Source organism: Lycium barbarum, chromosome 4 (assembly GCF_019175385.1).
Source record: "Lycium barbarum isolate Lr01 chromosome 4, ASM1917538v2, whole genome shotgun sequence".
NCBI lineage: Eukaryota > Viridiplantae > Streptophyta > Magnoliopsida > Solanales > Solanaceae > Lycium > Lycium barbarum.
Window position 1 is genome coordinate 9,130,335 of NC_083340.1, and position 143,400 is coordinate 9,273,734.

The following is a 143,400-nucleotide window of genomic DNA, read 5'->3' on the forward strand; positions in this document are numbered from 1 at the left end:
TATATTTCACAACCCCTTTTGGAAACTTTGGTTCATTTTTATGCCATTTAGGCACCGAACTCGATGCTAGCTGGTAGTGGAAAAGAAGTGGAGGGGAGGAGTGGGTTGGGCAGTAAGGGCATGCCACGTGGTGTCTACCTCATCAATATGTCAGTGCTATGTGAGATTGAGCGTTCACTTTAGACAACTCTAACTGAGGCGGGGTATATTTGAGCCTTTTGAGTAACGTCGGGATATTTCTATACGGATAGTATGACTAAGGGAAAAATTAATCCATGTTCGCATAGTAAAGGAGCAAATTTGATATATTTTTATTATTTCCTTTTCCGTCTTCCTATGGTTTCACAATATCTAACTTGCTTGAGTTGCAAAGGAGAAACTAGGGTAAAGACAAAAATTGACCCTTAAACTATACCCCAAAAGTCATTTTCACACTTAAACTATATGGGCGACCTATTGCACACCTAATATATGAAAAAGTGATATTATTTAACCCCTGAGAGCTAATGTGGCATAAAATATAAAAATAATTTTAAAAGGGGCGCGTTTTGTTGATTTTTTTTTTTGGCTAAATATACACATATTTTAGGATCCCTCTCCCCCCCCCCCCCCCCCCCCCTCCCCCCATGCCCCTCTTCTTCATCTTCACAACATCACTGCCACATCAGACCACCACCACATCCCAACTCCTCCTCCACCCTCACGCCACCTCTACCTCCAGCGCCTTCTTCTTCTACATTTCACCACCGCCATGCCCCTCGTTTTCTTCTTCACTTCCACCTACGCCGGAGCTCCGACGAGCTCGTCTCCGGCATTTACTGTTTCTGTTTTTTTTTCCACCATGAACATTCACAATTGATATTACTTGACAAGCAATTGTTGATTACCAATTTTGACTAACAAATCACCAACAAACAAAAATTTCAGATTCAAAATTAGTAACCCAACAACATTTTCGACTACCCATTTCAGATTTAAGAATGTGTAATGGTTTCAACTTGTGAAAATAATTTGTAATTTATCGGCAATGATGATTTGCGTAATAATTCTAAGAGAAAGAAGATTAGAATGAGAGATTGGAATGTGGTAGAAGATTGACGGTGGGTGGTTTGGGGGCTGGCGGGCGGTAGTGCGGCGGTGCAGAAATGAAGAAGGAGGATTTGGGGGGTGGGGGCTGCGTGACGGTAGGGGCATAAAAAATGAAGAAGAAGAATAAGGGGGATCTGGGGGTGGAGGTAGCATGAAGGTGGAAGGGAAGGGCGGGGTGGGGGAGGGGGGTGAAATGAAAAAGAAAGGGAAAATTAGTTTTTAAATTTTTTAATTTTGTTAATAAAGTTAAAAAAGCAAAATTGTGGAAGAATAAATAAAAATTGTGAAAGAATAAATGACGTGTTGCTGACGTGTCGCGCGCGTGTGGTACACTTCCACACCTGAGACTGGTTATATGTGCGTCAGGGGTTAAATAATATCACCTTTTCATATATTAGGTGTGTAATAGGTCCCCCGTATAGTTTAAGTATGAAAATGACTTTTGCGGTATAGTTTAAGGGTCAATTTATGTCTTTTGCCGAGAAACTATAACCAAAATTGTAGAAACCAACTTAATTTGTTGAAAATAGGCTAAAGTCATAAATTGACCCTTAAACTATACCCGAAAAGTCATTTTTACACTTGAACTTCAGTGGTGACCTATTACACACCTAAACATTTAAAAGTGAATTTATTTAGCCCCTGAGAGCTGACGTGACATAAAATATAAAATAATTTTAAAATGGGCGCGTTTTATTAAAATTAATTCATTTTTTCTTTTTTTTTAATACCAAATTCATATTTTTTAATCCCACCCTCCATCCGATGCTCGCCCCCGCCCCCACACAGATCCCATTTCTTCTTCAATTTTCCGCTACTGCTTCTCGTCTCCGGCAATTCCCCCCGCCCCTTCTCCTCCTCCTCCCCTATCTTCACGCCCCCTTTCCTTCATTTTTTCATCACATTGTTTAATTTCTTCACTGCAACTTTTCAACTAGTTCTTGATAAACCCAACTTGGAAAATTGCTTCCCATGGCTGAACCGAAGGAACATCTCTCATATGCCATATCTGCTATGCACCGTTTTATTACTGCTATTAGTATATCATAAGGGCAATTAATTGTTACTTTCTAATTTCATTATAAAAAAAAAAACACAATCTAATGGAATATGCAGAGATTTAGTAGTAACCTAGGTTTCATGGCTACAAAATTCCAAGTTTTAATGGCTCCAAAATCTGAACCTTTTCTTGTAGTATTTTGATTTTTTTTTCTTCAAGAAAGGAAGAGAATAGACAAAAATACTTCTGGGTTTGTTCAATTCTGGTGAAATGAAGAAAAGAAGACGAAGGATTTTGAGGGTGGTGTTGGAGGAGAAGAGGGCGTGGTGGTGGTGGAACGGGAGTGGAGGAAATGAAGATGAAGAAGAAGGGGCAGGGAGGGGGGGCTGTGCTAATGGAGAAGAAGGGTTTTTTTTGGGGGGGGGGGGGGGGACTTTTCTACGAAAGGCATCATCTTTTCCACTCATTTCAATTTTCTTCCATAAAATTCCTCTCTCAAAGTTTCAAGGGAGAGGTCTAGAGATGCTTCCATAGGATATGAAGTGAAGAAACATGGGAAGGCACGGCACGCAACTGCTGTTGAAGAAGAAACGATGAAAAGGGTAAAAGTTTTTAAAAAAGTGGGGCCCACAAATAAATAAGAAAGGGAAAAAAGCAAAATTGTGAAAGAATAAATAAAAAAGAAAATTGTGAAAGAACAAATAACGTGTCGCGCGCGTGTGGAACACCTCCACACATGAGACTGGTTAAATGTGCGTAGGGAGTAAATAATATCACTTTTTTATATGTTAAGTGTGTAATAGGTTACCACTGAAGTTCAGGTGTGAAAATAACTTTCGGATATAATTTAAGGGTCAATTTATAACTTTAGCCTTGAAAATAAGTGTGTTAAAGAGCAGACATCATCACCATCACCATCACCGTCACCATCAATGTTATTCCAACAAAAAGTAATAAATAAAGAAAAATCATCATCATCATTGGGGCCCTTTCTAGTACTAATTACGGTCAAGGTATTTAAAAAAAAAAAACACTAGCTAGTTCATTAGTCATCAGTCACTGGGAGATCAACTCCAAAATTATGATCATATTTTTGTTTCCTTGAGTTGTTTAATTTGTTTCATAATCATATGGCGGGGAAAAGGACTTGCACTTATTTCAAATACCTTTATGCCTTATAATTTATAATTAATTTGGAATATTAAATTTAAGTATGTAATTTTTTCAAATTTTTAAGGAATTATGATGTGAATGGTAATTAGCAAACTGCATTATTTAATCTCTACACTTGGCCTATAGGCATTAATACGCCGGAAAGTTCAACTCTTTAAGATGTTCATTTATAACTTCATGTGCTTCAATTGGAGTATATACTGATATACTTTCTGTCAAACTAAGCATTATTTACCTAGTGGACCATGAGGGCTGAGGCAGATCTACGAGTTAGTCGAAATAATTCATAAGATTTATCAGATCAAAACATACAATACTATAGGAACGTGAAAGAATAAGACTATTAGAACATATTAAAGGTGGAGAGGAGAAAAATTATTGAAACACAATGCACACACCATAGTATGATAATTTACTATGAGTGAGTGATATACTGCGATTTAAGAATACATATAACTTATGTGGGACAATAATATAAATAAATTATATATAAATGTCATGCATTCCTAGGTTTAGTGAATAACTCGTGTTTAATTTGTAGAATTTTGTTTGCCGGCATTGTGAACTCGCATATAAAGGAAGCCAAATAAGATATATACTTAAAAGCTTACATGCATCTAGTGCTTACATCAAATTAATGTAATTTATCATGATTAAATAATAAATAAAGAAAAATACACATTAATTAATTTAATTAATTATAATTAGGTGCTAAAAGAGTACGTTGAACCACATCCTCTGCATTAATATAATTACAAATGTTTATAAACAATTTGCTTTTAATGAAATTACCATCTTATTATGGTAAATATTGCTAGTTTTTTTTTAATAACCGTGGTACCAAGACTAACTTGCGCACATCGACTAATTTCACAGGATACCTGCTACCTCCCACTAAATCTAGTGTTTCTATCATGTATAAGTATGTGCGTGGAAAAAAATGAAAATAAAAGATACATTTATAGAGTAAAACTAAACAACTTTCAATTCATTAACTATTAATCTTGGTTGGCCTTTGATGGTAAAGTAACATAGTTAGACCAAATTAACAAATAGTAATTCTGCTGCACATGAAAATTCATTACAACTATGAAAAAACAACGCCTTCAAACAAAAGGTAATAGTAATAGACATTCATATTGAAGGGGGAAAGCATCGTTAATTAGTGTAGGAAAACAGCATATTAATATCCCTTCTAAAAGTTTACCTGCGCGCCATATTTCTATCAAAGCATATCGATCAACTTACTTAGGTTCCATAATCCCTTTGGGCATTATGTAATGAACAGAAAGGACGAAATATGTTTTGCTATACTTTGGGGCCAAATATATCTGTCTTTAATTTTAATATATCCCTCATCTGTTAAAATTGTCTAATGTGGGCATCCAATCATACGTGGCACTAACATTTGATGAGGTGGATGTCACGTGGCATGCCACCTTAACACTCCTAACTCATTTTACTCCTCCCTCTATTTATTTTTGCTACCACTAAAACTTTTTTTTCCTTCCACCGCCATTACCACCATGACCATCTCAATACTAGTTTCGTGTTTCCGCAAACGGGCTCCATTTCATATGGATATTATTTCAAAAGATCAGGAATATCTTTAGGAGTTCATATCTGAAATTTGGAATAATTTGGTGAAGGTTTTGGGTGATTTTGTTGGAGAATTACAACTGGGTTAACATGAAGATGATGAACAATTTTTTTTTTTTTAAATCATGTGACAATTTTTAAATTAAAACTAAGGTAAATGATTTTTAATTCGAAAAATGGGTTATGTTAACGAAGAGGGTAAATATGCACCATTTATGTAACGGCGATGACATATATGTACTCTTTTTTTAACAAGGAATATATATGCTCTAAATTACAAAGTTGGGGATATATTTGCCCCTTCCCTTTAATGAATGAAACACTTTTCTTCTTTGTTTGATTCCATGCAGACGTGCTAGTGACTATGCGACAGTCCAAAAAAGTTTTAGTACTTCTCGTGACTATGTCTTATACTATAATTTTGTATGCTACAGTACATGTGCTTTAAATTGCTAGAGTCAAGATATATGTACTAACAAAGACAACAATATTTCATACTTAAATTGTTTGTATTTCAAAAATAACAAAAATTTCCACATCCATTTTTTGAAAGAAACCAACAAAAAGAGTTACATTGAATTTTAGAAAAGGTGACATATATAGCATGTGCAAGGTGATGAGGAAACTCCCAAAAAAGATCCCTAATTTCTCAAGTAGATTTTGATTTTAGAAATTGTTAGTTACTTCTTTTCTGTAGGAGAGGTATCAACCCAGCCCATGAAAAATGATAATAATTTCTGCTGGATTGATAATAAGAGGAAAGAGAAGCCCAAAGAAGATGAACTTGTCTGAAAACATTCGATGCTTCCTAGATTGAAAATAATCCTGTAATACTCATTTGGGGATTTATTCTCAGCCATTGGATGAGCTTCATCAACTTTGAATCAAGGCTGTCCAGCTGTTAAAACTGTACAGAAATATTTGATGGCCAAAGTTCACACGTGGAAGCTAAATAGATTTTATTAGCTGTATTTACTTTTTTCATTTATTAATTATAGAAGTTTGTTATAGCTAGGCTAATAATATTTAGACAAGTGTACATGATAGGAATGTATAGGAAGGTTCCTTTATTTCTTTTACTGGTATATATACATGTATCCGGCCAACAGTGAATACACAAGAAAAGGAAGGAAATTTCTAAATCTGTATTGTCTTTAATTTCTAATATTTTCATCAAAATATGGAGTTTATAATTTCAAAATCCTTTTCCAATTCTCCTAGATGTTCTTATTTATTTTCTGTTTATTTACCTAGTTCTCTACTTTTTATTTTTTCTGCTTTTATCATTTCTTTATGGGATGACACCTTTTTGGCCCAACTTTTTTTCATAATGTAAGATGGAGAAAGTAACGCAGATGGCCAAAATTCTGAATGTGTCATATGCACAGAGAATTTTCACTTAAATTTTGTGATCTAATATAAACATCTAACTAAAAAATACAACAAAATAACTACTCATGTGACAACATGAGTAGTATTTCTAGGCAGATCTTTTTACGATTAAACCCTTTCTTACTTTTATAAATCAATTATGTTTTCATTCTTTTGTTTATAGGTTAAAAAAAAAAAAAAGGAGAATTCTACACCATATATCCCACATTTGTTTTTGGTCAAATGAAAAATTGTATTCAACCAAGTGACAATTCTGTACATCTAGCTCTGTTTGGACTCTAGAGCTATTCCAGTTACTTCCTAACTATTACAGTGTAAATAGTTGATAGCCTATACAGGATAACTATTCAAACTAGTGAGCATTCTACTCCATTTGCACTGGTTCTGTCCTCTGATACGTAGCTGAAGAATGATATCCCTGATGAGCTGCACATTTGATCTAGCCTTAGCTTGAAACCTCTTGCATTTCTTTCAACCCAGATGGTGTACACAGTAGCAGCTGCTATAAATCCCAATATGTTTGCTCGTGGCCTATTGTTGTTGACAGCCTGTGATAGCCAACCAATTTCTTCTGCCCAGGTATATCCTACATTTTATGTGTGTTAAAGGACGGTATAGTGATGTTCTTTTCTCAAAGAAAAAGAAAAAGAAAACTTAATCAATTCTTGAAATGTAATAAAACATTTAAACACGATTAAAACATCACAACTCTAATAGTAACAATCACGCGTTACATAATTAGTTTAAAGAATATAATTGTGACCGCACAAATAATATAAAAGCAGAAAAAAACTCGCACTCAAGGATGTGTTTAGGGAGTAAAATTGGATTGATAGATTATAAAAACACTCCCTAAATTGGATTGATAGATTATAAAAACACTCTCTGGAAAAAGATTATAAAAACACTCTAGATGATATATTCTCATATATCTAAACAATTTGACATCACTGGAGATTGCTACAGACTCCACACAGGTAATCAACATGCTACAAAAGGGGCGTCTAGCTTATAATCCTATAATTTTTAATGCAGATCATTGACGAGAAAGCTGGGGCATCCGACAGTAAAGCATAAGTACCGAGAGCAGAACAAGATAGCTGATCTTTTGGCAAAGGAGGGAGCGAAGCAACAAATCTTTGGAGGGGTGCATATTCTAACCGTTCCCCCAATTTTTGTACATGATGTATATTGGACGGATGTATTTAAGACGGACTCCACCAGATTCATGATCTGACCATTTCTTTCAGCCATCTCAACTTAATGCAGAATGAATTTTATCCTTTTGCATTATGGCACCTCTGGCTTAACAGGAATCATAACTGTTTTCATCGTACTCATCTTTCTTGGCTCAGGCTTTAGTTCTACAAAGAGCTATGGAATTTAAGCAGGCTAATACAAGGAATCCTAACACCTCAACTCATGTCCAGATAGATATCCAATGGACCAAGCCTCCTCAAGGATACTTTAAACTTAGGATGGACGGTGCCCACTCGAAAGGCTCGACCAATGGAGGTATTGGTGGAGTCATAAGAGATGACGCGGCTGATTGGGTCATTGGCTTTTCAGAGTATATCTCAGCACATAACTATTTATATGCTGAAATTTCTACCCTGCACAAAGGACTGCAAATAGCTCTTGAACATACTTTGTCCCCTCTGATAGTGGAAACTGATTGTACTGAATTAATAGATGTACTACATAAAGGCCATTCTACTTATACCACTCTTATTGACTCATGCAGGTGCCTATTGAGGAGATTGGGGAATCCAGCTCTGCGGCATAACTTCAGGGAAACCAACAAGGTCGCACATGTTTTGGCAAAGCAAGCGTCTACTCGAAAAAGCCAGTATCAACCATCTTTTGGGATACCCCCTAATCAAGCGATAGAAGCAGTAGTAGCCAATAAAATAGGCTCAATATCTCATAGGCTTGTTCCTTTATCTATATGTAATAGCCTGGCTAAATATGGTAATCAGAATGTATTATCTGGTACTATGAGCGACCTTGTACGTACTACTGCATCTATGCATGTAATGCTTTAGTATAAATAAAAGTATCTTTATTCACCAAAAAAAAAATAAAGGTGGACAAAATAATGTGCGATTTCTTTCCATCAATTCAAGTTGGTGAATAGATTTATTAATACTCAAAAAAAAAAAAAAATCTCCCTCCGTCTCAAATTATTTGTCGTTTTTTTGTTTTATAGGCCCTTTAAGAAATATTAATTAGGAGGGAGTTTTGACTACTTTATCCTTATTTATGTCTAAGTTGTAATCTCTCTACATTAAATGTTTACTCTATTTATGTGTGTCATCTAGGCCTGTGCACAAATCGGTTCGGTTCGGTTTTGACCATCATCGAGTTGAAATTTCGACTTTCTAAAATTCTCAACCAAATTCGATCCTTTCTAGGTTCAATTCGATTCGTTTTTTATTATTTCGGTTCAGTTACACAAATCGATTTGTTCGGTTTGTTCGAAATTTAAACAAGTAACTATTTTCATTTCAGTTTTAGAGTAAACATAACAAAAAATAATGAGATCCTAAATTTGCAGCCTTATAACCAAGACATTAACCAAGAAAAGATTTGTATGCTTGCAAGCATACTAGCATATAAATAGCAAAACAAGAGCTTGACAACTTGTGCAAGCATACAAATCCGGCAACACCACATCGCCTATACCAAATTAATAATCCAGCATCTTGCAACTTGCAAGCAGACAAGCATAATAACTCAGTTTGCATCCTCAAAAAAAACAAAAAACAAAAAAACTCTAATTTGTACAGGTTAAGATCAAAGAATAAACAAAGTCATGGGTGGAGGCAATGGCCAAAAGGCAAAGATGACTCGTGAGAAGAACGTTGAAAAAATCAAAGACCAAAAGGGAAGTCAGCTTGAGGCAAAAAAGAAGGCCATGAATATCCAGTGCAAGGTGTGCATGCAGACATTCATTTGGACCACTTCTAAAGTTAAATAAACATTACTTCACTATTATGTATTAAGCGTATATATATAGTTAGACTATTAGAGTATTAGTCATTAGTGGCATATAAATTCGATTTGTTCGGGTCGGTTCGGTTGATAATTGAAGCCAACCGTATTCGAACCGTTAAAACGTAATATGTTATAATTGCATTTATAAATCGAAATCGAATTGTATTATCCAAATTGAATTATCCGAATTGTTTCGAATCGGTTCGGAAATTCAAGTTGAACCGATTTGTGCACAGGCCTAGTGTCATCTACATTAATGACAAATTCTACCAAGGATAAAATGAGAAAAAGTTAATTAATTTTGCCTCGAAGTGTTAAAACGACAAATAATTTAAGATACTCCATCGGTTCACTTTTACTTGTCCACTATACTAAAAATAAATTTTCACTTTTACTTGTCCACTTTAGCATATCAAGGAAAGACAATTTTTTTCTTTTCTTGTTTTACCCTTAACATTAATTACTCAATTTCAAATCATTCTTCAAGTCCAATGAGACTATATACCAATTGATATGGGTATTATGGTAAAACACATACTTCATTTATTAATTCTTAAGGGTCGTGCAAAGTAAAAAATAAACAAGTAAAAATAAACGAAAGGAATAACTATTTTTAATAACAACAACAACAACAACAACCCAGTGAAATCCCACATCGTAGGGTCTGGGGAGGGTAGAGTGTACGCAGACCTGACTCCTACCAAGGTAGGACGACTGTTTCCGAAAGACCCCCGGCTCAATAAAAGCATAAAAAGAAGTCAGATAAGGTTAAGAGATTCAGATAAGAGATTTAAAGCGATATGGAAATGAAATAATGCAAGCGACACAGATAATACAGGATAATCAGAGCACAGAAAATAACCGATAATAGCAGAAATCGGAGCAGATGACACAGGATAACCAAAGCACAGGAAATAACAGATAATAACAGATAATAGCAGAAATCGGAGCACAAGAAATTATATTGCAATAATGCGACTATTAATAAGAACGGATAACGAGACTATCTACTAGCCTTCTACCCTAATTTGGATCCTCCAAACCCTCCTATCTAAGGTCATTTCCTCGGTAAAACTATTTTTAATAACTAAAATAAATAATTTGAGACGGAGAAAATATCTATACTTATGAAAAATAGTAGTAACCACGTAGAATTAGTCGTAATACCGTCACAAGCTGGCGCATATACCGTAAAACAAAAAGTGCACGAAACTCAACTCACAACCGTGATCCTGCATCAGGGTTCAAATTGTAGCTTAGTGGTTGTTTTAATTGAAGCTAGAGAAAGTAATTCAACAAGTTAATAATTTTCAGTTATAAGTACTTCCCAAAGCCAGTTAATTTCTATTAATAAAATCTCCTTTTCCAAAGTTAATAAAATCCCCTTTTCATTTTTTCCAAATATAGCCCCCTTTATTTGCCTAGCCTATTTTGTACATCCTCAAATTAAATACTTCAGTTCAAAATAATTGAGGATTTAGCTTCTAAAAATATGTCAGGAATAATTAAGATTTTAGTCTATCAAGAAAGTATTTTATTCTTTTTTTCAAATTTACCATTGACACATTTTTAATTTAATTATACCAAGGAGCCGTTTGGACATGGTTTGAAACCATGATTTGAAATCATGTTTGGACATGCAATTTGGATTTCTTAAGTTGTATTTTTTCTTTTAGACATAAAAACCCCACAAGTTGTGAAAACTATCAAAATATTCTCAACTCTTATACAATCTTACCAAATGAGTAAGTCATAGTTCATAACAAAATTATACGCTACTAGGAAGCCTTTCTAAAAAATACAACATCAATTGATCAAACTTTAATTCAATAAAAAAGAAAATTTAACATGAATAGTAATGTAACTACTCTTTAATATAATCCTCCCACATGATAGATATAAATAAACGTTAGTAAATGGTTGGTGAGAGTAATTATTAAAAAAAATCTACCAACTTATGAGTCTTTCTTTACAAAATATAAACTTATGAGTCAAGTTTTCTATTTAAAAATTTTGAAACCACGAGATGAAATGCATATTTAAATACTGATTTCATTCCATAATTTCAAATCACATATCCAAACGCCAGTCAAATCTAAAACCTCAATTATTTTGAAGCGAAAACAATAATATATAGTTCCCCATTTCCACAAATACGAAACGCCGTTGGTTAATTACATGTCACCGTTATGTCATCATTCCTCATTAACGGGGGGAAAATATAAGCTATACTTTCTTAAGCATTCACCTCCATTTATGTCATCTAACTTATGTTCCTTTCTTCATAATCACCTTTTTCTCTCATTCCCATTTTAACACTACTAATATTCTTCAACCATTTTCCATCTTTAAATCTCTCTTTTATTCTTGGAAAAGAAAAAAAAAAAAAAACCACAAGAGCGCTTTCATACTCCACCCGTTTGAAAAAAGCTCTACAGTTTTTTTTTTTTTTTTTTGGTGACAGATTTGTGTAGAAACTGGAAACCCCACACTCTACAGTGAAAACCCAATTAGGGTTTCTTGAAAAGAAAAAAAAGAAGTTAATTTATTGAGAGAAACAGTACATTTTATTAGTTTTTGTGTGATTTTCTTGAAAAAAAAAAGGGTTGTGTAGGTTTTCTTGATGGTAATGGTAATATGAGCAAAAAGGGTATAATTAGAAGATCGAAAGTTAGTATCTTTACAAATGGGTGTAGCCAAATTGTGGAGATATAATTATAATAATAATAATAATAATATTAATAATCTGGCCACGTGGCATTTGGTGTTTTCTTGTACGCCGTCGTATGGGGCGGCGAGGAGGCCGATTAGATGGACAGCTATTTGTGGATTTATGCTGTTTGCTTTGGGGTTGATTTCACTATTCACTGGACACGTGGCATCTAATCTTGAATGGTATTCTCAGAGACTTGTTAAACGAGCTTGGTTCTATAAACTGGTATGTAATGTAACCAAAATGTTGAAGTTTTCCTTCATGTTGTGACCCTTTTCAGCTCCAGTGTAAGTGAGGAAAAATGGTTTGTGGGAAAAACTAGTAATGTAACAAAATGTTAATTTTTCTCTTATGTTGTAACCCTTTTCACCTCCAGTGTAGTTGAGGAAAAAAATGTTAAATTCTCTTGAGCCCGGGTATTTCGGAAACAGCCTCTCTACCTCCTGAGGGAGTAGGGGTAAGGTCTGCTTACACTCTGCCCTCCCCATACCCACTTGTGGGATTGCACTGGTTATGTTGTTGTTGTTGTAATTAAGGAAAAAAGAGTCTGTGGGAAAAACTGGTAATGTAACAGAATGTTAAATTTTACTTATAAAAAAAATGTTATAGTTTTCCTTTATGTTATGACCCTTTTCTGCTCCAGTGTAACTGAAGAAAAATGGTCTGTCGGAAAAATACTGGTAATGTAACAAAATCTTACATTTTACTCGTAGAAAAATGTTGAATTTTCCTTATGTTGTGACCCTTTTAAGCTCCAGAGTAATTGATGAAAAGGGTCTGTGGGAAAAACCTGGTAATGTAACAAAATGTTAAATTTTACTCATAAAAAGATGTTGTATTTTTCCTTGTGTTGTGTCCCTTTTCAGCTTCAGTGTAATTGAGGAAAAATGGTCTGTGGAAAAAACTGGTAATGTAAAAAAATGTTAAATTTTACTCATAAAGATGTTAAATTTACCCTTATGTTGTGACCCCTTTCAGCTCCAGGGTAATTAAGGAAAGATGGTCTGTGAGGAATAACTGGTAATGTAACAAAATGTTAAATTTTACCTGTAAAAAAGGGTTTTTTTTTTTTTTCCTTTATGTTGTGACCCTTTTCAGCTCCAGTGTAATTGAGGAAAAATGGTCTGTGGGAAAAATTTACTTACAAAAAAATGTTAAATTTACCTTATGCTGTGACCCTTTTAAGCTCCAGTGTGATTGAGGAAAAGGGTCTTAGGGGGAAATGAAAAAGGATTTTTTTAGGAATTAGGTAATGTTCCTGAAGCTCAATGGGTATAGCTCTTCTCTTGCACAAGTTGACCTAATATCTTTGGGAAATTTCATGCAGACTCTTTAATGGGTTGTTAGATATCTGTATGTTGGTAGTTACGAAACTACAAGCATTAGAGCAGTTCTAATTGTCTTTTTTCCTCAAAGAACCCTTAATTTGTCTTGAAAGTTAAAATAATTGAGTATTGGAACAGGGTGGTCCAAATCCTACAGAATGCATATTGAGGACTCTCATTAGTATGGGATTGAGGCATTATAGTTGTAGTAGAAGAATTAAAAAAGGACATGTCTTCATTTGGAGATGACCTCTCTTAGATATTAAAGAGAGATTTTTGTGGATGAGTGAACGAAAGATTCTCTTCTATTAGATAAATTATTGGAGAAGTTATGCCATTGCTGGTAATCTGACCCAAGAGTTAACCGGAAAAGCAAATGTTTGTGGCAACGACACTACCATGCATGGCAGTGAAAACTAAGTTTTTGCGTTGTGTGTCCTGGTATATTTAAGCATCACGTTTTTGTTCAATGATATTTTTCAGGATGGAAATCATCGTGCATCGATTGACATTTGGAAATCAAGGTATTCAAGTTTTTACTACGGATGCAGTGAGAGAGGCCCTCATTTTTCTTGTAAGTTTATTGATACTTCTATCAAGCTCATGGAAAGAATGGAATTCGAGACCTTTTGATATTAAATTAGACTCAAATAAAGATGTATGTTTTTGTTTTCACTATGGTGAGACATGGCTGATATAAATGGTTATGAACCCATGTTAGACTTACTTTGTACATTAAACAATACGTAATGTTGCTACACTTCGCTTGTAATTCTCTCCCAGAATTCTCTTCTTCCTGGATATCATGAATAAAAGTATCCATTACTTATTTTAAAAAGAAAGAAAAACAACTTAGTTGTCGGGAGAATTAGGCTTTTCAAAACCTTCTACAGGCATCTTTGTGGTTACCTGTGATAATTTCTGTTTGAAGGCTTTGTTCTGTGTTCTCTGTCATGCAATGGAACTCACTTCTGTATCCCATATTTTCCAGTTTTACTCTTTACTTCTAGTGAAAAATAACCATATTATATAATGTTTCCAAAATGAAATGTAGCCGCTGAGCGTGAGCGATCTTCAAATGGATATCTGCTTATTGCAACTAGTGGAGGTCTCAACCAACAAAGAACCGGCGTAAGTATATTTTACTTGCTTTTTTGTTTGTTTGTTTGTTTGATGACGGTGGAGTTCGGGCCAGCTAGCGCCCCCCTCGATTATTTCATCGGGTACCTGCTACCTCCCACCAACACAGGTACCGGGAGACTTTGCCGATCAAGGCTTAGTCAGATTGAAAGAAATCACCTAATATATTTTACTTGACTTTCTCTATTAAAAATTGACTTTACATTTATTCTTTTATTTATATTTGGGGCCTCTTGTGATATTTCTGTTTTGCTCGTATACTTCCATGTCACAATCATCTAAATTTTGAAATGTATCTCTTGCTTATCAGATAACTGATGCTGTAGTTGTTGCACGGATTCTCAATGCCACTTTAGTTGTACCTGAATTGGATCATCATTCATTTTGGAAGGACGAAAGGTTTGTCTGCTTCTTTTACTTTATTGGAGGAGTATGCGTATCTCTTAAATTCATGGTAGATCACAATTTCTTAAGCAAGTTTGTGGTTTTTTCTTACTGAGACAACTTGTTTACTTGCAGTGACTTTTCCAACATTTTTGATGTTGGTTGGTTCATCTCTTACCTCGCGAAGGATGTCACAATTATTAAAAGGGTTCCAGAGAAGGTCATGATGTCAATGGAAAAACCCCCATATACCATGCGAGTTCCTAGAAAATCGGAGCCTGAATATTACTTGGAGCAAGTATTGCCTATACTCTTAAGAAGACGGGTAAGTAATATTTGGTGCTGAACAACACTTCATATCTGTGAGAAACACCTAATCTCAAGAAATAGTATTGCACTTCAGAAAAATGGTGTGTCATTTGGTGCCTGACCTCCTGTTCATTGAGCTCTATGTTGACCTGCAAGAGCAAAAGATGTACTTTGATCAGGATCTAAATATCTCTGTTCTCTGATATTAGCTTAGCCCATTGCCAACCTAACCAGTCTCAATACCAGACATGGCTAAAACTTGTTTCCAAGCCAGTCAGTTCTTTTGCCAAAAAATACCATTTTTGCTCTTCTTTTTGGGCCTAGCCGCATAATAACATGGTTGGAATTTATAAAAGATAATGACATGGTCGGACTATTCATCATCTTTTGTTCCATAAAGGTCTTTTCAGCATTGTTAAAGCTTTTGTTATGGTCATTAGTTAACATGATCATGATATTTGTTGTAGGTCTCTGTCTATAAATGTGTTCTTGAAAGGACAATAATTCATATTGCTCAGCAACTAGGAAAGTGGAAAAGTAACAAACGCAGCTATTATGCTTTCCATTTCTTTTCACAAGTAACATTATAATTTCTGCTTCAGCTCACGCAAGAGATGTTTTTAGCAGTCAATCAATTTTTCTCTGAGTGAGCTAGTCATATCTGGTTGTAGACGCTCTAGGCGGCCTTGTCGGCTTGCTCAATTCTGTATATATGTTTTGGGTATGCGCCCTTTCAGATGCAACAGTTAGTCTTCATATACTATTACCTTTTTTTTTTCTTTTGAGATGGACGTATTAATGCTTTCCTAAGAAATATCATGTGTTACTCGGACTCTTCACTTTCGGTGCCGCATCCGTGTCGACACGACATGGGTGTGGGTGTGGGATCCGTACCCGAACTAGTCAACCGATTTTGGATACTTTGACCAAAATCGACGTAGAAATTCTGGACACATTCAATGATTTCTTTAATCAAAACTAAAGCTAAAGCTAAGGTGAAATTGAAGAAAATGGAATACCTTGTATATACAAATTTCTATGTCACTCTGTTTCCTTTTATCTCTTTTGGGGATTCTCCTCTTGATCAATATTTTTTTCCTCAAGTTTTCCACATAATATTCCATAATTTAGGTTTTATAACTCTATTTTTAGATATTTGAATTTTTTTAGCCGAATCCCCCCACCCGTATCAATAACTGGATCCGTATCCCCCAATCTTAAAATTTAGATCATGAAGGATCCGACATCTAGATCCGCACCCGTATCGGACACCCGCACCTGAGTCCAAGTAACTTAGGAAATATCATTCTTGGAAGGTAGTTTACCTAGCCAATTAGGGAACACACTAGGTATGCACAATCTATAGCAGTTAGTCTTCATATACTATTACCTTTTTTTTTTCTTTTGAGATGGACGTATTAATGCTTTCCTAAGAAATATCATGTGTTACTCGGACTCTTCACTTTCGGTGCCGCATCCGTGTCGACACGACATGGGTGTGGGATCCGTACCCGAACTAGTCAACCGATTTTGGATACTTTGACCAAAATCGACGTAGAAATTCTGGACACATTCAATGATTTTTTTAATCAAAACTAAAGCTAAGGTGAAATTGAAGAAAATGGAATACCTTGTATATACAAATTTCTATGTCACTCTGTTTCCTTTTATCTCTTTTGGGGATTCTCCTCTTGATCAATATTTTTTTCCTCAAGTTTTCCACATAATATTCCATAATTTAGGTTTTATAACTCTATTTTTAGATATTTGAATTTTTTTAGCCGAATCCCCCCACCCGTATCAATAACTAGATCCGTATCCCCCAATCTTAAAATTTAGATCATGAAGGATCCGACATCTAGATCCGCACCCGTATCGGACACCCGCACCTGAGTCCAAGTAACTTAGGAAATATCATTCTTGGAAGGTAGTTTACCTAGCCAATTAGGGAACACACTAGGTATGCACAATCTCTTAACGTGTTCTTTTGAATTGAGCTTTCCTTGTTTTTCTTGTTCATCAATATCACAGTTCACCTAAGCTGATCAAGTCTTATTAAAGTAAAACAGGATACCAGGAAGTGCATGACTATGTTAACATTTTGTTAATGTCTGGGCTTCCTTGCATGCAGGTCCTTCAGTTGACAAAGTTTGACTATCGACTTGCTAGTGACCTCGACGAAGAGCTACAGAAATTACGTTGCCGTGTGAATTATCATGCCTTAAGATTCACGAAACCTATAAGGAATCTTGGTCTGAAACTTGTATTGCGTATGCGAAAGAAGGAAAAACGTTTCATTGCAGTTCACTTGAGGTTAGTTTGACTTGGTGCATTTAGAAAGTTAAGTCTTCTGATACTGTAAGCTTAATTTTTCCCTAGCAATTTAAGAACGCAACGTTAGTGAAAATACAACTGAGAACTGAAGTTGCAAGGCCCTTGAGTTTGACATGTATATGTCTAATTTTTACTGGAGCTATGCACATGAACTTCAGTTCAAGTTTGTTGTACTGTAGGGAGGGATCTCATCTTAAATTCAGGGTTGGGAGTTCTCTCTCTATGGCATGGTAATGAAGATAGCGAAGAACTCACTTATCTAGGTAAAAAGAAAAGAAAATGAATTAAAATAAGCTGTAATTCATTTCCCTTGGTAAGAAGGGACCTGTATTTTGCCTTCATTCGAGGTGTTACTTGAGCGTCTGCGTTCGCTATAGAAATTAGAAAATTATGGCATGAGTTTTCAACTTAGACTTGATAAAATTTTAGAATTTTACTGATGCCATGTGATACTTATCTTCCATAGCCAATACAGGCCCGCCCCTGTCGACTTTGTGATTTCTACTATTCATGTCTTTTCTGTTGATTATGTGCTCTAGGTTTGAACCAGATATGTTGGCATTCTCTGGCTGCTACTACGGTGGCGGTGACAAGGAAAGATATGAACTGGGTGAGATAAGAAAACGATGGGCTACTTTACCTGTAAGATCTCTATCACTGAAGAATTATGCTTCTGCCCTTACATGCCAATGTAGGTGATATGCATGTTGTCTATCTAGGATTTGTAGAGCTGCAATTTTCTTGCCAAGCTTGTGAACTCCTGCTTCCTTGCTGGCAGCCTCTTTATTATTCTTTTCAAGCACTCTCACTGCTTGGGTTAGGATTTTGGAATGCTATTTTCTTGGACTTAGCCTGAATAGATAGATAAAGTGTAATTTCTATGGGAAGCAATGATTGATTGAGTTACCATGAATTCCTTTTTCTATTTTTTGGAAAATGCAATGTTTTCTTCAAAAGAATAGCACCCAGTGTGCAATGGAGAAGTAGGACAACCCCAACAGTATGCATCTTATTACATCTTACTACAGTAGCTACATGTGATAAGAACCAAGGAAATTAACCATCGTTCCTGTCTACTTCTTATACATTAGGGTAGGTTGTCTACATCACTCCTCTTGGGGTGCGGCCCTTCCCCGGACCCTGCTAATGCAGGATGCTTTGTGCACCGGGCTGCCCTTTGCACAGAAGGCTAAGAGCTATAAACACCTATGCTTTAATGTACAAGTATTTTCCTTTCTGCTTTCGAAGTATCTTTGATTTCTCTCCCTCCACACAGTCCACCATACTAGCCGCCACAACTTTTTTTCGTCTTCTTGTAGTCTAATTCTATTCCAACAAAGTAGAGTAGGTCTTTAGGAAATTCCGACATGTACCATTTAACTTTAAGCAAGTTCAAAAAACATGTCTCAAATCTAATTTGTGATTCTGCAGTGGATAAATAAGTGCTTCACGTCTTCGTAATCTTCTTCACACGTTATACATCTGTTGCAAATAGTCATACCTTTTCTTTGTAAACTGTGTTGGGTTAAACAAGCCTCTCTAGCCACTCTACCCATGAAAAGCACTCTAATGTATAGGGTGCTTTGTATCTCCATATCAATTTCCATGGCCATACTTGTTCTTGTTGCCTACTTTGGGACAAAAATTTATACGAGACGTTCTTTCCATAGTATCCTATCTGATAATAACTGCTGTCCTTGGAAGCTATTAATCATCTGCAGAGTTACAGTGAATTCTTCACCATTGCATTTTAAAAGTAATATCCACTACAAGAAAATAAGTTACTTTGAAGTAATATTGTCAAATTGGGTCTCCAGTTAAAAAATTAAATCATATCCTCTTCAGAAACAATAAGTGCTTTTCAGCCTGGTAACCCCCCATCCCATCCCAATTTTGGATGATGCTATAGCAGAAACTCATATATAAATTTCTGTATGTTTTGCTGGTTCAGGAGTTGAGCCCTGATGAAGAGCGAACACGAGGGAAATGCCCACTAACACCTCATGAAGTAGGGCTTATGTTGCGGGCTCTTGGCTTCAAAAATGACACGTACCTTTACGTTGCATCTGGGGAAATATATGGTGGAGAGAAAACTCTGCAGCCTCTAAGAGAGCTGTTCCCAAACTTTTATACCAAAGAGATGCTTGCTGGTGAAGAACTTCAACCCTTTCTCCCTTACTCTTCTCGTCTTGCTGCAATTGACTACATTGTATGTGATGAAAGTGATGTCTTTGTCACTAACAATAACGGGAACATGGCAAAGATCCTCACTGGTAGAAGGTAGGTATTATTGACCGTCTTTTATAGCAATTTTTTAAACTTTTTACTTCTATTGCTCTGTTCATTAGCAATGTTGCATGGTATATTTCCCTATGCTCTATGAATAAATTTCTTCAACCTATGGCCATGATATGCTGCTAGATTGAAATCAGAAGTCGCTCTGTCATCTTTCCTGGGAAACCATGTCTTTTTTTTTTTTTTTTGATGACATGGGAACCCGCAGCCGCTACCTTTCGGGTGCGCACAGAAACCATGTCTTTTCTTTACACGCACAAAATTGGTTATGTATTAGTATTAACTTTAGATGTGTTTTATACATATACCAAACTGAAGTGGAATGGGAAACCCATGAGACCAATAATTCTTGCAGGACTTCATAGGCTAGAGAGATAATTGCAATTTAGAACTTCATACATTTGAACACATTTTCAACATTTTTTGTTCCTATTCTATCTTGTTTCGCTCTTGGAAATTCATTGTTTTGTTTTTCATACCCGAAGGAGGTACATGGGGCACAAGAGGACAATCAGACCAAATGCGAAAAGGCTCAGTGCATTGTTCATGGCTCGGGATAAGATGGATTGGTCCACATTCTCTAGAAAAGTCAAATCATGCCAAAGAGGCTTCTTGGGAGAACCTGAGGAAATGAAACCAGGCCGTGAGTTCCATGAATTTCCATCGTCATGTATCTGTAAGAAACCATTCAATTTTTCTAACGTCACAAGCAAAGAGAAGTATCAGATTTCAAGAAGGAATCCAACTGTCTTGGAGTCAAGATATAGGTACCTATCCAATAGCAGTAACCTGGAACAGAAGAGCTCTCAGAAATTTAGAAAAGGGAGCTTGAGAGAAGGGCATGGATCATTAATAGATGAGATTGACCCTGATAATCCATTATCTGACTAAAATAAATACCATTAGTAGGTTATTAGCTTAGCGAGCATTGTTATGGTTATCTTGTCCTCTCCAACATGCTGCCATTTTCCCTTGATACTTCGGAAAGCTGAAGTTTCAGTGCTAGGTAGCATCTTCAATGCTCAAGTTTTCCGATCTTGCTGCTTTTATACAGCAAATCTGTAACTTCTCTTAATCTGCAATTGTTCATATACTTTGTGTAAGATAGGACCGTAGGGAGAGCGAAACGTTGTGTTGCTGGGTCGAAGATATATATCAGCAGTTTCTTTCAGTATGTTCGTTTATTTGATTGTGTATCCAAACATCTGCAATTAGAGCAGTTTAGTTTATCAAAAGCATAATTGAAGCTAGTTTAGTTTATCCAAAGCAGACTTGAACATCACAGGACTTATTCAGTCCGTCTAATTGAAAAGAAAAGCTAGTTCTCAAATTAATTTTTCTGAGCCTATCAGATGCGAAGCCCACACACCCACAGTACCATCTACAGAAGTTATTCAATAAATAGAGGATTTCCAAATTCTATCGATACATTTTATCATTCATTCACAAGAGTGAATCGGGTTCCATTGCATTATGAAAGGAAAATGATTGGCCTTCAATGTCTATTTAGTATTTATTTATTGTCGTACGCAAAAACCTTTTGAATTCGCAGTAGATAGTTAAAAAAACATAACTGGCAAAGGGTTGATTCACGTATATATACACTCCAGTTTGAGCGGATTATGCGAATATGTGATCCAGAATTTCAGTGTTCAACGCACTCTGCAAAAATAGAACAGTGAACTGAGCACCAGAGGATAAATTATTTACTCTTAAAAGTTGAGGAAACTCAATAGTTCGTTTTTTGTAACTGATGGGAATTGCTTGCATATTTTGCCTGTGGTAATGACCGTCAGCATCGGCCACTAAAAATGAACAAACTGTTTTAACATTTTCCAATCGCATGTCAAGGAACAACAAGATCGCCTTCTAGTCTTAAGGTAACATCAAACAGCTAGACTTGTCTGGTGTCAAAGGCTGCAAATATTTGAAGATAGATTTGTTTCAAAATAACTCATAGCAATTTTTAACCACTGACATCAAGAAGTCCCAATTTACAACCTATTCCGGCTAGCACAGTCCTTCACAAATTATGTAAAGGACTAAATCATTATGAACATCTACTGCCTAAATTTTACAGCCAGGAAGTGAGAACTTCCCATTCCCAGTTTTCATCTCTATAATAAATGTACAAGAAAACATTTAAAACTAGGCATCCTAATCATCGATAGCTAAATAGATAATCTGGGCTGAGCAGAAAAATTTGAAAGCACTTCTCTGCCTTGAATATTACCTGCGAAGAAAAAGAGCAATTTTACAAGCCAAATCCTGCTTTCCAACAGTCTCAGTAACATATTGAAGCGGGGAAAGATCGGCGAAAGAACTCAGGTTCGTGCCTTTGACTGGAAAACAGGGAATTCGAGATGGGGTGTGTGGGGGAGGGGGGGGGGGGGGGGGCGAGGGCACCCAATAAAAATGGGATGCATTTCAAAATTTACCTTGATGCACCTCTGCTGTGACTTCTGCTACTTTTATCATGTGAACCAGATGAAAACTTAGAGATAATCAGTGAGCTCTGAAGTCCCTCCAATAACTGCACGTAACAAATCAAATACCAATTCAAACTTTTGTTGTTAACCAGAAACTACATTAAAATGAGTACCAGTAATTAATGAAATAAGACAATTTATACAAAAAACTAATTGCCAGTCACGAAGAGCAGGATGGTGATTTGTGCCAATTGGTAATGGAGATGACATTTAAAAAGGCTGATTTTGATCCTACTTTGTAGCCAAATTAGTGGGGAAGAAAGGAACTGTAGTGGTGGAGGCCAGGTACTGGTGACACAAGTTTAAAGCATTCTCTTCCAAAGAGCATACACTTTAAAATGGCCATATGAAATGAAAGATATATTTTCTTTGAGAATGGCAATGAACATATGAAATGAACGATATATTTCTTGCATCCCAGCTTATCAAATCAGGTAGTGGAAGGAAACGAGCAGGAAATGGGTGGTAAACACGTTACCAATGTCCACCCCCCCCCCCCCCCCAAAAAAAGGGGGGGGGGGGATGGGTGGTCAATTTTAAAGCACAAAACAGGGTAAGCAAACTATCTATGCTCTAAATTGCTTTATACTCTTTATGAACGTTTCTATGTTCAATGATGTGTTTTATGTGGGTACGACAGACGATATCCTATTGCTTCAAGGCACTCCAATCACTTGAAACCTAATTTTAGCATATCGGAAAACCTGCTAGCTTAACTAATTTTCTCTTATATAGTCACTTAATATACAAGGCATAAAATTACCCAGAAGCTTTGACCACTCAGACTCCAATTTTGGCATATTGGTTTAACCCAGACAGTAGTAATTGCACGTTTTTCTCTGAATGCTACATAATACTTTCCCTATTATTTGCTATGTCCTTGATTCTGCATTTTTTTAATTTCTTTAACATGCATTGCTTGAGCGGAGGGTCTTTTGGAAACAGCCTCTCTACCTCCATGAGGTGGGAGTAAGGTCTTGGTACACTCTACCCTCCCCAGGCCCCACCCGTGGGATTACACTGGGTTTGTTTGTTGTTGTAATAGTAATTGCAAGCGCTTAATAAAGCAATCACAATATTTCCCAAAAGCTACAACAACATACCCAGTGTGATCCCACAAGTTGGTCTGGAATATTTCCCAAAAACTAACCTCAGAAAATGCTGAAAAGAAACACAAGAATTTTAACCGTACAGATGTACCTCTTTACTTATTTGTGCAACATGGCTTTAGCTAATAATATAGAAGCATTGATACAACCTGTGATGTTGTTGTATATAAATGACGTTTGTTACTAGAAATCAATAAACTTATCTTTTACTGATTAAAAGGAAGTCCCATTCTTAAAGAGTAGAGATTACTTAAATCAAAGAGAAGGCTTACCCTTGATGTTGGTTGGATTCTTCGGTTTGATCTGCGGGGTTCACCTACTTCAGGTGTCATTTTGTCCTTTACTTCAACTTTACTCGACTTCAGATTGGATACAGGGATTTTCTTCTTCATGCCCTCCCCTCTGTTAGATGATGTCGAAGCTTTCTTTGGAATGTTGGTGGGAAGAACTTCAGAACGAAATTTCACGGGACCTTCAACCCCTTCTTCCGCATGTGACGCAAAATTGACCACATTAGACTGTCGTGCTTCATGCTTATCGTACACAATTGCATCACCTACCGTGTGGTCCGCTCCGCTAGCATCTCCAGTGGATGTAATACTATTATCCTTCAAATTTCTAGCTGAACCAGGAGGCTTACTTGGTTTAGGAAGTTTCCGTCGAGCTTCAATCGCTTGTTTCTCCTTCAGATCAGTCCTAGAATTGTTTTTCCATCCACCAGCACCTGTTGCTTGAGGCATCAAATATTTTGTAAACTTGGCTGAACCCTGTGTCGCATTACTCTTAGTTGCCTTGTCTGAAACATAATGCTTGCTTACTTCCATAAACTTCCTTTTCTTTCCTGGCTTAGGAACACCAAAAACTTTTGATCCCTCTTTCTGCAAACCAGACCTCATTGTTCGAAGTGTGCTAGGCTTATTGTCATCTTTGTTACTCCCCATATTAAATGTTTTGTCATTGACAGACAAAGGAAGCAATGTTGCCGATTCATTTGTCACTGGCACCAATGGATCCGTTTTTTTCGACAGACCGTCATTTCCAGCATCCTCACTAGCCAGATTGCCTAGCTTCACTCGTTTCTCCTTAGGTGTATCACCCTATTTATGTAATAATAAACAAGCATATATAGCAACTCGAATAAATCAAATTCTTGCTCATTTGATAAAAAAAGAATAAAGCAGAAGTATGTACACATGCAGACCTGGGACAAGAAGTCATGTCTTGACCTGGACCACTCAACCCACTCTCCGTCTTTCCATACAAGACTTGGTCGGAGATGCCATGATCTGACAACTGCAGTATCTCCATAAGCTGTAGAAATGATCCAAAAATCTTAGCCGTTAATCAAGCACATACAATGGTAGGGAACAATTGAATCTCAAAAATCAAAAATACCTGGAAAGTTGACACTAAATGTAGTCTCGTCCCTTTTGTTCTTCTCAGCAATGACACCCTCTCGCCAGCTAGAACACATTTTTGCGACAAAGAAAGCAAGATATAGAAAAAGTGAATTTCACATTCAAAAAATCTAATAAACTATAAAGCTAAAGAAAAAAGTATATCTCCTCGTCTGATTTTATCCTGATAAAGTTGAGATCAAAATAATCAGGTTTTTATAAATTACTTCCTTCTATTATTATTTCTATAACCGATTGATTCCCAAGGACCATGCTTTTGTCTGTGGCAGGGTCCAAACCTGCAACAGGTGCCTAAGAAACACTATGATATGTTGCACTCTTACAAGTAGACCGATGCCGTGGTGGCTTCCAGAACTTGAGCAAGAGATAAAATAATTAGATGCTTCAATTTTTTTTGGGAAGCACAATGGGAAACTATTTTACAAATTCTATCAATAAAAGTGCTTTGATTTGGAAGTTCTTGTTACAACAATGCAAAATTATTGTGGATTTTGAAGATGTTTACTACAACATTGTGAACAAGGTTGTCAAGAATCTGAAGTTTTGACCTAAAGAAGTCATACAGTGTCACGTATTGGGATGCATGCAATAAAACTTGAACATAGATGATTAAGACCTCAAGAAATTCAAAGCTAAAGTATCAATATTCTTATTACATCAGAAGTCAAAAACATTAATCATCTTAAGAAATAGCAATGCGAAACCAAACAAAATCATAAAATATAAATCAAAGAATTTGTCCTGATGCATTATTATAACACTGTATCCCCAAAGAAAGCATTCCTTGTTAAAGCACAAACAACACTTGGAACTCAATCACTAGGAAGGAAGGATTGGCAACTTAATGTGATAATTCGAGCTTACCGGCAGTCTATCCATGCATCAACTCTATCTCCTACATACCAAGTATACTCTTTAACAGCTGCTCTTCGTCTCTTTTTTTCTCCTTGAAGAGCAGTCACCGGATGCGCAGGACGTATTCTTGGTGGATCATCACTGCCAGCATCTAGAGGTACCCAGTCCTTTAACTGTTCAATTCCTGAAAGATTAAAAGGCAATAACAGCTTTTTAAGCCACAAAATCCTTATCCAGACAACAAAGAATGTCATCGCTTTGGGCTTCCAAGTCATTTTTTATAAGCAACCTAAATCATCAGATTACCACAGAAACAAGTGTCAGGTCTCGACTCACTTCGAAATAAAATTCTCGGGCAGGCAAAGGAAGGTGAGTTCCAGGTAATGTTGGTAACACTTTAAATTCAAAGCTGAACAGTTCTAACTTCTTAACCACTTACGAAGTTTACTGAATTAGATATAGATGAGAAACTTCCAATTGAAAAGGAGGCCAAGGTCTTCATCAAAACTGAACAAAAGCAATTTTAAGGCAAAAAATGGAAAGTGGGTGCTTATAGCAAGTCTCGGCTGAAATTTAGAAGCCAATTCTTAGTAGACTTTGGAAGTCACTATGAGATATCAACTACACAAGAAACTATCATAGTGAAAGTTTTTGAGGAAGTACTTTGGCTAAAGATGAATGAAGCATGCCAGGTTCGAATATAAATGTGTATGTCAAAACATGCTAGGGAGTCCATGGCTCGCTTTCTCCTTTCCCAATGGACTATCATTTAGCAGATGTACTTTCAAGACTAGCAAATTTTATTTGATGATCCAAGTATCCAAAACAAAACAGGTTCATTATATAGGTCCCAAAGCAACCGAACAGTTGCTCCTTAAATCAAATGTCCACCTTTCCAATTTTGGACATCTCGAGAATACAGTGCCAAACAGAAACTTTTATTCCTATAATATAGCGAAATATATTACACGGCATCCACCTTTATTAGCAGCCGCATCCAAATCCCAAACTAAACACTGAATACTCATCCGCGATGCTATGAATAATTGGAAAGGAAAGTTTACCCATTCCCCTGATGCTCAAGATCAACCACTCTCAGTAGATAACTTGTAATATGTATTTTTTATCTTACCTTCATCAGACTGATGGTCGGTGATACGAACGAGAGCTTTTCCGTTCTTTAAAGTCAACACTTTGGCTGAGTACCAAGCTCTCTTGCCATCATCACCATCTCTAAAAACCTATCAGTAAAGATATTACTAATAAATTAAACCAGCAATATGTTGCATCATCAGTAAATTAAACAAACAAACAAGCATTGAAGTGCTGAAGATGAAGCATGATGGATAAGAGTATATAAAATCCCAAAGTAAAAAAGGCACCAGACCAAAACATATAGCTTTTGTACATGCACAAAATTCTCAGATTACAATCGGATGAAAAAAGAATATTGGGAACTCTATGAGAACTGTCTACCTCAAAAGGCACTTACAACTGAGTATTTTGCAAGCAATAAGGCAGCCATAGGATGACAAAGTTACTATTAGCATACCTCCACGAGCGAACCCTCTTGCATCTTGGAGCTTGCCACATCTCCACGTGCTTCCACCAGATCATGAGATGACTCAGCAACTAGGCCTACAGTATGACCCACCTCTGGCATACTATGACCCTTTGCTCCTCTTACATCCTTTTCGCAACCTATAATAGGATTTTGAATAACATCTTCATTCCGCGTGTCGTCCTCTATGATATTACCAGATGCACTAGTAGGCTGGCAAGCAGGGATCGTGGGATGCATCTCTTCAACAGATAGACCCTCAGATCGCTTGGAAAAGATGCCAGGAGTCTTTTCGACAATGGGAATACCTGATTCATCCCCATTAACCTTGTTAGCCTTGACACCCTGCCCAGAGAGCGTTTGGGAAACTTTCCAGTAGCTATCTGGACCAGCTTCCACTAATTGAGTCAGAGGCAAAGGATCGGCCAACGCAACAACTTTCCCAGCGTGTGACACAGCTTCAGCTGCCAGTTCCGCAGCCTTGACTATAGCATCCAAATTCTCAGCATGCCTTGATGCAGCTGAAGCTGCCTCAATCCTTCTCCTTGACGCCTCCCTAGCAGCAAATATAATTGAACTAGAACCATTGCCAACATCCTGACTTTTCAGTAAGGAAGCAGGAGTAGCACTCCCCACGTTGTTCACACTATTAGGGAAAGAGACAGCATTGGTTTGAGAAGGATTGCTCACACCATATGCTACTAATGCCTCATCTGCCATCAGTTTAGCTTGCAATGCAGCATTTGATGCAAGTTTAGCAGCCGCAGCGGCTGCCTTTGCAACAGAAGTAGCAGCTGCTACAGCAGCAGCAGCAGATGTCAGCTTAACCTCAACATCCGATGCCAAATCAGAATTCTTGTGCTTATCTAACTGGCTCCACACATCTTGGCAGTGACTGACTGCAGCAGCAGCATTCGCAGCAGCCTCCTCTGCCTGCAGCTTAGCTTCCTCAACTTTGCTTGAATACTCTAGAGTTGTAGCCTTTTTTCCTAAATCAAGCTCTCTCTTAGAGAGATTAGTGGAAGATGGGGCAGAGGTGATAAGTATATCAGAATTACTTTTAGGTGCAGAGCTAGAAGGTGCTGCAGTGACAACCGATGTAGAAAAATGGCCACCAATTATGGGAACAGATGCAGGTCCTGTCTGGCTCTGAGCAACCAATGGTGTAACAGCAACTGATGATAACTGGCCAAAGTCATCAGATGCAGGGGCCTTACTTGATAACTGAGTACAAATGGCAGGGCCAGTAACTGATTCAGAAGAGGTGCCAAGCTTAGATTTTTGGGCACGATCCTCAGTACCGGATGCCTTCTTTCTCTTTCTAGATTTCTGATCAGTTGAACACTGAGCAGGCAACACTGAGGCCTTTTTGTTGTCATGCGGAGAAGCTCCAGACAGGACACCACTATCCCCAGCACGAGCCACCGAACCAGGCGTTGCATGTTTTGCACCAGCAGGAATGGACAAGGATGACTCCTTTACAGAGGTTAATTTCACAGGCTCCGTAACAGGCAATGCAGGAAGCTGTGCACTAATGTCAAATGCAGAAGTTTGTGGAGAAGCAACCCAGGCACCAGGGAAAGGGACCTGCGGTGGCCAAGAGGCAGTGTGCCCCACAAAATTTCGTGCTGGAGGAGTCTGATACGGATGCATAGAAGGAAGTGCCTTATAATCAATGACAGCTCCTCTGGCAGACGATAGCCCATCACGCGATGGGGTAGGCATATTCCAAAGAGGGGATGAAAGCGGTATCATAGGACTAACAGCAGGTGAATTGGTAGCCTTGCCGCCTGCCCTTGCAGCTGCTGAAGTAGTAACCTTATTTTGATGCATAGCCTGTTTGTTTGCTTGATCTGGAGTTCTGGGACCTGCATCTGTCATTTGTAAAGTAAAACCAGTAGTAGCATAATATGAAAAAAAATGATCCAGAGGTTTAACTACCTGAACGTGGATGAGAAGGAGTTTCATTATTTCCAGTGTGAGATCTTAATCCACGAATCCTTTCAACACAAGCACGCCATGCAGAGTCCCAAAGACTTCTGCCTCCGTCTGCAGAGTGTCTCAAGTAACTAATTACATGTCCAAGTTTTGAAAAAGAAAATAAAACACGTAAATATAACTAAGGACAAGCCAGCCAACTAACCAGATGTCCCAAAAGCTGAAACCATACAAGCCTCGTCCGGTGCTGTACCTTGTCTGGAGCAACCATTTGAAAAGCAATGAAATCAAACATTATAGTGGTCTAACAACATGAATGAATTAGACCAATCGTGACACCCACCAAAAAGATGGTAGTTTTTCTCTTTCCTTGAACGAATAAACAATATTTTGAATAAAAGAGTCAAAAGCTTTTGCAGTATATTTCCCGCAGTATACTTGGACCAAAATTGGGGAAGGGAAAATTATCATCTTCAAGTATATGCTATCACTATAAATAACTCATTTCTTTCTCTTTCTTTTTATCGCCTTCAAATCTATCCTGTGAAATTGAATCTCTTGTTTTTTCTTTAGAAAGCTCGAATCTCTCCTTTTTTGCCGTTTCTTTTATAATTTTGTTACAAGCAGTTTTGGTATGGAAAGAGGTAGGTGGTTTGAAAGTTATCTTGCTAATCCTCCCCCCCCCCCCCCAACAACAACCCCCAAAAAAACCCGGGGAAAAGTAAAAGAAACAAACAATTCTACCATCCTACCATATGAAGTCATAGCTAAATCCAACCTTGCACTTACACTACTTGATCTTATTTTCTCCTGGATATGACCAGCATATACGCATAAAAATCAGAAAGTGGAATACCAGACTCACATTAGAGACCCATAAACAAAAATTTGAGCTCGCAGTTGCACTTGTTGTAGATCTGTGAAAGGCTGATGAAACAATACGGATGCAGAAGAAGTGTTTAAATCCGGTATATTTGAAGTTGGAAATGAAACAACCCCACTGGATTTTGTAATATTGCGCTCAGCAGTTCCAGCTTCAAATTGTATTTTCTGCACAGCCATAGAGGGACTAAGCTGAGCACAAGATCTGTCTCCTCTATCCGACTGTTTCGATGAGCTTATTTCCTTCACTTGTTTTCCCTTCCTAGGGTTTTCTTTAGCTGATTTCCCTGAGCCACGTCTTGCCTTGCGATCACCCTTAGCACCCCCAGGCGGAGTCCCTTTGTCAGGTACCAGAGGACTTCCATGAGAAATTTCCTGCACAATCTTAGTATCAGTTTGCTTGCTGCCAGATGTCAAATGCAGTCCATCCCCAGCCTTCAACTGTAATTCATACTGAGAAAGTTAGAACAGATGAAGGAGTTGTACGAAGCATAGTACACGATAAAATAATACGACATTAGATGAGAAAGCAGACCTCAGTTGGCTGGCAGGCTTGAGTACTGGTGATTGATTTGTCAGCATCTCCCGTAGCATTACCAGCCAATGGACTTACATCAAAAGTAAAGCTCGTATCTGCTTTAGTGGACGCATTTTCTCCTGAATTTATGGAGGTGGACTGTGCTTTCCTACCAATTTCAATTGTATCGACAAGGGAAGCAACATTCTCAACTACAGCCCTACTTCTACTCTCAGTCGTTTTCTTTTCACTTGGTGAAAGTGCAGTACAACTTATGACAGCCGCAGAAAGTCCACCAACAACGTCAGAGCTTCCCTCAACTGCAAAGGAAATAAAAATCATTTCAAAATTCCTTTCGTTTACAAAAAAGGCCTTTCATTTTTCAATGCTACCAAAATTTCCAGCTCTCATTTAGACTTTTTCATGCAATTTGCTGCTATATATCATTATATCGGACTCACTCCAGACATTACTCTTTTTGCATGTTTCTATCTACACTAAGAACCCTTGCCTATTCTCAGCCCCTTCCAGACCAAGAGACATTCTACAATTTCAGAAACATAACATAGGCTCATAGTCCTTTTCTTCTTCTTTCCTTCTTTTTACAAATCTTTTCAGCATCATAATTGTGTGTGATTTGACAAGATGAACAGTCTCACGCTAGTTCGACATTGCTCAAGTATATCATATGCATTCATATGTTTATTACACACGCACACATGTGATCAAAGAGATATTGCCTATAGATGAGCAATTCTTGGAAATATAAAAAATTGAGAAAGAAACTATGAAAAATCTTCACACAATGTCATGGAGTAAATATTTGTTGTTGTTAAAATGAAAGAGAGGAGAGAATATTGAAGTTATCTTTAAATTCATAAGGCCCTTCGTGATCATATTGCAATTCTTCCATTTGGTAGATGCAGATTAAGGCTTCAGCTAAACTTCATATATGATTGAATTGACAGATAACTGACATCAGTGAGATGACTCAATCTGTCCATCAGCAGATCACTCAAACAAGCAATACAATTGATTCTAAAGAGAGAATGAACAAGTCATAAAGCACAAGAAAAAATGGAAGGATATCTGTTTGCATAACTTCACATCTCAAATATGCAAATAAGAAAAAAAGCAAAGACATACTCATTAACATTTTTATGATGTAAACAACTTTAAACGATGATGGACACCCAGATCAGTCGGTATAATAGCCATCTGCAGTACCAGAATAAATGGGAATCTCAAAAGGCCACAAAGCTCCCAATGAAACGCAAACACACACTGATTATATCATGAGTTTCAGTTCACGAAGACAACCGTTCAGTAGTTAACCAAGAAGTCCATAATGTTCAACCAAGAAGTCCATAATGTTCACCAACTACAAGTCTGCTCCAAATGAACTGAGAGGAGAAATTAGCTTGTAAAAAGTTCTTTAGCAGACTAGCTTGTAACTATGTTTCAGACCAAACAAGTTTTTCCACGGTCCAGAGGGAACAGGGAAGTGGAGACAAGTATACGGTAAACCTAACTGTCAAGAATAAATGATAATCACTGAGCAACCACCTGATCAAAGATATATTATATGAGTGCAAGAAATAGAAGACTAACCTCCAACTTCTCCCAATTTCACTGTTTCTACTTTCATCTCCTGATTCTTTTCAAGAGGCGCTGCCTCAGCCCCAGCACCCTCTTTGATGATTGAATCACTATTGGACGCACATACCTCCACGTGTCTACAGGACTCCCTATTTGCTTCAGCATTTGCTGCTTGCTCAACGTGGCTTGCTGTATCGGGATTATCCGGAATAAGAACATTCTGATCAACAATCATGGGTTCTATTTCCATATGACAGTCACCAGATGCATCTTTTCCATTGTTGGAAAGGGGACCTAGCTGGCCTGCTCCCTCAGAAGACTCCTTCAGTGTTGACACTTCTGCTTCCGCACTGAGAACAACTTCCATTTTTTCCTTTACTGCAAAATTCTCTGAACCTCCCATAACCGACACTGGCTTCGGCTTTTCATCATGATCGACTATCTCAGTTGCAATAGCACTGCTACCAGAAAGCAACGTAACCCTCACTGAGTCACCACCTAAGATTAAGTTCCTACCTTCAAACCGAACATTTGATGCTGCAACGCCACACCAAGTAACAATAAGAAGTAGCAAAAGAAGATAACAGGCCAATTTCTGAAACACAGCATATAATATTTAAGCACTAACATCAGAAATAGAATATAATACCTTGTTTTTTCAATGTGGAAGATTCAAATTGTGATCCATGAACTTGGTCAGAGATTTGTTCAGATTCTTCTCCTGCAGAAGAGGAACTAACCCCATGGTCACGCACACATGATCTCTCCATCTCATTTTCTACGGGCAGAACTTCCTCCATTTCCTTACCACCAGAGACATCCACATTAGTAGTATCGACATCAACCACATGGGGGAAGCTTTCTCTAGATATATCCCTGGATCCAGCAGGCACGGACAAGGAGACGTCGTCTCCAGCACATCCATATCCTTTGGAGAGCCTATCAGCATCATTTCCAGTTTCTAAATTCTCAGGTACTGGCCTCTCCACAAGTTCAGCAGAAACAGATGCCTCTTGTATATTACTCGGACCTTCTGGAGAATAAATACCATTACCATTATTTTGTTTAGACAGCTCAGAGATCTCTGATATTGTACATGCCTCTGAAGTGACAAGATTAAGTGGGGTATGACTGTCCAGATTATTCTCCTCTTTCTCAGTGGAAGTAGTCAGTCTATCTGATATCTGCATAGCAGAGACCTTCTCCGCCTCATCCTTGGAGCTGCCTCCTTGATTCTCCGTGTCTCCCGTATCTAAACAATCCTGACTTACTGACGCCTCCTCATCCTCACAGAGTATGCTATTACCTTCAGCCTGTAGCTTATCTTTCAAGACCGTCTCAGGAAGTTCGACAGAAGAAGTATCTTCTTTGCATACCTCAGTAGTAAGACTGCACTCGTTCCTCTGCACACAACGTTCCTCTGATTTAATCATTCTGGTTTCACTTGGAAGCTCTTTGACTACTTCCAGTACTGAAGCAGCACGAGAGGGAGGACAAGCCTTAGATGTACAAGTTTCACTTTCAACGGCACTTCCATGCAACTTTTCATCACCCATACTCGAGTCTTTGCTCAAAGAAATTAGTTTCTCCACTGGTTTCTGATGATCACTTGGTGGACCACTTGTATTCCCACTATGATAGTTGGTTGAATTATGCTGACTACACAAAATCTCTGAACTCGCAGAAAGAGAATCAGTTAGGCGCTCCTTAATTGCACTTTGAATTACAGGAATGGATGGTTGCCTATCAGATTTATCAGGTAGAGATTCAAATTGTGGTGTTTTAGCTTCCCCTAGATTCTCATCAACGCCTTTAATGTCAGTCTGTAACTTTTCCTCAGTATTAGCTCCTGAACATCTCTCACCAGCAATATCAGAACATTCATCAGCAATAGGATTCACCTCCTGTCTTTCTGGAGTGCCTACAATATGAATCCCTCCCCTCTTTGTTCTATCACAACTAGAAAATGAACCAGTAAACTCAACTGACTCATCAGCTTGTGCTTCTGAGCTGGAGTCTTTTACATCGTCTCTTTTATCATCCAACTTCAAACTAGATTCTGCTGGCTGGATTAAGCAACCCAATTCATTTCCAGCATCTGACTCCTCAATAACTGTGTCCCCTGGAACCATTTCTTCCTGACCAACCGATTTCAATAACATTTCAACAGATTCTGTTGATGTTGCCTCAGACCAGACATTACGTCTTGGTATGGAGCAAGTATCTGTAGCACTTGAACTAAACTCTATTCCACTACTTCCTCGAGAAAAATCCTCTATCCAATGATTGTCTTCCTGAGTAGGAATACCAAGGAAAACCTCGTTTTCAACTAAACTGTCAAATCTTAAATGCCCCTGAAGACTATCGTCAAAATCGAACTTGGGAAGAGCATAGGGATGCAAAACGGAGGAAACTTTGGAGCTGTCTTCACCACCTAAATGACTTTGATAATCATTGTCATTGTAATCCATCTGTATATCCCTGGACAGCAAATAGAATAAGTTAGTTGACAGAGTAACAAAGGAATTCATATATGTTAACAGATTTTCCTCCTAAAGCCATTCAAATCTTCCCAAGAAAATAAACTTGAAAACCAAATGTTTGTGGTAGTACTTTTTTTATTAGTATTCTGGGTTTTACTTAAAAATTGGCATCACAGTAGTCAAAAGTGAAGAGTGCAAAATGTGCCAACTTCCGTTTGGAGCTTTAAGCACAATCTAAGAAAAGGGTCAATGAAGAAAAGAAATAGAAATGCAATGCAAGAATATTTAACTACAAAAACAAATAATATTTACTTGGACAAAATAATGAAAAAAATTATAACTGATATGTGTGTCTGTCCCTGTGTGTGTGTTGTGCCCTCAAAGACAAAATCCATCGGTGTGGATGCACATGTCTTAGCACCTTGAAGCCAACACTAAAGCACCAAATGCCAATCAAGCGAAGCAAAGCAAAAGTGCACAACCTGCGCTTCACCAAGTTTCAGTGCGGTTAAGCACGCTTTAATCGAGCCTTTAGCAACATTGGATGGTATGTGAGCTGACCTTCAGGCCCAACCCTAAAACTATGACCTATGTCTCGACTACCCTCTTTATTATTCAGCCAATAACCACTTTTTTATAAAGCCAATATATTTTTACACAGTCACACTAATGACACCAAGATAATCAGGAAGAGAAAGAGGGCAAGGTTGACCTAGAATCACCCAAATCAAAGGAAGTCGATAAACTAGCATTGAAGTCATCAATACGTTAGAACTATGAAAAATCTCTCTGAACAGTAAGGGTGTTAGGTAAGAAAAAAATAAACACAATTTTAACCCCAATAAGAAGAATGAAGTGAAGTGAGATTAGACCAGATTCAGCTGCCTAAATCCAAATTATTAAAATGTCTCACTTAGTTTTACAAAAGAATGGTATGGCCTATGAAATATAAAACATATAACTGAGGTAGGATAACTGAAATAGACTAGTATCATAAGGGAACACATGCCATAGAGGTGAAAAGCAAGTTGCATACAATGGTTTAAAAACTAGCATGGTTATACGGAAGTGAATGTTACGCAAACGGCCTTCAGAGAAGCTAGATTATGGAAGTGATGTTCAGCCTTTTCCGAGATTGGGCCACATCAAACAAATTAATGTCATAGAAATGAAGATGATAAGTGTTGTGCAATACTACACAAGAATAAAAAATTATAATATGAGGCAGATGGCGCAAGCAGCACATATAGGATACAGTGTAATACAATCATCAAAGATCATTTGACCAAATCCTACAGACTTTAGACGCATTGTATCGATAAGCTCCAGGGCTTTGGAGGGTAAGAGCAGAACAAATGAGGTACGGGTTACGCGCACGTCATGGGTTCGAACTACTGCGGACATAAACCTAGCAGTTAAGTGCAGAAGGGTAGAGCGTGAGAGCTCTTTATCCAACGAATTTGCTCCGTGTGCAATAGGCCCCCGGGGATTTCTCGGTTATCCAAGTTAGCTTTGTTTCCAAGAAACTTTTCAATGTTGCAGATCAACATTTGGCTCCAAGTTAGCTTTGTTTCAAAGTGTACCAAGACCATTTATTTCTTGAATTTGGCTTTAAACGGAAACAACAACTTCATTGCGACTTTTTTCTCGTTTATGGTGTATTATAGAATTAAATATGATTCTCATATAATAGCACCAATGTAAAAACGTGAACTAGAGCTAAATCAACAACTATCTCCAAGTAAAATCTTGAAAAACAAGGACTTCCCAAGTGAACCACAAGGAAAACAAACTAGAACTACTCCAAAAAAAAAAAAAAAAATTCACTAGCATAATGCTAGCGACATAGAAAAGACGATCAAGTGCACATTGCTGACGTCACATCAAAGGTCAATCATGAGATTAAGCTTGTATTAATAACCTAAGAACCTTCAACCATCTTCTTTATTTACTCATACATGAATGCAAGCAAACAATTAATATAACCAGTGAACAAAAAAAAATGAAATTGATGATGTAAAAAACTTTTGACAATGGTAAACAGGACGATGTACAGAACTCTTAACACTTTTTATTTTGAATAATGTTGATGTGAAGAAAAAGAACAAACCCAGTGCAATCCCATGGGTGGAGTCTGGGGAGGTAGTAGCATGTACACAGACCTTACCCCTACCTTCTCACTACCTTGAGAAGGTAGAGAGGTTGTTTCCAATAGACCCTTGGCTCAAAGAACGATGAAAAGGAGGCAACAATAGCAAGATAATAAGATAAGTGAGGCTAAAGAACCATGTAATAATAGAAATCTAAAAATAAGAAAAGACAAGAATAATACTAATACTCCAGGAAAGGAAAGAAATACGTCTGACTACCTACTACCCTTCTACCCTAATTCTTAACCTCCACAACTCCTATCGAGGGTCATGTCCTCAGTGAGCTGAAGTTGTGTCATGTCCTACCTAATTAACTCAATCCAATACTTCCTCAGCCTACCTCTACCCTCCTCAAGCACACTACGGCCGACCTCTCATAATGTTGATGTGATATGAGTTTAAATAGGAAACATGGTCAACGAGAATTCATATGACCAACACTAACTTGTTTAGGACTGAGGCATAGTTAGTTTATGAGGCAATAAAAAAATGCTTGTGTGTAGGCTTTGATACTTGACACTCTTTGCTTAGGTATTCGTCCTTCACAACGCTAGTCATGAGGCACACTTTGTGGAAAATAACAATGAAGAAACATATATCTTTGACTGAAAGGCATAAGTGTCAATTATGTCTTTCAAATTTTTCATCTTTTCTGAGCCTATCTTAATTCTCGCTTCAACAATACAACAACAAGCATTTTCACCAAAGCAGAAGATTGGTATTTGCGTGGAGAATGGTAAAGGAGCAGGCTCATTATCCACCGAGTTTAGAACCTTCCGTCACTGACTGCGAGGATTTTTGGGTTACCAAAAAAATAAGCATTTTACCCAGCAAGGCAGCATCTGCAATTAGGGGTGGGCGTTCGGTTTTTCGGTTCGGTTTTTTCAAAGTTCGGTTCGGTTTTTCGGTTTCGGTTTTTTGAAAGTGGACACCGAACACCGCACCGAATTAGTTCGGTTCGATTCGATTTTTTGAAGTTCGGTTCGGTTTCGATTTTTCTAATTCGATTTTTTTTAGCAATTACACATCTCTCCATTTATTTCCATTTTTCCTTCTTGATTGCTTCGAGTTACAGAGGTTTACGCTAGACTAAATGTTTGAAGGTTTGATGAGTTTAGAATCCAACCATAGTGATCATCCACACATACAAGATAATATCTTCTATATACAAAATATAATGTATTATACAACGTATAATAAAATCATACGAGGTATATAAAATTTTATATAGTGTATAATCAAATTATGTGAGTTATATCTAATTTATTATAATAGGTGAAATAAATTATATGAATATTATTCTATGTATAACATTTTTATTTTACTATATATAATAAAAATCATCACTCAAATTATTATTATACTTGTGTTCAATATCCTGTAGTGTTAAATGAAAACTGAGATTTTATTTTTTATGGAACAACCAAAGAAGTTGAGAATAAGGAGGAAGTAGAAAAGGTAAGAACAAAACGCTGGAAAAAAATCTTGCAGAATAAGGAGGAAGTATAAAATTGTATAAAAGCAGTTATACTATGAACAACAAATAAGTATTGGAGTTATTCACGTCTGAAGGGTTTCCTTATATATAGCAATTTGATTTACTATAAAACACTTAACCTGCCATGTAATGTTTAATAACATTTAGTTGTTAAGAGTATGTAAATATTATAATATTATTGTCTACTTATGTTTTTTTCCCAAAAAAAAAATTGTATTCATGTAGTAAATTTTCAAAAAAAAAAAAAAAAAGAAACTTCGGTTAAACCGAAAATCCAAAACTGAACACCGAATTTGCTATTTAAAAAAACCGGAACCGAACGGAAACACCGAAAACTGAAAAACCGAATTCATTCGGTTAGGTTCGATTTTTCGGTTTTCGGTATTCATGCCCACCCATCTGCAATGCAATGTTCCCCAAAAATGTCCAATCACCACTTCAAGTGATTTTTTGTTGGGCATCTGAAGTTCTACATATTAGAACCAACAAGGGAATGAAAGTAAATAATGAGTAGGTATCAATGAAATCCATATCTTAGTACACCAAAAACCCAATATAAGCAAACCTAGGCTGATGAAGTCTCCAATTTGGATTAAGTAAGAACAAAATAAGTCCAGTAGTTCCTTCGGATTCAACTCATTTACATAGGTGAAGTTCGTTAACTCAAAGTTTGTTTCCATAGGATTCAACTCATTTACATATGTAAATTGCATGTTCAATCATTTCCCACTCCCAAGGAAAAAACACTAGCGAACATCCATCAACAGTGAACATTATTTAGAGCCTGTTTGGATGGACTTAAAAAAAGCAGCTTATAAGCTGTTTTCAGCTTAGAAGCTACTTTAGATAAGCTAAGCTAAATGTGCCCAATTATTTTTTTGGGCTTGTTTTAAGCACAAAATGACTTTAAGTTGGCCAGCCAAACACTCAAAAAAACTTAAAACAGCTTATAAGTTGTTTTCAGCAACTTATAAGCCAATCCAAACGGGCTCTTAATCTTGATCCTCTGCTATTCAAATTTTAATTTTGTAACCCATAATCCCAATCCGATTTTTTCGATGTTTATTTCACAAAAATCATACCTTTCCCGTATAAGCACACCAGATCAATCCATGCATCTCAAAAGGAGAAACTAGTTCAAGCCAAAGCCTCTAGAAATGGACAAAAATCCAGGAGAAGATACTAGATAATTAAAAAAAAGGCCTGAAATAAATCTGCACCCTGTATAAAAGAAATACTCATAATTATACCATTTTCTTTACCCCTAAAGTTATGCTCAAACATTAGCTACCTCACTAGAGCCACCTAATTAAAAGAAAATCCCGAAGATTTTACTCCCTCCGTCTCAAAAATACTTGTCGTCCTTACTAAAATATTTGTCTCAAGTACTTGTCATCTTAGAAGTTCAAAGACAAAACTAATCATTTTTTTCCCATTTTAGAAGTTCAAAGTATTTGTTCTGGAAGACTACAAACACCTTGGTTATGGCACATATATAGGGTAAATATTCAATATGTAGGTGGGTGAAAAATGTAAACCTCTGGCATTAACAACCTCTTGCTAAAGACCCCCTTGTCTTAAAGGGAGAAATGGGTATCAGAATAGATCGAAATAAAGCTAACTGGCTATTGAGAATCCAACTAGCCAAGTTAACTAATTTGGGATTGAGGTGTAGTTAACGTTGTACTCCTCCGTCTCAAAATATTTGTCATTCTTACTAAAAATATCCGACTCAAAATACTTGTCATTTAAGTTCAAAGTATTTTTCCCATTTTACCCTTAGTAGTAATTGTTCGGGAAGATTACAAACACCTTATTACGGCACATAAATAGGCTAAATATTCGATGAAAAGAGATATATCTTAAGACATAAATAAGGTTAAAATAGTCAAAACACCCCTTTTAATTATGTTTTCTTATGAAGCGTGTAAATGAAAAACACGACAAGTAGTTCGAGACGAACACACCTTGATTATGGCACATAAATAGGGAAAATATTCGATGAAGAGAGATTACACCTTAAGATATAAATAAGGGTAATATAGTCAAACACCCTTTCTAATTAATGTTTTCTTCGGGGGCGTGTAAACGAAAAACACGACAAGTATTGATTGTGGCACATAAATAGGGTAAATATTGGATGAAGAGAGATTATACCTTTAGACATAAATAAGAGTAAAATAGTCAAAACATCCCTTCTAATTCATGTTTTATTAAGGGGTGCATGTAAATGAAAAACACGACAGCTATTTCGAGACGGAGGGAGTAAGTACCACATCCTCCCTTGGACCGACCAAAAGAAATGAACCTTTTACCAACTCAAAACTCACCATTTCATCCTTAACCACCAAGAACCTCAAACTTTAACTCTTAAAAACTACCCTTCTTTTTAAAAAAAAATAAAAAATTACCCCGGCGTCCGGGTCAGCTTATGCACACCTCAACTAATTCCACAAGATACCTGTCACTTCCACCACCTGCAACAGGTACCAGGTAACTCTGTTTACCTCTGTCCCCCAAGACAGCACAGATAAGAAGAAACCACCTAGTGTTTCTTGTCTCTGCTGAGATTTGAACCTGAGACCTCATAGTTCTTAACTCACTTCATTGACCACTAGGCGACACCCTCACTTGCTATTCTTCTTTTTTATCTAGGTAGAACCAAAAAGGACAAACTTTATACAACCCAAGTTAGCAAATCACCCCAAAAAAAAAAAAAAAAACTGAGTTTAACTAGTCACACACCTGCATTTACTGCTTGAAAAAAGAAAGAAAAAACTACAGTTGAAAAAATTACCATAAGAAGTAAGTGTAGAAACGCTACCTCCCTCCATCCGTTGATGAGATCTCAACCGTCGATCAACTCAACCCCAAACGATACAGCTACACGATACTTCATAACATCTAGGGTTTCACACAACAACTCCCAGTAACAAATCCCCAAATCAACAAACCCTAACCCTAACACTCTGTGAAAACGACGTCGTAAATAAAAAGAAGAAACCTCTCAGCCTTGAAACTAACGAAAAGAAAACGTTTAAAAAAGTGAACAAGTGAAAAAAAAAATACCGAAATTGAGTGTGCAATGAGGTTTATTTATATGTACGAGAAATAGTAGTAATAAAGTGTTGTCTATCTCTGCGTGTGAGTAAAAGGTGTGTTACTGTGTGAAATTTTGTTTTGACGTGCACTGGATTGAATTTTGAAAAGATGGCGGGGTTTTGTGTAAATACTAAGGGAATAAGTAGGGGTCAAATGTAAGAGATGATGTCAAATTTTTGAAATTTTTGGGGAGGTTTCTGTGAATAGTAAGGAATGATGGGGATGAAATGTTAAAAGGAAAAAAAGAGGGAATATGGTGAGGTGTCGGTATTTTATTGGTTTTGGTTATATTGGAGTTAATGTGACGTGTTGGTCTTTGGTTTAAGTCTCGGGGGGTTGTTAAAAGTCACCTGCGGGTGAGTTACCAATAGATCTTTTTTTTAGTTTTCAAAAAATCTTATTTTGCATCCCACGCAAATGATACTAGATATGTGAGATTTTTTTCGTTTTATTAGTTTGTGGATCGAAAAGTGTAAGATTTTAATTCACTGTGTGACAAAAATAAATAAAATTTCACGAGGCGGTCTGTTTTGACATCGTCGTTTAATGTGTACTGATTTGTTTAAAATTCTTGCACATATACGCATTTTAGACGTGCGGCATCTGAAGTTAGGCTTGACAAAAATAAATCAAATGTCATATATACTTAAGTTCAAGCAAAACAAGTTGAACTGAGGCAAAAAGAAGAATCAATTTCAGCTATATATATTTGAACTTCATATATATGAGATTACATTTTCTTAGGACTAATTGGATAATGTGTGTCTGAAGTCGACGTCAAAACTGTGTATTGGTGCACTTTGCTCATAGCCTCATAAAACTAGTGTCAGCAGGCATGGAATAAAGTTTTTCATTATTTTCTTTTTATTATTCTTTCTGTCCCAAATTATGTGGCATATTTTTTTTTAGCATGTCCCAGAAAGAATGTCATATATCTATATTTAAAATTCTCATCTTACTTCAATAAGTTGAATTGTGACCAACCAAATGTCTAATAGCATGTTTGATGTTCGATCAAGTTTTTGAGAGTCAAAGTTGATTATTGTTTTAAAAAGTGCTCCATTTTGAGGGTTGATGTGGTTGACCAATGATTTACGCAAAAAAAAATAAAAAAATATGATTAAGTGTTTTTGTATAGTAACAAAAACTATTTTTAGAAGCTAAAAAATATCTTCTTCTATAAACATTTGTTGAAAGCTTGCTCAAATTATAAATTATTGTTTTAATATTGGCAAAAAAGTAAGTCTTTCAAATTGATAATTCTCCAAAAATAGCTTTTGGTAAATACTTTTCAACATAAATAAATTCTGAAAGCTCGGTCAAACTGAATATAAGGTTCGTTTAAATCACAAGTTTTAGAAATCTTCTTTTTTTTCTTATTAAATGATGTGTTCAAATAAGGACGGAGGGAGTAATAATGTGTGGTAAAAAAAAAAACTTAAACACATATACTACTCCTTGAATAATAAATTTAAGTAAAAATATATATTAATTACTCCTGGGTAAACGACAAATGTTGTACTACAAAAGAACATGTCATGCATTTATCCTTTAGGGCATTTGAAGTTGAAGATGAATAAACATTGTTTGTTTTCTCTCTTTTAGGTGGTTGCAAAATAGAAATCAATTATGCACTTTCACTCTTTTGAAAAACGAAAAGAAAAGAAAGAAAAGGCATTTGAGACATAAATATCACTCTCCTTAGAATTTTTTTTGGCAAAAACTACAATTGATGTGCTAATCAAAATTAAAAATCTTTTCAACATAAATAAATTATGAAAATTCGGTCAAACATAATATAAGGTTTGTTTAAATCACAAGTTTTAGAAATCTTCTTTTTTCTTATTAAATGATGTGTTCAAATAAGGACGGAGGGAGTAATACTTTGTGGTAGAAAAACTTGAACACTTATACTACTTCTTGAATAATAAATTTAAGTAAAAATATATATTAATTACTCCTGATTAAACGACAGACGCTATACTACAAAATAACATGACATGCATTTATCCTTTAGCGCATTTGAAATTGAAAATGAATAAATATTGTTTGCTTTCTCTCTTTTAGGTGGTGTTGGAATAGAAATCAGTCTACACTTTCACTCTTTTAAAAAACGAAAAGAGAAGAAAGAAAAGGCATTTGAGACATAAATATCACTTTCCTTAGAATTTTTTGGCAAAAACTAGAATTGATGTGCTAATCAAAATTAAAATTCTTTTCAACTTAAACACATATACCACTCATTGAATAATAAATTTAAGTAAAAATATATATTAGTTACTCCTGGTTAAACGACAAACGCTATACTACAAAAGAACATATCATGCATTTATCCTTTAGCGCATTTGAAGTTGAAGATGACTAAGAGCCCGTTTGGATTGGCTTATAAGTTGGCTTATAAGCTGTTTTCAGCTTTTTTGAGTGTTTGGCTGGCCAGCTTAAAGTCATTTTATGCTTAAAATAAGCTCAAAAAAATAATTGGACCCATTTGACTTAGTTTATCTAAAGCAGCTTATAAGCTGAAAACAGCTTATAAGTCAAAAAAAATAAGTTGGACTACCCCAACTTATTTTTTTCAGCTTATAAGCTGCAAACAGCTTTAAGCTGTAAGCCAATCCAAACGGGCTCTAAATATTGTTTGCTTTCTCTCTTTTAGTTGGTGGCGGGATAGAAATCAATTATGCACTTTCACTCTTTTGAAAAACGAAAAGAGAAGAAACAAAAGGCATTTGAGACATAAATATCACTTTCCTTAAAAAAAAATTAGCAAAAAGTAGAATTGATGTGCTATTCAAAATTAAAAATCTTTTCGGATCTGACAATTAATGCTTAACAACTACTCTAGTAATGATAAAAGGACACCCAATGCACTAAGCTCCCGCTATGCGCGGGGTTCGGAGAAGGTCCAGATCGCAAGAATCTATTGTACGCAGCCTTACAAATATAGTAATATTAATGAGTTGTCCATAATTAGTAACTACTAAAGAATATTATATTCTTGATTATAAAATGTTGCTTGTTTGTTGAACCCTAAAAAATTGCCTGAAAATATGATATTTCAAATTTGGGGATCAAAGAATTTTTAAAAACATTCTTGATGGAAAAAATGGAGAAACTATTTAATAAAGCATTATCAACACAATTTATCTCAAATTAGATAGTTTACATTAACGCCACAAAATGGCGAATAGTTCCTCGCCCTCCCCGGTATCGCGGATCCCATGAGCAAATCAAATTTAAATTGGACCTAGATTGGTATGCGAAATGAATATCCCCAAAAAACAACAAGAAAGAAATAAAGATAAGAAGATTAAGGGTCTGCTTGGTTAGCTAATTAAAAATAGTTGATAGACATCAAGTGCTGAAAAATACTTCTGAAAATAATTATATGAATAAATCATTATATGTTTCAATAGAAGTGCTAAAATTGATAATAAGCAATTGGGGTATTCGGTTTAAAAAAAAGTTGATGAACACCTTTAAAATGACTGAAATGTCCTTAACGTTGTTTACAAAAAAATATAAATTTTGAAAATGCTTTTAGATGAAGAATGACAAATTGTGGAAATAGAACGGAGAGAGAATTAGAGATTTTGTTCAAGAAAGGATATTTCAGGGATTACGAAGTAAAATTGTAAAAGGTATTGTCAAACCAAAATGTTTATAAGGTTAAAAGTCCAACTTAATTATGTTCTTCTCGACCCTTTTCTTTTCCCTTTCTGATAGCGGTGTTTCGCATCTCGACTATTTCACGGTGTACCTTCTACCTCACACTGACACATTCAATCGAGTAGCTTTGCACACCAAAGTTTCGAGAGAGTTGACAAGAAACCCTGTAACATTTTCTTGGTTCTGCTGAGATTTGAACTCTGATAATCATGGATTTCATCCTACTTAATTGATCGCTAGACGGCTAGACCATTTTCTCACTCCCCTCTAAATTGTTGGTCAGAAACTTGACAAAACAATGCAGTAGAATTAGAAGTTTCACCTAATATTTACATATAACTTGCACTTCACATATTAAAAGTTGGTGGATAAGATTTGAACCTGTAGATGGATTGAAGTCAATGTACATTCACTTTTAACAAATCAAATCAGAATCCTACAAACTGAAGGAATGAAAAACCATTTCCTTGAAAATTAGTTAGGCCTTTCTAGCTCACACCTCACTCTGCCTTCTTAGTAAAGATCAATTCAAGATTTTCTCTACATTATTCAACATCACTATGCCCACCATGGCTTCTCCGTAAAATCTTTTGAAATTACATATTGGAATCTTGAAGAGTAAGATAGCCATCCAATTATCTGAGATGCCTTTTTATTTGTTCTTCTGTCGACACATTTCTGTATGGAATCACGAAGCTTATTTTCGACGTTTTCCATGACCCAATTAAGAAGATCGTCCGATGGAATACTAGCTTCTTTCGCATATCTTTCAAGAACCTTAGGCAGGAATACTCTTTTCGACTTCTTTACAACGATATTAGCCTGTAGGAACTCTTTCTTTGCTGCTTCTAGTTCCTCTAGAATATTTGAGCCCGTGTACACTTTCAGCTAGAAAAGAAGAAAGAAAGTGTTAGACGTTTGGCCTTCTACCTAAAAACATCTTGTCCTTTTCTACGATAAGGAAACACACGAAATCTACAAAGTAAATACCTATGTTGGAATGTTGTAGCATGCAGAATAGAAGTGGAGATGCTAATGTAAAGCCTAATATGCATTTCTTAGAGAAAAGGAAAAAGAAATGCAGCATTCTTGAGCTAAGAACAGTACTCGATAATTAGGATGTTTGTATATGTAGGATATATAAAAGGAAATACAATTTGTTTTAGATACAATGTGTATTGATAGGTTTCCCCTGTATCTATTTTGATTCAAATCTTCCAAGAAGTCCTCAAAGAGACCATTATTGTTGCTTTATTACCAACATAAGGAGAAAATGTAACTAGTTACCAAGAGATCGGAAGAAGCTCCCGTGCATATATACAAGAAAAATACAAACACAATATAATGAGAAAACACAACTACTTACCATGGGATCGGAAACAGCGCCAGTGCAAAGAGCAAAGCAGACAAGGGGCTGGAACTGTTGAAGGGAAAATTTTGAACTGATGAGTTGCCTTTCTTCACCCGATCTTTTCCATAAAGCAGTTGACAGAATGGTCTCCAACCACTGTAGTTGGAATACAAATATATTTTATCAACTGAAAGTGTGCCATTTACAAATATGACTTGCAAATAATAACAGATGAACAATATATTCTTGATAAGGATCCAACTTTTGTTGAAGTAATTATCTATGAATTTACTATGCTTTTATAGCTAGTATATGTATTGACAGGAGTTCAGTCAGTTTTTTGTATTGCATAGTTTAGGATTTGATGAGACTTTCTTGATGTTTATGGTTGAATTCTTTTTTTTTCCTCACTTTTTCCATCAAATCTAACGGACGAAGTTTGGTAAATATTTGACGGGGGCTAAAAACTGTCAACTTTGGCTAATTTAAATGACCGAAACTGTTCAGTGCATAGTTAAGGGACAGTTTTGAAGCAACCCTCAAACATAAGAGAACATCTTTGTCATTTTCTCGAAAATATAGCAACTTATGAGATCGTCATAGCAAGAAAGTAGCTCAGAGAATCATTTTTGCTCAATTATTGTTAATATATGATGAGCAAAAAGAGGAAGGACCCAAAATCATTTCCAATTATGTTGCCCCTGCTATTCCTTAACTGCAACTTTAGTCATTCCAGATGAGATTAGTGAATACCCGTCCTATCCGAGGCGTATGCAAGCCAAAAATTGACTGTTCAATGGCATTTGCACTTATGACCTGGCCACCAACATTATAAGCAGCCTGCACTATACAAAGAAGCAAATGATGATTTAAATACTCAAAAATACATGCATGACAAAAATGAATTTTAGTATACGTAAATACTTGTAAGTCAAACTTGCAATCCATAATAAACAAAAAAAAAAAAAAAAAGAAAAAAAAAAGGAGAATGAACTTAGACTACCTTGTGAAACAATGCCAACCTTCTAAGGGAGTTCTGTGGTATCCCATATACCAGATATGCCTAGATAAGACAAGAAGAAATAAATACAAGAAAGAGACATCTTTACATGCATAACTAAGGAATTGTACAAGTTGATCCAAAATGCCATTTTGGCATCGGTTTCCATCTGACTGAGATTCACTTTTTCCAATTGCTCCACCAAAACTCTGAGAGTTCAAAACCAAAATACATGTCAGACTTGAGATTCTCATGCAATCTGCTTTGTGCTTTATAGGCATCTTTGCTATACAGAGATAAAACTGCATATGTAGCATGCATTGCACAAAACAAAGAAAGATGAATTAAAAAATATGATATCAAAAGGTTGAGACTGTAAGCAGACTATGAATCTTCCATCTATTGAGTATCGAGTTGATGCACCAAGGTTTTTCTAACTTTGTATCTTGCATCTACAAACATTAGAAAAGTTATAGAAGCATTGCAAAAGGATCTAATGTCTGGTCGGGATATAGCAAAAGAGGTTGTGCTTGACAAAATGACACTGATTAAACATAGTGCTATTGGTTAGTGACGAAATGCAGAATTTCTCGAGCATTCTGGAATTCCTATGATCCAGATTAAGAATCTCTCCTTAATTATGATTACAGCCGCTCATTTTGTTCTTGTTTCCTTTCCTTTAGTAGAGAATAACTTTATAAGGATAACAATGAGTGGCTTTCCTGAGAGTGCTTTTTCGGTCTTGTACAATAGGTTGGTCTACAAATGCAATGGCTGCTAGTCACCTGACTAGTAGTTATCAACACTTTTGTAAAAAAGAAAAAGAGCGCTACATGTAAACAATGCGTTCCAAAGATTAACTTGAAATCCCATTTTCCAGGCTACAAAATTTGGAGCATAACATAATTCTGACTCGGCCGTGGCTCAGGATAAACAAAATCATTTCAATGGGAGAAACAACTTCAAGAAAGACGGCATCCACAAGTGGCAGTGGAACTAAAGCAGGCGTTTGGACATGAATTGGGTGATATTTGAAAAAAGATAGTATTTAAAGTTGAAGTTGGAAAATGGTATTTGGAAGTTGAAGTTGTGTTTGGACATGCATGTTACTTGAAAAAAAGTTGAAGGGAAAAAACATTCTAGTGTACAACAAAACATTGTGATTTTTTGGAAAAAAGGAAATAAAAATCACGTCTAAACGGGGCCTAAGACTATTCTTTCCTGCCTCAACTTTCCAGTGGTAAACTTATGCAGTTTAAGCTGCTTTTATGCTATCAAAGAAATGCACCTGTAGTTGCTGATGGCATAAGATGCACGAGAGAAGTTATTCTTGTCAGTTGCTATCCAAGATATTTCAATTGTTGATTTGCAAAACCAATCTCTCTCCTCCTTAATATCATGTTGTGGAATTATGACATTAGTGGATGACCTTGATGACAAAGGTGACCGCTTTTGTTCTGTGCTTGTCGGTTCTCTAATACGGAGCCAACAATATACTGCAGCCATGCACCTTACCATTTCCTCAGACAACTTACTGGGGCACTGGTAGAGATGATCTTTAAGAGTTTGTGCCAGAGGAGATTTTTCCATTGACGTTACCTGCCTTTGCTCCTGCAAAATTGATAGAAAATAATATGAGTCGATCATGTGGAAAAGATATCCCGCAAGAAATAGAGGATTTTTTTTAGGCAAAATACATAAGATAGCCCCTTTAAAGTTGTTAGCAACGGTCCGTTGAACACCTTAATTTATCATGTGACTAGATAGACACCTCTATCCTGTTCCAACTTTCTCCACACGCATAATATTGGGTTTCGCTATTTAAGAACCGACACAACATTTTGAGTTGGATATCTGTGTAATAGCATTGAACATGCTGAAATTGTACTTCACAAGTTCAATTTTAAGTGTGCTTCATACTGGCAAACAAAAGCTAATGGTAGCAAAATATCAGAAGCAAAGAAACAAAAGACAAAGTGGTTAGTCCTTTCAAAGTTTCATTTTCTCAGCAAAAAAAACAAGAAGATGCTATTATTTGGAATAACATACTCATCTCAGAAGGGAGAATTATAAAAGGAATAATCCAATGTGCAGAGCAAGAATTGGAACCTTACCTTAGCATTTTCTGAACAACTTTTCTGAACATGCGCATTAGCTTTACTATTATAAAATGAACCATGTATTGATTTCGACTGCGACAAGTTTCTTTTTCCCAAGTCATTTATGGCAGCAAGAGCTTGAAAAGTCCGCAAAGGAAACTTTTTGGACGAGCAAAAGACACTTGATATTATACTTGGGTGTTTTCTTGACTCAACTTTATTATGTGCTGGAGAATTCATTACCGAACTTTGCTCAGAAGAAGGTCGGCTAACGCATTCTTCAAAAACACTCTTGTACAGAGAAAGGACATGCTGTTCACGGTTCGCAACCTCTTCTTCAAGTATTTCAATCTCAGCTATCAACTCTTTTGTCTGAAATGAGAAGAAAAACAATATTTACTTCTAAGTTCATTACAACCAAGGTTGGGAGTTGAAAATGAGCTGATAACGGGCAATATTCTATGTTGTCAATCTTATAGACAATTTGATACCAGCAAGTGAAATCTCATCAGTTTCAATTACCAAATGTTCTTTTAATAGGTAACGTACTCCAACCAGTTGTGTTATCATGCACCATTTTTTTTACTTGATATGGAAAGAAACTTTAGGAAAAAGAGACCATCAGAAATGACAATAGTATATTCTCAAGTTAAAGTAAGAATTGGAGGTTTTAGACAAAGTATATATAGTAAATATATCCAGAAATTTTAGGGAAAACTCGAGTCAAGGCCAATTGGATCTTCAGACTGGAGACAGTAGACCGTAGGAGTAAAAACTATTATCTCGTGCTCCATTTACCATATTTTACCACAACAACTCAAATGTCTAAAGTGATAAAGAGAGTACAAAAGATTAGTTGTCAAAGGTGTACCTGAGCAGAAAAATGCCTGTGTCCAGGAGACAAGGTGCTTGAAGCTCGTCCCATTGCCCTCTCAAGAACCATGCGCATCGATTTTTCTTGCTGCAAACGCATTTGTAACTGCTCGATCTGTGCATATTGGTTAGGCGAAAGAGAATTTGTCAACTGAATAAATAAAGTTTTATAGTAGTTTGACTTCCAAATGAAACTTAGATGTACTCCATTCCAACTAATGAGATATAAAGTAGCCCTCAATAAGGTGTAGCAGAAGAGACACATGATACTGAAGTACTCTGAAATCTGTATAACCACGGATTATTGGACTCATTTCCATCTATACATGTCCAAATGAATTTACAATATGAAAAATAAAGTTCATTTTAGCCTAAAATTCAAGAATGGAGTTTTATTAAGATCCTGCTTGCATTAACAAGTTAGTAAAACATTCAGAGATAGATAGTGGAAAATATGAAAGCTCCGTATTTCTAGTTGCTGCAGTTAAAGTAGCAGCAAGGTCTTAAAAGTTATCTGCTTTCTAAAAAGATGTGTAAACCAGATAAGAGGGTGTTAAAGATAAAACTCATAAGCATCTAACAAATAGGATAGTTAAAAAAGACATGATAATGCAATTGACTGCACATCGGAAAATATGATAGACGTTGACTGATTTGCTTACATCTTTTTCCAAGGAGGCTCTGGGTTCTGGATTTGCTTCTTTGCTAATAGTTTTGGGGAATTCATGTAATGGGCTTGCTTTACAACTCCTCGTTGAAGGTGGCAATACCTGCATATTCAAGAATATATCTGCTCATCTCATGATTTCTCAAAGTATACAAGTGCGACATCTGGAACAGCCAGCCTTGTGATGATAATTAAAAGATCTTCAAGTTTTGCTATACAAAAGAAAGAAGATATAAAGCTCTTACAGGTGGTTCATTCAACTCTTTTTTTACGGATTGCCTGTCTCCGCCTTTTGATAGAGCAACGTTTTTGTCGGAAGCACTGAGACAAAAGCATAACCAATTACTTAGAAGGCCAACCACACAACTGAATTGTGATTTATGCACATTAAACATACAACTAAAGAATGAACTGACACAAGATTCCCTAGGAAGGCCTACTTAATCAAAGTAATTTATCCTAATTTGAGCAACTGTAGTTTTAACAAACTTCCTCACTGGTTTTAGTTCATGTTTACATGTTGGAATCATAATTTATCCTAATTTGAGCAACTGTAGATTTAGTCTTTTACATGTTGGAACCATAGAGAAACAAAAAAGATTTAGTCTATTCAGACGAGAAAAGACAGCATTGTCTATTTAAATAATCCGTACCAATGTCCTCAAAAGTTCATATCTCCTTAGTCATTGGCATACCTAAACGAGTGTCGGAGACAGGATTTTCACTACTATATATAAATAAAAAATAATTGACCTTGTATATACAATGTAACTTTCAGAGGAAGTTCGAGTGAACCCCCATCCGCCCCTGAATTCTAAACCATAAGTAACCATCTAAGAAGCTAAGGAACAAACAAAACTAGACAAACACACATGAGAAGAAACAAAAAGGGGTTTCTACACGTTTGGCCGCTCAGCCAAAAATATGTTACAACCCCAAAGCCGATATACATAAATTATACACTAATTATACACGACTACACATATATACGTGTATTATACATCTGTCGGCTATACTGTGTGAAAATATTGAACAAAAACTAAGGTAATTAGCCTCAGAAATGGACCTTTTACAGCGCCTGTGCTGGGAATAACCATATGCACATTTCCAAGAACTGCCATTTTGTTTCCTCCCAACTCTTCTCTGATTTTCATCTGTTACTAAACCATTCATTGTTTCTTTCACTTTGTCATTAACCAACTAGAAAAAGACTCTGATATCTCACATTATATTCTTGAATACACTACAAACTCAAACTCAAACATGTACATGCATATTTAAGAAGCTCAAGAAAAAAAAGAAAAATTCTTTTAGCAAATGAATGGGACTAGACAAAGATTATGATGAATGGGCTACAAGAAGAATAAATGAAGGAATGAAAGAAGGATAACTATTTTTTAATGGGGTTTTCAAACAAATTAATTGGACTATACTAAATGATCAATCTTGAAGAAATTGAAAGCAGAGACAAAGCAATGAAAGAAGTTGAAGGAAAAAAAAAATAGAGAAGTTGAAAAACACAAACACTGGACATATACAAAAAGTTATAGTAGCAATTTACCACAAAGAGATGGGACCAAGTTAGCTGCAAAGAATTAATTTGCTTAACTTTAGTGTAGTTGAGAACATTGAATGAGATGGTATTTAATTTCACCTACCACTCTTTGCATTTACACTACTGTTGATTTTGGTCAGAACTTCTGGTTGAAAATAAATAAATTAGTCAGAACTTTAACGAATAAAACAGAGGGGATGATATTATTTTTTTGAAAGACGGAATTGTTAAGAATAAGTGTATAAACTGTGCAAGAATTTGAGCATTGGATGTTGACTTTAATCTCATGACGGTTGGTCCCTGTAACATAATGTAATTTGTGCACTGATGTCAAACATATTTATATAAATTAGATAATTGCTAATAATTTGTTTTAATAATATCAATTAATAATCTATCATAGATGGTAAATAGTATGTAATGACAGGTTAAATTACACTAATAGTGTAAAAATTCGTTACACTTCAGTGTATATAACTTAAGTTCATGTAACTAATGAATCGTTACGTTCAATCTGATGTGATAGTGTAATATCTTGTAGAAGCTAACTCATGATAGTGTATGTAATATCTTGTGGAAGTCAACTCATGATAGCATAAGAAGTTAACTCCTATGAAGTAATATTTATGAATTTAATCAGGTTATTCAAAAACTAGTTACGACTAAATCTAGTAGAAATGGTAACTGACCTACTATCATCATCAAGCTAATCTTTACAAAGTAATGTGTGCAACTCAAATTCTTTTATTAATTTTTATTTGTTTTTGGCTTTCATTCTAAATATAGGGTAGCCGCTAAAAGATACATAATTCCAAATGTAGGAGAATTACAAGATCAAATAGGAGATCTCATCAAATAGCCTTGGTTTCAATCCTTTTGCCTAACGGCCATATGATATATCAATAGTCGACAAAACATCAAGTCTTTTTCATTCTACACATCATAAATCACAATCACATTTATGATCTTTCTATGAAGTGAGGCCAATTGAATTTGTACAAGTCGTGCTGTTTTGATCCACGGTGTTTGCAACTCTATAGTCTAGATCAGTGTTTTCAGAGGCGTTTTCGTGGCGAGTCCCGGAGCGGAACATACCAAAAACGCTCAGGGGCGTAAATGAAAGGTAGGGCGTACGCCCTAGAATTTGGAGCGTAAAGGGGCACGCTCCGGGCGTTAAATTTGATTTTTATTATTTTAAAAGTATTTTTGCTCTAAATTATGATTTTTATTATTGGTATAATGATATTTATACTTTGAGTCTGTTTGGTCAATTTTTCCATGTTTGGTTGGTCAAAATGTCTTAAAAAATATTTTCTCTAGGAAAATAAGTTCCTCGAAAATTAGGAAAATGACTTTCTTAATGAAAGTAGGAAAAACAAGTTTCACAAGTAACATTGCAAGTTCATTGTCTCCTCCCACCCACCTTGCCACCCCCAACCCCTGCCCCTCGACCTTCCCACACCCTGCCACCCCCGAACCCCCCCTCCCCACCCCATACACCACCCCCCGCACTACCTCTACACCATAACCCCCCACCACACCTTACTACTTAACAACCCCCTCCTATCTTCACCCCCATTACCTCCCTCCCCACTTCATAACCACCTACCCCACTCCTTACCCCTATCACCACCTACCCCCAACCACTAACTCTCACCTCCCTACCACCACCGCCCCCTTCTCTCAACTTTGCAAAACTGGACACTTTGTAAAAGTAGTAACTTTAAAACATAACAACTTTACAAAAGTAATCACTTTACAAAAGTGGCCACTTTTTAAAAATATTACTTGCTAAAAGTAGCTGCTTTTCAAAAATAGTCGTTTTGCAAAAGTAGTCACTTAAGAAATAGTCACTTTTAGAAAATAGCAACTGTGTGAAAGTAGATACTTTTTAAAAATAGTCATTTTTTGAAAGAAGCCAATTTTCATAAATAGTCATTTTGTGAAAGTAGTTACTTTTAAAAACTAACTACTTTGCAAAAGTAGCCATTTTTTAAATAGTTCTTTGTGAAAGTATTTAAATAACCATTTTTGCAATGTGCCTTTCTAAGATAGTGGTCACTTTTGTAAAGTACCAATTTTTTAAAAGTGACAAAAATGGCTACTTTTGTGAAGTGGCTATTTTTGAAAAATGACAAAAAATTGCTAGTTTTGCAAATCTGCATTTTTGGTCGTTTTGCAAGAAATATATTTTTGAAAAAATAACCATTTTTATGTCACTTTTCAAAAAGTGGCCAATTTAAAAAATAGCCATTTTTTGTGTCACTTTTAAAAAATGGCTAGTTTACATACATAGTCACTTTTTTGGGTTACGTTTCAAAGTGCAAAGTAGTCATTTTTTTTTGTTGTCTTAGAAAAAGTCCACTTGCAAAGGTATGCACATATTTAATTATCTTACAAAAATAGCCACTTTGTGAAAGTAGCATCTTTTTCAAAATATGGGGTGGGGGTAGTAGGGAAGGTTGGAATTGGGGGGGGGGGGGGGGTTGAAGGTACGTGTGGTTAGCGGGTTAGATTTGTATTTCCGTCAAACAAAACACTAGAAAATATTTTCGGGAAAATGTTTTCCACATCCAACCAAACACAAGAAAATAAGTAGGAAAATCACTTATTTTCCAAGAAATTATTTTTTAGGAAAACATTTTCCATCATACCAAACACACCTTTTATGTTATCATGTTTTCATGTTGTAGTGATTTTTCCTAAAATATATAAATAAATAAAACAACTCTCATAGAAAATAACAGTGCCATAAATATATATTTTAGATGAATATGCCTGAATTGATTTGATAGAGATTTCATAGCACTATTTTTCTGAAGCAACTTTATTCATTTTTTGTCATTGCTCTTACATTTTTTGTCCTTCTCCTCCTTTGAATATATAAATAAAAGTCAGTGCAAATATTAGTTGAGGTCGGGAAGGACTAATAGATTTGAAGATTGATTATGAAGTAAATAAAGATTATCTAGGCTATTGTCATTTTTGTGTTGTTACCTTTTTCAAGTAATACTTATAATAATTATTTTTATATTATTAGAATTTATTTGCAGAATTTTAATGAAAACTTTACTTTTGCTTATTTTGTTGAAATAAAATTATAAAATTGAAGATGCATGAGACATATGTCCCGTAGATTCATGAAACTTACGCCCCGTGTCTCGAGTCTTACGCCTCGCACCGTGCTACGTAAAACATCTCGCCTCGCCCCCCCCCCTCTTAAAACACTAGTGTAGATTAGGAAATAAAATATTTTTGTGGTTCAATGGAATATATTCCCTTCTAAATGAAATTTTGAGATTAAAAAATAGTGTAACAAAATAGCGTTACTCATCATTCTGCACGGGCTATTTGGTTTCTTTAAAGTTAGGCTAAATACGACAACTCCTTATATTTGTCAGTAAATTTTATTTAAATTCTCGATTTACGACCTATTTTAATTGAGCACATGGACACGTGAAAAAGTGTTCCAATTAGACACTTTTAGTTCAATTTTTAATTTTTATTTGCGCGTGTTCTTAAGTGCTATGTAAACCACTTAATATATGTTATCTCATTTAGTTACACATTTAGCCTCAATAAGTCACAGAACCTCAAGCTTGTTCCAATTGAGGTTGATGCATATAATTAAAAGAGATGACATATTTTATGTGGTAAGCTTAACTATCTAATATACACTTGAGAATACGTGCAAAAGTTTTTTCTAAAATTTGTACCACAAGTGTCTAATAAAAATACTTTATTATGTGTCCGTATTTTGAGTGGCTAAATAAACTTTACTAGTAATAAATTTAAGAGGTTTGTCTATGTATTAAGCTTTAAAGTTATTCACAATCAGATGAATGAAACTGGAAGAAAGATTCTCCGAAAAGTAGCTTTCAAAATGTTGGGCCATATAATACTGACCACATAGCAATAACATGCATGCACCGAAAAAATGGGCAAACCACCATGCATATGTAGCCGGTTGGTACTAGCTACTAGTTAAATGAATGAAGGTGCAATAATGGCATTTTGTACTACTCCATCAAACTATGCATTAAATCAGCCATGCATGGTCTATAAGGTAAGTGATCTTAATATGAAAACGGCCAGTTTCAAATTTTGTAGTTTGGACCACATCTTCGTCAATTGCTGCGTTGACTCTGGTTCTTGTTCTTTGGTTTCACACTAGATATCTCATGTCAATTCGCCTTGAGACTTCTATTAATCCGTATCCATGTTGTGTAAGTAGGCATTTGGCCATGAAAACCAAATATTTTTCACTTTATTTGGTATTTTGGAGTTGGAGTTGAAGATGGAGTTGTGTTTGGTTATAGTTTTTGTAAATAATATTTAGTTGTTTGAATGTATTGAAAGTGAAAAAAATTGGGGAAAAAAAGTGAAACACAAGTTTTTGTTATTTTTCAAATTCCAAATACAACTTCAAATTTTATTTGAAATTTTTATGGCCAAACACTATAAAGTGAAAAAATATTCCGAAAAAAAGTAAATAATTCTCATGGACAAACGGGCCCTAAGACTCATCAAAGAGAAGTGCCTCCTAGCTATTAGCGTTTTTTTAATTCCCGAAGTTCTAACCCGAAAACTTTAATTAACGGTAGAGGGAATATAATTGTTGCATTGACTCTGGTTCTTTCCATTAGAATAGATAGGTAGAAATTGAGTTTACATATTGTCATTTTGTTGGGATTTACGATCAATTACTTGAGCTATATATGTACTTTGACATAGTTTAGACTGTTCGATCGATCTAAATTAATGTTATATCGTCTTTTTCACTTGGTATGAGCCATACATTGACTTGTAGTATTTCTGGCCAAATTTTTTATCACAATTCGCGATGATGTGCACACCTTAGGTCAAGAAGTTACAATTCAAACTACAATTAATTGAGATCAAATATTATGTTTATTAAGTTGGATGTTTTTATCATTTATTGATTATGTAAAAGAAGGTACTGTTCTAAAGTTTTAGAAGAAAACTTTCTTTCTTTTCCTTTTGGTTTGGTGAACTCCATCCCTCAAAACCCCTTTCCCCAATGGTTACAGTTTTGCTCACTCAAACCGTCGGTTTTTTTTTTTTTTTTTAAATTATTGGATAAAAATCGACGGACTACGTAAGCGACGCAGTCCGTCGCAAAAAACCGACGTGGTCAGTCGGTTTTCAAAAAGCGAGGCTATGTAAACCGACGGACCGTAAAGAGTCGGTTTCCCGTCGGTTTCATTGACAAAATCGACGCGGTCCGTCGGTTTTTTTCGTCGATTTTTGACAGCTTTTTAGTAGTGTAACCCTCTCCTAAAGTGTCACTGGAACTGAAGAACTCTCACCATTAGAGATTTAGAGCAAATCCTCTTTTAATATGTAAAAGAGAGATGATTTAAAGCTTGTTTGGCCAAGCTTCTCAAGTTAAGAGTGTTATATTTTATTAAAAAAAGTGCTTATTTTAGAAAGTTGAAGTGTTTGATTAAACTTTTTTGGGGGAAAAAGTGCTTTTGAATAGCAGTAAAAGTTGTTTTTCATAAGCTAAAAAAATAGTCTTTCCACAAATAGATCATTTTTGGAACATTGTCCAAGCATAAAGTACTGTTCTAATATTGGGAAAAAAAAATGATTTTGAACTTAATTAGCCAAAAAACAAATTGTTAATGATTCAAAAGTACTTTTTTGAAAAATACTTTTCAAAATTAGCAGATTTTAAAAGCCTGACCAAATAGACTACTGTTAATTAGTTACCTATATATAAAATGACCTACAGGTCCATGTCAAAGCACAAAAATATGTGCAATGATGTGAATTAGACAGTGAAAAGAAAGGGGTAGCTAGCTTGTAAAAATGATGGAAATGTTACCTACTATAATTCGTATCAAACTCATTACCTAATATAGTATATGGGAGCTATCCACATAACATGTAGGTTCAATTTCAATTATCCCCAATATAATAATTTTCTTAAAATGTTAATTCATGTAATATAATCATCTCAAAACAGTACCTTAATTCACCTTTTAGTCTTTCTTGTGTCCACCCAACTCTCAAACTTGTGATTGTGAAGCCTTGAAGGTAGTTGTGTGTTGTAAGACAAGCAAATAGCAAGACCAGCCATTGCCATCCGTAATTTAGTACATCCATCCATGTCAAATTGATTGTTACGAAAAATTTATTCGTTAATGATTATATCAGATTATATAAAGTATAATCACTTAATATAGATTTTGACATAATTCATATGTACAATTTTTAAGGTAAATTTACTTGTTGTGGCATGAACACCCCCTCATATAAATATTTTTCATTTTTAGCATGTATGAAGTATAAACTCTAAATTAGCTCTCATTATTATCAACACCAAATGATAAGAAAATAGACCGACTTAACTCAATCACAAAAGCTAATTCAAAAGATGACGATTGCGCAAGACCCTACATATAAGGAGACAAATTGTCATTGCACCCATCAATGTGGACTACTAACAACCCACTTGCATGTTTAAACATGACAACTAGACTGTGAAACCGTGAACAAGCTAGACAGTATGCGGGTCCAACCATCGGGTGAAACAAGATTGAGTGGGCCTGACTCTATAACCAATAGACATTGGGTGCAATTTGTCCAAAAGTTAGCTCAAGAAATTTGTCCAAGATAGAAGAAGATTCATCCCATCCACCGATGTGGGACTACCAACACCAACACCATAACATACCCCTAGCTACATTTCGCAAAGCTCATATTAGCTAATTTAAACTAAAAAAATTGATAGTGCATGACATTACATATGTATTATTAATCAAACGGATGTCACATTTCCTTATTAGTTTTTCTGTAAGATTCTGTGTTTCCTCTTTGAAATGTTATAGTAATAGTTAAGCTTATCTAAACAAAAAATTTCAATTCATTTGTTAGGAATGTCATTACAATATATAATTGAACTTAATTAGTCGTCTGATAAACCCCAATAATGTGTAATATTATATCAAAAAAAGCCGGTGGGCCGGCGCTAATCATTTGCCGGAAGGCCCCATATGGTCGGTGAAACCTAAGCCAATAGACCTTTTCTCTATTTGTTTCCAAATTTTAGTCTGATCAACTCAACTATATATAAGCTATTGTTCCTGGGGCTTGAAAACATCAAGTTTTAGCAAATTCTAGAATTGGTTAATTACATAATTAGAAAGTTTTAAGTGAGGCAAAAATGGTGAAGTTTGCATTTGGTAGCATTGGTGACTCTGTTTAGGGCTGGGCGTTCGGTCGGTTCGGTTCGGTTTCACAAATTCGGTTCGGTTTTTCGGTTTGTGAAAAATAGGAATCGAAATAACTTCGGTTCAGTTCGGTTTTTGCAATTTCAGTTCGGTTTTTTCGGTTCGATTTATTCAGTTTAGATATGGAAACTTTTCCAAAGCCACAAGTAGGCGTTTGGACAATTTCAAGCAATTTTTAACAAACATAAGCTAAAATTAGAGCAATGTTTTCTAAGCTCAGAGGAAACAGGAAACAGTAACAGTATTAGTACATCTGAACATGAGCAAAGCCGTCACATATAGAGAGACCATAAAGAGACATACAATATATATATATATATATATATATATATATATATATATATATATATATATATATATATATATATATAACACAGTCACAACACGGAACATTAGCTAAAAGGGCTACTAATTGGGTTGGATATTTTATTTCCAATATATATTTCAAGAAAAAAGTGACTTGTTAAAATTCGGTTTTTCGGTTTAACCGAATTAAATTTTGCATAAACCGAAAACCGAATCGAATTGTTGAAATCTTATAAATTTAAACCGAACCGAACCGAATAAACCGAAACCGAAATTAACTTCGGTTCGGTTCGGTCGGTTTTTTCGGTTTGAACAGAAATATGCCCAGCCCTAACTCTGTTAGTGCAGCCTCACTCAAGGCCTACCTAGCCGAGTTCATTGCCACTCTTCTTTTTGTTTTTGCTGTTGTTGGATCTGCAATAGCTTACAGTAAGTAAATACTTGTTTATACTATATTGGTGTAGTTTAATGTGTGACAACCCGTTAGTTACTATTTCTATCAGGTTACCAATTAATATTTATCATAAATTTTGCGTGCAATCACCATATAAATGACTTAATTGTGTAAAAAGTTATATCGTCAACGCATAAGAGTTTACTCCAGTAAATATAGGATATAATATAGCATATATATTGCAACAAATACTTAATTGAGGCTTAACTAACATTAAAAGGGCAATTTGGTGCATGAAGCATCAATTCGCATTCTCTCAGAGTGCACAGAACGCACCCAAAAGAAGTATAATTTTAACGCAAGTATTAGCGACTGATTCCATAGTTGGAAACCAATGACTCAGGTTCATTATTTATCGATTTTATTAGGTAATCATTATTGATTATCATAGAATTTTACTTGTAACTAATATGAATAACCTACAACAATAACATATCCAGTGTAAACCACAAACTACAAAGTGGGGTCTGGGAGGGCCTTATCCCTCCCTATATTGGAAGGTAGAGAGGTTGTTTCCGATAGACCTAGGCTAAGGAAAAATAATTCAAAAATATAATAACCTAATTGTATAAATATTTTTTATATCGTTACTGCATGGAATTTGAACTCCAGTCATTGTAGATTACTCCCCCGTCTCAATTTATGTGGCATTTTTCGCTTTTCGAGAGTCAATTTAACTAAACTTTGAAACTAAATTGAATTAGATTAACTCGATACTTTAACATAAAATTTATATATTTGAAAACTACATGAAAAGTACTATAAATTGCAACTTTTCTCATATCAATTTGATGAAAAAATACATCCTATAATGATGGTTAAAGTTCATATAGTTTGAATATTGGAAAGCGAAAAGTGCCACATAAATTGGGACAGAGAGAGTATTATTTAGACCATCTTTTTTGAATAAAATCATATAAAGCTAATTTTTAAATACTTCTGGGGTGATTTTGCAGATAAGGTGACATCAGATGCAGCTCTTGATCCAGCTGGTTTAGTAGCAGTGGCAGTAGCTCATGCATTTGCATTGTTTGTTGGAGTTTCAATGGCAGCAAATATCTCTGGCGGCCATTTGAATCCAGCTGTCACCTTTGGATTGGCTGTTGGTGGCAATATAACTATCTTGACTGGTTTCTTCTACTGGATTGCCCAATTGCTTGGCTCCACTGTTGCTTGCCTCCTCCTCAAATTTGTTACTAATGGATTGGCATGCATTGTTTCAAGAATTAGATGTTATTTTAATTCGTTATTAAAAATGAAATAGCAACGAAAATTTCTATCACTAAACAATTAAAATCTGTTTTAATCCTATTTAATGAAATTAGCAAAAAATCATTGTTAGTTACAGGTTTTAGCAACAAATTCCATAGCTAATTTTTACTTTTTTTGTAGTAAATTATAATTGGACATAAAAATCATTTGATTAAATCTATGCTAAATTTTTTTACCTAAGAAGCGAATTTTTCTATAATATATATCCAAATAGGTATACTTATGGTTAAATTTTACATCTCCAAGACCACTAGGAGGGACGGCGAGATGCCTTGAATCCTCCTCGTATTATCTAGAAACTCAGTTTGAATATTGAAAAAGAAAAAAAATATCTTTTGATAAGAATCATTTTACCTCCTTATTTGACAAATCCGAGTAAATCCAAGTGACTAAGAGGTGACAGGTCGAACGACAACGGAGTAACCTGCTATGTGGTCGGTGAGAATTCATATAATCGACTTTAACTTATTCGGGATTGAGACGTAATTGTTGTTGTTCTAAAATCCAAAGAAACTAGGCTATAGTCTAATATTGTTGATGGATGAAATTTCCAAATTATTGGACCTCAAATATTGGGCTTTTGCAGGATGTTCCTACCCATGGAGTTGCAGCTGGGCTCAGTGGACTTGAGGGAGTTGTGATGGAAATAGTAATCACCTTTGCACTGGTCTATACTGTTTATGCAACTGCAGCAGACCCCAAAAAGGGCTCACTTGGAACAATTGCACCCATTGCAATTGGTTTCATTGTTGGAGCAAACATCTTGGCTGCTGGCCCATTTAGTGGTGGATCAATGAACCCAGCTAGATCATTTGGGCCTGCTGTTGTTGCTGGAGACTTCTCACAGAACTGGATCTATTGGGTTGGCCCACTTATTGGTGGTGGATTAGCTGGGCTAATTTATGGTGATGTGTTTATCGGATCTCATGATCCACTTCCAGTCTCTGAAGACCATGCTTAGAGGCCTTTTTCATTGTTAATGTGTTTTTCAAATCATCAAAAGTAAATCTGAAATTTCCCTTGCTATGGTTAAATGAAGTGAGTTGAGAACCATAAGGTCTCAGGTTCAACTTTTAACGAAGGCAAAAACACCAGATTTTTTCTTCTCATCTGTCCAAGTCTTGGGGGATAGAGTTATCGATACATGTATTGTTGGAGGTAACAAATACTCCATAAAACTAATCGTTGTGCACGCAAGCTGACTTCACATGAAATGAAATGAATGAAATTTACAAAGTAAGTTACGAAGATAGTACATCGGGTGTATTCCGTATATGTATCTTTGGTTAAAGAATTTCAATCTTTTCGATTTAAAGGCAACTTTATCACACTGCTGCAAAAGTTGCCGTTTAATAACAAATTCAAGCTAAGCTTTATATAATTAATAGTCTAAAATTTATCTACCATACTTTGGAATAATTACTCTACGTACTCCCCCCCCCCCCCCCACACCCACCTCACCCCACAACAGATTATTACTTTCCAAACCTTTTTCTCTTTGCATAACTTAGTAAGTAATTTAGAAATTTTATGATCCGTATGATGCACATATTATCTGACTTGGCAATTATATATGATTACGCATGTGTATCTTCCACCACATTGTATCATTCATTTTGGCGTGATTGAGTTCTTTTCAATGGCTCACGGACTTGGACAAGGACATTTTCAGCTTCAGATACTTTTTTTAAACTTCAATCAAATCGTATTCAAATGTTTGCACATAGAGCATTTTTCAGGCTTTGATTAGCAAGCAATATGGAGTACATTTTCGCATCGTCCTTGCAGATTCGTTTCGGTTTAACCTTGTTGTAGCAAACAAAACTTACTAATATTCTTTTATGACCAGTAAGATATTATGAATAGACGAAAATAATTCTACATAAATTTTTGTGTTATATTTTATTGATTTTTCAGGAAAAAGACTATTTAACTAACGGTGCGATTGTTATCTTCAATCTTTCATGTTTGGTTAGTCAAAATATTTTCTCTAGGAAAATGACTTCCTTAAAAGTTAGGAAACAACTTCTGTGATAAGAGTAGAAAAAATAAATTCCATAAATAACAACCATGCTGTTTGTCTTCTCCCACACCCTGTGACCCCCTACCCCAAAATCCACCACCCATATCAAAACATAAATTAGAAAATCACTTATTTTCTTATAAATATTTTAACACAACCTAAAAGTACATATTTAATAAATCATAAAGTCGTTTCTCCCTTTGAGCACCATAAAGAAGGGTAAAAACAATTTGACGCGTGAGGACAAAAGCAAATCAAAAGGCATCTTTTCCATAGAGTGTGCAAAAAGCAATATCTCGTAACTCTTTTTATTGAATCACACTTTGAGGATTGGCTTTTAAAACTTTGCATTTTACTTTTACCTTTCTACTTTGTAATCGACATAAGCTTTGCAAAATGGATGTAAAGTTTATTCCCGTCATGATTGCTTGGACAACATATTCCCACTAACAATAAAGCCTCTATTTGAACTTTTACACTTTGCTTTTTTACAAGTCAATGACAATGAAGGGGCGAATTAATAATCTCTGTGGAATTATCCAACCAACAATTTAGTTAGAAGAAATATCATCTAAAGTTTTCTTTCTTATGTTGTGAACTTGAAGTTCCCACATCGCTCGCACACGGGATTGTGTGCGTGCTTATAAGCAGGGCCTGAAGCCTTTACTTGTAGACGCGTTTTAAAGCCGTGAGGTGCGCCAAAGCGGACAATATCTACAAGTTGTTTATAACACGTTATCAGCACGATGCTCGCGATGAGGGGGTGTGTTGTGAACTTGAAGTTCCCACATCGCTCGCACACGGGATTGTGTGCGTGCTTATAAGCTGGGCCTGAAGCCTTTACTTGTATACGCGTTTGAAAACCGTGAGGGGCCAGAAGTTCCCAAAGCGGACAGTATATACAAGTGAGCTATGGTGCCTGGTAGCCCTCCTCCTTCGAATACGCGTTTTAAAGCCGTGAGGTGCGCCAAAGCGGACAATATGTACAAGCAGTTTATAACACGTTATCAGCACGATGCTCGCGATGGGAGGGTGTGTTGTGAACTTGAAGTTCCCACATCGCTCGCACACGGGATTGTGTGCGTGCTTATAAGCAGGGCCTGAAGCCTTTACTTGTAGACGCGATTAAAACCGTGAGGAGCCTGAAGTCTCCAAAGCGGACAATGTCTACAAGTAGGCTATGGGTCTGGTGGCCCTCCCTTCATTGCTAGACGCGTTTTAAAGCCGTGAGGTGCGCCAAAGCGGACAATATCTACAAGCTGTTTATAACACGTTACCAGCACGATGCTCGCGATGGGAGGGTGTGTTGTGAACTTGAAGTTCCCACATCGCTCGCACACGGGATTGTGTGCGTGCTTATAAGCAGGGCCTGAAGCCTTTACTTGTAGACGCGTTTTAAAGCCGTGAGGTGCGCCAAAGCGGACAATATCTACAAGTTGTTTATAACACGTTATCAGCACGATGCTCGCGATGAGGGGGTGTGTTGTGAACTTGAAGTTCCCACATCGCTCGCACACGGGATTGTGTGCGTGCTTATAAGCTGGGCCTGAAGCCTTTACTTGTATACGCGTTTGAAAACCGTGCGGAGCCTGAAGTCTCCAAAGCGGACAGTTTATACAAGTAGAGCTATGGTGCATGGTGGCCCTCCTCCCTTCGTATACGCGTTTCAAAACCGTGAGGGGCCAGAAGTTCCCAAAGCGGACAGTTTATACAAGTGAGCTATGGTGCCTGGTGGCCCTCCTCCTTCGTATACGCGTTTGAAAACCGTGCGGGGCCAGAAGTTCCCAAAGCGGACAGTTTATACAAGTGAGCTATGGTGCCTGGTGGCCCTCCTCCTTCGTATACGCGTTTGAAAACCGTGCGGGGCCAGAAGTTCCCAAAGCGGACAGTTTATACAAGTGAGCTATGGTGCCTGGTGGCCCTCCTCCTTCGTATACGCGTTTGAAAACCGTGAGGGGCCTGAAGTTCCCAAAGCGGACAGTTTATACAAGTGAGCTATGGTGCCTGGTGGCCCTCCTCCTTCGTATACGCGTTTGAAAACCGTGCGGGGCCAGAAGTTCCCAAAGCGGACAGTTTATACAAGTGAGCTATGGTGCCTGGTGGCCCTCCTCCTTCGTAGACGCGTTTTAAAGCCGTGAGGTGCGCCAAAGTGGACAATATCTACAAGCTGTTTATAACATCTTGATCTTTTTCTTGCTTCTTTTGACATTTTTTTTTTCTTTCTTTACCACCAAGAAATTTGATTCTTCATATAGCAAGTGTTATGATACTTTCGCGAGAGATGCAAACATCAAGCTAGAAAATATGAATGACATGTTTGTTTGCAATTTCCATAAATTGCATCAGATCTCCTCCAACAAAATATTTTTAAGTGTGTTTTCTTTTTGCAATATTTGCAGGGAGGATAATCGACTTTTCCTTCTCGGTTTTTTGCATAAAAAATATCTTCAACAACTTTATCTTGTCTGAAAGTTCTTCTTTGCTCTTGTGCTTGAAGAGCACTTATTAATCCTGCAAGAGAGATAGTAGAGAGATTCTTAGACTCTTCAAGAGCAGAGATTTTGGCCTCAAATCTCTCTGGAATAGTCATAAGAATTTTTAAAACTATTCTATTATCTTTAAAATCTTCGCCAAGTAACTTGATTCTGTTGACAATCAAAGAGATCCTGTCAGAATAGTTACTGATGGTCTCACCGTCTTGCATATGCATAGAGTAACAGTAATTTTGTTCGTTTGGTACTTCTTTCGAGAAGAAATATTTATTCAATCAGATTAGCTTAAAAGGTAATTACCGGCTAATCTTTACAACAACATTATTTGGTTAACTGATAAATGAGACGACAGATTCAAAATTTGAAGTTTATGTATAATTCCTACAATAATCTGAAGTTAATATATACAATAACAATTAAGTTTACGATCAAATATTTATAGATACTTAGCGGATTCCTTAATACATATATAGGGTCTGAACAAAATTTATTGAATTCACATGAACCCACACGTATCGAATGTATGGTATATCCGCCCATGTTAATAAATATGATAACTGACCTGATATTACATTTAAAACTATAATGATAGTGTAACAAATTTTTAGTTAGTGTATACTTTTTATCTAGTATGCCTAATTAGTGCTACTACTTAAACATCGATTATATCATGTAAACTAGCTAGTTAATTAGTGGCTCAACTCTACTTCCCCATTAACCATTTGGTATGGCATGAGTCTCAAAGTAGTACTCTCAAGTGCTTTGACAAATATCATGATGCATGTCAATGGAAATAATGATGTGAGTAAAATGGAAGCATAGTAGCTACTAATTTTCCCAAAGTTGCAAAACAATCATTCCTATGAGTCTATGACACATAACTATTGTGTATAGGCAAGTGAAATGATTAAAAAGCAGCAAAATATGGGAGCAAAATCATTGTGCTCGCATGGGATTCGAAGTAAAAATCACTATAGTCACTGCTAAGGGGTAGTTTGGTAGGAGGATAAGTTATTCCATGGGATAACTTGGAATAAGATGGGATTACTAATCCCATTCTTTATGTGGGATTACTAATCCCACCTTTTATCCCATCTATATGAAATTGGATGGGATATCAAAAAAGTTATCCCACCAACTAAACATAGGATTAATTTCAATCTCATTGGATTAATAATCCAGCCCATCCTATCCCTCCTACCAAACGATAATAGTACTATTTATGACTTAGTTTAAAGTTATATATACCTCGTCAGTATAAGATTTCACTAAAAAAAAAAGATTAATTTTACCTCCGCTATTTAAATCTTATAATGACGATGTGTATATATCATGTTAAATAATTTTACATTATCAAGTAAAATAATTATCTGTTATAACAAATACTTGTCTTATTTTCAAGATTATAAATATAAATGTTTTAAAGTGATTTACTTATAGATATTTTTTGGATAATCTAGTACTCCGTATAAAAAATATTTACAATAATCTTGTATATAACTTAAACTGCTTATGTAGAGAGATCTGTTATGAGCATAAAGTAGCAAAAGGGCATGCAGCTGTAAAACTCACCTGCGTTTTCAATTTCTAAGTCAGCTTTTTTGAGTTATTTTATCTGCAAGATAGTAATCGCCTATACAGAGGCGGACCCGAGATTTTGACGCAGAGGGGGTATCAATGACCATTGCCTTAATATAGATATATCAAGTTTGGCGTGCAACTCTTTGAAAACTTAATAATTATACTAAGTTATTGGTAAAGTAATAATATAAAGTATAAAGTTCAAAATTGGAAGAAAGGAAAATGGGTTTAGACTGCAAGCGAGACTCGAACCTAGGTGTCATATAAGAACCTAAGGGGCACAATAAATATATATGCATTCTTTAAAGTATATACACCATATATGTACAGAATATTATCATATATGTACAGGATATTCCCGAGGTTCGGGGGACACGTGACCCCTTCTAATAGGGTGGGTCCGCCCCTGGGCCTATAGCATGTCAAGTCTGATCACTTGCACTTGAAGTATTTTTGCTGTTCCCACATGGCCTATATTTTCAGTTAGTTATCACCAGTCTGCTATTTGCTTAGTCTTCTTTTTTAACAATTTGACTTACGTATACAAATTACAATGACAGCTCTAATTAGTTTTACACTGTTAGAGCCTGTTTGGATAGACTTAAAAAAATCAGCTTATAAGCTGAAAATAACTTATAAATAAAAAAATAATAAGTTAGCTAAGCCAAATGAGCTCAAATATTTTTTTGAGCTTATTTTAAGCACAAAATGACTTTAAGCTGGCTAGCCAAACACTTAAAAAAGCTAAAAACAACTTATAAACTGTTTTCAGCAACTTATAAGTCAATCCAAACGGGCTCTAGTGTATTTTAACTACTTTCTCAGTTCTTTTATATGATTCCATTTCTTTTTTTAACTGTTAAAAAAAATGACCATTTTCTAAATTTGATAACAATCTAATAACCTTAAGCATCACATTTTATCCCTAATAAATATTTTTATAACCACACAAATGTAATGACATGTTTGTAACAAGACTTGCAGATAAAATCGTTAAGCCATATTATTTATATAATATTATCCCATGTTATACGTCAATCTCAACAAAAGGGCAAAGGCAGAATTTAAGACAAGGGAATTTAAAAAATGCTAAAATGTCACGAAGTCGAACACATAACTTAAAACAAATAAAAATTCACCAAGTGTCCTTACCAAAAATAAAAATAAAAAAAATCACCAAGTATTTGTCCCTACACAGCCTATTCCCAAAATCAAGGTTCACGAATGCAATTTATCACAACACGGTTTTACAACACTCTAATATAATGGTGTACTGCCAAAGTTAACCACCGAAAGTTATGTCTCAAACCCATAATAGATTTGATCTCCACTATCCTTTGTTGGTAGAGTTTAACTTTTATATGGTCAAAATATTATATTATTTGATCAACTAAAGTATAACTACAGGTAACACCCCGTAAATAAGAAGTGAGATTAGTAATCTGAAAAATATGTTCAGAGAAAAATCTAATGAAGAAGTTACAGGTTCACTCTAGTTTTAGCTTAGACCTTGTATATGTGTTGAAAAAATTGACTAAATAAGCATAAATAATAGATTTCGAACCCAATAAATTAGACGAGATATAGTAACCTGAAAAATAAGGTATCATCGATGGCGAATCTAGTGAAGAAGCTATGGGTTCATCCTAGCTTTGGCTAAGTCGACCCTGCATATGGGTTAAAAAACTCATTAACTAAGTACAATTAATATATTTCAAACTCAGTAAATTAGACGAGATATAGTAATCGGGAAAATAAGGTATGTTCAGTGGAGAGTCTAGTGAAGAAGCCAGGGGTTCATCCAAGTTTGGGCTTAGTCGATCATGTATAATTCACCCCATTAAATAAGTACAAATAATATATTTCAAATGCTGTAAATTAGACCGGATGTAATAACCAAAAAGATAAGGTATGTTACATGCTACAACATGTTAAATGCACTGATAATGTCAAAATTCTTTACATTATATGTATGTGTTATAAATCAGGGTTGAAATTAAATATTCTTTGTTCACACTGTAGGCTCGTGTGCTTGTGTATAAACTACTCCAAGATTTTGTAGCAAGAGTGTATTAACGTTAGGAAACAAAGGTCCGTTCAATCAGGACAATGTTTTCTTAGATTTAGTCAAATTAATGGTATTTTAATACTATATGGTTTTTTATTTAAGGAATATTGGGTTGGAATACGTGAATACTGGGTGGATTTTTTCACGAGGACGTATATTTTAAGGTATTCTTTCTGTCCTCATGAGATCAAGTGTAATATGTGTGCCTATGTTAGCTATCATGTACCTCTGTTGTTTGCTTTATGTCTCTCCTATATATATACTCTACTGCTAAAGCTGAGACCAAGTGTTCATGTTCTTAACTTGTTTTTTTTTTTGGCTAAGTAGTGTTTGTATACAGTCCTCAGAGAATTGCTAAGGTAAGTCATTCTCTCGCCCTTCATCACTCACATTTTGCTAAAAATTTAGAGGCGAATACAAGATTTTGGAAATATAATTTGTTTGGTACGATGGAAGTCATATTTCAAGAAAATGTTTCTCGTGAGAAAAACATTTTTGGTGTTTGGTTACCAGAATATCGAAAGAGGTATCATCTTTCTATTCTTTCCGATATGTCTGAATATGCACCTATTTATATGTATTTAGTGACCAGTCCACTAGTTTCTTTGATCCCACTTGGTCTTTCTTTCTATTTTGCTAACACCTACGCGTTATCATTAATTTTCAGACTAAAAAATTTCATCAGAACGCTCTCCTATTTTGGTAATACTATTATCAATTTTTTATACATAGTTTTCTGGAGAATATTTTTCACTCCCAAACTCATTTACCAAAATACTTTCAAGAAAAATGACTTCTGTCGTACTATAACACACCCAGTGAGTCTACATGGTCAAAATGAATGTTTTTTCCTCATTTGCATGAGTGATTTGAGCATAAAGTGGTGTGTTAGTTGAATCCGCTCTAAATCCATCCACCTCTCATTAAAACATACACAAGGCATATACACTTCACTTCCGCTGCGATAATTCTCCACTACTTAACTGTTGCCTTGTTACTTTTTTGGTTTGAACTCCAAATTACAGGCAAACTTAGCAAAAGGGTGGAAATTTAAGAGCTGAAAAACAGGAAGTAAAAAGTGTCATGGAGGAAAACTATCTTTTAGGGTGGAAGAAGAATGATTCAGATAATTGGCTTGTCGGTGTTGAAGAGGATCAAGAGATGAAAGTAGAGTTACCATCTGTTCATCAACCACAAACACCAGCCGAGCCAATGGACTTCTTGTCAAGATCTTGGAGCCTCTCAGCTTCTGAACTATCGAAAGCTCTTGCTCAGAAACAGAAACACTATACATTTGAAAGGAAATTTAGTGTGATCAATGAGTCACTTTCTCCACCTCCACAACTAGTAAGTTTCCTAGTTTAGCTTATGCTTTCATTTGCTTCCATTCATGTATTATTATGTTGAGAAAAAGTAACTTTCTTGGCTATGATTTCATTTGTTTTCATGGTTCACATTTTTGTATTTCTTGAATCTTGAACTGCTTGATGACATCGATGACATGAGATGTTTGAGGCTTTTATCTTCTAAAGTCAACATTAAAAAGGGGAAGCTTGGCCGCACCCTAAGGGGGTGTCACGTAGGTAGTCTACCCTAAGACAAACATTAGTGGCTACTTTCACGGCTTGAACTCCTAACCTATATGTCACGCATACAATTTTATCGTTGCTCCAAGTCTCCCCATCTTTTGAAGTCAACAATATTAAGAAAATATTAACAGCCTAACACCCCTAAAACAAGAGGGGAACTAGGGGATAAAAATCAGCAAGAATGTCACACAGACACATATATATATGGACTTCAATTCAAGATTGATGAGTTAAGCATGGAGAAATGGAGAAATTTAATTTAATCATTTTTCTCTTATTTGGTTGTAACATGCTTAAATTTCTAACCACAACATCCAATTCAAAGAATTGAAAGAAGTTCAACCCCTCAATTCTTTTCTGAGTGATAGATTTTCTTGCAGCCAGAGACCAAGGTCTTGAATTCGCAAAACGGGCGAAGAACTGGGGGGATCGGAAGGTGGTTCCATAATAAGGATTCTCACAATAGCTCAGTCAAGAAGAAAGAAAAAGCACGCCTAGAAAATGCGCATATGCACACTGTCCTGTCGGTAGCGGGACTAGCTGCAGCGTTGGCTGCTGTAACAGCAGCAGAGAATTCAAATAGTTCAGGCTCAAAAATGGGCATGGCTTTAGCCTCAGCTACTGAACTCTTGGCCTCACATTGCCTTGAAATGGCTGAATCAGCCGGGGCGGAACATGATCGTGTAGCCTCAGTTGTTAGATCAGCAGTGGACATACATAGTGCTAGTGATCTAGTCACACTAACAGCTGCAGCTGCCACAGGTACATTTTCTAGTCATTTGGTTTGTTAAAGATTTATACATCAATAGAAACTGTAGAAAACTTCTAGTGCTAGAGAAACTAAGTTTTTATAAGGGCATAATTACACTTTTGAACTGTTAAAAAAATGATAGCCAGCAAATGTAAAGGTTTTGTATATTGAGCACAAATATACATATACACAAAAAAATACTTATAATATACATAGATATACATAGTTAGTCTATAGTAGCATCCGTAATTAATTTCGGATATGGGCGAAAAATGAAAAAATCCCGTTACATATTCAGCTGAGATGGGCTTAAATGGAGTGACATGAACAATAAGGATTCATATAACCGACCCCAATTTTTTGGAACTGGGGCTTAGTTGTTGTTGTGGTACTATGTTCTTGCAAATGTATTTGAGATATTTATATACATGATTATTAACCAGTAGCCCATTTTGCTGTGAATGAAAAGCTTTGAGAGGAGAAGCAGCTCTTAAGTCAAGATTACCAAAAGAAGCAAAGAGGAATGCATCAATAAGTCCATGTGACAGAAGCATGGCGGAAACTCAAAGTTTTGCTGCTGCTTTCACTAATGACATCGATGAACATGATTCTCCATTTGCGGGCGAATTGCTGCAACTCACAAGAAAAGGTGAATACAGATTTATATGCAAGACGTAGTTTAGTAAATTTTGTTATTTCACAATGTCCAACGATCATTCAATTTTCTGCTGCTGATTCTACTTGCTGGTTTTTCTTGATTCTTAGGTCTTCAACGATGGAAACGTGTTTCTGTCTATATAAACAAAAAATTTCAGGTATGTCAATAGGCTTTCAAGATCTTGAGATATCGTGAATTTCAGAAATTGAATTGCTTATGAACATAAATATTGGATGCACTAACTTCTATGGATCAATTGACAGGTTGTGATCAAGTTGAAGAGTAAACACGTTGGTGGAGCTTTTTCTAAAAATAACAAATGTAAGTTTTCTTCTTCATCTCCACCATTAGAGTTGTTCAATAACCATGCGCTCCATTCAAAGGTGAATCTAGAATATAAACTTGTTGAGTTCAACATTTAAGACTCTTACTATTGAATCCATTGCACTACTGAGTTTTTATTTTTCACAGACACACACATATATATATATATATATATATATATGATCCCTGTCAAAAGTATCAGGTTCAGTTGAATCCATTGAACTCGTGTTGCATCCGCCACTGACTCCATTCATGTGCAACAGGTGTTGTTTATGAAGTATGTGATGAAAGTGAACCATGGCTATTCAACAAAGAGATTGACAGCCTAGATTTGTACCTTAGAGTAAAGACTGCTCAGGGTCTTTTGGAGTTCAAATGCAAGAACAAAAGCCATAAACAAAAATGGGTTGATGGAATTCAGAAGCTTCTTGATCGAACGAGTTTATGTGAAGATACTGAGGGATCAATGACAATGTTGAAAATCAACAATAGCTTTTAACTAACTTCTTAGTTTCTCATTTTTCATTTTTTGTGTTATGTTCTTGTATAAAAATGTTTGAGATAGTACTTGGTTTGTCTATTGATGATAATTGAGATGTAAGTTGTACTTACTAATTGGAGAGACTCTAATCTTCAATAAGAACTTAGTATCTTAAATCTTGGCAGTGTGAGGCCAGGTCTTGTTCGTAAGAATTTTGTAAATTTCACCTAGTAGGTGTTTCTGGGATGATATGGGCTTGAATAAAGGAGAATAGAAACAGAGAATTCATTATTCCCAATTAGCTAAATATAGTGGAATTTTGCAAGAAAGATATCATTCTCCTGGACTTTTTCTTGTTTACATTTCATTTTTTTCCTTATAACCTTTTCCTATATCAAATAAATGAAGAAACTTTATCAATTTGTTATGACATAAAACAAAAAGGAGCGAAGAGAGAAAAGGAATGAGGGATGAAAAGCATGAGAAGGATAAATATCTGAGGGAAATCTAAATCCACCCTGAACTAGGTGAAATTTGACCTGAAAAAGGGTTTGAGATTCATCACCTCAGGGCCATACACTAACATAATTCGAGCCCGGAGAATGGAGGAGCCTAGTAGAAGGGAGCGCTTCCCCTTTTAATGGGCCTTACACGCAAATCTGGATCATTCGGGCTAGTGAGTATAAGATATCAAATAGTTATACCAAAAAAAAATAAAAATTCAGACGTTCAACAACAATTGAAAGCAGCTTTTAGGTACTTTTGAGTTTTGATAGCAACAACAGAATTTAGAACTTGTACAATTATTTGCTGAATCTGAAAATGAGAAAAAAGATCAAGACAATGTCTTAAATCTGCGAATTTTACAACACGAATTCAGATGAAACCTTTTTATTTCTTTCCTTTTTCACAATTCCTATTTTCTGGTAGTTCTGTCATGAACCAGTCATCTTTTTTGTCTTTCTTCTCGGAATTGCATGTGTGGGAGTTTACTTGGATAACTGAGTGATAACAATTATATCCACAATCATCGAGTGATGGACAGAATAGAAAGAGATTGATGCGGCTGTAACAGCTTCTTTTTCTATCAGGACCGGAAAACAACAGTCTTGTTCGCCTCATATGGCAAAATACGCAGCTCACAGTATGATTTGATAGCTTTTGCAAGACACCTTTTCTCGACATCCTCAGACTTTTGTATAAAAGTCCGCAAATTATCTCTATGAGAAACTCTTTCAACCTGAAAGATCAAAGCTCGCAACTATAAAAGCTGGGAGTGCAAATCCAACAATGATGGTCAAAAACCTACTAGGAGTCTGTTTGGATGAGCTTATGTCTATAAGCTACAAACAGCTTATAAGCTAAAAAAAATAAGTTGGGGTAGTCTAACTTATTTTTTTTGGCTTATAAGCTGCTTTACATAAGCTAAGTCAAATGGGCCCAATTATTTTTTTGAGCTTATTTTAAGCACAAAATGACTTTAAGCTGACCAGTCAAACACTCAAAAAAGCTGAAAACAGCTTATAAGCAACTTATAAGCCAATCCAAACGGGCTCTAAAAGCACTTTATACAAAGTCACTTTTTTTAAGCCCATCCAAACGAGCTCTAGGAAAAGATTAGTTAGTCTCGCAAAAGACACCTCAAGGTTAGTCATTAAACATTTGATGAATAAATTAGAAGGTTGCAACGGCAAATACAAGGTGAGATGGTGAAAACTTGCATTAAGAAGGAAACAATCAAGTACATGTAAAAAAATATATATATAAATAACATGGAGAAACAATGACCAGAGGAACAAAAGCACGCACAAACAAGAGAGGAAAAGCGAGGGATCAAAATAATAAGGAATAGCATTGATGTTTATGCATTTTACCTAGTAAACCACTAAATTTATGGATACTATTGACACATGAGAGAGGGAATCATTTCTTTAAGGAAATTGAATACAATATATTTTACAATGCATACAGGTTAGAACACCAACCCCCTATTAAAGCAACTTTTGACATTAGGGCTTCGAAACCTTGTTAGTTCAATTGCAAATTAGGGAATTCATAGGTGACCAAGTTTAACATGGGAATGCCGAATAAGGAGCAATTCTTTGGTAAATGATACTTAGTAGCTAATAATATCTGGTGGAATGCATAAAAAGGTGAAAACAAGGGAAAGCTAGTCCAATAAAACCAGCCTATTGGAAAACTGATTCTTATGTGGACCTAATTATTTGTGGATACATCCTCACAAATTACAATTATATGTCAATTATTTTGCAAAGTACCTCGATCAGAGAATAGTGGAAAGAGGCAGAAAAAGAATACCTTTAGCTTCATATGTAAAAGAGATGAAAAGGTAATAAAGATCAAAATCATCACACTTTTAAAGATTACCAAGCAGTTCAATTTCTAAAACAATCACAGAGCTTTACCAATGAGATCACTACCATGATTCGAAAATGAAAACTATTACCAGTTGCTCAATGATTGGACCTGAATCTAGTTCTTCACTCACGAAGTGACTTGTCGCCCCAATCAACTTAACACCAGCATCAAAAGCCTAGCAACAGAAAATAAATCTTATAAAACTGTAACTCCACAGAGGGAAACCGGAAAATGGCCGCCTGAAGAAAGGGAGATAAGAAGGAACCTGCTTAGATGGATTACTACCCTTGAATGATGGCAACAAGCCATGGTGAATATTAATGATATCTTTCTTATAGCTTCTTAAGAAGTCTCCAGATAACACCTGCATAAAACCACTGCAGATTTATATTATACAGAGGCACTTTATAGGTCTAAGTACAAGGTATCTGTCAAATTAAAAAAAAAATTGTTTGGACCATAAAAAAAGCAATCTAGAACCCTTTGCATGATAAAGAACTTTCCCAACATGTTGCATGATAAAGAACTTTCCCAACATGTTGCATGATAAACAAGTATTTCTATGTAAGAGAGGTGCAGTCATTACAAATCAGATAAGGAGCTACTTTAAACCAATTTGTTTGGACAACAGAAAACACAATCTAGAACATGTCAATGATTGTTTCTATGTAAAAGAAAACAAGAGTAACAATTATGTCTTGTGGGTTGATTACCTGCATGTATCTAGCAAGTACCAAAAAATCAGTATCTTCAACTATTTCCAAGATTTCTCCTTCTCTTTTATTCTCCTTAGTCGTTGGCAAATGATAGTATGGTATACCATGCCTCTCAAGAAACCGAATCACATGAGTATTTGGACCTCTTTCATGATTGCTGATGAAAAACCATATGACATCATAAACAATCCTTGTAATAACATTGAACCACTATCATGAAGAAGTTCCTTACTTCACCTTATTACAGAAGTTATGTCAATAGGAAGCCGCCCGTCCTGCCAACCATGCAACAAGTCTACAAGACAGTGTTCCTGCACCAAAATTGTGACAATATTTATGTTATTCTCCAAAAGGTCAAAATAATTCAACTTGATTACAGCTTAACAAGCTCTGAGAAGTTTAAAAATCAATACCTGCTTTGAAGCTAGAATTGCAATCTTATATTTTGGATCGATATCAGGAACCCGAACAAGAGACTTCATTGCATTGAACTTTTTAGCTAGCTCAGAGAAGTCTGCATCCATTTGCTCTCGTGGCCATTTAGCAGGGTCGAAGAGAAATTCACTGTTATTTGCATCAAGAATTAGTTTCTCTAATTGTTGCACTTACTTGGCAGACAAAAAAGGGAAAACAAGGGTGGAGACAACTGATTAATCATGTCAGAACAGAAAATATCTGTTCATAATATTGTTGGAAAACGAGCAATTGCCTCGTAAATCAAAGAGTAAACAATTTTGCAGTTTTATATGCTTTTGGCAGATATTATGCTCTACAGCAAATAATCCAACCACCAACACTTACCATACACGTTAGCCTTCTTAAGCTCCAGGGCCACACATACCCACGAGCTCACCTGTGGTCCTTTTCCATTTTGCTTCCTTGTTGATTCAGTCAAAACTTTATGATAGGAGGAGGATTAATATTGTTTTTTAACTTACCTAAAGAAGGAATGCTTTTTGTTTCTTTTAATTTCGTTTAAGGGTTAATCTTCATAAAACCTCCTTAACTTCAGAGATCAAAGATTTTATGGTCTTAAGAGAGCATAAAGTTAGCAATTTCATGGAGGCCTAAAAGAATCATGATGCGCCTATTAACTATTAGTAATTTAAGGACAGAATAATCGTAGTGTCAGTAGTTATCATCAGTTGCGATGGAGCTCTTCTTAAGTTTCAAAAGCTGTGTTTGTTGCTGCATAATGCTCACTAGTGGACAATTGTCCTTGATTTTATCTCATAAAAGGTATATGTTCATATTTCTATGTATTGCTTTCATATTATTCTTCCCAAATTTTTGACTATCTTCTCTATTCTCTTCTACCTTTTGTAAGGATATCTATTAATTGTGTATATACACACACATAACTAAGAACAGATACTTGATAACATTGTTATTAGTTCGAGACTCTAAATCCGGTATTCTCATCTGCTCAAAGGTGCAATCATTCCCTTTAAATCGTGGATCTGCCTCTCGCTAACATATATCAAGGTGGTGAAACAGAAGACGTATAGTATGTTAACTATGATATTAGATGAAAGCAGCAAACTTTGATCAATAAACTCAAAAAAGTAATAACTAACTTTTTAGGGGCAGCACATTAGATTATTTTAATCATAACAGTAGTATCTGACCAGTTTATGTGAACATCGACCACTCCACCAGGTACCTGGTACTGCCTACCAGCACAGGTACATAATAACACTGCCCACAACGACTTAGGCAGATGAGAAAAAATCGCCTAACATTTTTTGTCTCTACTGAGATTTGAACCGTGGTCTCCAAGATTTTCACCGCTAGACCACACCCTGGATGCAGTGGCAGCAGGTTTCAACTCTTTGACACCTAAGTTTCTTTTTATGCTCTAAATTAAAGGAAATTTAGTCTGTCTTATGAAAGAAATGTCATAGCCATTAAACCAGATTTTATTAACAATTCATGGGATATCAGTCGACTAATCATGCATCTATACAAATCTCCTATAGGCTATGAGCCTGTTTGGATGGGCTTATTTACCCCAACTTATTTTTTTTTAGCTTATAAGCTGCTTTAAATAAGATAAGTCAAACGGACCCAATTATTTTTTTGAGCTTAAAATGACTTTAAGGTGGCCAGTCAAACATTCAAAAAAGCTGAAAACAGCTTATAAGCCAATACAAACGGGCTCTATATACTTCCATTCTATTCAAACTCATTTCATGACAATACTAAATGATTTATCTAACAATGCACAGGGATCTTTTCCAATTAAAACAAAAAAGGGAATAAACTATAGGAGTAGTATCTATTAACTGGATAAGATTACTTAAAAAAGGAAAGAAGAAATAATAACCTTCTGGAATAAAAGACATGGTTGTCATCTGGAACAAAAATGTCAGCACTTAGAATATTTCCTTCCCTTGATGCTATGCAATCTGATAATCTTGCAAGGATTCCAACCACGTCCTATTCATCAAAATTTAAAATATAAAATATAAATTCCCATCCCATCTCAATCAAGAATCAACAAAATAAATCCTTTTTACATATAACCAAATAAAAACTCATAACCCAATTTCAATCAATTCATTCAAATGTAGGAAAAAAGAGAGGGAAGACTTACTGGACAATGAAATTGATGAATGCCATGGAGCAAGGAAGTTGAGGTGGACCTGAAATGATTTTGTGTGGTTTTGAAGGGCCTATTCGCAAATCTAGAAACTTGCGAATGAATTAAGTTCATCTTCCTCTCCCCACTCCTTTGGGTGTTTTGGCCTTTTCTGTTTTACCAACCAAATCTCTCTCTGTTCATACACAAGTAAAATATAGGCAATTTCTATTTCTGGTGTAAAGGTGAGTTTATCAATTCGTATAGATGTGATTTTGAGCTTTTAACACATTTGGCGGACAAAATAATTATAGCTGCTACCTAAGATATAAAAATTTATGTATTAATTATGTATAATATATATATATATATATATTTTGATAGGCGGCTAGACAGTGTAAAAATCTTATATAGCAGCCCACCAAACTAATAGCCGACCCATATGTATATAATTAGTGTGTATATATTGTATATTTGGATCCTTTGACTGCATGTTGAATATAGATCCATGTATTTCTTGTTCCACTAGCTAAGACCAAATTTTCATATGTCCGTTTTATTTTTATAATCTTCTTTTTTGATGTCAAAGATCAGAAGCAACACATAAATTCTCATTGGATCGCGGTTGTTCTTAACAGCCATGGCTATTCATTTAAGTCTTCGGGTAACACCATCAGATCTTCAACAAGGTGGAAATTCTCGTATTTTCGTATATGAATGTTCTTGCGGCTCGGATGAGTATTATTGTTTATATCCGTCAATTAGGGGTGTACATAGACCGGGTTGGTTCGGATTTTTTAAAGACCAAACCAAACCAATTGCATCGGGTTTTTAAATCTATACACCAAACCAAACCAACAAAAGTCGGGTTTTTCAACCTCGGGTTGTTTCGGGTTGCTCGGGTTTTTCGGATTTTTTCCGGTAAAGTCTTCATACAAAACATATAACTTGTACTTCAAATATTTTTTTAGTCCTAGTAAAATACGACTATCTAATTAAGATATTTATTAAGAAAATAACACAAAACGTGATGAGAGATGACATTGTACTAAAATATTCAACGAAAAAATTAATGAAATTGCATAAAATAAAATTTTCATAATCTAAAAGTACTAAGTCATGCTACAATAAATACAACTAATTTATAAGGCATGTAGAAAATGATCATAATCTTAGGGGTCATTTGGTTCAAAACAAATTACGCTGGGATAAGTTATGCTGGGATTAATTACGTTGGGATAAGTTATGCTGGGATTAGTTATTCTGGAGTTATTTTTTATTGACTGTTTGGTATGTTGGACTAAAAGTATTATACATTGGATAATTTCTAAAAAGAAGAGGTTTTGTTCCTTATCCCAGGATAACTTATCCTGGGATGACTTATTCCACCCTGTGACAGATATAAGTTATCCCAACACTATTTTTACTCCTGGGATAACTTATCCCATGATTACTAACCAAACGAGGGATAAGAAATTGCTAAATTCTTATCCCAGGACTATTTATGTTTATCCTTCATACCAAACGACCCCTTAAAGTACTACGTCATGCTAAAATAAGTACAACTAATAAGTATTAATTACATGACTACATATTAAAGAAAAAAATAAAGTTAAGTTATGTATTTTCGCTTTCTAAACTAATATAAAACTAAAGAATAGATATCAAAATTATTGTCATTCCAGTGTTAGATATGAATTTTTTCTGTTAGCATTAGTATTGATTTGATTTTTGTTGAGTTTTATTTGAGTTACTAATATCATTGAGCTATAAAACTTATTAAACCATTCAAAATTCTAATTTCAAGCTTGAAATAATATGTTAAAAGACAAAAAACTATGAAAAAGTTAAAGAAACATTTATAAATTACATTATAAATAAATATTTCTATATATAAAATATGTTTGAAATTTTATAAATGTAATGTCGGGTTGGTTTGATTCGGTTTGACTTTTTTTAGCTAAAACCAAACCAAACTAATAGTATTCGGGTTTTTCTTTTTAAAACCAAACCAAGTCAAACCAAACCACTAGTCGGGTTTTTTTCTCGATTTGGTTCGGATTATCGATTTGGTGCGGTTTGTCGGTTTGCTTTTTACACCCCTACCGTCAATAGTGTTAAAAACCTATTGAACTCCTAAATTTGACAAATATAATAGGCACATATATATTTGTTTCACGTGTTCAATAAATTGTACCACAACATAAAGTATCTAAATGAAAAAATAAAAATTGATGACAAATTTATGGGCCTCTAATGTATTTGGCCTTTAGAAATGGTCTCAAATCTATACATTTTCAGTGGATAGAGCTTAAAAGAAGCTTCAACTCATGCTATGCTTCTTTTGGCATAACATGAAATGCTATTAGTTCTTTTTAGATATTTAATCTCTGCTGTTTGTTAACTATCGAATACTCTTTATGCTAAACGAGGCTAAGTTACTGTTTGGACAGCCATATTAAGGAAGTATTAAAAATATTTTTCAAAAAATGACCTTTGAAAAGAAAAATCATGTTGTTAGATGGCTGTTTTGTTCTAAGAATCTATTTGAAAAACAGGTTATCCCTTATTTACTTTTCTCCACTTTTCGTGTGCTGATCAATGGTCCCTAGATCTTATTATGAAGGAGGTGATTAAACAGTATGAAAGGGTATAGGATAGATTGGTTAACATGCACCTGCTTTTACCGATATGACAAATTGTTCTTGATAGAGCTAAAAAATAAAATACGCCTCAGAAAGAAGATGAGTAAGATCTCCACGTTATTACCGCAGGCGGATTCGAGATTTAAATTTTATGGATTCTAAACTTTAAGGTTCTTAGCATTAAATCCATTCAGTATTGTGAATACAAACCTACTTCAGAGTACTATTTGTTACTACAATTTTTGTCGATTTTTACAGCAACCTGCATCTGTCTCTGGTACTTCAAAACCTATTAGATTTTGCACACTTATTCGTGACCCAGTGTCACAAAATATATAGTGGATACCAAGTTCTAGTTTTCGGTAGCCCTGCTAACAACTCTGCGCTTATCTAGTTACTCCATTAGGTAGTCCAAACTCATGAATAGGCTAAAGGAGACGCTAAACTTTTCGATCACGTAAACAACATATAGTAATACGCAAGACATGAGCAATTGACATGTTCTCTATCCACCACTCTCTTTCAAACCAAATATGTTTACCTTTCTGATAAAACTGAGCAACAAACACCTATCAACAAGTAAAGGCATGACACCAGCACTGAAGCACATCTACATTAACTTGGTTTGATAGTCACTTCATTGAAGATTCAACATGTCACAAGGAACTCGTTTAGCTCAAGAAATACACCACATTGTCCCTCGATTTGAAGAAGCTTGAGTTCTTTTGATACCATCGGGTAGAGAAACTGACTCACCCACCACATGTGCTTCGTTGTCTTTGCAAGATCTGAGGCGGTGCCTATGCCATCATGCTAGTGGGCTCATGTGAAAACCTAAATAAATTGATTTCTCAAGCAAAGAAGTTCGGTACTGAACCCTCCAAGAAAGCTCAAGCAGTTACTACTACAACCAATCGGCAAGCAGAAGTGCCCCCGAACAACATAATTACTTGAGAACATTTTAGAGGTGCTGCTAAATATTGTTACCATTCTCAAAAGGAAAAAAACATGTAGAGGTGCTGCATTTCTTGTATCTATTAAGAAATGTAGTAATTTGACTAAAGAAAATAGAAATTTAAGCAACCAACATATGGACTAGTTATCAAAGTTATGAACTTCTTTCCTAAAGACACTATAGTTCAAAAGTAGTTTTACCAGTCCATTTATGAAAATACAACTTTTCGTTCACCAATAACATGAATAATCGAACACCAAGCACAATTTCAACAACACTTATTCCTCGCAACTATATCTATTACAATTACTCAACACTGTGGTAAACCATAAATTTTGAAAGTGAACCTAATTATAATATCATCACAATCACGTGGATAAATGAGGAGCCTATAAGCACAGCTAACAATCCGTCTTGAAATCAAAATATATCACAATTACATGACGAATGAGGAAAAAATTAGCAAAAGTTGTAAATTAGCTACGAGACAACTGCTGTAAATCCTATTTGTTAAAAATCAACAGAATCACATGAGGCCACACGACACTAATCAATAAAGCTAAGTGAAATAGCAATCAAGCCCACACCATAAATCCCATTAGTAGTAATGCACTGCCAGGACGCAGTTCATACTGCCTAATGAAGTCTTATGTTCAAAAAGAAGAACCAAGATACTACAGATGTTAAGAAATGAAAGAGACGACAAATGGAAAAATTAACTGCAATTTGTCAGTACTGCGCTGATTCTAATCAATGAACATCACGTGACTTGGGAATATTTGCAGGTTCATGGTCATATAGGCAGATCAAGATACACAACAATTCTCATGATATATATCACCGCAAGCTATTACCTTACAACTTGATCAACAAAATATACTTATGTTTAAGCGCAACAAGACTCAAGGTTTTGCTGACAGTAGGAAACAGACATTCACAACAATAATCCACCATATATAGGAGATAATAAGAATACAGGCAGAAGTGGGTTTCCTTTCTATTTGATCTGATAAGCCAGCTTGAGCGGAAAACACAGACTAAACTAGGGGAAACAAGAATCCTAACGTTGAGTAAAAATTAACAATAAAGAGATGTCAATCCAAATACGAAAGTTAATGCGTTTACAAGAATTGCTGAGGTGCCACCCTCTTCTCCTTTCCAGAAGCTCATTGTCAGTATGCCTCTAAAGTCTATATAAGAACCTTATTCCTGAAAATAAAGATGATGTTTTCATCTTAGCATCACCCAATTCAAACACCATATATACCAAAAGAGCATCATCAAAGCATAAATCTTGACTAAACCAAAAAAGAAAAAAAAACATCTTTCTGGATCTGCGTATATCTGAAAAATGTATATTCATAGTCATTTCAATTCCAAACTAACTGGGATTCATCATATAAACTCTGTGTTCAGGTCCATAATTTGTCTTTTAAGTAACATTAGGATTCTAGATAAAAGAAAAGAGAATACCTACGTCTGTTTAGAGTAAGAAGAAGAGGAAGGAACGCGTTTGTTCCTAAACATCATATAAGCAAGTGGCAATACTACCCCCATCATCATTACTGCTGCTCCCATCATATACCTCATTGGGCTCGGTGCTTCCACTTCTATCACTGTCATCTACACACAAACAAACAATCAATAATTCAAATCAAAATTTACCTAATTCCCATCCAAAAACTGAAACAACAATTTACAAATTTGAATCGGAAAAACCCTACTTACGGGCATTGTTTACGAAGCTAAAATCGATCAGATCGAGGTTCTAGACTACTACTCAAGATTTGATCTCGACAAGATTTTCCCCCTTTTATCACTTTTGCGTTAACGACACTTTGCCCCTCTCTTTTCTCATAATGGCAGTTTTTAGCATATATGCTTTTCACGTATCTGACTTGGTCTCGTCACTTTCAATATTGGGTGTCCATGGTTTTTCAAAAACCGACCGAACCGTAACGTACCGAATTAATTTTTAGGTTTTTTTTAAATAAAATCAAAGGTTTTAAAATAAATTGATAACTGTACCGAATAATTAGGATAGATTTTTTATTATATAAAAAATACCGAACCGAACTGAATAAATACATATGTAAAAATATATTTTATATATCATAATTTATAATACATAGCTTTAGATATTTGGTCCTTGGGATGAATTTAAATGGAGAGGGCTATAACTAAAACTTAAACCTACCCGTCAACCCTATTGAAACAAAATACATAAAGTCTCGAACACTATTACACGATAATATCATCAACTGCTCCAAAAGAAGGTTTGGTTTCTCCTCCTCTTCTTTTTGTTTATATCTTTTCTAAATTCTTAAAGTTTTCATTCCAATTAGCAATGGTAGTAACTACATATTGCAAATTCTTTAACTGAAAAAACAGTGATAGTGAGAGTTTATATATGAAACTCAAAAAGCAATAATAGTTGGTGTGTGTTTTTGACCCTTATGTCAAGATTATTTTTATCAAGAGGTATATTGCAAGGACTAAAATAGCCCAACCCCTATATATTAACAGCCCGTTTGGATTGACTTATAAGCTGTTTTCAACTTTTTTGAATGTTTGACAGGTCAGTTTAAAGATATTGTGTTTAAAATAAGCTCAAAAATATAATTGAGCCTGTTTAATTTAGTTTATCTAAAGTATCTTATAAGTTAAAAACAGTCAAAAACGTTAAGTTAGGCTACCAAACTTATTTTTTTTTAGATTATAAGCTATGTGCAGCTTATAAGCGGCTTAAAATAAGACATCTAAACAGGCTCTAAGTACCATTTTGATCAATTTCTCTTGTTTTAAACCATGCAGTTGCAAGAAAAGTACAGAATAGTAATTTCCCTATGTCTCTTTCTTTCTCTTTTTTCTTTTTTTTCAATTCCCTCTGATGTAGAATTTGAAATCCTACACTTCTGCAACTCACACTACTACCCAATTCCCATTATCACCTGTAGCAAACAAAATGGAAGAACCAATGCTACACCTTATAATGGAAAAAGGTCCACTTTCTGGTCAAAATCTAGACTACAAACCCGGTTCAAAGATCCATATTGGTCGGGTCATCCGTGGCAATACAATCTCTATCAAAGACCCTGGTATCTCCTCTAAACACCTCAGTATCCATTTCGAATCCGGGTCATGGGTCATCAATGATCTCGGATCCTCAAACGGTACGTTTCTCAACACTGTCGCTATTGACCCGTCTCAATCCACTAAACTTACCGACGGTGATGTTGTAAAAATCGGCGAATTGACGTCAATTAAAGTCAAAATTTCAGCAATGGAGGTTGACCCAGTTGAAGAAATTGAGCCTAAGGGTAGAAATACTCGACGAAACACCAAGCGTAAGGCGGGATTGGGGGTGATTGATGAAAATAGTGAGCTAGGGTTTGGAAATGTGGGTCCCAAAAGAACGACTAGGAATGCTAAGAATTTGAAAATTGAGGTTGGAAATGTGGATGAAGTTGAGAACTTTACTGTAATTGAAGCTGAGAAAGAGGGGAAAGGGAATTCGAGGAAAACTCGAGGTTCTAAGAAAGTAGAGAGTGTGAATGAAGCTGAGAATATTGATGTAGTTGATGTTGAAAGAGAGAATAAACGGTGTTCGAAGAGGACTAGGGGTTCGAAGAAAGGGGAGAGTGTTAAAGATGTGGATGATGGTGTGGAGGAAGCTGAGAATATTGATGTTGAAAGAGAGACTAAACGTCCGAGGAGGACTAGGGGTTCTAGGAAAGCGGATAGTGTTAAAGATGGGGATGGTGGTGTGGAGGAAAGTGAAAGTCTAGCTGTAGTTGAGGTGGAGCAACAAAGGAAACCTAGTCCGAGGAGGACTAGGGGTGGTTCTAGGAAAGTCGAGAGTCTTGGTGTAGTTGATGCAGATAGAGAGAGGAAACCGAGTCCGAGGAGAACTAGGGGTTCTAAGAGAGCACAGAATGTGGAGGAAGCTAAGAGTTCTGTAGCAATTGATGTTGAGAAAGAGAAGAAAGTGTGTACGAGGAGGACTAGGGGTTTAAGGAAGGAGAAAGATGTGGAAAATCTCCATGAAAATGTAGGTGAATGCATGGAATTGAAGCAACTTGGGAATGGGAAGGGGAAGGGAAGCACTACAACAACGGTGCGTTCGGAGGAAGATGGGGCGATGGAGAAGTTGGAAAGAGACCAAAAAGATTGTGAAGAAACAGTAGAGGACAATGCCGATAAAGGAGTTGAAAGAAATGTACTTGAGGAGGTGGCAGTTAGTAATGTTGGTGATGCAAACACGAGTGAAGTTCAAATGGAGGAGGTTGTGGATTTAGAGAAAATGACACTTGGAGAGTGGTTTGATTATTTGGAGGTTAATTTGCCAAAACAAATAATTGATGCCACTGAGGAGATGATTTTAGGTATGAAACAGAAAGCAGAGAAATTTCAGGAGTTCATGTTGCAGCAGAAGAATGCAAATGATTGTGATGGAATACCAAAGGGTTAGACTGAGGAATCAGTAGTGAGGTTTACATTCTTAGGTAATTTTCTTTTGCATTGCTTGTTTCGGGGGAATTCATTTTCTAGAAGTTTCTTATTTGCGTAAATGCTATTCTATTGTATCTGTGTATTGTGAGCCCTTGTTTACTTACAACAACTGAAAATTCTCATTTAGTTGAAGCAATTAAGTTGTTGATAACAAACACTTTTGTTTTGTTGTTAAATTCCTATTCTTTAATGTGAGAATTAATCTGATGCGTATCTTAGTCCAATGCTCAATGACTTCTCAAGTTTAAAGCATGGATGATTATCATCTGAGTGATGTTAATATAGTTTAGGAGACCACGGAAGTCCAAAACAATGTCTTGTGGGGCACCAAAAGTGGGATATCGACCTGTCATTTCCAATTCTAATAGAATACAGAATAGATAGGCATTAGCATTTGAATAGGTTTCCGTTTTACTATCATACAATATTGTATGGTCCAGAATTTAGCAGAATTTCTTGATAGGGTCTGTAGAAGGATATATTGAAATTGTTGTTTGCTGCATCTGAGAATGCTTGAAAGAAACCGTGACAGATTTACTTCTTAGCTAGCAGCCTGGCACTAGTTAATATCACTGCTTTCCTTTATTTCTTTCCGTATGCATCTTAAATAGATTCCGGATTATTACCTGCCGTGAACTTTTATTTTATGTACCAACTACCAGCCATTTACTATATAGTTTGTTCCCTGGAACTGCAGAATTTGTTGCTATATTAAGGAAATATGGGTTGTTGACACAAACAACTGAAATAGGGGGCATCCTCTGAAGATAAAATACCCTACTTAGACAAAATGATCTGAAATTTATAGACTTCTAAGCATCTGTTGACATATTGAGTTGGGATTTGAATTTGTTATTGCTAATTGTTTGGCTGTTGATCCTCATGGAGGTGGCATCTACCATTGGCTACTGTTCTGTGTTGGTGAAAGAAAAAAATAGTAGTATCAACTCTTCAGGATAATGGAATATCTGAAATTGATATTTGCTCTAAATTAGGCTGTTCCATATAAATATGATAAAATTAAATCACTTGCCTCAATGTGTCGGTGGTTGGCGGTGTTGCATTAGCGCCTGTAATAACCGCATTAGTTATAACATCCAGAGCAGACTGTGGCATAGGTTTTACTTCGATAGAGTAAGCTTAAGTAAAATTTTATATGATCAAGAGTTTTGCAGAATTTCTAGTTAAGGGCTGTAGAAGGACACCACTTTTATCCCAAAAAAGAAACAAAATATGGATACAAAATAACTGCTGTTTGCTGCATCTGAGAATGCGTGAAAGAAACCATAATAGATTATCTTATTAGCTACTACTAGTTAGTATCAGTGCTTTTCCTTCTTTCTCTACTCTTACATGCATTACAGATCAGTATTACATGTCCCATACCATTTATTCGATCAGTTTGTTTGCTGGAACTGTAGGCTTGCATTGCTATTTCAAGAAAAAGGATCATCGACACAAATAACTGATATAGGCGTCATGCTCTGAAGAGAATATACCCTATTTCGACGAAGTATCTGAGATTTATAGACTATAGTAGGTGTCTATTGATATATCCAGTTGGGGTTCAAGCTTCTTTTTGCTAATTGTCTGGCTGTGATCCTTGCGGAAGTAGCATCTGCCATTGGTACAGTTCTGAGTTTGATGAAAGAAAGAAGTGCCAGTTGCAGGATAATGGAAAATCTGAGAATTCATATTTGCTCTAATTATGATGTTCCACATAATTATGATAAAATTGAGTCATTTTCCTTGATATGATGGTGGTGGTCATGCAGAAAGAGGATGTCCTTGGGACGAAAAGTTTTCATACTTCAATGGAGCCTGAGATTCAACAACATAAAGATTAAAGGCTGGTTTAACAGTATATAATCAATTTCAGAAATGACATTGGCAACTGGGAGGAGGAAGCAGTAGACCTAAAGAAAAAGTTTGTCTTGCAAACTGAAGGAACAGGATGTTATAATGCATGTTCTGGCAAATGGCAGTACATCTGGGCTGAGGCTTCTGATACTAAAATTGTTTAGGCTGACTTATTAGATTTTGGTCTTTGTTGCATCTTTCTCAACTTTGACATAGAGCTGCTGTTTGTTATGCATTTATAAGTGCTTGAGTGCTTCACTTGTACATACTACTTGCTCTAAGAAGATTTGCCTTTGTTGATGACTCAGTTTGGAGTTTTATCAGCTTTCTTAATACTTTCTACTGCTTTAGTTGGGTTTGCGCACACTTTAAAATTAACACCTACTAATGAATTTAACATGACAAAAGCATTTCACAAATGCCTATCGAATCATTAAAGACTGCATTTTATGGGGAACAAAAACCATCACTTGTTAATAACAACAATTTGGAACCATGTGAACGTCTCACCAATAATAGATAGATTAACACCAAAACTCATGGTACATTTATGATTAAGTCTTCAGAATCACACTAAGATTGACTAGTCTTGGACAACCAGAAAATTGCAGGCAATGTTTTCAATGTCAAGAGAGCACATGACACTCCTCCATCCAGACAAACTAAAGCTTCAAATATCGAATTCAAAACCATATGTAAGAGAAAACAAGAGATACCGACATTTGGTGAAAGAAATGGAGATTATGCACTTGGTTAGAATTGAAGAGAAGCAACGCCAGTTAAATAATAGATTTTGCTTTGTACCATTTTTTTTTTCCTGGCATGCTGCTTGGCCAACAAGGAGTGACAGAAACCAGTTATCTGTGGTGATATCAGAATCTACAACTATTTGTACCCATTCCAGTATTTATTGATTAGTCATCTTGGCCCTTGGGTCTTTAAACTCACAAGTCTGCATTTCCATCTCATCCATCTATCAGAAGCTGTTTTGATATAACCTCATCAAATACTTCTCTGAAATCTACCCCAGCTTGTAAAATTTCAAAGAGAGTGCACTTAAAACCACCTTGACCAAATACTTCTCTTTTACGGTGGCATGGTAATGAGTTTCCTTTGGTACGCAAACCATTTGGAAGATTGAAGATTAATATATAAACTGTTCCAATTTTTAATTAATGAAACAAACAAGTTTTGGAACTTGAAAAGCAAAACTAACATAGACTCTGCACTCAAGGATGTGGCCTTGAGATCAATGAAGTGGGTTGAGAACGATCAGGTCGCAACTCAAATTCCACCTGAGGCAAAAAAACACTAAGTGATCTCTTTCATCTGTCCAAGCTTTGGTGGATAGAGCTACCTGATACCCGTGCTAGTGCGAGTTAACAGGTACCGTGAATTTAGTCGAGATGCGCGCCAGCTTGGTGAACACCACTTTTATCAGAAAACAATAACGAACATAGACCCTCCCACCACTTGCATTATTTACTTGGCTAACAGATTGATCAAATGCATCAAGGTGTATTAAAAGTCTTTCTATTTTGTGAAATGATTTCTTCAACATCAATATGATGAATAATTGAAAAGTCAAGAACAAATCAAGATCTAGATACCCATGTTCTTTGTGTTGTTACTACATTCTCATCAAGACTAGGTGGATTGAGGAAGCTATTCATGCATGACTTCCTCAATCGTAACAGATCGACCTTTCTGAATCGAAAGCTGAGCAGCAACTCCAATAGCTACTGAAACCAATCCATCATGTAAACCAACAGCAGGAGCTTGTTCTCCTCTTGCTCTTACTGCTGACAAAAACTGGAGGTGCTCCAAATAGCTTGAACCATGATGTAGCCCATCGTATCTGTCAAAGAAAAATTGATAGAAGATATGAATAAATTATCGCGATAGCAAAGACTTAGTAGGTCAAGATAAGGCAATTGAAATTACTTTATTCGCTTATCTTCAGCTAGGAAGGTTTGTATGCCATTTTTTCCTTCAGCTCGTGTACCCCAACGCACAATGCTCTCAGGCACAAGTGCTTCACCCTGTTGAATGTGATAAAGAACATCAAATGAGAGGATATTTTAGAGCAAAATCTACGGTGTTCACGTGAACCAGTTAACTCAGCAACACTAGCAAGTTGGCAGATATTTATAAGTGGGAATTTATACAACATCCGATTAAGTCAAGGCAGAAAAAGGGTACACGAATTGAGACAAGGGAGTCAAGAAGAACAAGGGGTAAAGAAGGGAAAGAGAATCACCTTTCCAATGTCACCTACTACAGATATTTCTTGCTCATTTTTACTTCCCTCAGCAAACATACAGAGGTCAAGCATGCCACGACAACCATTGTCGAATTCCACAATTACATAAGCATTGTCAATCATGTCAGGCACCTGAATGTCGAAAAGAGAAGTAGTTAAAGCCATGTCACACAAGACTAACATTTGCCAAAACCATGTTTAATTAAACATGCTTACTCTGCTTTATCTTAATCATTGAAAAACTTACGTCGAGTTAGCCAGTCGTCAACCCTAAACTACCTGATAGTGATCAACTGCTTCTATACATTATTTATATCTAATTCATAAGTAAATTACCCGTCCATCATATACTTCATCTTTGTGATTCAAATCCATCGATCCAGAAGCCATCACACGAACAGGATTAGCTCCAGTGAAAAGCCTCATGAGATCAAAGAAATGACAGCATTTCTCTACCAGAGTTCCCCCAGTGTTGCAATTGAAGCGATTCCAATTATCGACCTATAAGAAAGCATAATCCATTAGAATTTGTGACTACAAAGGGAAGCAAAAGTTGTGGACTCAATTATGAATTACCTTAACAAGAAATGGAAATCGATGTTCTCGAATTCCAACCATCTTGACAATTCCTAAAGCTCCTTCTTTAACTATGTCTATCAACTTTGCAACAGGTGGCATATATCTGTACTCTAGCCCAACTTGTACCAGCATATCTGATCTCCCTTTGGCAGCACTTATAACCTGATTCCATAGTTTAAAACCATTTCCCATGATGATAGAGGAGAGTACAGAGTGTAGGTTGAGGAGAGTGCAGAGTGTAGGTTTCATAGTACTAGAAAGCAGTTGCCAAAAATTAAAATACATGCAAATATTTGTGCTAATGACACTCCCAATCATGCACTATTAAAGTGTATATTTTTGAAGCTGCTCTTTCCGGTGGAATAGGGGGGTGCTAGGTTCGCTTACAGAAAATCAAAATTATTTTTTATGTATATATAGTACTCCATCCGTTCCATTTTATGTGAAGGTGTTACTGTTTGAAGATTAAGAAAACAATAGGTACGTGACTTACAACTTTGTATTGGACTTCCGTAGTGGTAAAAAAATAAGTGAAACTCCCCATTATTCCTATGTTGAACAAGAAATCAACGAAGAACATGTACTCTATTAGCTTTGAATCATCTTACTGACCTTTTTGCAGTCTGAAACATTTGTGCATAAAGGCTTCTCCACCAAAACATGATGGGGTTTTGGGTGATTAATGATGTCCATGAGAATCTCATAGTGAGTCATGTTTGGAGTTGAAACGACCACCACATCACAGAGCCCACTTTCTAACAACTGTTTGTGCCCTGCAAAAACCTTTATGCAAAAACAAGGAATTTTTTGTAAAGGTCGACAAAAAACAGTAAAGATCTCTCCAAAAATATACAGGCTGTGAAAATATTTTCGCCACGTAGCCCAATATACAACATTATACCAGGGTGGAAAACATTATACATAATGTATCCACCTTATATAAAATGTATAAAAGGTATTTATACACAATTATGTTGAAAATCGGGTGTTTATACACAAAGTATGGGCTACGTGGCCTAGATATTTTTAAAAATAGACATAGAGCGTGATTTTCCCATTTTGGTTGTTAGTAATTTGACAATTAAAAACACTTTTTCAAACTATTAGCCTAAAGCAAATTACTAATGGTGGAGTTTCAAAAGATTGTTACTGTTACTGTTACACGATCCAACATATCATGTCTAGATACAATGAATGCTCTGGCTTTTGAATTTGTTACTGTAAGTTTTGAAAGTAAAAAAAAGGAACTGTTACTCTTTAAGTGTTTAATTATTTTTGATTTAGTAAATATAAATTTTTATACGTGTAAACTTGTCTTAGAAAAATTAAAATCACCTATTTTACATTAAAAGCTTGGCCAAACATCTCCATTCTTTAAAATAAACACTTTCAACATATCAAAACTTGGCCAACAGATTATAGAAGTTGACCAGAACAGTGAAGATTATTAAAACTCCATAACAGTCAAGAATGTAACAGTTCCCTTTTTTACTTTCAAAACTTTTTAGTAACAAATTCTAAAGCCAGAACATTCATTGTATCTAGACACGATACGTTGATCGTGTGACAACAACAGTAACAATATTTGGAAACTCCGGCAGAGATGGATCCACTGCCCTTTTTGCCTTTAGGGCAACAAACAAATGTATCCACTAATTTCAACTCGGATTACGTATACATAGCCAAAAAGAATTGAAAAACTAATCTAAATCTTGAATGCGGCTTTGAACGCGCTATTTTTTATGTTATGTTAAGAAAAGTCGCACCCAAGCATGCAACCTAGTCGTCAATGTAATGAACAAAAAACATGAATATTAGGATTCAAATTGTAGCATAGACAAAAATGTAATGTGATTTCTTCCCATCTATCTGTGCTAAATTATCAGGATTTAAAGTTTATGAATCTTGGAATTTATTATATATACATATCCCGTTATTTCAAGATTTGGGCACGTAAAATTAGTCGAGTTGTGTGCAAATTGGCACGAACACAGGCAAAGTGAAAAAGTAATTAAGAAAACATAAATGTAGCAGGTGATTTAATTCATACCTGGAGATTCCAGTTAAAGGATTCTGCTAACTTTTGGGCATACTTTTGAGAAGGGACATGTGGGTCAGCTATGCAAACAACAGAAACTCCTTCACTTTTGAGATGATAAAGATTGATTAAATGTTCTCTTCCCATCATCCCAACACCAATAATCCCATATTTCACTATTGCTACCATGGCTGATCACTCACTTTTTTTTTTTTTTAATTCTTGAAAAAATAAACAGAGAGAAAAACAGAGCTAGCAATGTCTCCACAAATCTCTCAGGGGTCTCTATTTATATAGTTGATTTCAATGTACCTAGATAAGAAGTTGGCCAGTTGTCATTATATACTTAGTATTATTTCTTGATAAAAAGGTAAGAATAATAAATAAAATAAAATAATCAGAAAATTTTAGAAGCTAGCAAGAACAACATAGAAGAAGAGATTATTACTTTGTTCACTTTGGTGTCGTGTTTTTTTCTCTTACTGCGTATGGGTATTTATGGATTTGCGCTGCTGCATGACTAAGTGTGTATGGCTGATAGAGACATATAGAGAGATCTGAGGTGTTATACTTGTTATTACTGGATGCAATATTTTTATAAGGAAGGGATATTATATAACTACAATATTAGATTAATTCCTTACCATAGTCTTAGGATATTATTCTGAAGTTTATCCTAATTAATGAAGTTTAGTGCATATGTATGGTCAATGAGAAACTAACATACTATGACTAATATGCATCCATCTTTCATCCATAGCAGCTGCAGTGAAACCATAAAGCCGCAAACGTGAAGGAGAATAATGCTCCCTCGATTTGGTCCCATTTACTAGTCTCTTATATTACAAAAAATAATTTTTTTCTTTTATTTTGTTAATTTTAGCAAATTAAGAGAGATTTGTTTTTTTGCAATTTTACCATCATCATTAAGTAATTACATAAATATTGGGAGTCAAATTTAGATTTTCAAAGCATGATTAATAAGAGTAATTTAAGATGATTATGCCTTTATGCTTAACTCCTTCCTTTGTGATTATGTTTGATTTTTAGTTCAAATGCTAATATGGTTTGATTTTTAGGCTGATTTAGTCAGTAAAAGGATTTTGCTTTAATATTCCCGACGCTTACAGCTTTGTATCTTAGTAGGCGTTTGGCCATATATTTTAAATATTTTTCATTTTATCTGAAATTTATGGAGTTGGAATTAAAAATGGAGTGTATTTTGGCAAGCATTTTGCAAATATTATTTGAAATAGTATATATACTTGAACGTCTTTTCAAATCCGTATTAGCATTTATGAATGAATGCATATTAGCATTTCAAAAAAATAATTCGCTATTGAATTAATATCCCACTACTCTATCATGTTCATCTATTGTCATGGGTTATGCCTTTATGCTGAACTCCGCCCTTTGTAGTTATGTTTGTTTTGTTTTCTCACCACCTACTCCATTTGCTTTTCTCACCACCTACTCCATTTCAAGGTATCAATACTACCTGTCTCATCTCCCTCTATTACTCCAATTGCATATTGGAAATTTTAATTTTTCATTATATTGATCATATATGACATTCTTTAGATTATTGATGATGGCCCCCACTTATTAAAGTCAATATATTATACCAATAGAGATCTTATCCTATTCCTTTGTATAATTCTTGGATATGGGATCCTTCTGGATATATGTGCATGGACTTGACCTGCAATCGTGGATATGTGTCATCCTCGAAAAAGACGTGCTTCAAGAATCACGAAGTACCTAACTTTCAATCCAATAAAAAATTTATGCGATATTTATATTTATATGAAACCATCTTACTAACCTATTACGAATTTTCTCAAACAACAATCCCTAAATACCATGAACTTCAAACAAACCCTCCAAAAACAGATTTACAATAGACTATATTATTAGTCGACGTGAAGTTAGTAGCTTTTATACATATGTCTTCTAACCTTCTTTATATCAAACAACGAAGAACCATGTTATTCTACACTTTTTAAACTTACTACAAACCTATAAATATTTAGCTTTTGAATTTAATTATTATATATTAATTTGAGATCGTCGTAGAAATTTATAAACTTTAAATTTAGATCTACCCCCCCCCCCCCCCCTCCCCTTCCCCCAATTTTTTTTTTTCAAAAATTAAATTGATCATCAAAGATTGCGATAAAATAGTAAATATCGGTCCATTCATAGCTAAAGATTTCAATTTTCAACCTTGAAATACAGCCGTTTTTTATAAGGAAACTTTGACGCTCCACTTTCCACACAAATCCAAATATATTGAAGCACAAAGCGAATACCAAGACACTAAGAAAATTGAAAAAATGAATCTCCAAAAAATTAAACAAAACCATTAAAAAAACACCACCTCCATCTTTCATTTCCACATCTCTACAAGCAGAATCAGAGTGTCCTTAATCATTAAACTTTTATAAATATGAAAAAGTTTATCTTGTTCTTGCAAGTTGTAAGATTACAGAGTTAAAAAATGTTACGTATTAAATATTTAGAATATCCTTTTCTTGATGGAATCCTTGTACTGTTTTTCTTTCTTTTTGTGGAATATAAAAAGGTTTTTTGTCAAATGTAGTAGTACGGGTACAACTTGCCTAGGTACCTATCCACATTTACGTCTCGATTCAACAGTGACCTACAAAAAACGACCAAATACAATAGAGACAGACAGCCTATGCTCTCTGTCCCATTTTGGTACGTTTTCCTTAACTCATTGGTCTTACTTCACGGATTTCTTGGAGACTGATGTGTTGTTTGAAAACTCGGACCGGGTAATAAAAACTTACCCTAATCATATACTCCCTTTATTTTAATTTACGTGAACCCATTTTTAATTAGGCACAAAATTTTAAAAAAATAGAGAAGACTTTTAAACTTGTGATGTAAAATGAGTTACATATATTTTGTGTGGCTATAAATCATTGTATAAAGATAAATTATTTCTAAATATAAAAAAATGTCATTCTTTTTTACATAGACTAATAAGGAATGAGTTCGCATAAATTGGACAAAAGGAGTACTTATAACTCTCTTCCTTCATTTTTATTTGTACAATCTATTAAAAACAATTTTTTACTTTTACTTAATATTGATTATTCATTTCAAATTATTATCCAAGTCTATTGAGATTATATACTTCTTCCGTTTCAAAATAAGTGTCACCTTAACAAAAATCACGCCCATTAAGAAATCAATAAATACAATGTGAGATTTACTAAACTATCCATGTAGATGTTTTTTGAAAATTGAGCAACATTAAAGAAGACTATTTCTTTAATGCTAAGGACATAGTTGGAAACACTTGCCAATTTTTGTCTTGAATTCCTAAGGTGACACTTATTTTGGGATTTTTTTTTCTAATGTGACACTTGGCACTTACCAATTAACATGGGTATTATAGTAAAATATATACCTCATTTTAAGGGGTGTGCAAAGTCAAAAGTGGACGAGTAAAAATGAATGAAAAGAATAACATGTTTGGACAAGCTTTCAAAATCTACTTATTTTAAAAAATATTTTTTGTTAGAAGTGCTTGTAGAAAAATATTGTTGTAGAGTACTAGCAATTTGTGTTTGGTTAATCGATTTGAAAAATATTTTTGCCAATATTGAAACAATACTTTGTGCTTGGCCAATATTCCAAGTGTTTATGAAAAAGTTACTTTTACTAGCTTCTAAAAAATTGTTTCTATGCTGTTCAAAAACAATAATTTTCCCCCTAAAAGCTATGGTCAAACACCTCAATTTTCTAAAATATGAACCTTTTAATTTGAAGGGAAAAAGAACAACTTTGCATAATCAACAAATTAAAGTGAAAATGCATATCTTATTCAACTTGATGCGGATAGCTTTTATTGAAAGGAAAGTGAATGAAAGTACAAAAGAGAAAACGGAAGAAAATTAGTTTACATTATTAGTGAGTTTAAGAGAATAATTATTCCTCGTTAAACCAAAAGCAAAAAGATATTCTTCTTTCTATTTTCATATGAATCTAGCAAGCCATGTTTAGTAAACTTTTTTTTCAAAAAGATTTCTCTTCTTTTTTTCCTTTTCCTTAAAAAGAGGTTAGGTTTGGATGCCAAAAAAAGGAAGAATCATCAATTTCCTTCATTTGTTTTCTTCAAATAAAAAGGAATATTTGCTGGGCCTGCAATGCAAAAGGTTAAATTCTATTAAAACGGGACTTACTTCTATTAGAAATTAGTTTCCTTTTCCCTACCTACCGCGTTACGGCGTAAAGAGTGAAAGAAGGTAAAAATGTCTCCAAAAGTGGAAAAGACGAAATAAACTAAAACATGAAGGTTAAAGAAAAAGTTGCCATCGGGAAAAAAGTATATAAAATAAAATAAGGAAAAGGAAAAAAAATTAAACGGGAAATTTTACCGTGTAAATTGTAACACAGTAAAAATAAGGAAAGGTAAAACTTCTAGTCATTTACCATGCTGTAGAAAGTATGAAGATGAATACAGTTTGAGGAAGCTTCATATTTCATGCATATGAAAATACTTCCATACTTCCATGTATGATCTAAGGTTTATGAAGTTTACCATTAATTTTAGGCTTAATGTATAGGTAGCCCCTTGAACTTGTCAGAATATTTCATTTAGACACTCCAACTAAATTAAATCATGTTTCAATTGAACATCTCAACTCCTAATAAAGTGTTCCAATTAGATATTTTCGATTCATTTTTTTTTTTTTTGCGTGTGTTTCATTCGTCCATTAGATAGTTACGTTAAGCACATAAACTATGTCATCTTCTTTCATTGCAGAGTGCTTTATGCTTCTTTAACCGCAAAATCGTTGCAAAACTCACCGTAAGTCACCACTAAAACCTTCATGCTCTGTCAAAAATGGAGATCGAGTGAAGTTCCACTGCGGTCATGTTGCGGGTTGTGGCGTTAATTGCAAAGAGCTTAGTTTTTAGAAAGTAGAGTTCTTTGACCAGTGCCGCCGTTTGAGGAAAATGGGGATACATCAGCGCCGCCGCCAACAACAATAACATATCCAGTGCAGTCCCCAAGTAGAGTCTGAGAGAAGAGGATGTACAAAGACCTTACTCCTAGAGGCGGACGAACGTTATACCAAGGGGTGTCCGATAGCCCTTGATCAGGAAATTTTACACCGAAATATGCTGAAACAGAATAGGATAATTAGTTTAGAATGACATTGCTTGACAGATAAAGCTTCTTGGTTCGATGGCAAAGCACGTCCATTATATTCTATACGTCAGGAGTTCGAATCTGCACAACAATAGATTTGTTTTTTGTTGGATATTTTGAGCATTTTAATATTAGAAATATTATATTAAAGTGACTCATACTAAAGTAACACAATTTGCTGCATTTTTCCATTTCACGTGTAGCATGTGTTTACCCTTTGAAATTCTCATAACCACCATTTCATTACTCATTTGAGTTAGGGGATGAATGAGATCATAATTCTATTGTAATTGTCTTAACCTTTAACTCATTACTACTCCATCATTACTACTCCACATTCTCACAAATTTAATACCCCACTAATCCACTTTTTCATCCAATTCATTCGAAGGATGAATTCTTCACCTATAAATAGAAGTCATTCTTACTTTCTTGTGGGTAGAAAAATATTATATTGTGTGAAGTATTGAAAATACTATAGTGTGTAGTGAGGTTGGACTAGTGAGAGAGAGAGAGAGTTGAGGCAAAGAAAATAATTCTAAGTCTCCAACTTATTCACTAGAGAAAAGAGAGTAATTTTATGTTGAAGGAATGTGTTCTTATTGGTGGAGGTTTGAAATGTATTCTTATTGGTGGAGGTTTGGACTCTTCAACTAGTCCGGAGTTGGTTGAGTCACACAACGTTGACGGGCTATTGTATCCTAGAGGGGACAAGTCAGAGTATTACTGCTGGACCGGTGAAGATTATACTGCAGTGGGCTTGAATCTCCTTAAAGAGAGCGAGATATCCACGCCTCAGCCTGAATATTTAGTTATTCATTTTTGTTCATGTTATTGTAATTTTCAACTGTAATAATTTGTGGTATATTCAACAATAATTTTAAGGAGATTCATCTTTGTTACAGTTTGAAAAATCGCTGATATCAAAATAGGAGATGTCAACATCATTCCGCTTTGACATCGCTAGATCTCTTTAAGAGATGGAAGGGTAAAGTATTTTTTTTTTTTTACTTGCTAAAGAGTGATATTACTTTTCAAGAGTATAAATTGTTATTTAGATCTACCCCAGCAACCGACTACTCCACAAAAGGAAAAAAGCTCTCTTCTCTCTCTTCCTATTTTCATGCAAAACCTAAATCACACATCTCAAACTTGAACATGGCCGCCATGGCTACTGGACAGGCCACCATGGGGGCTGACCAGTCATCACCTTTAGACATACAGACTGCTAGTACTTCACAAACTGTCCCTGCAAAAGTGCAATATGCTAATTAATTAAAACCTGTTGTACTAGATGATACTACTCAACCACAAGTACACCCAATACCAATCAAGAAAATATCTTTTTTACAAGGACAACCGTATGTAAAATGGACTGAAGATGAAGTGGCCGGGATGAATCTGTTAGAAAATCTCCAGTATGCAGTAGTTGGAAAGTTCTCGTATAGATGGTCGGATCTGGAACAATTGAAGGAAATTATACCTGCACAATGTGGAATTAAGGGTGAGTTTAAAGTAGGGTTCTTCAGGAACATGCATGTGCTTATGAGATTATCACTATGGGAAGACTTTGTTAATCTAACATCAAAGCTTGCCTATTACATTCATGATAGAGAGGGATATGAATATCAAATGAGACCATTAATCTATGATTCAAAATTCAAGATTGATGAAGAAACTTCTAAGGCAATGGCCTGAATTTCATTCCCTAACTTACTGTCAACATACTTTGTGAAAGAATCTCTGTTTACTTTAGCATCTGCTGTGGGAACACCAATACACTTAGATATGGCTACCATCAATAAAACTAGACCTAGTTGTGCTAGGGTCAAAGTTTTAGTGGATTTACTTGCAGATTTGCCCAAAGCAGTGAGAATGGATATAGAAGATGAAAAACAGGGGCAACAAGGACTGTTTGGGTGCAACTACATTATGACTGTCTTTCAAAGTATTACAAAGAATGTAGACTGTAAGGACATGATGAATATGATTGTAGGGTACTCAATGCAGAACTTGCACAATATGAGAATGAAGGAGAGGAATACAAAGTGGAAGAAATCACAAAGGAAGATCAAGCAAAGCAACAAATTGGCACTAGAGTGGTCAACAATGGGGAGGAAAAATAATAATATAGTGAAAGCAGATAGCACTAAGGAGGTGGTAGAACAAAGGCAAAATCAGAAAAATCAGAATATCAATAATAACAAGACATATGATGATTCTAAGAAGAAAGGGAAAGGTATAAACAAGGGCACTAGAAAGTATAACAATAGAGGTTATCATAATTCTGCAAGGATATTGCCTAGTGGAAAGATGATTGGCAATCCAGGAAATTGGCATGCAAAATAGATTGTTACTAATACCGGTAACAAGTTTAGCACATTGAAAAATCTGGAGGAAGATCTGGAGAAAAAAGGGGAGGCACAGAAACAACATGGAGTTCAAATCGAGGCAGGTAAAGAGACAACAAAGACATGGGTGGAAACAACTTTTGGACAACAGTCAGGACAAAAAAGTGAAGCTTAGTAAAACCAAAAAGATCCTAAAACAGATGATAAGAATAAGCAAGCACAGGGCAAGCCTCAAACAACAGATAATAGGAACAACAATGACAAGCAGGGACAAAGTAAATCAGATACACAAGACTCTGGGAGAACAATCATTGATATGGAGGTTGATGCAACAAAAGAAGCAGTACAAATTGAGAAGAAGATAGATGATCAAGAAGTTTCCCAAGCAGGTGAGATACAAATCAATGGGAATTCAGGAAAGGAGGATGGAAATGAGGAAAGAGTTAGGAACTTACCAGAAAAACCTCCTGATGGGGAAGAAGTGGAGAACCAACTTGCTATTTATGAAAACCCTGCACAATCAATAGGAACAGAAACATCAGCAGTGGCAGATAGTTATGAAGGGTACGTTGAAACAACTTGTAGTCAACCAGAGCAAACTGATAGGGAGGTGGGGGGAAAATAGTAATAAAGCAACTATTACAAACGAAAATTACAAGGAGGAATTAAGGGGAGGGGAAACAGGCAAAGAGCATGACAATAAAACACAATGCATAAATAAACAACAAGATGCATATGCTGAGAAGGAAGTGGACATTGGTGATGATAATGATATATAAAATACTTCAGCAGCAATAGATATGTGCAACAAAGGGGATATGTCTCCAAGACAGGTGAACAAGGCAAAGAAAGACGTGAGACAGAATAAAACAAGGGATAAAAGTGTACCTCCTAAGGTGGTGGGAGGTGTACTAACAAGGAAGGCTTATGCTAAGACCAATTCTCAATGAATAGCTCACTTATTTGGACTATAAGGTCTGTTAATACTCAACAGGCCTTTGAAAGAGTGGTATTACTTAATAGACAAAAGCAGTTCAGTTTCATAGCTCTTATGGAGCCTTTTCAATACTATAGGCCCATTGACATGTATAAGTTATGGCTTAACATGGGGACAGCATGGTACAACATAACTGGCAAAATCTAGGTTTTTGTTGAAGGTAAGATGCAGGTGGAGATTCAAATGGATACTGATCAGATGTTGTCAATAAAACTAACTAATACTGATGATGGTCAGGAGTTATGTGTGACATTTTTATATGCTAGCACAGACAGGAACACTAGGATTGCTTTGTGAGATGATCTGTATGGCATTACAACAAACATGCAGTTACCTTGGTTAGTGGGAGGAGATTTCAAATTACAGATGACTCTAAAAAATATGGAGGATTTCCAGTATCATTCTCAGAAACAGAAGATTTTATACATTGTATAAACATATGCCAATTAACAGATATAGGATTTAAAGGAAGAATGTATACTTGGTGGAATGAGAGATCAGATGATGCTTGTATATTCAAGATATTAGATAGGTGTCTGGGAAATCAAGCTTTACAACAGCTGTATCCTAACTTTGAAGTGGAACATCTGATTAAGAAAGGTTCTGATCATTCTCCTTTAGCCATAACTACCAGAGTGGACACTACTCCAATCAAGAAACCTTTCAAATTCTTGAATTTCTGGGTGGAGTATGAAACTTTTCTGGATGTGGTAAAAGAGAACTGGCAGGAATGGCACAGTCCTGACCCCTTTTTTAATTTCCACAATAAATTGAAAAAGGTAGGTAAGGCACTGGCAAAATGGAGTGGGGATACTTTTGGAGACATATTCAAACACATAGCTACTTTGGAGGAGGTAGTTCAGGTACATGAGCAGGAATTTGAGCAGCAACCTACTAGCATGAACAGAGAGAGGCTTCAGAAGGTGCAGGCTGAATCTTATTCAGGAGAAATTTTGGAAGCAAAAAGTAGGAATGCAATGGTTTGATGATGGAGATAGAAACACAAAGTTTTTCCATGCTCATTTAAATGGACAAAGAAGAAGGATTCAGTTAAAGAGGATTCAAAATCCTACGGGTGATTGGTTGGAAACAGAGGAAGATATTGCTCAAGAAGCTATCAGATTTTATGCTGATCAATTCAGAGAAAAGAATATTCCTTCTGATTTTGACATACTACAAAACATACCAAAGATGATTTCAGCAGAGCAGAATGATAGAATACAAGAGTTTCTAGAGGAAGATAAGATCAAAAAGGCAATATTTGGGCTGAATCCAGACAGTGCAGGAGGCCCAGATGGATACACTGGAAGTTTTATCAACCTTGTTGGGATATCATTGCTAAGGACATGACAAAAATGGTGACATCCTTTTTCTGTGGACATGAGGTTCCTAGATACATCACAACCACTAATTTAGTGTTGATTCCTAAGAAGAAAGATATCACTACTTTTTCAGACATGAGGCCTATTAGTCTCAGTAATATTACCAGTAAGGTGTTTTCAAGAATCATTCATGATAGATTGGTGGATCTATTTCCAACTCTTATATCTCCACAACAATTAGGTTTTGTCAAGAGAAGAAGTATAATGGAGAACATCCTGCTTGAATAAGAAATAGTCCATGATATCAGAATTAGGGGGAAGCCTGCAAATATGGTAATCAAGCTAGATATGACAAAGGCTTATGATAGAGTTTCATGGTTGTTCTTGACTAAAGTTTTGAGACAGATGGGATTTGGAGGGAGATTGATTGATATGGTGTACAGAATAATATCCAATAATTGGTATTCAGTTTTAGTTAATGGGCAGTCATATGGTTTCTTTAAGTCTACTAGAGCGGTGAAGCAGGGTGATCTTTTAGAGGCTTGATTATGAGACTGTTAGTGGACAAAAGATCTAGAGGCTTAAATGCACTGCATCAGAAGGATGGTTACAAAGAATTTGGAATGCCAAAGTGGAGCCCATATGTGAATCACCTAGCATATGCTGACGACACGATTATTTTTGCAGATGCAAACAGATTTTCTTTAGAACTGGTGATGGATACTTTGGCAAAGTATGAGACTGTTAGTGGACAAAAGATCAACAAGGCCAAAAGTGTTGTTTTTATGCATCACCAAATATCTCAAGGACTGGTTGATCTAGTTTTTTCAGTAACTAATATCCCAAGGAAGGACTTTCCCTTTACTTAACTGGGTGTTCCAGTATATTACAGTAGGAGGCAAAATATCTTCTATAAGGAATTACTGGATAAGGTGCAGAATATATTGAGCTCCTGGATTCGAAAATTGTTGTCAGTTGGAGAAAGGACAACTTTGATTAAACATGTGCTCCAAAGTATGCCTATTCATCTATTATTAGCTTGTGATTCCCCTGTTGGAGTTCTAGCACAATTGCATAGGATGTTTGCTAAATTTTTCTGGAGTAATTCAGTGGGAAATTCTAGCAAACATTAGGCTACATGGACTGTTTTGTGCCATCCACATGAAGAGGGAGGAATGGGGTTCAGAAGTTTGCAAGATATATCAAAGGCTTTATTTGCTAAACTATGGTGGAGCATGAGGACTAAAGAATCATTGTCGAGGAGATATATGACCAATAAGTATTTGAAAAAACATCATATTATGGTTGATCAAGCAAAGACAAGCACTTACTGCTGGAAAAAATGCTCAAATGTAAAGATGAGGTGGAACATGACATTTGGTGGCTGATCAAGCGGGGTAATTCCTACTTTTGGTGGGATAATTGGACAGGTCTGGGTGCACTATATCATGTCACCCCATTAAACTTAAATTGTGACCTGTCAGTTGTACTAGTCCAGGAGGCAGCTGAGGGAGGACAGTGGAATGAACAAATGTTGAGAGATTTACTCCCTCAAGATCTGAAGAATTAGATAGACTAATCTGGAGGAATGAAGTCAGGGTCAATTCACTGTAGGGTCTGTTATACCCCATTTTAAACGCGTTAAATTAGAGTACAACATATTGGTGATTTCTATTTATTTTATTTTAAGGAGTCGCCACCTAATTAATTTAATGGAGAATTAGGGCACCGAATTATTAACTAAGGTAAAGGTAACTAAACATCTGTTAATGGTCTGCTTAATTAGCGTGATTCTAGGTAAGGGTTCTAGATTATCCTAAAGGGAAGGGATTAGGCATCCTTTAGAATCCATTAATTATGGTTTACCGTCCAAACTTAGGTTAATTAATTAGGGCTAAAGACGTAAATATAACATTTAAATTTTAAGAAAATGGCTTGCAAATATTGCTAAGGTTTTTAAGGAAGATAATGCTATTTAAAATAATACTTATAAATATCGCTAAGGCTTTAAAAAAATGCTATTTAAACAAGACTTGTAAAAATATAATAATTGGCAATAAAAGGAAACTTCAAATGCCATTTAAAATAAAGCTTATAAATGTTGATAAGGCTTTAAATAATAATGCTATTTAAATAAGACTTATAAATATTGCTAAGGCTTTAAATAATAATGCTATGTAAAATAAGATTTACGTAAAATATAATAATTTGCATATAAGTAGAAGAAAATGCGGGTTTGTGCAGCATTTTAATAAATATTTGAAACAACTCAAATGGTGAGATGTTAATTGATTCTTTTTGCGGTTTAGGAGTATAAACAAAATACAAAAATAGCTAATGTGAGTTTCCTTTATCCTTTTGTTATTTCTTACTAACTGTGCTTAGCTAAAAATATGTGTGATTGATTCAAACTTCAAGAGTTATTTATAAAATATACTTGAGTTTATATTTGCGTATTAGTGACGTTTTGAAATTCCTAAGATAGTAAGAATAAAATATGATTCCCTCAACTCAAAAATATGTAGTCATGCTATTTTGCAAATCAATTATTCCAAATAAAATAAATATTATAAATACTATAAATAGTTTTAACTTAAAAAGAAGAGAATGAAACTTATGGAATTAATTGTTGGTTTTCCTTAAATTAACTACCCATTACTAAACTAAACCCCACTAATTTCGCTAAGGTTCATTTTGTCTAAGGAAACAAACAAAATAAAGTATTAGTTGCATAAATACAAATCAAGTGTATAAAATAAAATAATGGAGCAAATGATATTAAATGGGCTCAGCCCATTTTAGGACTGCTGATCGTGCTGCTGTTGGAATGGGCTCAGCCCATTTTTTTTATAAGACTGCTGCGGATCTGTTCCTGTCTATTGGGCTTTGGCCCAAAATTTTTGTGTTCTATTCTATGCTGCGGACAGGGGCTAGACACGAGAATATTATGTTGGGCTTTTAGCCCAACACCAAATGCGGAAGAAGAACGAGTCCCTCGGACTCTTATGCGATGGTCATGCATAAAATGAAAGGAAAAGAATTAGTAACTAATCAATGAATAAGGTTAAACGTGTAAAATATAAATTCAAAATAGATCAGTAGATTATGTATATACTATGTATATTTAATGTATATCTCACATATACACATTCATAAGGATGTGTAGGAGGTTAGTATTGGAAAGCTTTCGCCCCCGTCTTCCCGATGTTGCACAAGTTCCAAGGGATTTCACGAATCCCAGGCATGACTAACACCGGGGAGGGTTCAAGCTTGATCCATATTGACCAATCTAACCTCCCCACTAACGTGCTTCAGCAAAAGTATACTATTGATATACATAAATATATACTTAGTCAAACATGGTATATTTCCATAGAACACTCGAGCAGCATGCAGATTTCCATTTGTTGGACGTACTTAATGTCATTATTTTAAAATATATAAAAAGGCACTCCACAAAAGGGACATAACATTCAGCAGACGAAAACCAGATTTGCACATTGGATTCACATTAACAGGGCATATACCAGAGGTTTGGAAACAGAAGAACACATCAGTTAAGATATGCAGATTTTCGTATTGCATGACATAATAGTTATGTATTTGATTCAAACTCAAAGGTCAATATGCAGAGTTCATAGATATCAGGCAGTGAATTTCAAATTCAAGTCAACTAATACAACTTAGGCATCAATAAAGACAAAGTGCATTTCTTATAAGACCGATTATAAACCAAATGACAGCACCTAACCCACCCAAAGTTGACAAGTAGTTTTACTCTTCTCCACTTCCATGGCAGATACATACTTGTTCTATTTTAGACTAAAACTAAATATTGAATGAGTTTAATCCTATACAGTTACAACATGATAATCCTTTAACCATTTTAAACAGAAGGTACACTTACTCAGAGGTATTACACATTTACAGGGGATTAAATTAAGTTCATCTTCTCATTAACCCCATTTGGACTTATCAGGAAACTATTTGAAGATTACTTAGCTAAGTGGATCAGACAAGCTCATGCTAATGCTAAACACTTATCAAAATTAACTCACAGAACAAACAGGGACTTTAGTGACATCATATTAGGCAAGAAATGGACAAACTTTGTTATTTTAAGTTAGTGATCCTGCCATTTTGTTCAACTAAGTCATATTTAGGTATGAACTCATATCCAGGGGATTCAAACAATACAAAAACAAAGGCTGGCATTTCTAGTATAGATAGATGAGATTCAGAATATAGGTTTATGACTTAGACCAACATGTTAAACTCATTTCTTAATTACCAGCTGACCTTAACAACATATTCTAGTCAAATAAGGAAAGCAATTGCCATATTTTAAGTTAGGTTACCATGACACAAATGACAAACAAGGCTCAAGTCAAACTGAGACCAACAACTAAAGATGCACAAAAAGGTAAATATGCTTATGCTAAGCTAATATGAAAGAGACATCAAACTGAAACAACATTTAATTTTATATTAAACTACTAAAACATCTAAATAAGCATACATAATTGTATCAACAGGATTTCTGCTAAACTAGTACGTGGAGTAATAATAGACCTAAACTAACATGTGATATCACATAAAGGCATAGTCAGGCAAAACCACAGGTTAACTGATGCACAACTAGTCAAAGTTGGACATGTATGGCACAACTAAGCAGCTACAGACCTGACCTAATCTGTGACCATTCATTATCGAGCATACAAACTATACTTAAGCTGCTATAAGCTAAATAACATATGGCTAACCAAAACAAAACATAAAATGAACCCCTACAGAACAACTAAAAGGTAAGCACGTGCACATAATTAGCAAACTACAAACTAATATATAGAACTAATCAAATGAAGAATAAATAAGCAATGTAGACCTAACTAGCACATGATTAGCCCAAATTGATACAGAACATAGAACTAAACAACTACAGAACTAGAAACAGGATTAATCTAAGCTTAAACATGCATAATACAACTAAAACAACTACAAACAGGAACTAAACCATAACTAACCAAACAAATCACATAAGTAGTTGATAACGTCCAAATCCACTCCCCAAAGAGAAAGTGTACACGGTCGTATGCAATATAATTTACCCAACTATGAGTCGGGGTCGATCCCACGGAGAACAATATGCTAGGCGATTAAGAAAGTAAGGAACTTTCACCAACTAAGCTAAAGCCAAACGATAGATAATATTTTGGTTTTTGATTAAGATTATGACTAATTCAAAAATATAAACTAATCTAGAAAGCGAATAAAATGATCAATGGCCACAAGCATGGATACAAGGGAAATTACTCTCAAGTAACGATCCAATGTATTTTACAATTTTACAACTAAGAGCGGGTTTATGTTAATAGATAATGATTTCTAAAATCTCATTGAAAGTTTCTGAACCAAATCAATGAATTTCACTCTAAGCTTTCTCAAGCCTTAGAGTGTGATGTTAAACACAATCAATTCAACCTCAAGTTAAGAATCCTATCTCTAGCTCAAGTTATTAGATGAGTTTAATGACCCAAATCCTTGCTATCTAATTCTTTTCCTAACTTTCACTTTCTTTCTCAAGCAAAGTAAAAGTACTTAGGCACAAATAATGTTTGCAACCATTAAGAGACATTTAAGCATGAAGAGTGTTGACACCCAATTTTGTCCCGCCTCTCCCCCGAAATACCTATTTATACCTATGGTATTTTGAGAAATTAAAAAATATGCATTTTAATTTTACTATAATTATTAGTCTTTTATTAACGCCCCCGTTTTATTATTCCACTGCAGTTATTATTATTATTATTATTATTATTATTATTATTATCATTATTATTATTACTATTATTATTCTTAAAATTATCATTTTTATTACTGATTGTCATTAATTATTATTATTCCTGTTATTTCCATTATCGTTATTATTATTATTATTATTATTATTATTATTATTATTATTATTATTATTAATTACTAATCATTATTATCAGCGTTATTTTTGTTATCAATCATTAATCATCATTATCATCGTTATTTTTATTATTAATTATTATTATTGTTTTATCAACAACTGTTATTTATTACTATTATCATCATTATTATTTCTTATTATTATCATTATTATCTTATTATTACCACTATTATTGTTATTATTATTAATTTATTAACATTTTGTCACTATCAATAATTGTTATTTATTATTATTATTTTATTATTAATTATTATCATCTTTATTGTTATTATTAATTATTATCATTTTTAATTATCAATATTTGTTACTTACTATTATTATTATATCTATTATTATTTTTTATCACCATTATCATCAACATTATCATTATTACCATTATCATTATTGTTATTAGCAGTATTACTACCGCTATTTATTTGCTGCTATTATTTAGTATTATTCAAACTTGCATTTCTCAACGTTTCTACCAACTTCCGCATGCATATCGCATTTTTATTTCGCACATTTAAATGTTAGTGTTTGTTTGTTATTAAATATTATTGCACGGTCATTGCAACATCATATGATTTTGTTATCCGGATCTTTTATAATTACATATTTCCGTATTAGGTGATATTCTGGCACCCTTAGTACATCGTTAATCAAAATGGGCCTCTTATGCAAATTTAGAAGCCAAACTATTTCTTGCACTCGGTCCGTATTTTGACTTACCGGACCCCAAATCAAAGTCCGATTAACTCCTAATATTTTTTGGACTAGACCATATTTTTTATCTCAATTTTAGACCAGTCCACGTTTAAATTCACTAGTCCATCTTTTTAATACCCAGTCTAAAATTTGACCCGGTCCACAAATGGACCGGGTTCGATCCATTTTTTCGTCCAAATAAGGGAAACCCTTTTTAGGGTTTCCCCTTCATTTCGTCGTTCCCCCCGCCGCTTTCCTCCTTTCCTCTCCTCTTCAATTCCCCTGCCTCCTCCTTTCCCGCCTCTCCTCCGCCGCTCCCACTTCCCCTTTTTCCTCCTTCTTCTCCGCTTCCCCCACCATGCCCTGTCCCCCACTTAGCCCTGTTCCCCGCTCTTCTCTCTCTCCCGCTCCTCCCTTTTTCTTCAACACAAAAAAAGAGCAAAACCCTATAAAGAGGGGCGAGTTGATTCGTTTGAAAACAGGTTGGAAAGCCCCCCAAAAAAGGCATACAGTTCTGGAACCCCCAAAACCCCCTACAAAAATAAGTTTTTTTTTGTTATCAACGGAAATCTTCTGAAAAATACCAGTCTTCAGACGCACAGAATTTCCCAAATATCAAATTTGTAGTTCGTTGTAATAATCGAGTCAAAAAGATACGTCAAACATTTTTTTTATCTGATTCTGTTGGTGTTGGGAATCTAAGCCTCGCGAGCTCAGATTTGGTAGTTTCAAAGGTAGATCTGAAGCCCCATACCCATTTCGCTGCACCTGCAAAAGGTCAGTAAACCCCTTTCATTTATTTTGCATTTTTATCATTTGGTTTCTTTCGTCATTAGTAGTTGGTTACTTGTTAGGTTAATATGTTTTTATGGTTAAGCATGGTTTAAGTGGTTTTTTCAGTTAAATTATTATGTGACATGGATTAGATGTTATTAGTTTTAAATTTTATTAAGTATAGGTTTGGTCTTAAATCACTTGAATCCGGCTGCATGTTAGTTAAGTTAATGAGCTAGAATCGACTTGTGTATGGCTTTGTTGGAATTGTGTGAGCTCATATAAAGTATAGAAGTGTATGCTGTTTCTGCTCCTGCATTTATCACATTGTCTGTTAGGGATTCGTCGATTTGTGTAAGTGAATAGTTTGATTGCATTGTACTGGCTTGGATGTCTTGGTTAGTCAGAATCACTGAAAATGCTTATGTAGCCTGTTTTGATGATTTACCTGATTCCTAAATAGCTGTTTGGTATTTGGTGGCATAAAGTCATAGTTAAGCATGTATATGTCTGGTTGCAGGTCAATATAGAATGGTTATTTCAAATGACGTTAATTCTTAAGGAGCTTAAATTTGTTGTATGTTAAACCTTGATAATAAGTTATGTACAAGTTTGGCATGAGGCTGCTTTGATCTAAAACTAATTTATATTTGTTCTCCCAAAGTAAGAACTCCAACTTGTTTCTTTTTTTTCTTTTCATTGAATTTCGAATGCTGTTTCTGGAAGAAAGTTTAGAAACCTTAAACCATTTTTAGTATTTCTCTTGAGATGTTGAAAGAAAAAATCTTAAGCTGGTAGTGTCAAGTTTGATTTAAAATATGCCATCTATGTTGCTTGCAGAAAATCCACATTAGCTTACAGATGGTATTGCCATTAAAAAATGACCTGTTATTCTCTCCAAATGCATGTCCATGTTAGTGCCTTGTTCTAGGCTATTCTGGAGTTGGCAGCACTCCTATTGTGTTTTATTTGGTGTCTGACATTCATTAAATAGCTTGACATGATCATGTTGAAGATTTAAACTGGAGTTTTAACTGGCTATATAGGTACTTGAACCCTAACTTTGTCTAGTTTAGAACTTGCTGTTAAAAGCCTTGTGTCCATGCAAGCATGCTCTAAGTGCAAAGGTTTGGACTTCTGTTGGTTCATTCATTAACCATGATCCAAATAAGAATTAGATATTAATCCCATCTAGTCTTCAGGTCCTCTATGTGTTAAAAAATAGATTTGAAATAACTAGTTATGCTTTTCTCCTCTCTTGCTTGTATTAATCTGTGTTTGTAACTCCTATGCTCATCTACTTCGAAATGGCTAGTTGATGATTACATTTAAGTAGTAAGTGAACTTAAACCATACAGATTCCTTTTATTGTTGTATTGTGCCATCAACTGCCTCCCACTTCCAGAACTGGTCTTAGTTGAATCCTGAATATGCATCTTTATCTATGTTTAGTTCCAGCTCTCTTTCTGTGTGTGTCACAAAATTGCAGTTTGGTCATCAATTGATCACACATCACAATGCATTAGAGCTGAGTAAAAGATTGAATGTACAAACTCCAAATGACCCTTCAAGTTTCCCATATACATGTTTCTCTAAGTGTATTGGGCATGATAGGTGTCCAGGACTTGTTTTTCCTGTAGCTGGGATACCTTCTGAGCTGTAGCATTTTTTGGTTCTTGTCTGTCATTTTGTTGATGTTGTTTGCAGTCAAGCATGCTGATCACTCTTAAAGTATTCTTAATGGATTAGTGTTTTAGAATGAGCATATATGCTACACTTGATGTAATGGTTGTTATTATAACTTTGCTGCCTTCTTAGAAAAAAAAAAAACAGATTACTATAATCTGGTGAAATATCACTGATTTGAATAGATACTCCGGGCCCTCCATTTGTTTCTGCTTTTCTAACTTCACATGTGTGCTCATACTTGTCTTCTTTATCTCTTTGACTACTCTACTGCTTTTCTATATGTTGTGTGACTCCAAGTAAGTCTCTAGTTAACTTCCAATAATGCGTATGTGCGCACCATTGCTGTCTGCTTACGAATTATGCGTATGTATACTCGAAGTATACTTAATATATATATATATATATCAGTGTTTTAAAAGGCGTTTTTGAGGCGAGCCTCGGGGCGAGCCTCGGGGCGGGGCGTACCAAAAATGCCTCGGGGCGATGGGTCGGGGCACAAGTCCCCAAAGGCGTACGCCCAGCAATTTGGGGCGTACGCCCAGGCGTTTGGGGCGAGTTTTTTTTTTGTTGGGGCGTAAGTCTAGGCGTTTGGGGCGAGTTTTTTTTTGTTGGGACGTAAGTCCAGAAAACTTCTTCAAACTAAAACGAAATTTGTTAAATAAATCCTTAGTATAATGCCCAAATTTTCAAAAGTCAACATGTAATTACTCAAATATTTTAAAAAGGAACTGAAACATTAAATTTAAAAGTCAAGACCTTTTTTTATTGCTAGAATGCCTAATATATGTTCTTTTCCAATTATTTATCTTGTCTTCTACTATCTCAAAAAAGTAACGAGCAGTCACTTATACTTGTAAGTATGTATAATAGATTGTTCTAATTAGTTTTTTTGTGGGGGTGGAGTATGTATATGTGTGTGTATATATATATATATATATATATATCACTTATTTATTGTTTTCTTCAATTTTTTACGTTATTTAACCAATTTAAAAGTATTTATTATAATTATATCATTTTATAAAATACTAAAAATTAAAGTCCCATGAGGCTTACGCCTCGTGTCTCGGAGCTTACGCCTCGCTGAGGCAGACATAAAACGTCTCGCCTTACGCCCCCGCCTTTTAAAACACTGATATATATATACGTCATTTGCATGAAAAGCATAGTCTATATTTCAGTTTTGGGTTTGCTTAAATTTTGTGCGTTTGTTGCAAGTATATGTCAGTTTGAGATCTGTATATCAATGCATATTGAAGTTGTGTTCGTGAAATGCACTTGGATATACATAGCATATATAATTAACGGAGTCTGTTTTGAATTTATATGTTTGTATGCTTAACCTTGTTGATCATATACTAATCTCCGTCTTTCATTCTTTTTCGCATGAACCTCGCATACGAGTCCAAAGGACTCGTCCCTCTCCGCATCCGGTGTTGGGCTAAAGGCCCAACGAGATCTTCTCTCGGTCCATCCCTGTCTACAGCAAAAAATAGAAATCAATATTCTGGGCCAAAGCCCGATACACAGGAACAGCAGCAGCAGCCCAGCAATAAAAAAAAAACTGCTGGGCCGAAGCCAACAGAAATGGGTCCAGCAGTCCCCGAATGGGCTGGCCCATTTGATACCTATTACCCCTTTGTTTTATTTTGTGCATATAAATTTATATTATTCAACTAACTCTTTGTTTGTTTTGTTCTTATTAGTTTTAGATAAATCCTAATTAATCAGTAGGTTTAGTTTTAGTAACGGGTAGTTAGTTTAAGGAAGACTACGAATTAATTCCATAAGTTTTATTCTCTTCTTTTCTGGTTTTATTTAATTGATTTGTAAATTAGCATGGCTATACATATTGAGTTAAAAGAATCATATTTTATTCTTACTATCCTAGAAATTCCAAAACGTCACTAATGTGTAAATATAAATTCAAATATATTTTATGAACACACTTTTAAGAGTCACCCAATTATGCATATTTTAGCCAAACATAGTTAAATAAAGAAAAAGAAAACTTACCTCTTTTGCATTCTATTTAAAAGCTATTACTTATATGCAAACTATTATATTTTAAAAAAAAGATATTACTTATATGCAAACTATTTTTCTTTGTAAGTCTCATTTTGAATTGCATCATTATATTTTCGTTTAAAGCTTTAGCAACAATTTATAAACCTTATTCTAAATAGTATTTAAATTCTCCTTTTACACAAATTATTATATTTTTTTACAAGTCATATTTTTTTAAAATAGCATTACTCTTCGCATTCAAAGTTTTTTAACAGCATTTACAAGTCTCAGCATTTCCTTTATAAAATTACTATATTTTTCTACAAGTTAATTCAAACGGCACTATTATATTTTCCTTTGAAACCTTAGTAATATGTACAAGCTATTTTCTTAAAATTTAAACACTATATTTAATCTTGATTAATTAACCTAAGTTTGGCCGGATAGCCGTAGTTAACGGATTCTAAAGGATGTCTAACCCCTTCCCTTTAGTATAATATAGAACCCTTACCTAGAATCACACTGGTTAAGCAGACTATTAACGGAGGTTTAGTTTTAACTTTACCTTAGTTAATAATTAGGTGTCCTAATTCGCCGTAAAAATCAATTAGGTGGCGACTCTTTAAACAAGCAATTTAGGAGTCTCCAATATGTTGTACTCCGCTCTAACCCGGTTAAAATGGGGTATAACAAAGAGTTAATAGAGAAACAATAAACCCACTTCATTAGAAATTAAAATCATTCAATACATAAGCAAAATGAGAGATTCATCCAAACCAAACATATGAATATTTGCATAAATAAGATTCAAGTAATGGAATCGAAATCTACAAACTTAGATATACAATACAAAACAAGGAATTGAAGAAAGGATTAAGAAATATCTCATTGAAGTGCTTCCAATCTTCTCCTCCAATGGTGTAGACAAACCCTAGCCTCCAAGCTTGTAAGAAAAATGGCCAAAGATGAAAATGTTTTGCCCCAAGCCTCTCTTTTGTAGCTCCTCAATTTTTCCAAGTCCAAAAAATGACAAAATATGCCCTAACTTTCAGTTTTTGCAGTTCTGCCCGTTTTTTGCAGTTCTGTCCCGTTTTTGCAAAACTGTCCACTTTTGACAGTTTTGCAAAACTGTGCAGTTTTTGTTCAATTTGGCCTCTTTTTGACTTTATTTTCGCTTGGTTTCTTCCGATCACTACTAAATCACATAAACCTATAAAATGGAAGTAAACGACATTAAATGCACTATTTTTTCAATCAAACATTGCAAAAGTCTAAGCTTTAAAGAAGAAATAAGTTGGTAAAATACCAACTTATCAGTAGTTTAAAGCACTCAAACAATTACTAAAAATTAACTAAAGGAAGGTGAATTACCTTCGTCGGGTGCAGCGAAGTAGGTGCGGGGTTTCCAATCTACCTCGAAACACTTCAAATTCTCCGAGTTAGTATCCACTTGGATCCGAAGCAGCGAAAAGAGAATAAAACGTTTAGTATTTTTGAATCGATATTAAACTATATTGTGACTGCTAAAATATTTTGTAGGGATTTTTAGGGCGACTCCCAGAACTTGTGTTTTTTTAGGGGAATTTTGGACAGCTAAAAGAACTCCCCTTTTTTCACTTCCGAAAACGATTATTTATAGGGTTTAAATTAGGGTTTGGGCTGGGGTTTGAAATTTTGGGCGGGGTTTTTCTCGGTCAACAATGCTCCACCCCCAAATCAACGTTCGGATTCTTTGATATTTCAAACGATTGGTCAGAAAAGAGAGAAGTGGACAAAAACCATTAAAATCTCGTACCCGAAAATAAAAAAGATTAATGAGAAAGGGTTTTGTTTTCACAAACGAACGAAATCCATTTAAAGCATTTCAGGTCAAACGCAGACAATCGAAGGAAGCCGACGACTTCCCTGGTTGAGATCTGACGGGGAAAGGGATAAGCATTAATTGCCTTCCCTGAATTCGCCATGCACAGCCTGTGAGAAATGAAAGGCTCTCTGTGTTTTTTCCATTTTTGGTTGAAGAAGAGAAAGAGATCAGAGAGAGAGGTGTGCGGCGGATGAAAGGAGAAAAGATGAAAACCTAGTGTTTCATTTCTGTTGAATAAGGGAATCGGGTCGGGTCAATTTAGGCGGGTAATGGGTTGGGCGGATGAATAAAACGTTGGGCTGGTCGGGTAAATGAATAGGCCGGGTAATGAATTGGGTTGGTTTCAACGAATTGACTTTTAGCCCAAATGGTTTTAGGACTTAAATATGGATTGAATTAATATTTTGGGTTGCTTAATTAAAAATATGGGTTGAATGAAAGAAATGAATTGGGCTTCTAAATTTAAATAAAGGACCTATTTTAATTAATTATATATTAACGGGTGCCCCAAATATTATCTAATATAAAAATACATATAAACTTATATGACGTCATAATAACCGTGCAATAATATTTTGAAAGTCAACAGTAAGTAAATGATATTATTTAGTTATGCGAAAATAAATGCGATGCGTGTGCATAGGATGGTAAAAAAAAAGGCTGAGATGATTATAATGCGGATTATAATAATAAAAATAATAATAATAATAATAATAATAATAATAATAATAATAATAATAATAATAGTGATAGTGGTAATAAAAATAATGACAGCTAGTGATTGCAATAGAACAATGAAACGCCGGTATTAATAAAAGCTAAAATATAAATAGTTATTCCTTAAGTCGCCGAAAAATATTAGAAGCGTAAATAGATATTTTGGGGAAGGCGGGACAAAATTGGGTGTCAACAGGGTCTGCTTTTCAAATGTTGAGACAGAGAAATGCACACATTGATACTATTCATGAGGGTGAGAAGAAAGAACTTCAAATATGCTCCATATAATTGGAGTAGAGTGGTGGAGGCTTTATATGGGTATACTCCTACAGTTAGGGTTACTAAAGTCATTTGGAAACTACCTGAATATGGTTGGATGAAGGCAAACACTTATGGGGCATCAAGAGGCAATCCAGGTAGAAGCTCTTGGGGTTTTTGTGTGAGAGATCCTAATGGGGATATTATTCAAGCACAAGCTAAAGAGATGGAAGGAAATTTCAGCACCAACACCCAAACTGAAGCAATGGCAATTCTGCAAGCTCTAAAATACTTGGATACTATACAGGTGGACAAGATTCTTATTTAAACGACTCTTTATTGCTTAAAAACCTAGTGGAGAGGATTTGGAAAGTGCCCTGGCAGATTATCAACATAATAGAAGAGATCTAAAGACTAATGACGGGAAAAACTGTGATTATTGCCTATATTTTCAGGGAAGGAAACAAATTAGCTGACTATCTAGCTAATTTGGCCCTAGATGAGGGAGCAGTCTTAGCCAGGAACTTTCAGGAACTCAATTCTCATGGAAGAAGGATAGTGAACAATGATAAGTTGGAGTAACCTTATTTGAGACTTAGATCTGTAAAAGATGAGGTGGATAGGAGGGAGAAAAGGAAATGAAAGTCCTCAAGTTCGAATCCTTATGGAGAAGAACTGTGACAAATTTATTTCAACTAACAGGTTTCTCTTTTTTGCAGGTACACATAATATGGCAATCACACAAGAAGATAGCACAAACAGGATCAACATACAAGCATTGGAAAAGACAACAAGTTCAAGGCAAAATAATATGGACTCTGGTCAACAACATCAACATACATCAGGGTCACAATCACAGCAAAAGGGAAAGCAAGGCATTGGGATATATTTGATTCAATTTTGGGTGGGACAGTGTGTGGTATTGGTGTCGATTGATGCTCATTATACTGTCCAATCTCCAATCGGTTTCAAGGTTAGTCAACAACATGGGGCTTATATCATAAGTCATAAGAGTTCCAAATCAGCATGGGAATTAAATCAGGAAATCTCAATAACAAGCGGAAAACAACTATGGCAATGGTACAGCTGATGAAGCTACAACAACGGAGAAGGATAGTAAAGCTTACCATTTCAAAAAAAAAAAAAAAAACAAAGACGACTCAACCAAACATTGGATATGAGCAAGGAGCAGCTGGTCGAAGTTTCTCAGACAAGGAGGCGCAACAGTCGGAGCTTTTAGAATACATTCTTAGAGATTATCAAAAGAGGGAACTTTATCAGTCAAACAAGTCACAAATACAGGAAAACAAGCACATATATAGTAGCAGCAACAAGGAGAAACAACAAAACATGGTAATCACGATTTCATCAGCTACATGAGGTCTCATGCAAAAGGGATTTATTGGAGAGTACATGGAACTGGGAATATACTAAATCGACATGGGATTGAGCTTTGTGTGGTATTAGCACAGTAGGTGCTCACTCCATTGCTCAAACACCTATTAATTTTAGCATAAACCCAATACATATAGAACATAAGAGCAGATTTAAAACATACTTCAGGTCGATTTGGACAAACATTCAATTTGAAGACGCTCAGGTACATGGACAAGAGAAAATACCTTTCAATCAGCTTTACGGTGGAAGCATACATCTTCGAATTGTGATGGAAGACAAAACTCAGCTCAATTTGGACCGCAATAGTACAGATCTGTTGAACTCAGTCAATCAAAGAAGTGAGATGAAGAAAATGATGAAACAAAAAGGTACTTGTGAACAATAGTATGCGTACCTTAAAGCCCAGATGAAGAAGATCAAGAGGAAACATGCTACAAGCTTACAGATTCACCCATGGGAAGAGGAAACCAAAGTCAAAGCTAACTTTCCTAATTTTACTTCTGGAAGTTTTCGTGTTTACAGATGCTTTTGTTTTCTTTTATTGCTTTAGACTCTATTTGATTTATTAATAAAAATAGACAGTGGGACCTTCCATTGACCCTACTTAAAAAAAAAGTGAGAAAATATTAATCATGAAAGTGATTTTTTCATCTTTGAGAATGTTTTAAAAAGTGTGGCAAGTGCATGTATTGATGTTGAAAAAATCACATGTTATTTGCTTCAATGGTTGATCATTTGTTGATCTTTGGCTCTAACATTAATGTTGTTGAATTAAACTAAAAATATGTGTAGCAATCATTTTGGTGTCAGAAATTTGAGTGAGGCAAAATATAAAAAACATGTGATAAAACTTTTCTTAACTAGTCACATTATGTTGAGAAAATTGTGAAGTACAATTTTGTGGATTGTACATGTGTTGCAAATCCTTTTGATTAAGTGTTTATTTATTTTCAAGTCAAAGTGAAAAAATTGTGATAAATCAAAAAGGAGTATGCTAGCCTAAATATGAGATATGTGACTGACTGCACTTGGCTTGATATTGCTTGTGCAGTAGAAGTACTTAGTGGGTACAAGCAAACCAGGTATATTTACTTGGTAAGAAAATTCATCGTTTGTTTTATTAAAAATAAAAAACATTGTGTTGTACTCAATTTTTTTTTAATGCAGATGAGAAAACTCGGTGCTATGTGTTAGAAATAAAAAATTATTGTTGCTAACTCCACCAATTCCTTTAGCTTCAGCTAGTGAAAAAGTAAATTGGTTTAGACATTTATTATATCAAATATCTTATTTGAGAAATCAATTCCTCTAATTTTTTATTTATTGTGAAAGCACCATTACGATTGGTGGAGTACAAAACCGTTATTGTGATGGCAAATCCAGGCCCAAAAGGAGAAATACTATACCGTGAGATCATTTGTGAAAAATGGTATACCATAAATATTGATTGTGTAAATTTGTCATAATCTTGCAGATTCGCAGACTAAGGCCTTAGCAAGGAAAAGTGTCTGGAGAACATCTAGGGGGATGGGGTTAAATGTTACACCCCGGAAAGTTTGCGTCACCAAGACTGTCGGCGGCTTAGTATGAGCTCAAGGGAGAGCAGAGTTATACAAGAATTAGGGATGAATATTGTATTATCTGCATATAAGAGTATTCATGTGACATTTGGAGATCGTATGGACTAAATCAGTTAACAAGTTCCCTGATAATAGCCCTCGTAACCATAAGTTAAGGAGGGGCCCACATGTCAGGATTTTATAAAAGACATATGAAGAGATATATGGGTAGTACATGTGAAGTTGAGCAAGTCCTAAGAAGGACCCATAAGCCAAATATGGACATAAGCTCTCCAAAAGGACAATTTAAGGAAACGTTTTCAGATGATCTGATTTGGAGGGGAAAAAACGGAATTATAAGTTTCGAATTTGGGAAAACTCCCAGAAATAAAAGTTGTATATAATTGAAAGAGCTTTCCAACCATAGGTCGTGGGCCCTCACACGATGTTAGAATCAAGAGTTATGGCCATTTTAAGAACAAGACCCTAAGCTGCCTAAGTGGATCCGCGGGCCCCACATGGGAAGGTCGGTGGAACCGACCTAGGGGGGCTATAAATACCCCCACCAACTCGTTTTTTTCAGCAAATTAACATTCCAAAAGTTCCTAGAATTCTCTCAAAACATCTCCCAAACATTATAGTCCGATAAATCAAGAAATTGACAAGATTACGCCAAACTAGTCCGTGAAAAGTGATTGTTCTTGCTTCTACTTAAGCTTGGTGTTGGAAAAGGTTGACGTGGCTGAGTTTTTTTCCAAGTATAAGGTATGTTATTTATCCCATCTTTTATGTTGAGTTTATTTGAAGGTCTAGCAAGCCTTAAAAATAAAAATAGTTATGGAGAAAAGGTCATAAAGTGTTGTGTTGTAGTTGTTGTGTTTATGGGATGTTTTGAACATGTTGTGGCCGTGTGGATGGACTGATTTATGCATATAAAAACGGTATCTAAAATTGTTGGTGTGTTTATGGGACTATACTCCTTGATTGGGACGGATTAAAGTGCATATTGTTGTTATATGTTGAAAAACGTCGTGTGGGATGTTTATGGGATATGTTGGTACGAATAATAGTGTTGTTGATGTTGGTATTATTGTTGTTGTTGATTGGTTGCTGAATTGTAATTTCGGGCTAGGCATATAAACAGGGGAGATGCTGCCCGATTTTCGGCAGAATATAGAATAGTAAAAATTTGAAACTCGGAATAAGCGTGTGATATGGAGACTAATGTAGTGCTAATCCTCTCGAATATAGATTTACGAGCTCGGACGAATAAGCGTAGCTAATAGGAGGTTGAACAGGTATGTAAGGCTTACCCTTTCTTTCTTTGGCATGTCCTAAAGCTAAGTAAGATATGACACGCACCTTGGGGTAACTCTATTCTTTAATTCAGAGCTTGTTTATGATTCTTATTCGCTTCTTGATATGAGCATGCTTAGTATGGTCGAACTTATTGTATGATGGAATAGCGAGCAAAGCATAAAGAGTTTCTATTTCCAAAAGGGTCCTATAAGGATTGATGCCCTTAACTTTCATAGACGGTCTCGGATTGTTTTGAAACGTTCGCAGAGGTTTTTATAATGAATAACGTCCATAACTTTCATATGCTAACTCGGATTGCTTTGAAACGTTCATAAAGGTTTCTGTAATGAATAACGTCCATAACTTTCTTATGCTAACTCGGATTGACTCGAAACGTGTTTATGATCCTTTAAGTGTTGATTAGTATACTTACCTATTGAGTCCTAAAAACTGATTTATATGCATACGGTTTTACTAATGATTTCGAGAAAATTAGTTTTATACTAAAGGAAACATAAAGTTAGACTTTCAAAACCACTCCGAAGGGGGGTGCGAGATTTTACTATTTAGACTTTCAAAACCACTCCGAAGGGGGTGCGAGATTTTACTATTTAGACTTTCAAAACCACTCCGAAGGGGGTGCGAGATTTACTATTTAGACTTTCAAAACCAGCCCGAAGGGGCCATTATTATTATTAAGCCGGAAGCGGCTGCCCGAAGGGGCCATCATCATTATTAAGCCGGAAGCGGCTGCCCGAAGGGGCCATCATCATTATTAAGCCGGAAGCGGCTGCCCGAAGGGGCCATCATCATTATTAATCCGGAAGCGGCTGCCCGAAGGGGCCATCATCATTATTAAGCCGGAAGCGGCTGCCCGAAGGGGCCATCATCATTATTAAGCCGGAAGCGGCTGCCCGAAGGGGCCATCATTACTATGCCGGAAGCGGCCGTCCGAAAGGACTATTTTGTTAACATGTCGGAAGCAGCATGTGTGTTAGATTGCATCATTTACTTAAAGAATGTGTGTTAGATTGCATTATTTACTTAAAGATTGTTTTGAGACCTCGTGTATACATTTATGTTTCTTCCAGCGAAGGCTGCAGGTATTGAGTTTGATTGTGATTTCTTCTCTCCTAAATCAAGTTATGGTTATGATTTGTTACCACCTTACATACTCAGTACATTTTCCGTACTGACGTCCTTTTGCCTGAGGACGCTGCGTTCATGCCCGCAGCCCCAGATTGTTTGGCAGGTTGAGTATACAACTAGGATGCTCTGACATCTGCTGGGATTGGCAAGTTCCACCTCATCCTGGAGCTGTGCTGAGTCATGTCTAGATATGCGTGATTATGGGTATGTTGGGGCCCTGTTCTGACTCATAATGTTCAGTTCACTTCTTAGAGACTTCTGCAGACAGTGTCCTATGGTATGTTTGTCGAGATGTCGACAAAACGATGTCAGGCGAATCATTTGTAGATTTTAAAAGAGTATGTATTTTAGACGATTTCAATTGGTTTAAAGTACTTAATTGATTGAAAGCTTTCATAATCATTATAAAGATAATGCTCTCTATTTGGAAAAGTTTCATGTTTTAAAAGTTTTTGAAATGACAGGTTTTGATAGAGCGAATGTCTAAGGGTTCGCTCGACTCTGATGAGAGTCGGGTGCCCGTCATGCCCTACCATTGCTAGGGTGTGACATTAAAGTCCAAGAAAAACTTCTTGAGTCATATATAAGGAAACCCAACCTGGAGACTAGAGATCCTATAACCAGGTTCAATGGGAAAAACTAATCATATGATGACTTGTTGTGAAATGCACTATTTTTATTATTCCCACCCTATGGTGTGAGTGCATTTTTCTGTGATGATTTGTGGAGGTTGAGTCTATGAACTCTTAATGAAAATTTGTAGTTCTTATGAGTGGGGTGTTAAAGTTACAGGAGCATCCTTGACAAAATTTCACCTATGTGAGTGTAGAAGTAGGTCGCTTCCTATGAGAATTCGGCTTATTCTCAAAAGCACTCATGAAAATCTGAATAGCACAGGGCCATAATGTGTTGTCTATTCAAGCTTATGTCAGCACCTTGATTATTATGTGTAAGCAGTTATACTTTATTTTCCTTAAGTAGTCATAGTTCAATGCGGAGCACACTACTGATTCTGAAGTGGAGATCGTTGTTTTACTAAGTGAAGGTCCAATGCAGAGCACACCTTCATTATGCATATTAGTCTCCCTTCAACTAAATTTGTGAACTATCTTATTTTAATATTAAAATGAGTGGGAAATTGTTGGTAATTTTGAGCATTTTAATATTATAAATACTATATTTAAGTGACTCATATTAAAAGTACCACAATTTGGTGCATTTTTCCATTTCATTACTCATTTGAGTTAGTGGATGAATGTGACATAATTTCTCTTGTAACTCTCATAACCTTCAACTCTTTACTACTCCACATTCTCACAAATTCAATACCCCACTAATCCACTTTTTCTCCTATTCATTCTAAGGATGAATTCTTTACCTATAAATAGAAGTCATTCTTACTTTGTGGAGAGTAGAAAAATAATGTATTGTGTGAAGTGTGGGAAATACTATAGTGTGTAGTGAGGTTGGAGTAGTGAGAGAGAGAGAGAGTTGAGACAAAGAAAATATTCTAAGTCTCCAACTTATTCACTATTGAAAAGAAAGTAATTTTATGTTGGAGTGTTCTTATTGGTGGAGGTTTGGACTCTTCAACTAGTCCGGAGTTGGTTGAGTCACACGAGGTTGACGGGTTGTTGTATCCTGAAGGGGACAAGTCAAAGTATTACTGTTAGACCGGTGAAGATTATACCGCCATGAGCTTGAATCTCCTTCAAAACATCGAGATATCCGCGCCTCAGCCTAAATATTTATTTATTCATTTTTGTTCATTTTACTGTAATTTTCAGCTGTAATAATTTGTGGTATAATCACCAGCATCATTAGTTTCTAATTAAGTGTCTCTCCCTTTATATTCTAAAAAATCAGATTTTGAGTCAGGGTCGATCCTCCAACTCCTTAGTTAAAAATAAACATACTTACCAGCCAACCAAGCATCTTTTTTACACACGTCATTTCATGTGTTTAACAGGTTCAACCCAAAACTTGACATCAAGCATCTCTTATGCAATTTATATTTCTAGGAAAGTTGTAGTAATTTAAGTGAGTTATGTTTTATTAATATGATTTGAATTATTTTTTCATTAGTTAACAATTTGTTCACTTATTTAAATATTGACAACGCTTACGAAAAATACTACGTACGTCACTGCTTATCCCTACCGTTATGGGTAGAGGGGTTGTTTCCGATAAACCCTCAGCTCAAAAGAAAAAATAAAATTGAAGCATGATATCAAGAAAAATACGATAAAAAACATGATAAAGGTAGTCGCATATTTTGTGTTTAGGGGAAATGGGAAACGCATCAAATTACTCGTATATTTTGTGTTTTGGGTCCTCTAAGATGAGGACAAATGTGCTCTTGGACACAAAAATTTTAACAACAACAAAAAGTCATAATAATTATGCATTGGAACTTCTCGTCTTAATAATAAGTTAAAATTGTTTTATTTCAGCATATAATTATAGTAAAAACATATAAAATGAGAAGTTTGAGCATCACCAAAGCTAAGGGAGTCCAGAGATCCATTCGAATCTCTGTCTCAAAAATTGATATACAATATGCTAAAAACAATTATTTTTTTTGTACGCACACATACTTAGTTCACAAGTTCAAATAATAATAAGTGTGACACTTGGTATTTTCTTAAAACATTTCTTTTATATTGTTCACTTCTTAATGACAACAGTATTTTAACATCGAAATGAATTGCTTGTAATGAGTTTCTTATATTGCAAAATAATTTTTATTTCTTAAAACCATATTTTTAATTATCCACATTTTTCTTGTCTTTCCTCTGATCCTTTATGTACGGAAATAGTTGAAAGAAAGAAAGCAGTTGAAAGCACTTTCGCCAATTTACCAACTGACAAAAAATGGAAACAGTTACCGCCAATTTCGCTTTTCCATTTTCTTCTTCTATTTTTCCATTTTCTTTCCTCAATTTCTCCGACCTCGTATGGCTGCTGCCTGTTTATCTTCTCATAATATAGGTAGTATACAGTACATAATCTGACCTCTTTCTGCTTTACTAATATTTTTCTCTATGGTGTAATTGGCTTTGTAATGAAAGAAGCTATCTTTTTCTCTTTACAGCTTGTTTGGATAGTTGTTACCTATTGTATTTTATTGTGTTGTTAGTTTAAATACAATGCTTGTTTTGATTGTTACTTAAATTCTATTGTGTCGTATCATTAGATCCATGGTTACTTAACGATGACGGGAAACGTTACAATCTATCCAAACGTTGTATTCATCAATACGAGATAATATTGATACAGATAATATTGATACATTATGAAACAATACGTAATAACCATCCAACAATTTTAATGTGCAAGAGATTCATTTTCTGAATTCATACTTATTTGGATACATTTCTCTTTATTTTATGTTGGGGATGATTATGTATATTGTTAATGTTAGCTGTGAGCTTTGTTACATTGAAAAAATTAAGGTTAGAGATTGCTCTTTGACTGTATCAGAAATGGGAATCTTTTAATAAAAGTAAGCTGTTAGAGTGAAAAGATAAGATTTTTCATTCACCACACTCAAGACATTCTCTGGTGGATTCCTTTTCTGTTAAAATAAAATGGATGGTGTAGAGTAGGTTTTTGACAATTATTGTTCCTATTTATCTTTCTCCCGCATTTGGTATGTGCCCACAAGCCACCTTTTTTCTTGAGAAGGATTGTTTTTATTTTTTTGATGCATGGGTTGGAATGGTGGAAGGAAAATGATAAATTTACTTTCATGTTTTGTTGAGAAACTGCGGGTATGGCTCTGTATTGGGAGTTTAACCAAAATCGGGTTATACAAACCTCTCCACAGAGAACCTTCGAGAGGTGCCTTTTGAAAGAGTCCTATGAGAGTAAAGTAGTTAACCAAACACAAGTAACACGTTCAGTTTGGGATACGGTCAGTTCAGTCAGAGGGTTGCTCTCCCATCCACACTTGGATGTATGGCGTTTACTCTGTCTATGAGTATTGATTTTTTTCATCCAATTCTTCTGACAGATCTCCCACTTTGAGATGAAGAACATGTTGGAGGTATGGGATGGCTGTTTTAGGCTGCCAAATGGAATGAAAATAGATGCCTGTCAATGTACCTATCACTTCATTACCAAGGTTGGATTTTTGTAATATAGGAAGGAATACTAATTTAATTTGTCAAATGAGATGAGGAAATTCTTGCGGCGAATAATTGTTGTTCTGTTGTTCAGAGTTAGCTGGAAGAAACTCTTTGTTATAGGCACTATATTAACAGTGTTTAGGGTTGTAATCCAAATTTCTAGCCTCCCTAATCCTTTAACTGAATGGATTATCTCTCCACCCTTGGATGTTTCATCTTACCAACGCCTAAATCATGGAAAGAATTCGAGGGAACTTTCAGTGACATCAGATAACCAGTTGAAAATGAGTGAGCATTTGCCCACAGTTGTTGCGCTCAACTCTACAGCCAGAACGAACCGGTCAATTCGAGTTATGGAAAGACGAGAAAGACTTCTGAGGCGTAAGAGACGTAGGAAGCATGCACGGCTAGTAGAAAAGCTTATTTATCCGCCTCCACCTGCTGTGCCCGATCACTTGCAGGTAAGTCTGATATTGTGCTTATAAGCGATTATTAAGTTCATATTTGTTTCTGGCTATCTTGTTCTTCACTAATGCAGTTATTTTCAGAGATTTATAGCATCTTTGGAACCAAATGAGGCACTTGCATATGCTAAAAGTGAGATTGAGAAAGCTCCTTTAGTCACCGATGATCCAGACTTGTATGCTCCTCTATTTAGGAATATTTCCATCTTTAAGAGGTATGATGAGTTATAGTTGCTTGCTAAAATAGCTCTTTGTCTGATACAATGTTACTCAGTGGTTGTGTTCTGCTTTTGTTATCGTATGTAACTATGTCCTATGACACTTTAATATTCATGAAAGATTATGTAATTATATACATAGGCCTCCAAATGCACCAACCCCTTGATGTAAACATAATGGATAAGGTGCTAAAACAGCACTAGGTAGACTTAAAACTACGTGGAGAGAAGTCATCTTAGAAGACGTACAATATATGTGCTTAGCATAGAAAATAGTAATATATAGGTGATACCAACTAGTTTGAGATTAAAGTTAGTTGGTTTTGGCACACTTACATTAGGTATAGTTTTTGATAGGAGACTTCTTAAGTTTTGACAGAGATTATATGAGCAGATGGAATCTATTGCTTTAGAGAATCCCTAATTTATATTAAAAGACGAACTATCGAGTAGTGGATCGAGATGGGACCAAATGTGTAAACCCTGATGGTGCAGGGCAATGTATCTTTGATGTACACCTGCTGGAAAGTCGAAACAAGAAAAGTATCATCGTATTATCCTGAGATTTCATAGAAGCACAGCTTCTATAGTGAAGATGAACAAAAAGAAAGAAAACACTTGCAGTCTAGGTAAAGTTCACAGTGCTTACATGTTGGGGTTGAGGGGAAATCCATCTGCTATAGATTCTATTAAATTTCACGTTTCGCTTTGTGTTGATTGATTAGTAGTTACCTTTATTGCTCACCGTGCTTGTCTATCTGTGGTGAAACAAAGCAGAAATGCTTTCTTTTCTAGGCTCCCATTGTCTAATAAATATTTTCAAAGATTTTGTATATCGTTGCATCTCTTTCATCATTATTCTTTTTGTTTGAACACAAATTTTGGTTGGCATTCCAGGAGTTACGAGTTGATGGAACTTCTACTCAAAGTTTACATTTACAAAGAAGGAGAACGACCTATTTTCCACGAACCTCATCTTATGGGAATTTATTCATCCGAAGGATGGTTCATGAAATTGATGGAGGACAACCGCTACTTTGTCACTGGGGACCCTGAAAAGGCTCACCTATTCTATCTGCCATATAGTTCACGTCAGTTGCAGATGGCAGTTTATGTGCCTAAGTCACATAATCTTAGGCCGTTGTCAATATTCCTGCGGGACTATGTCAACATGCTAGCTGCGAAGTATCCCTTCTGGAACCGCACACATGGAACAGATCACTTTCTAGTTGCTTGCCATGATTGGGTATGCATCATGATCTTTTTAAAAATATAGTCTTAGCTGAATTAGCTCAAGTTCTTTCATAGGCATACTTCTACATGAGCTCTGTAATCTATTGTTTATTCTAGGTAGTCGGACTTATCTTAATGAAATCTGGTATTTATTCGTGCAAAAGCATGTTACTCCCTCCGTCCCAATATATATGAGGGTGTTTGACTGGGCACGGAGTTAAAGAGAAAAAGGAAGACTTTTAAAACTTGTGGTCTAGAATAAGCCATAGAAATTTATGTGACTATAAATCATTTCATTAAGAGAATAGGAAGATTGAAGTGTAGTTGTTTCAAAATATGAAAAGACATCATTTTTTGGACCGATTAAAAAAGGAGGAGTGTCACATAAATTGGGACGGAGGGAGTATTATAAAGATAAAAGCAGTCTCAAAATTTAACAGGATTTCCTGGAAGTAGAACGGGTGCATCTATAAGAATGCTCCCAGAGATTTGTAATAACCCAAAGTTTAAGCTCTTAGATGAGGTGGTCACACACTTCAACATGGTATCAGATCCAGGCCCATCCCAATTCACACTACCGGTGTTGGCTCCCATTCTATATCTTCAACATGAATTTTACTGACATGGATTTGATAGTATCCTATAATTTTCTTACAACCATGTGGATTACCAATTCTTACAGGGGCCTTACATTTTAAAGGATCATGAGGAGCTAATTAGAAACACTATAAAAGCTCTCTGCAATGCAGATATATCTGAAGGAATATTTAAAGCTGGGAAGGATGTTTCCCTTCCAGAGACCGCCATAAGGAATGTCGGTAAGCCTCTTTATAATGTTGGTGGAAAAAGAGTGTCACAACGCCCGATCCTCGCCTTTTTTGCTGGAAATATGCACGGGCCAGTCCGTCCCAAACTTCTCAAGTACTGGAGTGACAGAGATGAAGAAATGAGGATTTACGGGCCTCTACCTAATAGAGTCTCAAGAAAAATGTCTTATCCTGAACACATGAAATCAAGCAAGTATTGCCTTTGTCCAATGGGCTTTGAAGTTAACAGCCCGAGGATCGTCGAGGCAATATACTACGAATGTGTGCCGGTGATCATTGCTGATAATCTTGCCCTCCCATTTGACGAAGTGCTCGATTGGAGTGCTTTTTCTTTAATTGTTGCTGAGAAAGATATTCCTAAGCTGAAGGAGATTTTATTAAGTATACCTCTAAGACGTTATCAGGTCATGCAAAATAATGTCAAGAGGCTGCAGAAGCATTTCCATTGGAACTCAATACCGACTAGATACGATCTTTTCCATATGATTTTGCATTCCATTTGGTCTAGCAGGCTCAACCAGTTTCAAGAATCACAGATATCATAATCCCTCTTGATATGAATGCTTTCAACTTGCCCAGCTACTCGGGTGAACAGCAACATGAACCATATTTAAGGGTCTCTTTTTTACGCTTATAGGCCGAAATTTTAAGAACTGCTGGTGACTAATTGTCTTCACTTGGGCACTCTTGAAATGATATGAGGTACTTACTGATAGATTTTGCCACTTCACTAGAAAGAATACAAACGAACATAGCGTTATTGATAAACCCAATTTCTCTTTGATGGCATAGGTTTCATCGATTGGTCATTCTCTCCATTTGTGGCTTTTCCGATTTCGGTCTCTGCTGCTACTCAGGCATTACTCAATAGAGATGCAAGGCTGACAGGTCCCAAACCAAATGCACATGCACACTACAGCAGAAGGGGAAAAGATATTTGGAAGTTTAAGACTCTTTCAGGTCTTCAGCATTTCACAGCTTTTCCCTATCTTCACAAGTTCTTTCCACTCTCAGTTCAATTTTCGCGCAGTATAAACCAGAAGATGCTCTCAGAAATGAGTTATCGTATGCTGAATATGTTCTCAGATATGAAGTGGAAGTTCAACAGTTGATCTTTTGTGTCTATCACAGTAATAATGTAGAGAATAGTCATCTTGTTGGTAGCTGTATTAAACACAATGTCAAGTATTCATGTATACGAGGGAGAGAATTTCCCATCTACTTTTCTGATGTGTATATATGTACAGTGTATTCAGTAATTACAAGGACACATGTGATTATTACCACGTTTCTGCCCTGTGTTTATTGTGTGAGGTGTGCTTCACCTTCCGGGATGCGATTTCCTTTTAAGAGTTGACTGGTGCAGTATATTCACCCGTTACTTAGCTTTTTTCCTTCTGTTGGAAAATTTTAGAGTTGGAACGAGGAAGAACATTTAATCAACAAACAAGACAGAATAGTTAACGATAGAAGAAGAGATATGTATAATTTTGGATATGAAAAAACAATGCAAGGCACGCTCGGGAAGGCGCTGACTTCATAGTAGATTTCTGTCGCTACTCATGTGCAAATAACAAAGTAGCATCCTACTTGGAAGCAACAAATTGACGTCCTACTCTCAAGGTACGAAGAACCACCCAGTAATCTTCTAATACGCATACAAATAGAAGTTCCCAAAAACCCTTAAATCTCTCAATTGATTTAGCAGGAATCCAAGTATTGAATAAAACACTCTTGAAGGCGGTGAAAACATGACGAACCAAAAGAGAACTCGTAGAAATACGGGATCTGATTTTTGGGTTGGTGGGATAGGTACTTATAAAGATTCAACAAGGTAGCTAACAGACCTTTCAAGAATGGATGTACTCTTAAAGATTGGATGACACATTTTCACAAAGAATAAATATATCCTTCAAAGAATGAACAACACTCTTTCACAACACTCTTTCACGCCTTGTCGAAAAGGCAAATTTGAATTTCGAATCACTTCTATTTAAATCTCTTGATGTACTTGAAGCAAATAGAATCAATATTAGATTTCATATATTCAATTAAACCATTACTTTCGGCTCAAACTACACATGCATACGTGTGCAAAAAAGGAAATATATATACATAAAATAAGTTCATATAGACACTGAATTCGCTCTGTTAATTGCCTAATGTTTGTACTTTATTCACATCGGGGCAATGTTTACCAGAAATGCATAATACCAAGAATGGGGCAAGTAGACAAACGATGCATGCAAAGAGGTGGATTCCCCAAGCGCGCTAGTGACGAAACTTTTCTGATGAGTTCTAAGCTCCTGGTGTTTAGCCATAAAACAACAAAAGCAGTAATAATCCCATTCAAAATGCAGGCTTTGTGGTTCCTACGAGACACGGCTCTTGACAGTTTGTGGTGCACAAGACTTCATCAAGGCACAAGAAAGCTTATTGTTTCAGCTAGGAACAAGAACAATATCTAACTGAAAGCTGCAAACAAGGTTGTTATATTACTTCTCCATGTTGCACAACATAGCCCATTTACAAACAAAACAAAAACAAAACCTTGCACGACGGCAGATTTTCTTTCCTTTCTTTTTGCTCTCTCTCTCGAGTATTTCTGTTCTTTTTTCATTCACTCCTAGACCTATCATCATGTTCTTCATTCTGTTATGTTGCTTTATCTCCCATGTACACATTACCCAACTCTGCAAAAAGCTCTCCTAAGTAGACTGAAAGCAGCAACGAGAAGCAACACCACTACCACCTTCTTTGATGCTAAGACCCTGAGATTCACCCTGAAGCCATGCTCTCTCATGAACCTCAAACCAGCCCCACGTAACACAAGAAGAAAGGAAATGAAAGAGCACAACACAACTTTAATAGTTTCCATGGGTCCACTTACACTCCTTGCATCACTGGACAAGTCAACATATGACCAAGAAGGACTCTCTTGGCTGCTCTCGATTTGGCTCAGACCAAGACTCTCGTTCAACCAGCCTGATAGCTTTACAAGCACCTTTGCCAGCCACCCAATTTCATCATCTGAGATGGGCCGCTTCATCCAATCACCCTTGTATTTAATATCGACCATTGCTCTGTTGCCAAAACTTCTAGGTTTAAAGATTTCATTCCGCAGGTGCTCATATTGTACCATCTCTGGCGTATTCATGGGCTGCAAAATAGGGCCACCAAATAACTGGCATAGCTCAGATTTCAGTCTGTCCAAACACTGGAGGTTTTGAGAAAGATTTTCTCCTCCAATCGATTGCAGTTCAGATTCGGCTCGCAATACAAACAGCTGAAAGACAGTGAGTTAGTAACACGGAGACACAAGTGCGCAACCTATGCAGAACAGATATCTAGAGTTGCAAATATTGATCACCTGAAGCAACTTTTGTCCACCATCTTCACCATCACTGAAGAGTCGTAAATCTTTGTTCCAGTTCTCGTGCAAAAAAGAACCATCAGCATCAGTCTCAGATAGGCCATCCTCCCAGTCCTGACACAATCGGAAATGAATATAAGAATCAAAGAAGTGATACCAAGTGATGAATGTACTCAGACCACAACGTAGGCTCATGACTATTGGAGTTAGCATGGATAGCCATAAAATTAAGCCCAACTAGAAAGGTCACACGAGAAAGCATGTTCCTAATACTTTCTGGAAAATCTGATGAGCCCTGGGCATGAACAAGCTCATAAGACACTTGAATATATTACAAAGATTAGCCTAGAACACTTTCAATCAGAGACAGTTTCTGATATTTTCTGAAGGAAGACCATTCCTCAGCTACATGACCTAATTTAGGAAGACGATAATAGGTTTCGTAATGGTAAATGCAATAAACATAAATCACGCATCTCTTCATGAAAACAGAAACCAAATTTCAGGCCTTACAGAAATTAGTGCCCACCTTATATCCCTAAAATGGCTCAGAAATGTTGGTTGGAATGTACAAGTGAAGATCAGGGAAAATAAAGTTATCCATATCGTTTGTCTATTTTCCATCCATTATCTACACATCATACTGTAACCACTATTACTGTTGCAAGGGTCGTCATTTCTCCACTTCTGATACTTGCTGACAAGATACTTCTATAAGTCAAAAGAGAATACATTTCGCGTAATAAGCCCAAGAGGAAAGATCAAGTGAAGTGTGCCAACTGCTAACAATGCAATGATGCATTAAGGAAGACTGGTAAGACGTGATATTACAATACCTGTAATTGCTCACGGATAGCAGGAACATATCTATGCAAAGCATTAAGCATTGATTTAGATGATCCAGTTGGTTTCGAATGAAATACAATATCCACATTTTTTATGAGGTCCATCAGTTCCGTAGATGAGGTTAATACTGTTATCACCTGCACAATAAAGCATAGTTTCAGAAGTGACAAGGAGAATGAAAGTAAAATAAGAGCATGAATACCTAACTAATATAATAGTCAATCAAGATAAAGACATGCAATGAACCCAGATTTCAACTGAACACTGGGGAGTAACAACATGTGCTCCTTATCAAAAAAAAAAATATGCTCTGAGACGCATATAATTACAGGACCTGGCTCGAAATAATTTTGACCAACAGCTCCTGGGTAGATATTCCAGTCTGTTGACAATTTCTTTCAAAATATTAGCAAAATTGAGATGACAGCCACAACTCACAGCTCCTATGCCATTAAATCTTACAATTCAACATTCAAGTGGACCGTGATTCATGGTTCTAGCAAGGCAACTAAGACATTTTCTTCTTTCCTCTTAACACCATGCAAGTTATTACGTCAAGCTCTTCAAACGACTCATTGCAAAATATTTCTTTCATCAAATACGGCAGGCATCTACGCCAATCTGTATGTTTCATTTTTTCTCCAATTAATCATCTATCTCAGTGCTGGGAACATTTATAGTTCAGTTATAAGAAATGTAGCTAGATATGCAGTTGTGGATCCCAGACCCTCTAGGATATAACTGTGGGCAAAAACACTTCCAATTAACAAAAAGAAGGTTAAATAAGTATCTCCAACAACTGCCTCAATAGTCAAAATGAAAATCCACAGTATCTGTTGAAACTGGAACAACCAGACTCATATTATCTGGTGCAGCTTTCAGTTAGCTAGTTGAAAGTTAAAGAAGTCATATCAAGGCAACTGATGACAAAACATGTCAAACTAAGACCGTACACATAACTGGCAGTACATGTCATGCATTCAGTCACTCGTTATTGCAACAAACACCAAAGTAATGTGCATCAGAAGCTTCTGTACAATCACAAAAGGGAAGATCTGAAAATGGAACAGACCTTTGAAACCATCTTGACTATCACTTCCGGATCTGTGTGAAGAAACTTGTGGGCAAAACCAATAAAATGCATGACCAGAGAGCTGTAGTATAGGTAGTTAGCTAATACAAAAACTTGCCAAGAAGAGGTATAGCCACGTGGCATTGACGGGGTAACCTCCTTTAGTGTACTTTTATTAGACTTCGCTAAATCTGCATCAAGTTCCGCAAATTCTTCCATACAAATAGTCCAGGGCTCCAGGTAACTAACCCACAAGGTGAACACCTGTGATGCATTTTTAATAGAACTTTCCACTGGACAATACAGGAATGTCCTCAATATAAATCTGTACAATGGCCTCTGGATCCACGAGTTCCAAGAGTTACCAGAATCCATAACAGGAACAGCATTTCTTGACTGAGCAGCATTCAATGTCCCCCCAACCTTCCACCTAGGACTTTCAGTGTAGTCAACCTGGTCAGTTCCATCAGTTGGTGCAATTAAACTCAGATTCAGATACTTGACAAACACATTTACTACTTCACCTAATCCTGAAGTAGGAGGAGTCTCACCCAGTACTGAACGAAAAGGGAATGACACACCAAATGATTTGCACAAAATCACAGGCAATGGTGAGAAATCATTATCAACTAACCAAAAATGTATCAGACTATTGACCAAGAACTCTGCTTTTTCAACAACTGGAGTGTCATAGGCAAAAGAGTACTGAAGCAGTGAGCTCCTATATGGTTGATGTGCCTTTACGTCACCTACAGGCACATATGCACGGAGATATGCATACAAGAGACGCATATACAAATTTCCCTCATTCTTCTGCTCCGCCCCACGTTTGGTGCTCGACAAACCTGGAATCGAATAAGCCCAATTCTCCAGTCTAAACCTTTTGCTTCTCCTAACTCTTACAGTTTGAGGGCCCTCACTATTCCCTCGACAAACAGGGTAATAGATAAACCAGAACATGTAATATTCAAACACATTCAACTGAACCTGAAATGAAGAACCTTTAACTGAGTCCTCCTTCAACCTATTTTTGAACAACGGGCACAAGTCAGATAAAACCCGTGAATCTCTCTCGTTTTGAAGCATATAACGTACCCACTCGGGTAACCTTTCTACAGGAAATACATATTTAACCAGAGACAACCCATCCGCAGCCACAATAGAAGATAGCAACACCCCAGTGGGCGATAATAAGTTGAAAATTCTACCTGTAAACAACAACATTTGTTACGAAAGGAATAAAAATAATGAAAAACACTGCAAAACGTAAAGAAATAGTAAGAAGTTTCTGGAAATCAGAGGAGGATTATCAATTCACTTTGGAAATGTATAATTTACTATGGCCACCAAAAAGTGGCGCATGAAACTAAACTAATAGCTGAAAATTCTACCTGCAAACCACAACTTATGGGATGACAGAAAATAACGACTAAATCACTGCAAAACGTAAAGAATTATAAGAAAACTCCGAAATGCGAAGAGGTTTTATAATTAGCTTTCTAGATGAATAATTCAAGATAATCACCAAAAAATGATCTGTCTGCAATTCATAACAATGTAATGATAAATATACAAACAGTTAAAATAACATCATTGAAAAACAAGAGATTATAAGAAATTATTCCTTCTTCGTAATGAGTAATCTAAAAAAACAGAAGTAAATGTTGGATGTCGCATGTCTTAGTGGTATAGTTTTCTAGAATAATTTGTTGTTTAGTCACAGGAGGAGTCTAATAGTTCATTTAGTAGAATATTTAGTTAAACTTAGTTTTAGTAAGAGTCTAATACTTCAGTTGCAGGAGGAGTCTACTGCTTTGTTTATGTGCCTATAAAAAGGCTTATGATTAATAAAATTTAGAGTAAATGATCAAAAACACACCTGAATTACCACTTTTTCATGAGTTTTCCGGCCTGAACTATCAGGTGTGTGAGTTTCATACCTGAACTATCAATAACTATTTATCAAAACACACCTCAACTATCAGTTGTTCACTTTTTCGTTCATGTAGGAAAAGATAGTTGAGTTGTGTTTTGATAAATAGTTGATATAAGTTCAGGTAGGAAACTCACACACCTGATAGTTCAACCTGATAATTCTCAGGTGTGTTTTTGACCATCATTTATATGAGACAGGTTTTCATTCATATTATCTGCCTTGTTAATCATAACAGTAAAGACAAAATAATCAGCTCAGAAATGGAAAATCGTACCTGCGAGCTGAGAATCATTAGATAAAGCGGCGATATCTATCCATCCAGACTTAACAACAGCTGAAGAAGAAGAAGATTCATCGAACCCAAATATTTTACAAATTAGGGTTGGAAAAGTGATGGAGAAGAACCATCGAGTCTGGTCAGCTGTATGTTTATGTAGAAACGACTCAACGGCGTCGCACGCGGCGACGATCTGCGGCGGAGATGAGGCGGCGAGGATGGTGGCGGCGATATCGGAGGATTTGGACTGTGTGTCCGTTGCGTATGACCGGGAAATCATTTTCGCATGACAATGTGAAAGGTAAGGGTTTAGTTAAGGGTTTTTAAACGGGGCTGTCAGGGGTGCAAATGGCGGGTTTTATATGGGAGAGGAAGAAGGATGGATTTGGGTAAAAAATATTCTGGAAACCCCTGGGTCTTAGTAGGCGTTTGGCCATAATATTTGGGGGTGAAATAAAAAAAAATTGATTTCAAACTTGCGTTGTTTATGAAATGCGAATAAATTTTCAATTTTAATTTCAAATTATGGTTTAAAATTCAAGTAAGAATTTCAAATTTCAAGTCGTAACTTTAATTTAAAAAAAAAAAAACCTTCGTTTTATATTTTGCAAAGACAAATTCATGCTCGACGTGAAGAAATTGTATGTACCAGGTGAAATGACTATACTCAAGAATAGTTACTACTATTACTGTTGATTTTTTGGACCAATGAACCTTTGTAAAATTATGTGTTTGAAAGTTTTTTGTACTAATATGTAACAACAAACATTTATTTATAAAAGGAATATGAAGATACTCTCTCCATCTTAAAAAAATTATCTTCTTTTGACTTGGCACAAAGTTTAAGAAATAAAGGAAGGCTTTTGAAATGTGTGGTCCAAAACAAGCCTTAGATATTTGTGTGGCTGTAAATCATATCATAAAGTTAAATTGTTTCTAAATATCGAAATGAGATAATTTTTTTGAGACAGACTAAAAAGAAAAGGAGAACAATCTTTTTGGACAGAAAGAGTATGTGGTTTTTTAATGCAGCGACTTATGATTTTGATACCCTGTTTTATGAATTATAATTTTTTTTGGTAAGATTGCATGGAGTTAGGAGATTGTACAAATTATTAATTTTCATATTTCTGAAAAAAATATAATTTAAAAAATTTAAATTACATGACGCAGAAAAATTTCATCTTTCAATCACAATGTGAAATTACGTACAAACGGCCCTTAGTACGTGGCGTTTTGGTTCCTGCTTCATTGTGATTTTCTTTTCGGGTCCCACTATAGGTTTTCTTTTTTTTGTGTGGGTCCCATTATAGGTTTGAAAATATTGACTTTGAATGCTAAATTGACCATTGTGTGTTTGGAATTCGTATGACATTTTCTTTGTCAATGAGATAGAGAAATTTGAACTTTGTAATGTACGTACGCGTTTGGATAATATTTGGTCGAGTTAAAATTAATATTTAAAAATTAGATTTTGTTTGGACATCTAATTTAATTGAAAAAAGGTTTGTGAAAGAAGCACAAAATATTATTTCACTTGAGATATTTACAATATGAGGATTAAAATAATATGAAATAAAATTTGATAGTCGAACAGACAAGGTCACTAAGTATTTTGTAATACTTTATTGAACAAAACTGATTTCGAAAAAAAAATCAAAATTAGTGTATAAGGACTATGCTTTGCTTTCGCTTTACGTTCCTTGTATAGTGTTTTAGGCTATTGATGTAACACTTCATACTGTAGCATTAGGATGTGTAAGATGTATATTTTTAATATGGTATATATTCTCTTTTAAATGAGATTTTAATTTTTAAAAAATGAGATATTTTCTCATAAGAAAAAGCACTTTTTTCCGATTTGAGAATTAATTGTACAGAAATTTGTACTCTTGAGATTAGAATGAGATAAATGTTTTAATCTTTATGAAATATTAGTATATGTTTTAATTTTATACTTATGATATATTAATAATATGAGTGGAATTTTATAAGTGGTTAGTTAAGAAAATATATTTTGATATCATATTAAAGTCTTGCATGTATAGTTTAGTATTAGTTATATAGAGTTGATGTATATGTGGCATAAATATAGTACTCCCACCGCCACTATGGCCAAGTGGGAGATTAACATTAAAAATTCTCTCTTAAAATATATTATGTTGGACAATTTGTTTTTTGGGGAAAGGGACGTTCGAGCAACTTCTTCACTTGGACAATTACTTCTTTCACCTTGGAATTTCCTTGTAAAACTATGGGGGTTCATACCTTCAATTGAGAATTAATTTTTGATTACTAAAACGTTGGCAGTAACGTAACGTTACAATTACTTCTTTCACCTTGGAATTTCCTTGTAAAACTATGGGAGTTCATACCTTCAATTGAGAATTAATTTTTGATTACTAAAACGTTGGCAGTAACGTATCGTTCCAGAATTCTGCAACTTTACTTCACACTTAGTGCCTGTTTCGAAAGCCACCCCGGTAATTGTAATGGGGTGTAATTATACGGTTTGCCCTGTTTGTTTGATCCAGTAATTATACAGTTAGGTGAGAATTAGGTGTAATTATACTCTCCAATTCTCAAGGGGGTTGAGAATTGAGTGTAATTTACACCCTATAATTACAGAATTACTTTTTAGTTTGTTTCCTTTTTGTTTATTTTAATTAATTTATTTTCTATTTCTATTATTTTTAATTTCTTTTGATTTTTAATATATTTTTTATTTCTATTATTTTTATTTCTTTTTTATTTCTATTATTTTTATTTCTTTTTTATTTTTTCAAATGTATTTTTTTTATATTATTTATTTTTCATTTCATTTCTTCTATTCCCAACCTTTACTTCTTGTGGTTTCATGTAATTGCTCGTATTTTTATTTTTTTATTTTATTCATTTAGCATAACCGTGTTACTATTCTAATTTTTGAAACTACACCTCTTAATATTGGAAAGAACGGGTCATTAACAAACTTGGCATATAACAAGTGATATTATTAAAGTAGAATTTCATTGTGAATGAGGTTATAGACTTATATTTTCCTTTTCTTTTGAATTATTTACTTAAGTTACGTTGAAACTTACGTATGTAATGTTGGAATTTGACATAAGAGTATTATGCTAAACTTTTTCTTTTGGATTTTGAATTTAGGTTATATTTTCAATTTCAAGTTATTTGCTTTCACATTGCATGTTGTTTATTTTTCACTTACATTTGATGAATTTTTTTTATCAAACATTTGAATAATGTTATGGCATTATATTTATAAATATTATTTTTTTGTCAAACATCCAATCCATGGCGTTCTCACAAAAAAAGGCTTCTTTTAAGTTTTATAATTAATTAAAATTAAATATTATTAATTTGAAAAATATATATCAATTATTTTTTACAATATTAGTTACAAATATATGATTATTGATTAATATATTTTCAAGAAACGATGTGTTATTAAATAACTAATTTAATATCATTTATAAAGGAAAATATTTTTTAAATATTAATTTTAAAATTTTTGTAATTAAATTTTATTTTTAAATAAACTAATTGTGTAATTACACTTGTGCAACCAGACAACACGCTTGTAATTACACTGTAATTACGTTATGACAAACAAACAGGTCGTTGTAATTACAATACTGTGTAATTACTAGGCTGTGTAATTACTGCCCTAGTAATTATATCAATTCTAATTACCAGGTGGTTTTCCAAACAGGCCCTTAATCTCAAGAAAATCAAAGAGAATCTGGGTAGTCGCTTGTTCTTGTAGGCTCCGGGCAGAGCAGTCTGGTTCCAACACCGCGAGTAGAGGTTTGGAATTAAAGGTATGTAAGGCCTTTCCCTTCCTTTCTTTTGGCACGAATCCAACGAAACTAACGTAACACATGTCCCTCATAAAAAGGAACTCTATTCTAAATATAGGTAAGATTCATGTTCTTCCTTAATGTGTTACTTGGTCCATGCTACATAAGATCTATAGTATTTCATTTAGCTACACGTTGTTGTTGATGATGGATACATAACGTATTCGAAGGTTTACCGATCTTATGTCACTCCGAAAGATTCAGAATTATATATATATATGTGTGTGTGTGTGTGTGTGTGTGTGTGTTTTAAACCAATACATGCATGTCACGTGTTCTTAGTAGCATTCATAGTTTCAGGTTGCTTCTTTCCTACTCATCTTTACTTTATTGGCTTTTGCGTACATGTCATTGCCTTACATACTCTGTACATTTATCTGTACTGATGTACTTTGCTGGGACATTGCGTTTCGTGTCCGCAGGTTCAGATAGTCAGTCAGAAGGATCCTCTCGGTAAGCGGCTCCAGCTTAGTGTAAGGGACACACTCCACTCTTCCCGGAGTTGCTATAGAGGTCGGTATGCTAGGTAGGTGACTCTTGAGTATATGTACCTTCCATTACGGGGTATGGCGGGGCCCAGTGTTATAGCCCGCATTTCGAACGTTCTGAAAATTCGAGGTAATCGTGGGAAGTTAAGAAGGTGACTAGCTTTCAAGGTTATTTTAAATGCAAGTTGGTGGTGAATACTATTCATGAATATTATTAGTGTGGGAATATTGAGAAAAGACTAAGGGCAAAAAGGAAAATTTGCAAAAGGGCGTCATGGTAATTTTGTGGAAAGGCTAAGGGTAAAACGGGAATTCTACACAAAGTCTTAAGAATTCCATGGAATGGCCATGTGGCTGAATTTTTTTTTTTTTAAAAAAAAAAAGGGGAAAAGAAGATGACAAAATAAGTCATCTTTTGCTTAGAAAAAGAATTCAAGAAAAAGGGAGAAAAATCAAGAAAAATCTAGAGAGGGACATGTGCCCCTCACATGCCACTAATTATATATATATATATATATATATATATATATATATATATATATATATATATATATATATATATATATATATATATATATATGTATAAGTCTTGAAAGAAAAACAAGACAATTTACCATTTAGTTCTAGGAAATTTAAGATAAAGGGAGAGGAAAGAAAGAAAAAAAAAAGGGGCGGCAATAGGGGCTGGCCGAACCAGCCCCATAAGTTGATCACGGAAAATTCTTTCTTCATGTTTCTCCCACTAGTTGGAAGGCCCTCGTCGACGTGGAGTAGTCGTTGGAACAAGGGAAGTATTCGTTTCGCAAGAATAAAGTTCTAGCCGAGAAAGGGGACTAGTATTAAGGTAAGGTTACTCCTTATTTTTATATGTTAAAGATGATTGTGTATGTTGTGGAGTATGTGGAAATGAATGAAAGTTATGAAATATATGTGTGTGTTGAAGTGTGGCCGTGTGTATAGGTTGTGTTGTGTGTAAGTGATGAATTAAGTGTATGCAACATGATTATGTAGTGTTGTAATGTATGGAAAATGAATAAAAATCATGGAATGGGTGTATTGTGATGTTGGCCGTATGGTTCCCCTTTTTCG

General features: G+C 35.4%; 11 protein-coding genes, 1 long non-coding RNA gene and 1 pseudogene across 20 annotated transcripts; 6 read left to right on the forward strand and 7 right to left on the reverse strand.

Annotated features, from left to right (window-relative positions):
• The first annotated feature begins 11,490 nt into the window (after positions 1 to 11,490).
• On the forward strand, positions 11,491 to 20,934 carry LOC132635128 (O-fucosyltransferase 29-like). The gene is made up of 9 exons (XM_060351385.1): positions 11,491 to 12,188; positions 13,772 to 13,862; positions 14,343 to 14,419; positions 14,739 to 14,827; positions 14,948 to 15,137; positions 17,253 to 17,434; positions 17,995 to 18,097; positions 19,407 to 19,735; positions 20,236 to 20,934. The coding sequence occupies exons 1-9, from the start codon at positions 11,937 to 11,939 to the stop codon at positions 20,639 to 20,641; spliced, it is 1,719 nt and encodes a 572-aa protein (XP_060207368.1). The 5' UTR covers positions 11,491 to 11,936; the 3' UTR covers positions 20,642 to 20,934.
• Positions 20,935 to 21,674: 740 nt separating this feature from the next.
• On the reverse strand, positions 21,675 to 41,341 carry LOC132635126 (uncharacterized). 5 transcript variants are annotated; one of them, XM_060351381.1, is made up of 15 exons: positions 41,074 to 41,341; positions 32,768 to 34,599; positions 32,131 to 32,655; positions 30,538 to 30,839; positions 29,986 to 30,455; positions 29,326 to 29,378; positions 29,124 to 29,231; positions 27,174 to 29,056; positions 26,754 to 26,862; positions 25,631 to 25,805; positions 24,744 to 24,811; positions 24,550 to 24,659; positions 23,621 to 24,445; positions 22,189 to 22,283; positions 21,675 to 21,983 (listed from the first exon to the last, which is right to left on the reverse strand). In XM_060351381.1, the coding sequence occupies exons 2-15, from the start codon at positions 34,587 to 34,589 to the stop codon at positions 21,980 to 21,982; spliced, it is 6,549 nt and encodes a 2,182-aa protein (XP_060207364.1). In that variant the 5' UTR covers positions 34,590 to 34,599; positions 41,074 to 41,341; the 3' UTR covers positions 21,675 to 21,979. The 5 variants fall into 5 exon arrangements, with proteins under 5 accessions (XP_060207364.1, XP_060207367.1, XP_060207365.1 ...); XM_060351384.1 differs by having other exon boundaries at positions 29,986 to 30,377; positions 41,047 to 41,341; XM_060351382.1 differs by having other exon boundaries at positions 27,174 to 29,050; positions 41,047 to 41,341.
• Positions 41,342 to 45,412: 4,071 nt separating this feature from the next.
• Positions 45,413 to 52,526, reverse strand: LOC132635129 (uncharacterized). The gene is made up of 11 exons (XM_060351386.1): positions 52,077 to 52,526; positions 51,256 to 51,331; positions 51,006 to 51,113; positions 50,342 to 50,458; positions 49,486 to 49,842; positions 48,660 to 48,982; positions 47,481 to 47,580; positions 47,375 to 47,434; positions 47,125 to 47,211; positions 46,387 to 46,527; positions 45,413 to 45,908 (listed from the first exon to the last, which is right to left on the reverse strand). The coding sequence occupies exons 1-11, from the start codon at positions 52,181 to 52,183 to the stop codon at positions 45,579 to 45,581; spliced, it is 1,806 nt and encodes a 601-aa protein (XP_060207369.1). The 5' UTR covers positions 52,184 to 52,526; the 3' UTR covers positions 45,413 to 45,578.
• Positions 52,527 to 59,757: 7,231 nt separating this feature from the next.
• LOC132638163 (probable aquaporin TIP-type RB7-5A) lies at positions 59,758 to 62,817 on the forward strand (annotated as a pseudogene).
• Positions 62,818 to 69,951: 7,134 nt separating this feature from the next.
• LOC132635130 (VAN3-binding protein) lies at positions 69,952 to 74,159 on the forward strand. Of its 4 annotated transcripts, XM_060351391.1 has the most exons (9): positions 69,958 to 70,043; positions 70,123 to 70,184; positions 70,348 to 70,379; positions 71,046 to 71,367; positions 71,990 to 72,371; positions 72,830 to 73,009; positions 73,126 to 73,175; positions 73,282 to 73,339; positions 73,606 to 74,159. In XM_060351391.1, exons 4-9 carry the CDS (start codon positions 71,104 to 71,106, stop codon positions 73,839 to 73,841), a joined length of 1,170 nt encoding a protein of 389 aa, XP_060207374.1. In that variant the 5' UTR covers positions 69,958 to 70,043; positions 70,123 to 70,184; positions 70,348 to 70,379; positions 71,046 to 71,103; the 3' UTR covers positions 73,842 to 74,159. The 4 variants fall into 4 exon arrangements, with proteins under 4 accessions (XP_060207373.1, XP_060207374.1, XP_060207372.1 ...); XM_060351390.1 differs by lacking the exon at positions 70,348 to 70,379 and having other exon boundaries at positions 69,952 to 70,043; XM_060351389.1 differs by lacking the exon at positions 70,348 to 70,379 and having other exon boundaries at positions 69,980 to 70,184.
• Positions 74,160 to 74,547: 388 nt separating this feature from the next.
• On the reverse strand, positions 74,548 to 79,897 carry LOC132635131 (formyltetrahydrofolate deformylase 2, mitochondrial-like). The gene is made up of 8 exons (XM_060351392.1): positions 79,515 to 79,897; positions 79,245 to 79,357; positions 77,332 to 77,482; positions 77,156 to 77,229; positions 76,916 to 77,075; positions 76,468 to 76,566; positions 76,291 to 76,377; positions 74,548 to 75,063 (listed from the first exon to the last, which is right to left on the reverse strand). Exons 1-8 carry the CDS (start codon positions 79,632 to 79,634, stop codon positions 74,911 to 74,913), a joined length of 957 nt encoding a protein of 318 aa, XP_060207375.1. The 5' UTR covers positions 79,635 to 79,897; the 3' UTR covers positions 74,548 to 74,910.
• A 4,135-nt stretch (positions 79,898 to 84,032) lies between these two features.
• LOC132635132 (uncharacterized) lies at positions 84,033 to 84,984 on the reverse strand. 2 transcript variants are annotated; one of them, XM_060351393.1, is made up of 3 exons: positions 84,828 to 84,984; positions 84,577 to 84,722; positions 84,033 to 84,308 (listed from the first exon to the last, which is right to left on the reverse strand). In XM_060351393.1, the coding sequence occupies exons 1-3, from the start codon at positions 84,831 to 84,833 to the stop codon at positions 84,290 to 84,292; spliced, it is 171 nt and encodes a 56-aa protein (XP_060207376.1). In that variant the 5' UTR covers positions 84,834 to 84,984; the 3' UTR covers positions 84,033 to 84,289. The 2 variants fall into 2 exon arrangements, with proteins under 2 accessions (XP_060207376.1, XP_060207377.1); XM_060351394.1 differs by having other exon boundaries at positions 84,573 to 84,722.
• Positions 84,985 to 85,892: 908 nt separating this feature from the next.
• On the forward strand, positions 85,893 to 89,781 carry LOC132635133 (FHA domain-containing protein At4g14490-like). The gene is made up of 2 exons (XM_060351395.1): positions 85,893 to 87,604; positions 89,033 to 89,781. The coding sequence occupies exon 1, from the start codon at positions 86,065 to 86,067 to the stop codon at positions 87,568 to 87,570; it is 1,506 nt and encodes a 501-aa protein (XP_060207378.1). The 5' UTR covers positions 85,893 to 86,064; the 3' UTR covers positions 87,571 to 87,604; positions 89,033 to 89,781.
• A 1,188-nt stretch (positions 89,782 to 90,969) lies between these two features.
• Positions 90,970 to 94,752, reverse strand: LOC132635134 (uncharacterized). Its single transcript, XM_060351396.1, has 7 exons — positions 94,364 to 94,752; positions 92,926 to 93,096; positions 92,311 to 92,475; positions 92,071 to 92,235; positions 91,732 to 91,866; positions 91,416 to 91,513; positions 90,970 to 91,329 (listed from the first exon to the last, which is right to left on the reverse strand). Exons 1-7 carry the CDS (start codon positions 94,538 to 94,540, stop codon positions 91,137 to 91,139), a joined length of 1,104 nt encoding a protein of 367 aa, XP_060207379.1. The 5' UTR covers positions 94,541 to 94,752; the 3' UTR covers positions 90,970 to 91,136.
• Positions 94,753 to 101,327: 6,575 nt separating this feature from the next.
• On the forward strand, positions 101,328 to 104,237 carry LOC132637130 (uncharacterized). Its single transcript, XM_060354271.1, has 6 exons — positions 101,328 to 101,875; positions 101,918 to 101,994; positions 102,091 to 102,500; positions 103,035 to 103,119; positions 103,218 to 103,867; positions 103,938 to 104,237. The coding sequence occupies exons 1-6, from the start codon at positions 101,328 to 101,330 to the stop codon at positions 104,235 to 104,237; spliced, it is 2,070 nt and encodes a 689-aa protein (XP_060210254.1).
• Positions 104,238 to 119,840: 15,603 nt separating this feature from the next.
• LOC132638164 (uncharacterized) lies at positions 119,841 to 120,125 on the reverse strand. Its single transcript, XR_009581616.1, has 2 exons — positions 119,972 to 120,125; positions 119,841 to 119,890 (listed from the first exon to the last, which is right to left on the reverse strand). It is a non-coding gene; the product is annotated as an uncharacterized LOC132638164 (long non-coding RNA).
• Positions 120,126 to 126,460: 6,335 nt separating this feature from the next.
• On the forward strand, positions 126,461 to 131,830 carry LOC132638165 (probable glycosyltransferase At5g03795). The gene is made up of 6 exons (XM_060355135.1): positions 126,461 to 126,575; positions 127,600 to 128,175; positions 128,263 to 128,393; positions 129,294 to 129,642; positions 130,312 to 131,158; positions 131,249 to 131,830. Exons 2-5 carry the CDS (start codon positions 127,762 to 127,764, stop codon positions 130,999 to 131,001), a joined length of 1,584 nt encoding a protein of 527 aa, XP_060211118.1. The 5' UTR covers positions 126,461 to 126,575; positions 127,600 to 127,761; the 3' UTR covers positions 131,002 to 131,158; positions 131,249 to 131,830.
• A 1,091-nt stretch (positions 131,831 to 132,921) lies between these two features.
• On the reverse strand, positions 132,922 to 138,344 carry LOC132635136 (uncharacterized). Its single transcript, XM_060351397.1, has 5 exons — positions 137,958 to 138,344; positions 135,748 to 136,955; positions 134,666 to 134,812; positions 133,827 to 133,943; positions 132,922 to 133,742 (listed from the first exon to the last, which is right to left on the reverse strand). The coding sequence occupies exons 1-5, from the start codon at positions 138,238 to 138,240 to the stop codon at positions 133,140 to 133,142; spliced, it is 2,358 nt and encodes a 785-aa protein (XP_060207380.1). The 5' UTR covers positions 138,241 to 138,344; the 3' UTR covers positions 132,922 to 133,139.
• Between the last annotated feature and the right edge of the window lie 5,056 nt (positions 138,345 to 143,400).

Coding starts and splice junctions, on each gene's coding strand:
- LOC132635130 (XM_060351390.1), top strand. CDS start 71,104: ATGGAGGAAAACTATCTTTTAGGGTGGAAGAAGAATGATTCAGATAAT. Junction 71,368..71,989: donor TTTCTCCACCTCCACAACTA/GTAAGTTTCCTA, acceptor ATTTTCTTGCAG/CCAGAGACCAAGGTCTTGAA. Junction 72,372..72,829: donor AACAGCTGCAGCTGCCACAG/GTACATTTTCTA, acceptor GTGAATGAAAAG/CTTTGAGAGGAGAAGCAGCT.
- LOC132635133 (XM_060351395.1), top strand. CDS start 86,065: ATGGAAGAACCAATGCTACACCTTATAATGGAAAAAGGTCCACTTTCT.
- LOC132638165 (XM_060355135.1), top strand. CDS start 127,762: ATGAGGAAATTCTTGCGGCGAATAATTGTTGTTCTGTTGTTCAGAGTT. Junction 128,176..128,262: donor CTGTGCCCGATCACTTGCAG/GTAAGTCTGATA, acceptor AGTTATTTTCAG/AGATTTATAGCATCTTTGGA. Junction 129,643..130,311: donor TAGTTGCTTGCCATGATTGG/GTATGCATCATG, acceptor CAATTCTTACAG/GGGCCTTACATTTTAAAGGA.
- LOC132635128 (XM_060351385.1), top strand. CDS start 11,937: ATGGGTGTAGCCAAATTGTGGAGATATAATTATAATAATAATAATAAT. Junction 14,420..14,738: donor TCAACCAACAAAGAACCGGC/GTAAGTATATTT, acceptor CTTGCTTATCAG/ATAACTGATGCTGTAGTTGT. Junction 17,435..17,994: donor TTCATTGCAGTTCACTTGAG/GTTAGTTTGACT, acceptor TATGTGCTCTAG/GTTTGAACCAGATATGTTGG.
- LOC132635129 (XM_060351386.1), bottom strand. CDS start 52,183: ATGAATGGTTTAGTAACAGATGAAAATCAGAGAAGAGTTGGGAGGAAA. Junction 50,459..51,005: donor GAGCCTCCTTGGAAAAAGAT/GTAAGCAAATCA, acceptor CAATATGCACAG/ATCGAGCAGTTACAAATGCG. Junction 48,983..49,485: donor GTTGTTCAGAAAATGCTAAG/GTAAGGTTCCAA, acceptor TCAATTTTGCAG/GAGCAAAGGCAGGTAACGTC.
- LOC132637130 (XM_060354271.1), top strand. CDS start 101,328: ATGGCTACCATCAATAAAACTAGACCTAGTTGTGCTAGGGTCAAAGTT. Junction 102,501..103,034: donor CAGAGCAAACTGATAGGGAG/GTGGGGGGAAAA, acceptor GGCAAAATCTAG/GTTTTTGTTGAAGGTAAGAT. Junction 103,868..103,937: donor CAAAAAGTAGGAATGCAATG/GTTTGATGATGG, acceptor AGAAGGATTCAG/TTAAAGAGGATTCAAAATCC.
- LOC132635131 (XM_060351392.1), bottom strand. CDS start 79,634: ATGAACTTAATTCATTCGCAAGTTTCTAGATTTGCGAATAGGCCCTTC. Junction 76,567..76,915: donor TACTTGCTAGATACATGCAG/GTAATCAACCCA, acceptor GGTTTTATGCAG/GTGTTATCTGGAGACTTCTT. Junction 75,064..76,290: donor GTCCAATCATTGAGCAACTG/GTAATAGTTTTC, acceptor TTGATCTTTCAG/GTTGAAAGAGTTTCTCATAG.
- LOC132635136 (XM_060351397.1), bottom strand. CDS start 138,240: ATGATTTCCCGGTCATACGCAACGGACACACAGTCCAAATCCTCCGAT. Junction 136,956..137,957: donor TAATGATTCTCAGCTCGCAG/GTACGATTTTCC, acceptor TGTTGTTTACAG/GTAGAATTTTCAACTTATTA. Junction 134,813..135,747: donor TAGTCAAGATGGTTTCAAAG/GTCTGTTCCATT, acceptor TTTATTGTGCAG/GTGATAACAGTATTAACCTC.
- LOC132635134 (XM_060351396.1), bottom strand. CDS start 94,540: ATGGTAGCAATAGTGAAATATGGGATTATTGGTGTTGGGATGATGGGA. Junction 93,097..94,363: donor CCTTTAACTGGAATCTCCAG/GTATGAATTAAA, acceptor TTTTGCATAAAG/GTTTTTGCAGGGCACAAACA. Junction 92,236..92,310: donor GATTTCCATTTCTTGTTAAG/GTAATTCATAAT, acceptor GCTTTCTTATAG/GTCGATAATTGGAATCGCTT.
- LOC132635126 (XM_060351381.1), bottom strand. CDS start 34,589: ATGGATTACAATGACAATGATTATCAAAGTCATTTAGGTGGTGAAGAC. Junction 32,656..32,767: donor TTCCACATTGAAAAAACAAG/GTATTATATTCT, acceptor GTGGCGTTGCAG/CATCAAATGTTCGGTTTGAA. Junction 24,812..25,630: donor GATGCATGGATAGACTGCCG/GTAAGCTCGAAT, acceptor AATGTGTTCTAG/CTGGCGAGAGGGTGTCATTG.